Here is a 123891-nt window from a genome sequence, read left to right on the forward strand (position 1 = left end):
GTTCCCCACTGTTATAACTTTCCACACAGCAGACAATCATCAACATAAGGGTGGCCACACAGATTCTAGTGGTGTATGGGTTAAAGTAATATGTATTTATTAGGTACACCAACCAAAAAAAAGTTGTCATTTAGCTTTAAACTTTTAACTCTAACTGATGCAATGAGTAGTTTCCCATCTCTTAAACAACTTGGTTGGAAGATGTATCCCATGGTCGTGAACCAACATATAGACCTATATCAAGCGAAGAAAACAACTAAGAACATTTAAAATAAATCGACTGGAATTAGGTTGAGAACTGTCCAACGCATTCTAAAAACCTGAAAGGATAGCAGTAAACCATCATCTTTGGATGAAATGTGGTTGGAAAAGCATTAAACTGTCCAACGCATTCTAAAAACCTGAAAGGATAGCTGTGAACCATCATCTTTGGATGAAATGTGGTTGGAAGAGCATTTAAACACAAAAACACACTTGAGTTTTTAATCAATGCTATGTAGAGCAGGAGAGTGGTCCAGCCATGCAAAATTACAAAGCCAATGAAACTATACTCCCTGTAACTAGTAGTTCAGTGGCTGGTGTTTCATCCATGGTGATGCCTTATATGGAGCAGAGAAGTGGAGGCTGCGGCTGGTAAGCCAGGGATTACTTCTCACTGTGTTTGGCAAACATCAGCTCACTCAACATGATCCTTGGGTGTTCCTCTCCAGCCTGACAATGTGTTACTAGACCTGAAGATCCCCATAACACCAACCCTGCCTTGAAGGTGTACAACAATGCCTCTACATCATCATCTGCTGGCAGCCTTGGCAGAAGGCATTGTTCTTCCCACTGAGTATTATGAAGAGGAGTGGCTGCAGTGGCTGCAGGCTTACAGAAGGACAGTAGCTGTTGTGCTGCTGCTCAAGGGCCTCCAGCAATCTCTTTGATGACTGCCTCCTGCTAGATGAGGTGCTGGAAAAGCTGCTCCATGTTTTTGCTGGGATTCATGTTCGTGGGTGCATTCTCCACCACTGTAGCAACACAGGGAATTTTTTGGCAGCCAGACCACATACAATTATTAATTAAATTATGAAAATAGTGCTCTATCACTTAAAAATGTAAGTGAAAGATGAAATACTTATAATGCAGTGCATGCTTGATACTGTTCATCCCCACCATGTAGAGATGCTGCTGTTGTTGGTCCAGAACAATGCAGGTGCAAACATGATCCTGTTTTTTTGGTCATCTGCCTACAAACTGGTAAGGATCGATACAGAATTGTTGGAAGTTAGGTAAGGAACAATATAGTTTCACATCCTTAGATATTTTGAAATATTTCTTCAGTTTAAAAGACTAAACAGCCAGGCCTTCACCACTTGAACTTTTGTCCCCCAAGTATGAGATTCAGAGGCTACAGCAAGCAAAGCTGTGACCTTATTCCCACTACATTATGCAGCAGGGCCAGTTCATAACCAAAGTTGAAATCTTTCTTTGTGAGAAAGAGATCGTAGGGTTATAGAAGCTGAAAAAGACCAAGAGGACCATGTTGCTTTTAAAATTGCATATTCATAAAAACCTGATATTTGAAGTTACAAAATGAAAAATTCATCATGAATCATTTAATACGAGATAAAGAAATAAACATATATGGTCTCTATGTTAGAACAAAATTAACAACAGTAGATATGTAAATGAGATATGAAAAATATCAAATATTTAAAATAGAAAAATCTTGTTTTAAGTAATCTAAAAATAATTGTAGGAGAGATCAGATTGGAGAGAGAAAATGTGAGCGAGAGAATGAGAGAGCGAAGAGAGGAAGTCTTGTCAGGAGCCAAACTGAAGAATGAGGAATGTGCCAAGGGCCTGCTGTGTCCTCCGTCCTAACATGCCCCAAACTCTACCTGCAATCTCCTGCATGTCCACCAAAGTAAAAAAAAAAAAAAGTCCCCCTTTATAGCTCTTTCAATTCAAGCCAAATATACTTGAGACCACACAAGATGCCAGTGGGAGAATCAGTTCAACAAACGAGCAGCCAACACAGGAACATCACTGCATACACTGACCAGCTATAACATTAACACCACGGCAAGGTAAATAAAAAAATGATTATCAATTATATACCAGTAAACTAGTGACAGGATCATGGCCACTTAAGGCCCATCTCAAGGACCAAAGGCCAACCAGGCTGGACTGATCCAGCCGTTTATCATAAACCACCAAAAACGTAAAATTCTGGCTATGGTAGAAGGGTATCAGAACCCCCAGCATATCACAGGCTACTAGACAAAGAGCTCTAGATTGTTGACCCAGCCCGCAAATTCTCCAGGTCCCAATCAGATCAAGCATCCTCAGGATCCCCAATGCTACAAGCAAAGAAGTCCAATCCATGGAGGCCCACCCTGCAACCGACAGCACCCAAAGTATCTGCCACTAACATCTCTACACATAATATCCTAGGAGTGAGTAAGTCCCTCTTGTGTCACCAGAACAACTTAGAAACATCAAGGCATGGACTACACAAGACCTTGGAAGCAAGGTGGCGCATTCATGGATCAGACATGTTAGTCCAGGGCGTCCCACAGATGCCCAATCAGATTAAGATCTCAGGAATTTGGAGGTCAAGTCAACACCTTGAACTCTTTGTCATTTTCCTTAAACACTTTTGCAGTGGTGCATTATTCTGCCAAAGCTGAGCACTGCTATTAGGGAATACTTGGCCTCCAGCAATTTTTGGTAGGTGTTACGTGTGCTACAGTAGGTCTTGTGTAAGATTGGACCAAACAGCCTCGCCTTTGCTTCCCATGAGGATTAAGATGAAAACTCTGTCCTTACTAAACATTTTACAGAGCACTAAATATGTGGTGTTTACTGTTTTCCTGTTTTTGAAATTTCAATACAATGCTGTAAATTGCTATTTGTACTGTATGTTATTAGGCTAACTATTTATAAGGCTAGTCAGGTCAGGTCAGGTCAAGACAGGTACAGTCACCTTTCCCTCAGTCAGGTGTTTGGCAACCTACTTCGAGGGAGAAAGCACCTAAATTGGCTGCTATAAACCACACACCTGTGTACACAATCACTTGTTACCTGTTGTTAGTCGTTTTCTACAACTCCCCCTTCATTGCACAGCAGGTGCTTTAGCATGCTTCACTGTCAGGACCAGTTTGAATCCATTTCAGAACAATGAATTTGAAATGAAATACTCGAGATGTGAGCGAAGTAAACTTTCAGCTTTAATTCAAGGAGTTTTGTTAGGTGTTAATAGTTAATGCCACTCCAATTAACTATAGGATAGGCATTCACTATTTAAGAATTACAGCCGATACATAAACACACATTTTTGCTCATAAATAATGGAACCAAAGGCTGACAAGAAGTTGCATGGCCTGGTCTGTCCTGGAGGTGGTTTGCAGTTGATAGCTGTTCACTTGACCACTCAACATGAGGCCAAAGAGGTGTCTATTCAAGTGAAGAAGGGCATCATTAGGCTGTAGAAACAAAATAAAACCCATCAGAGAGATAGCAAAAACATCGGGACTGGAAAGAACACTCTTGAGAAGATTGATTTAAAGCATACCACATCATCTGTCAAACATGGTGGAGGGAGTGTTATGGGGTAAGTGTGGTGGTTATTGATGATCTGACTGCTGATAAAAGGAACAGGATGAGATCTGAAGTGTATAGGAGTCTAAATATCTGCTCAGATTGAGCTAAATACCACAAAACTGATAGCACACTGCATCATATTGCAGATGGATAATGACCCAAAACATACAATGGAAGCTACTTAAAGGCAAATAAATGGGATATTCTTGACTGGCCAAGCCAGTCACCTGCTCTCAACCCAGTAGAGCATGCTTTTCTTTTACTGAAGATAGGACTGAGGGGCAGAAAGACCCAAAACAAACAGACCTGGCAAAAGCACCTTGAGGAGAAAACTCAGGATTTGGTCCATGGGTGCTGATGAAGTTGCTGCTTCCCAAAGATTTTCATCCAAGAATCAAAGGCAATTTCATGTTTATAATTCTGTTAGTTCAACAAAATAAGAGTATATGTACAAAAAAAGCCTGTAATTCCTAAAAAGTTATTGCCACACTTTTGTAAGAGCACTTGAATTAAAGCTGAATGTCTTGCCTTCACTTACATTTCTTTTTTTGACAGTCCTGAACTGGAAAGAATAGGACTAGGAAGAAAACCATCACATAACGTTTGTATATGCAACGGAATTCAATGAAACCAAGACAAAACCTCATCTTTTTATAGGATAGCTTTAGACCTACCATTAAATAACCACAGTAGCAACCCACAAAGACACAACCGTGCCACCACAAATCCACATTTAAATGCAATACTATATGTTATCTGTTTACTCTTTCACAGCTGAGGGCATACCACTTCAACTAAGGAATCCAGTAAATATAAGTATGATTTTGTAGCGCTCAAGCTTTACAAATATGGAAACTACACCAGAAAGACACCAGAAGGTCCCCATTGCCAAAAGGCACAGACAGGAATACAGTTGTAAAATTAAATTTAATGTTAAATTAAATGGCAGGGATGTTTTTGTCACATTTTATACGGTATATACAATTCACTAAAGTTTAGGATCACTTTTGGGGCCACTTTTGTTGTTTAGACCTGACCAAACAAGACCAAAAGAACAAGACATGCTGACATTGTCAGAGTTAGAAATGATGATTTTGATGGAAACGATGAGTGTTCTTCAAACTTTGCCTTTATAAAAAAAAAAAAAAAAACACCCTTTGCAGCAATTACAGCCTGACAAACTATAGCCATTCTAGCCGTCAAGATTATCTGATGAGATTTCACCCCATGGAACATGGAATATCTTCCACAAGATGGATTGGCTTGATGGAGTCTTCCTCCGTACCATACGGCCACGCTGCTCCCACAACGGCTCAATGGGGTTCAGATCCAGAGACTGTGCTGGCCGCTCCACTACAGTCAGAATTCCGGCTAACTGTTTGTGTAATGGATAAAAATGTTTGTGAATTGCATGAAAATGTGCTTTCTTTGCAAGTGATCCCAGACTATCAAGCGGTAATGTGGGCGGAATAGTAAAAGTGCACAAGAGTAGTGTATGCATTGTTATTATTGTCCTTGAATATATCTTAATATTATATGGGGTAAATTTGCTAATATACAGTAGATGATTAGGTATGAAGCAGGCTAAGTTGTCAGAATATATATTGACAAGCACTAAAAAGATAAAACTGTAGCATAACAGACATAACATCTATAGTGTTGTAACAATTTGTTTGATTGATCACACAACTTTGCATGTTCAGAAAAAAAAATATGGGCAAGATCATACATAAAACTATAAATGTTGCATCAACATACAGGAAACATTACATAATCTTGAAATGAAGATTCCATAATACCTAGAAAACCTATCTATTACTGGAGAGGTGATCAAGGTGGAACTGTAAGGTTTATTCTAGTAAATGCATGACATATAATAAATCATGTTCTGTTCACTATTCCAACATGTGTCCAATACAGCGATCACTGTTCAACACAATTATGTCAACAGAGACATTTTTGTTCCCTCATTTCATTCCCCCTTATAAAACTCAAAATGGGCCTTTTATTAGAAGCAACCTGAAACTAAGGTCCATTTGTGCCCCTTTTCAGAACAAAATGAGGGGATTCTAAAATCTCCTTTACACCATGAAAGATGCCCAATAGCAAAGTAATGAAAAAGAAAATAAACATTAAGACCAATAACTACATTGTAAGCTGATCTCAGGTAAAGACCTATTTTAAGCATGGAGAAGGTGGAGAAGGCCAGACTGGCTACATCAACTATTAAATCAAGACCCACAGGTCATAGTGCTAAAAACCAACAAGACGTACTGTATAAGCTTCTAGTGTTGAGTAAAAGAATTAAGACAAAACTGAAATTCAACATTTTAATGACAAAAAAGTTTATATTATTTATTTTATGTAATGAAAATTATTTACAACAATCATTATTTAATATATAAATATGGGGTCACCTTCTCAATCCATACCTGCTTGATTCCTTCCTGATGATCCTGCATTTTTGCCACAGAAGTTCACAATTCACTTGAAAATTCCCGCAAATTTTTGTGCAGAGGTAGACATCCTCGCTTCAGAAAGTGGAAGTCCTGCTACATTTAGGCATTTGACAGACGCCCTCATCCGGAGTGACTTACATTTTTATCTCCTTATACATCTGAGCAGGTGAGGGTTATGGGCCTTGCTTGGGGGCCCAACAGGGACAACTTGGTGGTTTTATGATTTGAATCTGGGCCTTCTGAACTGTAGTCCAATGATTTAATCACTGACCTGCATAGTTGTTCCATTCATTAACTAAACCAGCTGATTCTAATTATACAACAGTACAATTCCAACCGAGCAATCTGATTGGACAAGAAGCCTTTCATGGTATTCTAATAATGGTTACTTGCAATAACTCTTGACTGCAGCATAAGGGAAAGTATGTCAGAACAGTCAGCAACTTCATCTTCTCTACCGTTTATGCTGTGCGAAGGGTCATGGGCCACCCAGTCGTCTACTGAAAATGTAGCTAGTGTAATGAGGGCCAAAATGTAATGGCTAAACAACTGGGTCAGAGCAAGTCCAAAACTGCAGCTCTTGTGGGATGTTCCCAGACTGCAGTGGTTAGGACATACCAAAACTGATCCAAGGATGGAAAACCGGCAACAGTATCATGAGTGGCTAAAGCTCACTGATGCACATGGGAAACGAAGGCTGTGATCCAATAGAAGCGCTAGTGTAGCTCAAATTGATGAGAAGGTTAATGTAGGAGACCACAAGTGTTCAAAATGGATGAAGACGGCAGACGTGGTCGATGGATTTGTAAAACCTCTAGGCTACTCTGGTGACCTTTCCATCTTTATGTATGGCCCCATGAAATACATTTCGGGGAAAATAATAAGTGGGTTCAGAGCTTTTAAACACTCATGGAGACATGATGAATGATGGTGGAGAGGATGCACAGTGCAGTAAAGCTTTGAGGAATGTGTCTGCAGGCTAAGGGTGGAGCTGATTGAAAGAGTCTTAACAGAATGCGAAGGTGCCAAACATCAAACTTGCAAAAATACTTGTAAGCATGTAAAGACAGTATTTTATAGCAAATATGGCAACTATGTTTAACCCTTTAAACCCCTGTTTAAATTCTAGCACTTCTTTAAAAAACTGATTTGTTTAAAGATCATAATGTTTTATGATTGTAAAACACTACAATCCATCTTCCTGTACAGGGCCTATCCCATGGGATGCTAGGGGCACTAGATAGGATACACCCTAGACAAGGTGCTAATCCATCACAGGGCAAAAGCATGCACACTCACACACTATAGACAATTTGGGACCGCTAATTAGCTTAATCTGGGAAGAAACCGGAGTACCCCTGGGAAACCCACCAAGCATGGGGAGAACATGCAAATTCCATACCTGAGAAAGGAATCGAAACCCTGAAGCCACTATGCCACCTAAAATTATACTAATAATAAAACAAACAACTATTAATACTGTAGCAAGACACGATACATGTTACATTCTCATTAGGGGCTGAACTACCCGAAAGGTCTGATCCTTTAGGTCTTTTTATCTTTGCTTTCAGTGGATCTGGTGAATTGCGGTGATGAAATATTGAATAAGGATAGACTACCTCAGACCATCACTCTTAACCATAATATGAAACTTGGACAAAATTGAGAGTTCCAACATTAAAATGAGCCGAATCAACAACGTACTGTACAGTGGAGCAAAAAGGTATTTAGTCAGCCACAAGTTGTGTCAGTTCTCCCACGTATAAAAGATGAGAGAGACCTGTAATTTTCATCATAGATGCAACTCTTTCGTTGCTTGGGCGTTGTGTTTGGGATCATTGTCATGCTGAAAGATCCAGCCACGTTTCATATTTAATGCCCTTGCTGATGGAAGGAGGTTTTCACTCAAAATCTCACGATACATGGCCCCATTCAATCTTTCCTTTACACGGATCAGTCGTCCTGGTCCCTTTGCAGAAAAACAGCCCCAAAGCATGATGTTTCCACCCCCATGCTTCACAGTAGGTATGGTATTCTTTGGATGCAACTCAGCATTCTTTCTCCTCCAAACATGACAAGTTGAGTTCTTACCAAAAAAAATCTATTTTGGTTTCATCTGACCATATGACATTCTCCCAATCCTCTTCTAGATCATCCAAATGCTCTCTAGCAAACTTCAGACGGGCCTGGACACATCTGGCACTGCAGGATTTGAGTCCCTGGATTTTTAGTGTGTTACGGATGGTAGACTTTGTTACTTTGGTCCCAGCTCTCTGCAGGTCATTCCGTGTGGTTTTGGGATTTTTGCTCACAGTTCTTGTAATCATTTTGACCCCACGGGGTGAGATCTTGGATGGAGCCCCAGATCGAGGGAGATTATCAGTGGTCTTGTATGTCTTCCATTTTCCAATAATTGTTCCCACAGTTAAATTCTTCACACCAAGCTGCTTACCTATTGCAGATTGAGTCTTTCCAGCCTGGTGCAGGTCTACAACTTTGTTTCTGGTGTCCTTTGACAGCTTTTTGGTTTCGGCCATCAACTGTTTGAGGTTGTGGACAGGTGTCTTTTATACTGATAATGAGTTCAAAGAGATGCCATTAATACAGGTAACGAGTGGAGGACAGAGGAGCCTCTTAAAAAAGTTACAGGTCTGTGAGAGCCAAAAATTTTGCTTCTTTGTAGGTGACCAAATACTTATTTTCCCAAGGAATTTACCAATTAATTCATTAAAAATCCCTACAATGTAATTTTCTGGTTTTTTTAATTTTATTTTGTCTCTCATAGTTGAGGTATACCTATGATGAAAATTACAGGCCTCTCTTATCTTTTTAAGTAAGAGAACTTGCCCAATTGGTGGCTGACTAAATACTTTTTTGCCCTACTGTACCACAGGAATTCTGTTCACAGGTTTACTTTGCACAAACAAAGTGATTGGCACTTACTTTTGGTCAAGATTTTTTTTTTATTTTCTTTTATTATTTTCATTTTAATAAAACCATTTTAAAGTAGTGACAAGCATGTCAGTATTCAATCAATTAACACCATGTTAACTAACACTGCCTAATATACAGGAGAAAAAGACTTGACAAAGGAGACATCTATAAATACAGTTTAAAAAATGTAAAATTAAGACCTTGAATATCTGCAAATGTACATTAATGCATACTCTTTTTTTTCCAGGGATTATGCAGGATAAAAGAAAAATTTGCAACACATACATTGACATGACCACTGAGATTTTTGTGCATATTTTGCAAAAATCAATATAAAAACTTTAGACAAAATTTACACAGAGGAATGTAAAAGATTATTGCTGTATATTGTGAAAATCGTGGGGTAGAGGAAAGCGGCGATTGTGCTACGAACAGTCTAGCGCTGGCCGTATTTGGCCGACCAGTCGGTGCGACCGTGAACAGGCTGCAGAGGAGCTCGGGCGCCGGGTGTGCTCTTGGTGGGGGACGCCACGTACGATGACGTGCCTGTGTGACTATTTGACCTGCTTGATTTCCATGTTGCATAATCTAAGATATGACAAGATAAAAAAAAAAAATTAAATACAGGTCTATCCCCCAGGGGGAACATTAAACCCTAAATACCTGCGAGTAAAAGCACTAATTACATATAATAGATGTTTGAACATACACACAATGCTAAGACATCTGTGCAGACGAAGTGCAAAAACACCTGACGTTGACTGAAACATTTACATTCAGGGTGTAGGATTTGTGTATGCAACTGAATGTCAAAGCAAGGAGTATTCACAGGTGTGCAAAATTAAGTTTGTGAAAGGCATTTCTCAAGGGCGCAATTATTTGTATAATTGTGTTTTTGGGAATTTAGGGATTTGAGACCTAATGATTAAATGCACATGTGTGATTTCTTCATTACAAAAATAAGGCAATGTGAGATGTTTCTGCATAATATTGCAATTTTGCTTTATGTAAAATCAAGTAAAGTAATAAACCCCTGAATGAAAATCAAGTAAAATATTAAACCCCTGAATGAAATAAGGTTTTTACATTGTTTTTACATTCTCCATACTACAGTAAAACTAAAACTTTCCTTTTTTTGTAAATTCTAGTTTGGACAGCTACAAAAACAGAAATTCTTCTTTACTTGATCCCACACTTGGCATATTCTCCTTGGCTCATCCTAAAATTGCCCCCTAGGTACGTGTGTAACATGTTTAGGATGCCGATAATTCTAAATCATATTACGTACTATAACAAAGCATGGTTAAAATTCTTACAGCTGAAGATTTGGATACATTTTGATAAGAGTACAGCTGGACATTATTTAGATGTCCTCACAATTAATTAAAAAAATGAATAAATAAACTAAAAAAAAAACTCTAAACAATGCTTAAATGTTAAGTTTGCACCAATGCCCCAGGGCCAATATTTGCAGCAATTACAGAGGAGTTGTCTCAGATGTGTCTCTACAAGCCACATTAAATGGGCAGTGCTAGTAGCGTTTGTAGACAGCAATTTTCATGTTTCAAGTCACGACACAGTTTTCAGTTGGATTTAGTTTTAGCTTTGATTCTGCCGGTCTAATATTAACAGATCCTTTTTCCTTTTGTTTCAAGCTATTCCTTTGTAGATTTTGCCATGTGATTTGTAGAAGAAGCATCAAGCACATTATTTGCTTGTATCTGGTCTTATCCATGTTTCTATACTGTAAATGGACCACAAAGCATGATCCTACCCCCCCTATAATAAGGAGAAAGTGACTTAAAATGAGCCATGAGCATGGTCCATGAGCTTGGTCGCAGTGGTTTGGGTCTTCCAGGTCAATCACAAAGCTAACAACTTTGTGGAGCTGGTTAGAATTCTGGTGAAGGACAATGCACCATCATGGATTCTCTCTTTTTTTTGTTTTTTTGTTAATTTAAGAAAAAAAAAAAACGAAGAATGCGTCAAAGACGACGCATTCTTCGCATGGATGAATGGATTGATCCTGAAGAAAATTTTAGAATGAAAACCAATCATGCAGTTATAAATCATGCCTAAATATTTTGTCATTTACATGTTACTTTATTATAAATATGTACATTTTACAATTGTTTACAAATTCATAAAAACAAATTGCCTGTTTTTAATCAATAAAAAAAATACATTTTAAAATCCCAATGTCCAGGTCCCAAAAAACGAGTTTAATGTTTATTTTCTACACTTTTGAGGCATAAACAATTACAATAACACGTACTAACCAAAAAAAAATGCGTGTTCACAATTATATCTATTCAACTGAGAGCTCATGCTAGTAATCATATCTAAAGCAACACCCGCACCATGAATAGCGACCCCCCATAACAGCATGCCCTATTCTGTTTTATTTCTTAGTTAACTTGATGAAGTGTGTGATGACTTTCATTTAAATAAATGTGTTATTCGGTTCTGTAACTCACTTGAGGGTGTTGAATCAACTGGTGTGAGATGCACTCTTTGGCCACCTGAACCAACCTCATTCTTATAAACTGAGGGCAAGTATCCGAGTGCACGCACACCTGCAACATATTTTACATTTGCCACATCATAAATGTTTTAAGATTTTCTATTCCAAAAGCAGAGAAAAACAGTCCTGATGAGGATTTTTTTTATGTTTCCATGCACGTTAACGAATATTATCCATTAGACATCACAGTATTCTAACTGATACCCCATTGAGTGGCACAAAAATACACACAGTGTTTGTCTCTTACCGTGGTTGCCCCTGACAGGAAGCGTCCCTCCGACAGGAACTCTGCTGCCCTCCCACATGTTCCCACTGTAGTCCTTCGCTGCATTAACTGCTATATTCTTCTTCGTGTTTAACCCTGTCAAAAGTAAGCATTTAACATATACAAGCTAATGAAATCAAGCTAAGGACAAACTAAAATGACGGAATTTGATTATGGAACTTAAAGCATATTATGTTAAATCGTGTTACTGCTTTGAATTAGGGTGTTGCATAATACCAGATGGAGAGCTAACACCCTCTTCTGGAAAGAGTGCATGAATTGCAGTTGTTGTACAGTAAGGTCTATAAATAACTAACTACAAGGGAACAGAAAAAGTAAAATTACTAGTCCCATCCATCTATTTAGAAACTTCTGTAGAACAAATAGGGACAGTGGAGACCAATGGTGACCATTGGAGAAAACCGAAGTACCTGGAGAAATCAGACCAGGAGGCGGGAATCGAACCCGGACCCCGGAAGTGCAAGGCCATAGTGCATGCAAAATAAATTCTGTTTAGGTCAAGACCAAAGTCATCAGATTAATAATTATAATTTTTTTTTTATCTTAAACCAGTTCAGACTGTGTGATTACAGCAGCCTTTTAACATTATTATTTGTTAAACTGCATATAACAGACTTTTTAATTAAATGTCCTCTAATAGAGACATCTGCAAGTAACCCTTTTTTTTGGACATTTTTATTCGGTCTGATAATGTTTTGCCAATTACAGGGTTAATCAGTGCAGGCTCGCAGAAAATGGTGAACTGGGAAGAATGAAACGAATTCATGCTGTCAAAATAAATAAACCTCCTCACATCTGAACAGCTGACATTCATAGACACTGTGTTATGTTCCATGCTACACAATTTGTGCCTAAACAGACATTCTAATATTAGACATTCTCTCTGCTGCAACGACCTGGTTTTCTTTTAAATCCTAAATTCAGATTAAAACTTGGCCATTGCCACTAGCTATCCTGTGAGTCGAGTAATCTATTAGTATTGTATCCTTTTAATACAGGTACTAAATGTAATGGGTTTAGAGTTATGGTAATTTGTTCAGGTACTTTGGCAGAACTGTGCTCTAGAATAGCACTGTTCCTCCCCCTACGGTTCACTAAATGTATTAGCCGAGGCAGCAAAAAATAAGGCACCACCTGACTCTGTAATACGCACCTCTGCACAGTTCTCACTCCTATTCCAAGCACAGGGAACCATTACGGTTTCATTTTTTGTTTCCTCTACTATCACACATTAGCAAGTTTACATTTGGATTTCTAATTAACACAACTAGGCAGCCATGTGCTTTATGCAAAGATCATAAGTTTGGAATTTTATCATATTCCTCCATGTTAAGCATGTACATGCTCATATTGTATCTATTCAAAGATAAAAAAAAAATTCTGCTTTAAAATGCATTATGTATTTAGAAACATTAACAGTGAGCTACACAGCTTGAGTGATTTAGCTGAGATGGCAGTTGTAAATACCTGGTAAATATCTTGATTGCTTCAGGTAATGCTGTTTGGCTGACGCCGTCCTGGATGGCTCCTGGAAGGGCAGCGCGTTATTTACATTTGTAGCCCCTTCTCTCCTGGCGCTGGATAGACTGAAGTCCAAAACGTTTCCAAGCCTGCATTCAGTAATACAGTCTCTAACTAGTGCGTCAAGAAACTAACAAACAGTAATTAAGATGAAGCATGTATAATGTCTGTATGCTGACCCATGACTTCTACTTGAGATTTTATAGTGTTAGTAATGTCTTTCCATGCAGACCTGCATAACATGGTACATCTTGGTGGTATTAATATCAGAAGCATAAAATTGATACTGACATTTGGAAGACACCTTTATCCAGATCAACTTTAATTTTTTTAAACAACAAATTTTTTTTTACATCTGAGCAATTGAGGGTTAAGAGCCTTGCTCAAGGACCCAACGGTGGCAACTTGGTGGTGCTGAGGTTTAAAACCATGATCTTTTGATCCATAGTTTAATGCCTTAACCACTGAGCCACCCCTGACCCTGACTTTCCTAAAGGCAAGTCAAATGCACTCTTAATTACACCCCAGCTCATTTTTTTTTTCAGATTTATCCGAGTCTTATAATATTAAATAACATCAATCATTTTCTCCCAAAATATTGCTCAAGGCAACCAAATTACCTGCCGACGCTGCTGTCTCCCTGAAGCTGTTTTTCCTTGCTGATAAAAACAGGTTTATTCAGAGAGGTGATTTTAGCGTCCATGTCCTCATAATCATCCCAGTCCTCTTTCTTTAATACACCGGTCGCATAACCCCACCTCCTGCGGCCTGCTTTAGGTTTTGATAAACTGCTAGACAAATTTGCATTTTCAGGTTCTGGAGTAAGCTGTCAGACAGACAGACAGACAGACAGACACAAAATCAAAATAACCTACACATACATATCATACATATCATATAAAAGCAATCAGAACAACATATTGTATGATATATACAGTATATTGCCATTATTAATTTTGTTTTGTAATCAAACTAAGACATTAACTTCAGGATGGTACACAGATGTAAAAAAAACTGAAATCCTCAAATATCCAAAAATAAAATTCCCCAACATAAGAACAAGTTCTGTTCCAGGAGAACGTTCGTAAGTCGGGTTCGTTCATAAGTAAGACAAAGTGAGTCTTGTGAAGGTTGGCTCCAACCATGGCTGGCAGTAAAAGATGCAAACAGGCTTTTTAATGAATACACATTAAGCTGAATGGGACTTAAATGTGTGTAAGTCTGGGACCTACTGTACCAAGTTTTCTTTAACAGGTAATTTGGTGGATTAAAGCAGACTAGTAGTTTTCTATAATTCTTTTAAGTTGATATGAATAATGCTGGTAATACAGAAAGTGATACTGCTTCATCCATCCCTAAACCCTGACTAAATTGCAGGATGCAGCTGCAGTGTTATTCTGTGAGACTGCTGTTTTTAATCTTCCAGTTAAACCACTACTGTATGTTGCTTTAACTTCTGTGTGTCTCTAGTTTAATGACCAAGTCAGGATAATTCACTAGTATTTAACAGGCTGAAGTGCCAATAAACAAACTTTCAGGATCTCTTTAATTAGTTACTTAAATAGGCTTTTTTTTATAAACACCAACAGCATGAATTTCAAATTTGTTCATTACTTATATATTTTTTTGGTTTCAGATATTATACATTTTGATGATATACCCAAAATAAAATTAACCAATCCATATCGCAAAATATATTTATTTAATATTAATATTCCTGCATTCTAATGTTTGATACAAACAATAACTGAGACTCTTAACCTGTATATGCATGATTTAGGTGCTACACTGCATCCACATCATTGGCAGTGTAATAGCATGACCGGGCAGAGGTACAGATCTTCCTATTAAGCTGGCCAATAAGTTTAGGTTCTATTCAATTTTGAAAACAGATGTTTCACATTTCCAAACAAACTCACTCACCTTGCTTTGCAAGCCTTTGTCATGTATTATAGGGAAGCGGCTTTGCACGGTCCTGTCCGTCTTGACCTCTGCCTTTCCTAGTCTTTTAGGTGGCTCTGGAACGTGTTGTAGTTTATGGGCTGTTTCAGGTAAAGCGATCGGTGGGATCTGATGAGAATGGTCAGGCCTGAGTTGCGGAGGCTGAGTTTGTCCTTGATCCTGAATCTGCTGTGGTGCGCCTAGGACCTGACCCACATGAAAGTAGGGATAGCGCAGGACCTGGGATTCATCAAAAACAGTGATTTTAGTGTTGAACTCTGCTGGGACTGTGCAACAACATTTTTGGTGCAACATGAAATCAGTTTACATCATCACATTTTCAAAAAGGATGATATTACATAACACTGCAGTGGTGGTATGCAGCATCAGAACTCAGACCTGCCAACGCTGAAGAAAAAAAAAATGAGCAGAAGGGAGCTGGGTACAAGTTAAAAAACTGTACATATTAATAAACAGTACATTTTCTATACAGTGCATTGACAAATTGCTTCCCTAATATCTTTTGAATGAGCTTAGCGTTAATACTTTCACTGTAAATATAAAAATGGGCTGGACTCGTCTGAACACTGTGGATTTAAACACTGTGGATTTAAAAAGCGTTTTAAATGTGACCGTTTCCTGTTGACCCATTTTTTTCCCTCCTGAAAAATTTCCCAAATGAATGCAATCGAAAGCATTAAAAATTCTGGGGAATCAACAGTAAACTTTATATATATATATATATATATATATATATATATATATATATATATATATATATATATAGGTAAAGTACCAGTCAAAAGTTTGGACACACCAAAAAAAAAAAATTTTTTGGTTACACAAGACACTGAGGTCAGCCTTAATGGAATAATTTGTGCAAAAATGCAAGCTACAAGCTGCAGAGGCCAGGTAATTTATAGTTACCAGCCTCAGTAATCACCAGTTAACAAACAGCACCTCAGTGAAGGCTTTACAGATCATAGGTATTTCAATATCAACTGTTCAAAGAAGATTATACTGCGTATTTTGGACAGCTTCAGCATTGTTTTACAATTTTGAAAGAAATAAAAATCAGGGAAGACCATGGAATTAAAAGGTGCATCCAAACTTTTGACTGGTAGTGTATAAATACTAGGGGTGTAACGGTACAGTATGTATGTGCAGTCAAATCTCTGCTTTGGTAACATGCCGTGATTCAAGTGAGATCTGTCTACCTTTAACTAATGCTGAGTCATTCTCTTAATTCAATTGACTCAAATTATTGTTTTAATGTGATTTCTAAAATTGTATATAACATGATTGACTCAGGCGAGTGGTGGCTCAGGCATCTAAATTATAAACGTTATCATAATTGACCCATTTTTTTTTTTTTTAATCTCGATGAACATTATTTAAAAGTGAAAACCAATACTAATAAAAAATAAACATTCTCCTAACCATGCACTTAAATTCAAAAAATGTAATAAAATGCCAAGATAAACAGGCAGCACTGGGCTGTGGACTGATATCCAAGCGAAGGTTTTAAATATCTCTTTAGAGATATGGATCTGGCACAGGTTGGAAAAGTCAAATAAACAAAAACATAGTGGAATGTAAAAGTATGTTAACCTTTTGGAATTTCATGGTTTCCTGCACTAATTCGTCATACTTCGGAGGAAACCAAAGTACCCAGAGGAAACCCTCAAAACACGGGGAGAAGATTAAAACTCTTGGCAATGGCTTGGAGTTTGATTTCAGAACTGTATGGAAGTGTGGTAATGTCCAAATAGTGTTGGTAAATAGTTGTGTGTACAGTCCCCAGAGACAGATGCTTCTCTTCTGCAAGTTATCCATCTGTTTTCAGGGATCAGTCGTTCCCCTAGATGTACACGGGAACGACTACAATGGGCTCCGATACACATCGAGGGATCATTACTCATGGACCTTCTTTAAAAATATCCAGACCATTGAAATGGTTTACTGTGTCCAGGAGTCACATCATATTATTGTACTGTGCTGAAAGTCCTCTGTAAATGTTGATTGGTTTTATGACTTCATTTACGAGAAATTTTACCAGAGAGCTTCTATACGAAATGTAAAGTTAACATGCTTGCATTTGTATAGACAAGTTTATTTTTATTCTTTGACTTACCTGACCAACCGCTGGTCTTTTTTTAGGGTCCCACTGCAGCAGGTCTCTCATCACCTGAATGGCTTCAGAGCTGGCATTGGGAATCAGGGTAGTTAGGCTGGTGGGCACACACTGTGGCCAGCGGAAATTCATGGAGGCAGCCAGCTGGGACCCTTCAGGCCAGTCATTCTACATAGTCCAGGTAAACATCAAAAGCACAATTAACACTATATAATTTCAATATATTGTTTCTTAAACATTAGATTTTTTTTTTTACTAATCTAGGTCTGCTGTATAATATAATGCCAAGCATTGTTTTCTTGCTACCTTTTTGGGAGTTCCCAAAACTTGGCAGATCTTGAAAATAGTGTCCACCTCACTGGAGCCGGGAAACAGAGGTCTGAGCGTGTAGAGTTCAGCCATGATGCACCCTACGGCCCACTGGTCTATCGGAGAGCTGTAGCTTTTGGACTTCAGGAGCACTTCTGGAGCTCGATACCTAAATGTATGGGAAATTGGATATTGGATGGACTTTGGATAGCCTGTGATGTTACATATTTATTTACATTTTTTTTGTTTACATTTAGCATCATTTGACAGACGCTCTTATCCAGAGCGACTTACATTTTTATCTCATTATACATCTGAGCAGTTCAGGATTATGGGCCTTGCTCAAGGGCCCAACAGTGGCAACTTAGTGGTTGTGGGGTTTGAACCTGTGAACTCTAGTCCAATGCCTTAACCACTGAGCTATCCCTGGCCCCTATATAATACACCACTTTCATTGAAAGAAAAGAAAAATTGGAAAATTGAGAAGTTACCATCTTGTTGATACATATTCAGTGTAAGGAGGACAAGATCGGATCTCTCGAGCTAGTCCAAAGTCAGCGATTTTCACCAGCTCAGGACCCATGCACAAAAGATTCTCTGGCTTCAAGTCTCTATGAAAAAAGCCTATAGACAGGATAGATACATCAGAAACAACAAATTTATAGGAAAGTTATGTTCAGGAGTATATCTTTAGCATTAAAGGTGTATTTCTTTTTTGTATTATTATTTTATATCAGAAACATATTAAACATTCAACCAATTTATATGAACCAATAAATTGTAAAGTTATAGATATAATGTAAACAAATGAATAAAGAAATAAATATCAGATTATAAATTCGCTTGGCCAGAAGAACAAGATTTTATACAAGGTTCTTTAAATACACATTTGCTAAAAACTGTAAAAGTTTTTTCTGGTTTCATCTAAAGTTCTTTAAAGTTTGTTCTGGTAGGAATCATGGCATTGTCTCATGGCATTAAAACTTGGGCAGATCAAAAGTATATGCTTTATAGTCAGATAAGTGCTACAGTGCTGACATTTTGGAGCAGTAAACTTCCTCGCCCTTCAGTTCAAACAGCTAGACACGTAGTGATCCCAGGATATCACCGCCACGGCATAAAAAAGTACTACTCAGTCGTAGTAGGGATTTGCAGGATGGCCGACTTCCAGTCCTGGACTGGGGTCATAGAGCTTACCACCCTGGCATAAATAACTAGTTATACCAGGAGTTACATATTTAAATGTTAACACCGTTAGAATGGAAAAACTTTGGGTCTTCTTTGGTTCATCTACGTTAACGAGTCCCTTCGCCCTTCTCTTTCATAATAGCTTCTTCCTTATATTTTTTTTTCTCCTTACAGTATGATCATCTCCTATTTGGCTGTTTAGTGGACTGAAGTTCGAAAAGACCGCCACATCCTATGCACAAATAAAGGCTCCCTTCCCTTAGTGCTGACTAACTGCAGCAGTGTTTTGTGGGTCGAGTAGAACAGAATGTTTATTTCCTTCTCACAAAGCCAGAGATGCATTCAGAAACGCATCTTTGTACGCCCGTACGCACACAGGACAGACAGCTAGCGGACCGAAAGGAGATATTTCCTATTCCTTATTATAATGTAATCAATTACTGCATCCTCAAGAATGTTTTTTAACAAAGTGTTAACAAAATAGTGTTTCATATTATCCAGCATGCTCAGTAAAACCTCCCAGCAGTTTTAATTATAAAACTGCATCTACAGGTTGTGCCTTTTATATGGATACATCTAAATAAAAATGATATTAACTTCCTGTTTGTGGCACATTAGTATATGTGAGGGGGAAAACTTTTCAAGATGGGTGGTGACCATGGTGGCCATTTTAAAGTCAGCCATTTTGGATCCAACTTTAGTTTTTTTCAATAGGAAGCGGGTCATGTGACACATCAAACTTTTTGGGAATTTCACAAGAAAAACAATGGTGTGCTTGGTTTTAACGTAATGTTATTCTTTCATGAGTTATTTACAAGTTTCTCTTTGTTTACAACCATTGACATGTCGCAGAGTTTAACGCGTGGGGAGCGAATAGAAATTGTGTGTTGATGTTTAGCGAACACCGTAACCAGGTCATTGCAGCAGATTTTAATGCAAGACACCCTACGAGACCACCCATCTCCCATGCTACAGTTAGCACACTGCTTGCTAAGTTTCGTGAAACTGGTTCAGTGTTGAATTTGCCAAAATGTGGACGTATGAAAACTGTCACTAATGAAGAAACATCGGTGGCTATCCTAGCTTTATTCAGCATAAGCCCACAGCGTAGCATTTGCCGCATGTCACTGGAAAGTGGCATTAGTTGAACATCCCTTCGGTGGATATTAGCTACTCACAAATGGCACCCTCACAAACTCCAGCTACTGCAGGACCTCAACAAGGATGACCCAGATCGGCGCACTGAATTTGCAGAATGGGCAAAACAAAAATTGAATCAGGACCCTCAGTTTATGCAGAAGATTTTGTTCAGTGATGAGGCAAACCTTTATGTGAATAGTAAAGGTAACAAACAAAACCACCGCTATTGGTCTGACACTAACCCACATTAGATAGATCCCTCCAAAATGTGGTATATGGGGTACAAAGATACCCCTATTCTTCATCAATGGAAACCTCTGGATAAGCAAAATTGCTACATGATGATGCGTTTCCCCTCTTTATGCACTGAAGCTGGCACGTTCCCTGAGTTTTTCCAGCAAGATGGTGCACCACCACATTATGGGTGTCAGGCCCGAGCATTCCTAGATGAACAGTTTCCTGGAAAGTGGATTGGTCGTCGTGGGCCAGTTGAATGGCCTCCAAGGTCTCCCGATCTGACCCCCTTAGACTTTTATCTTTGGGGTCATCTGAAGGCAACTGTCTATGCTGTAAAGATTCGAGATGTGCAGCACCTAAAACTACGGATACTGGAAGCCTGTGCTAGCATTTCTCCTGCAGTGTTGCTATCAGTGTGTGAAGAGTGGGAGAAGAGGGTTGCATTGACAATCCAACACAATGGGCAGCACATTGAACACATTTTATAAGTCGTCAGAAACTTGTAAATAACTCATGCAAGAATGAAGTTACGTTAAAACCAAGCACACCATTGTTTTTCTTGTGAAATTCCCAATAAGGTTGATGTGTCACATGACCCTCTTCTTATTGAAAAAAACAAAAGTTGGATCCAAAATGGCCGACTTCAAAATGGCCACCATGGTCACCACCCATCTTGAAAAGTTTTCCCCCTTACATATACTAATGTGCCACAAACAGGAAGTTAATATCACCAACCATTCCCATTTTATTAAGGTGTATCCATATGAATGACACAACCTGTACTATAACACTACAGATTATTTTCAAGCAGTTTTCCCATCAAATATTGACTGTGTTCATTGTTATTACTCTTCAGCGCTATCAATAGAAGGGTTTGTTTGTTTTTTTATTGTTAACATTTTTTTAAAGGCATTTTTAATGTTTGTCCAAGACTTTTGCACAGTACTGTAAGTAAAACAGCTGTTAGGTTTTACTGAGTGTGCTGGAGTATGAGTTCTTGCTCTTTTCTATTTTCATGCAAAACCCAGGAGCATACATTATTATTTTTATTTTCCATCCGTCATGTAATATGTTGCTTTTGTAGCATGTTCGTTATTTATGTATTGATTTATTTTATCAAAGTTATGCTTGGAAAAAAATGTATAGTTTTGTACATAATGCAAACATGATAAACAAATCAAAAACTTTGAACAATCTTCTAACAATAATATGGTGCCTAAGACTGTTGCACAGTACTGTACATAACCACAAATGCTTCTGACAAAGTTTTAATTTTATAAATAAAGAAATAAATAAATACATATCTAATTTTTAAAAACATATTTATTTTATAGAAGTTAAACTTAAAAAACATATTAAGGTTAAATTATGTCACGGAAGATTCTTTTTGGCATGTTGTAAAAAGATGAAGATTGATGTTGTGAAAGATACCATGTTTGTGAATGAATGCGAGCCCCTGTAGAATCTGAAACATGATATTCCTCACTGCAGACTCGGGGAACATCCGTGACCTAAAAGAAAGAAAAGAAGAAAAAAAAAGTATAGGTGTGTACTATAGTCTTATAAGAAAATCTATTTTGAGAAACTGTATTCTGTAGCCTTTGGCACATTTATTGGTTACCTTTCTTTCATTAGCTGGTAGAGGTTCTCCTTCATATACTCGAACACAAAGTAAAGTTGATCGTTTTCCCGGATTACCTCCTTCAGCTTGATCACGTTGGCATGGTTAAGTTTCTTCAGGGACTGGGAGTGAAAGAAATCGCTGCTTTACCAATTAACAGAACTCATTCAACGTTTAGAATATTTCTAATGGGAAAAAATAAGGTTCGTATGCACAATAACGGAGATAAAACAGGGTACAGATGATGCAACAGAAATATACTTTAAGGGTTTTATCGAATATAGGTAGCTATTGCTCCGAGAACCAAGAGAGTAAGAGTTACATTTTATCTAGGCATAAACACGCTGCCCACTTTATTAGAAACACCTGGATAGGACAATAAATATGATTGACCGGGAGAATAATGGCAGAAATGAAGTGGCCAGTGAGTTTATTGCTAAGGTAAAAGCATCATCTGTAAGCAGGGATGTGCTGATACGTGAACATGCAATACAGAATATTGTTACAACAATCAACACAGTGTGGATACAATTTCTTTAAATTAGTTTTTAAACTGATATAATTAAATGATATTGCAAACCGATAAAAAACAAGAGCTATCATGTTATGAGAATTGTACATCAGCACAGGCCTGCTTATAAACTCTCTAGTTTCATGCATCGTAAAGAACTCATCACATCATCATCATCATCATCATGAAATAAACGTTCTTGATAGACTGATTGTTTAATTGCATGCTTGTTAAGATTAAAACAGGGGGAAAAGTGGAGTTAGAAACACTGCAGTTTCAAGACAATCAAGACACACAAGTCACCTACTATCTTCATGGTGCTGCTGCAGAAATTAAGTTGTTTTTGTTTGTTTGTTTGTTTTTTTTAAAACATGGTATGCCAGCAATTATGGACACAAAAAACACACAAGTGACAATACGATCATAAAAAATGCAAGAATGTTTATTCCACACACCTGCAGAGCGGAGCCAGAACAGAGCCAGAAATTATTTGTATGTGGAAATGCATTTGGAGATGAATGCATGAAATGGTAGAACATTTTCTTCATCCTGAAAACAACCGTTCTTACCTTGACTTCCCTGAGATTCATGCACTCCTCCCAAGAATAGAATTTCCTTTTCATTCTGCATGATGAAATAATAATTGTTAATAAAAAAAACTTTTTTAAAGTTTCAACAGAATAAAACAAGTTCATCAAAGGATTAAAAGTATTAAAATCGAATAAAATATGTTTGATGGACAGAAGGGTTCTGCATGCTGAACATTATGGTGGATTTTCTCCAAATAGTAAAAACTTCCTATTCTGCATCTTGACTTGATCCCAATGTTTATTAAAAGGAAATGTACTCTCTCGTGTCCTAAAGAGTTGCGTAAGCCTCCCCTTAATCATTTTGTAGAGCAGTATTTGTTCCATCACATCAATTGTTTTTTTAGTCAAGCCAAATGCTTTAAAATGTAAATACTCCTTTGAGTTCAATCAGTGGTACACTCCAGTGCTCCTGTTCATGTGCCTTATCCCATAATAACATCCTGTTCAAAATAAAAATAGAGCCCACAATAAACTGTGGCTTTCAGATGCCTGACAGATGTCTACATAATTACCTAAATGGGAGGCTTTAAACTCAGGGTTCACAACCACAGCTGAAGGCCAGCAGTCTGCTCAAATGTGTTTGTTATTTCACCGGTCAGAGGATGCAATGGTACAATTTTTGCACTCTGTCCTACTGGAGAGGGAATGGCAATCACCAGTTGCCTGCATGAAAACATGGAATGCTTCACATGCTACAAGTCGCACAGAAGAAAACTCTCATTGTGGTGTACACCCAACAGCAGTGTTACAGAAAGTGGGGGTGTCTTAGAGAGGATCCCACCTGCTGGGAAACGCCCATGCTGGTGATGATTTGGGAACCTGGAGGGAAGTGATCGGGAGGGTCGTCTGCCTGACTGAAACTCAAGTAATGAGCTGTTGTTTGTCCATAACAAAACCCATGTTCAAACACATCATCATTATACGTGTACTTGGTACCAGAATGCCTTGGACTGAAGGTCAGTGATCGACTGTACAGGTAGTACCTGACCAGGTTCTGTTCCGGGAGCACGTTCGTAAGTCGGATTTGTTCTTAAGTCTGACAAAGTGATTCTCATATGCCTTTGACACAAATACCGAACTTAAAAGCATGCCAATCCACTTGACTAAACCTGTGCCCTTTCCCCACACTGCCATCATGTGGCCAAAAACTGTAATTGCTCCTAAGGAAATAAATCTATTAGTGAATTGTTGTCTCTCCGCCTTTAAATAGCGAGGGACGCTAGTCACAGACGCCATTTTGTCTCTGTTTTTCAATCCGTTTCGTCTCGATTTTAAGGTGTTTTCCACTGTATCTGACTGGGAGCTCTATTGAGGATTTTCTAAAATCCTCTATTGAGGATTTTAAACAGTAAGTTTATTTTACTTTTTTGTTTGTTTGTTTTAGATGTGTTTTAGCATACATCATGTTTCAAACAGGAAATTAAGCTGTTAACCTTAATAACCATCTTTTTTGATGTTTGTGACACTTTAGAATAAGCCTACTTCATACAAAATACAGAGATATACATCATGTTTTGCTGTGCTGCTTAAAAAATACAGAAATATAGGTTTTGGTCCAGAAGAATGTTAAAAACCCCTCAACTTACTTCTTGATGGCAACAAGCTCACCAGACTCCAGGCAGCGGCTCAGTGTGACTGAGCCATACGTGCCGTCGCCAAGCTGCCGGAGGGCAGCGTATCGGTTCATAGTGCCGTTTTCTTTCTCAGCATGACGCGCATGTTCGATGGCCGCTCAAGTGCAGCCAGGGTCTGTGGTTACAGCAGAGTTGAGTGACAGCCCTTGAAGTCATAGTGTTTGAGTCCACAGCACCACCTGCAGGATGACAAAGAATTCGAGGACAGTCAAAGGAGTGGACACACATTTTACATTTATTTAACCCTTACATCATCTCTACCTAAATAGAGAGATGCAGAAGAGCTTTATTTATTCACTCTGTCCAGCTTTTGCACCTTCTCACCCATACACCCTGCTTAAACACAGCTGGGTACAAAGCTTCAGCTTTGAAGTTAACACCAGCACCAGTGACATCGCGCTTGCCATCTCTTACATCGCCGTCTCACTCTCATCATAGTAGTTATCTTCTGTCATTGTCGTTATGTTTTTGTTTCTTCTTGGATTTTTTCCTTCTTCTTTTAGAGTGACTGTTATCCCTTGTAGCTGATTTTTTTGTTTCTTTTTTAGAAAACATTGCTATTAAGGACAACTGGCCTGATCTGTACAGGAATAGATTAATATAAGGTCATGGAGTCATTTCCTATTATACAGATGCTCCTCTGAAATTTTAATGATGATTACTGTACTGTATATCACGTCATAGTTCTAATCAATTAATCCAGTCCGGACGGGGCTGATTTCTAATGATGAAGCATGTTGACAAGAAAACTGATCTAGCTAGTGAATACTATAGCCTGTATATACTATATCAACCAGAAATATAAAGACAGACCTTTCTGTGAAGACCTGTATGCTAAGGACCAGGTATCGGAAAAAACTGGAAATGCTGCTAGTTACAAAATGAAAATATTGATTTTGGAGATATGTGAATTGCCACAGAAAAGAATTGCAATTCATGACTGAATTAAACCATTTCACCCTTGCCAGTGCTTACCCACTATAAGCACAGTGTCTGCTAATTAGAACATTAATACAGCCTCCTTTCATTTGATCTGTGTCCTGTATTAAATGCAAATATGTCTTGCTTTTGGTTCAGTAGCCCTCATGTGTTGCCATTGTTGTATTTTTCGCTTTACTCCATACTATACAATGCCTTACAGTGTGTTGAAGTGAAATGTGAAAAAGTATAAAAAAGAATTTATAAAAACTTAAAATCTAAAGAAAAATTGGCACGTGCACCTGCTATGACGCCCCTCACAAGTTCTAGCGCAACCAATTACCTTTAGAAGTCACATAGTTGGTAAAATGAAGTCCAACTGTGTGCAATCTAAGGGTCATATGGTCTGCCAGATATATGTATAAACATAACCTATCTAAAAGGCCCCAGAGCTCACAAAGACTTATCCAAAGCGACTTGCAGCTGCAATTGCCGCAAAAAGTTGGCTGTACAAAGTACTGATCTTAAAGGGGGTGAATAGTTATGAGCAGGAGCCCATTCTAACGCCATCAGTAATGCATACAGCTTCACAGTGCACACACACAGACTATCAGACGTTCTCCTGCTATCTCGCTCAAGCAAGCGGCACAGATACAAGTCAATGACAAATTTTTTTAAAAATAAATAAACTGCTTGTTTAGAAGTGTGGTGTGCATTAATGGGGAGGCCTTAGACATCAAACTACGTATTTGACTTTTGGGATATGTCAGGTAGAACATAAATTATCATTACTTTTATAAAGGGTCATTCCCAGAATATAGGATTGATTTGGCGAAAAAGTAAAATTCTCAAAATGAGCTTATTATTGTTAATTTTTGGTCATAAAAACAACCAGATACAACCATAAAAACACATGATCTAGTTTCCAATTTTTTGTTCAGTCACATCTGGGGAGTTGGTTCATTATATTGCCTATTTTGTGCTGAAAATAAGAATACGTCACTTTTTATTACACAATCCTGAGCAAAGAAAATGTTTGTTTAAAAAAAATAATAATAAATAAATAAATAAATAAATAAATAAATATATATACAGCAAAACGAATAATGAATATAATGCTTTGAGCTTTAAGGGTTTTAAAAAACAAGTAGGAAGAAGAAGAAGAAGAGCTAATGCAACCGTCAATGTCCCCATCCTGTGACGTCATAACGACACACTCTGACTAACCTTCTGCATGATGCATCAAATCAGCACCAAGCAACACTTCATCACCAGCAGCATCACCAGACATGTTAGAAATATTAAGCTGTAGTGTTTATCACAGAGTTCATGTGTATTTAATACTTAGAAAGTAATAGTATTAGCGATATAACACCATATAAACACAATATTGCGGCAGTGTTAATGTGAGTCAGTGTAATATCTAAGTGCTAAAGCTCAGTGTTGTGAGTGTGAGTGATGCTAGCTAACATGCAGCTACGCTTCACCCTCGCTAACACTCCGTTATTCTAGCGTTAGAGTATTTACCTGTCCGTACATCTCTGCGAGTTCTCTCTCGGGTTATAACAATGTCACTCTAATCCCATCTGCGCATCAACAGGAAGCTGTGGCGTCCCTAACAACAATCCCGAGTGAGTCACACAATAACACACACACACCGCTAACAAACCATTCACTTCCGTGTTTACACAAACCCCGCCTCCCTGCATAACTATTGGCCAGATTGTTCTGTAAAGACCGGGCTTGTAGCCAATCCCAGCGCACGCACAGGTACAACGCCTGCGCCTAGGAACGCGTATGACGTCACTTGTTGCGTCACTGAGAGTCACAAAGTAGACTACAAATGATAGTGATATAAAACTTGTGATGTTGTTACAGAACGATGTATCCGATCGTATCTAATGGACGCGACCTTTAACAGAGTTCAATCTGTTTTAGTGAAAATGTAAGCTTGTGATTTATTTATATATATATATACATTATATATTTATAAAAAATATATATATTAAAGGTCAGGTTAACAAGTATATGCTTTATTTAGATATAACCAAAGGTAACAGGTGAGGTAAAAGATATGAAATAAAATGCCTTTGGGGGAAAAAAAATAGTTATTTACAATTGACGCTTTTATGACCTAGCTTTTATACACACTGCAGTGGAATGGGTTTATTTATTTATTAGTGTGCATGTTTTATATCAAATAGTTTTTGTTTGTTTTTTGTTAAAGGTTTAGAAAAATTGAGTCTAAATTTCGCAGATGTACCAGTAGTAGTCGCTCCGATGAGAACATGGATAAACTCAAGCAGGAAAACGCCTGTCTGAGAAAGACGCTTGATGAAGTTTTTCGCCAGCAGGGGGCGCCATCAGACTCCCAGAGCAACCAAGTTTTGCTAGAGGTAAAGGTGAACATTTGGAACTCTAGCAATGAAGTTTAAAAACCAATAATTTGATCTGTGTGCTCATTCTAGGCTTAATTCATGCACTACAGTATACAGCGTGTGGTGGCACTGTGGCCTCGCACCTCTCGGCTCCAGGGTTCAATTTACAAATTCTAACCCTAACTGTTAAAAAAGAACTTATAAAAATGTTTTCAAATTTGAGTTTCTGTCAACACAGACATTTCTAAAAAAGAAATAAAATCAGGCAATCTTGTGGTGGGCCAAAACTCCAAGGACCCGTTCAAGACTCCCTGTGGTTGGCAGGATCACAATATGATGTAGAAGTTGATGATGATGATGCCCACCATTACAGTACAGTGGTACGGCTGTGATACACCGTAAGACACAAAAGCTGATAATTGACTGTGACATGCCCACAATGTGGTTTAAAAGCGGATGATTGCATGCAATAGGTATATAAATGTCAATACCGTCAGATGTGTGTCAACACCATCAGGTAGGACATTTTGGTGGTAACCTTTTTATTTTATATAAGTAAATTTGATTTTATATAAATAAATTTTCCCACAATAATGTATTTCTAATAAAAAATAAATTTCTGCATTGAATTTTCAAATTACTATATGACAGTTACAAAAAAAAAATTTGATTACTGTATTAGACAAAAATTGTGTTTTCAAGAAAATAATTATAGTTTTATCTTTTAATGCTTGACAGTGTTGACAAAAATCCTGTAATACACTAAAAAGTTTGTCACTTTTACAAAAATGTGACAACTGGGAGGTCATATATTAAGTTTTTAGAAATAATAAACTTTTCTCTATTTTTTATTTTTTTATTTATGTTTTGTCCCAGTTTTCAAGAATGGCTCCTGAGACCAACCCAAATCATCATTGTTGCAAAGCTGCATCTTCACTTTTACGAATTTTTTTTTTTTCTTTTATCAGTCACAAAATGTATGCCATTTTTGTTCAAACGGTATGTGTGTCATTCAGCACAACTAAAACGTCTCTCCTTCACCCACACCTCAGCCTAAACGCAATTTCCTCAAAAACTCCTAAACCAGTTTGTACATTTCCAAGGCTCTAAGAAATTTCGCTGGAGTTAAGAGTGATTTCTAATTCTAAGAATGTTAATGAATTGCTGTTACTCCTACTCCTAAGAGTAGGACCACAATTACGTCACTCTGGAATTTATGCCATTTAGGACACTTTTTGGTAACTACAGGCCAAAGACTGTTGCTGTAATTTGACCGTGGTGTTTATGGATGATTGTGTGTACAGTTTCCACAGACAGATTTAAGGTGCTTCTGCAAATCTGTTGATTTGCAAAGATCAGGTGTAGCACCACAGGAACGACTGCAGTGACCTCCGAGCCACCTCGGTCGGGATCAATACTAATGGACGTACTGCCTTTTTTAAAGTGTTTGCACCATTAAGATGTTTTACTGCGACTAAGAGTCTCACCGTATTTAGCTTGAAGTCTTCTGTAAATGTCAATCAGTTTAAATGGCAATAATCATTATTATTACTGTCGCTTGGTGCCCTGAGATAACCTGGTTGTCCAGCCGTGGTGTGATCCCAGCATAGGCTCTGCATTCACTTCCACCCTAACCAAGATAAAATGGTTACTAAAGAAATAATGGTCTGGTACCCACTAAAACGTCATTATTTTATGTTTCAATATCCAGGTCTTTCAGTGTAGACATTAAATTCACCATACTGGTACTTCCTAACCTTTTTTCCCTCTTCATGGACTTTTAACTACAAAGAGAATCCTTGCTCTGGAGACAATAAGAGAGAAAAACTCACAGCAGATCCTGGAAAGAGATCAAGAAATCATCCATCTTTGGCACCTGCTTCGGTCAGACAGGGATGAGGTTGTGCTCGGCCTTTATGGGGAACTCAAGCAGATGAAAGCAGACGCTGCAAAGAGAGAGAAGCTCTTTCAGTCGCTCACACAGGAGACAGAGGAGATGAAGAAGAGACTGGAAGCTTCTGCTAAATGCCAGATTTTAGAAAATACAAGTCCGGTAGGTCTAACACACACGTGCCCTGCATCTGAATACCGTTTTTAACAAACACGTTTGTGTTTCGGGAAACAAATCACAGCTTGCAGTCAAGATGACAGTAACCCATAAAGAAAATGCTATATATTTCATACTGTATAAGATATGTGAATATTTAGCTTGTATTGTTATAAATAAATGTAAAGTGACAGATAGCCATTGCACAGGCTTTGGACATAGCTAATGCAACAAATATGAAATGCCTTACAAAAAATAATCAACCAGACACTGATATGGTAACACCAGTCAATGACATCACAATGAACCTCCAAAAGGTAAATAGGACTTAAACGGCTGAGATATAGGATCATCGTCAGTCAGAATCCGTAGGCCCCTACGGAACACATCCTGTAAGTAATACAGTAAAGAGATGGGTAACAAAGTTCTCTAGTCAAATTTACCCTGAATAAAAGTGATGGAAACAGTTTGGTGAAGGTTCATTGGCTGTAAAAGTCAGGTGTCCAGGTGTCGTTATAAAAGTTTAAAGTGGAATGTCTTCAGCCTTAGGTATAGATAAACGCCTGGAAACACCTATACAGTATCTAATTAGGGCCCAAGCACTATATCAACCGCCCTATGTCGTCATAGTTTGTAAGAGCCCTCTTGTTTTTATCCCCCAAAATCCAGGGCCTTTGGGGGTCTTAACATGCTTAAAAAAACTCATAAAAAATCAGCACCCTCTGCTGCCGTTCAAACGCCTGAGATTTAATAACAATAAATACAATAAATAACTTGACATTATAAAATAATAAAATAAAATGTCGTAATGGTATTGGTATGTCCCCTTTAAAAGCACGTGCCCAGGTGGCGATGCCGCAGGGTGCTTTGGCCCGCTTGCAACTATACTTGCTGTAGCTACTTGTTGTAGCAAAAAGTCCATTATTTTTTAATAGAATCGACTCATTTGATAAGACTTTGTCTTTTCCTTGTGGACAGGCTGGCACTGCAGATGCCCATGTTGCCACCAGAGACTTCACATTGATTGAGGAACAGCTGAAAGACGTGAGTGCGATGTCATGCTCTGAAGGTGGTTTCTCACCAGTTTCATCTCTAGCAGTTTAATCTCACCCACCTGTCACATTACAATGTAATACAATGTAACAAACACTAAGGACATGATCTTGGGACATCTTTGTTCTAAAATGAGATTAATTTTATTGCCTTCTTTCTGTTTGCTTTTGAAAAGGCCTTGAAGAAGAACCAGCAGTGGCTTGTGTATGACCAGCAGAGAGAGGCTTATGTGAAGGCACTGCTGGCGGAAAAGTGCCGTCTGGAGCAGGAGCTACAGCAGGCCAAGAATGCTATACAACAGAGAGAAACTGATTCAGGAATGTGATCATGAAGACTGTAATAGTCATAGAACCCCTATTAATCTGTGATTTATTATACAGTATAATACAAAAGCTCTTTGTTATAAATAGGCAGCTTAATGTTTAATTAGCAGCTATTAAAAAAGTTCCCAATAAAAATTTAAAATTTTACTGACACTTAAGAAACCTTTACACCAAACAAAAAAAGAACAGCCCTCGTATTTGTATATTAAATCTAAGCATATTATGTTTTTTTTAACACATTCCCTCAAAGCTACATCCAGATTAGCTCTAAAATGAGCTTGAAGCTGCAGATGAATTATGATGAATAAATTAAATAATAAATTCTGGATTGATATAGCTTCTTCTTCTTTGTCTTTTGGCTGTTCCCTTTCAGGGGTCGCCACAGCGAATCATCTGCCTCCATCTAACCCTATCCTCTGCATCCTCTTCTCTCACGCCAACTAACTTCATGTCCTCTTTCACTGCATCCACAAATCTCCTCTTTGGTCTTCCTCTAGACCTCCTGCCTGGCAGTTCCAACCTCAGCATCCTTCTACCGATATATTCACCATCTCTCCTCTGAACATGTCCAAACCACCTCAATCTGGCCTCTCTGACTTATAGAGACGATGAGTGAGTAAGTGTTATGTATGTTTTCGGGCTAATTTGTGCACATTTATGTAGTGGTACCAGACAGGCCCTTTAGATATTAAAAACCTGAAGGCAGCATTGTTCATTTTAATGCTCAATACTGTATACGTGAGGTTTGAGCCATACTGTACTATGAGTCAACTTCACTGGACTTGTCTCAGGCAATGCAACAAAGCAGTCAGTTATGACCAACAAGACAAAACAGAGACAATACAGACTTAAACCAGAGCATCACATCTGCCACATCTGTGTGAACGTCTGCAACAGATAACAGACGATCAAAACAAGAACAGATGGGGAACCCCTCAAGCTACTGAGTCTGATGAGTTGAACAACTTCTGTGTTATGTATTTTATGTTAGCTGACATGCCAAATTTACAATGCGGGCTCTGCTAGCAGTAGCCATTGCTGAATCCATGGTGCCCTATCTTCATCTTACTTCTTCCTCAACTATGGGAATAAACATAAAAGATTATATTGTTTGGATTTCTACCACTGTTGGTCTTGCTGCTTGCACCTTTTTTCAAGAAAACAGGTGTGTGTGGGACTGGGGACATTCAATTACCCTATTATTTTATGTATAAAGAAAGAGAACCCATTAAAATCCATTCATCCATTTATTCATTATTTAATTCTGATCAGGATTGACAGAAGTTTGTTCTTTTGTCCACCCTCAGATTTAAGTGTGGCCAGCCTGCTAAATATTCTGTAATGAGACAAAAGTTATTTTTTTTATGTTATGTAAATGAGTTGTAAATCAATTCTTTTTGACAGCAGACAATGACCTGGTACAAAAAAATTAGTTACTATTGATGTATTCACTCAGTTTTGTAGAGTGTTGGAAAAGGGGATTCTTTTTTAAATATTTGTAGTCAATAGAAGGAGCTCCACACCTCCAGGATACATTTCCAAAAGCAATAAATGCAGGTAATACTGATCTTCCACATATCTGTGCTTGGATATTATTACAGTGCAGTGCTTTATTAAACTCCCTCAGATGAATGGTTCTTATAATCCGTTGCCAAGCTGGGCTTGTTATTAAAAATTGTCTCTTGTTCCCCAAATCAGCCCTTCGTTCACCACCAGCACCAGAACACTGTCAGTAAAAAAAAGTGGTTTCAGTAGCTTACCTGTCATGGCAATGACATCTTTTAAATTCCTTAAAGGGATCATTTTATTGACTCACTCACTCGTCTATACCGCTTTATCCTGTATTCAGGATCGCAGGGGGCCTGGAGCCTATCCCAGGAGACTTAGGGCACGAGGCGGGGTACACCCATGAAGTACATGAAGTACAGACACCCACTCACTATGGGCAATTTGGGAACACCAATTAGCCTAATCTGCGGATCTTTGGACTGTGGAAGAAAGCCGGAGTACCCGGAGGAAGCCCTCCAAGCACGGGGAGAACATGCAAACTCCATACACATCGAGACAGGAATCGAACCTGGCCGGGAATCAAACCCTGACCTTGCTATACACAGTGCTATCCACTAAACCACCGTGCCACCTATTTTATTTACCATGAAATTTAAATATGCCTAAATGCAGTTCTTGGCAGCATGGTGGCTTAGTGGTTAGCAATGTCGCCTTGAACCTCCACGGTCTGGGTTCGATTCCCGGTCTCTGTGTGCATGGAGTTTGCATGTTCTACCTGTGCTTTGTGGGTTTCCTCCGCGTACTCTGGTTTCCCCCCCATTGTGCAAATACATGCTGATTAGGCTAATTGGCAAAATTCTTCCTAAAATTCTCTGTAGCATGTGTGTGTGAGTGAGTGTATTGTATGTGTGTGTGCCCTGCGATGGATCGGCACCCTGTCCAGGGTGTACCCCGCCTCAAAGCCTAGGTCTCCTGGGATAGCCTCCAGGATAAAGGATAAAGCGGTATAGATGATAAGTAAGAGTGCGCTTGTACAGCATTAAAGAAATACACAACATCCAGTGGTGAAATTAGTGAAAACATTCCTGATAACATAAAATATACTCATAACTTTATGGACGTATTAAACGAACATGGCTGTACAGTATTTATCCAACAGGGAAAGTGTTACTGTAATCGCTTTTTAAACACCTGTGTTGTCAAGGAGGCTTTTCGTGATGCCACAGAAGATTATTAGTGAAGATTTAGAAATCTCACATATTGCAGATGAGCCAGATTGAGTGAGTTACTGTACAGTATTGACAGAAAATATACAAAAGTTTTGATTCCACCAACTATCCTGAAAGTTTCCAAAATGCAGCCTTTAATAGAGGATAAAGAGACTAGTTTATAGGGTTCAGGGCAGTACAGTTTTATATGAGAGCAAACAGCTCTAAGGATAAGGGATAAGGGATAAGGGAAGTCATAACTGTTGTACAGTAGCAGGCAGGGTAAACTAAATCCACAGAAGATCGCAGTTCTGGTCACAGTGCATGTCTTGCTCAGGGAAGATGATAGAATCTACAGTACATCCCATCCCCATATGCAGAACGTCTCCTACTTCTCCTTCTTCTCCGAGCTCCAACATTCAACCTGGTCCATGCCAGTCTTTGAAACCTACTGATCCTGTTTTTAATCTCTGTGGTTGGCAACCTTGGTGAACTTATACTGGTCAACCAAGAGAGGCGACAAGCTACCGTAATAACAGCATCTTAACCATGAACATATTCCTCGCGGACCTTTTGTTGGTCATCAGCGTGAGGTGAACCAAGGCTTAGAAGCTGCCTGCCACTTGGTCATTTACTTCATCAGCATGAGTACGTTATCATCACAACGCTGGCTGCCATCAGTATCGAAAGACTGCTTGCAATCTCAAAGATGGAGACTACACCCAGCCTGAATCCCAGATAGACACTTGGAGTGCTGCCTCTTATCTGGCTCTTCTCTGCTGTCTCTGTTCGCCACGGTGAAACCAGCCATCTCCCCTCAACAGGTGGGTATGTAGTTTGTATTTTTTATCATAGTCAACTACCAAGATTTGAGGGTCCATTATAGCTCTGTGTCTTCGTTCACAGGGACATACAGTATGTGCTCTCATATGGCCACATTTCTTGGGCAAGATTGTGTAGTACGTGTAGTCTTCCTCACACTAGGATTCCTGGTACCGGGTTGTAGCATCGTGATCAGTTACACCAGAATCTTACAGGTAAAAGATATTTAATGATGGTCTCCAGATATGGCAAAGACTTCTTATACTGTATGTAAATTAAATGTATTAGATACAGACAGAGAGAGGAAGCAGAGGAAAGTGAGGAAAGAGAGGAAATTGCAGTCAACTACAGTATAGACTACAAGTGTTGTTTTATATAATCATTGCAGAGAACAGCAAAAAAAGACTGTAGGCTATTATTTTAGCAGTGAATCATTTATCTTATCTGAAGTGGGAACAGATGGTGTCATCAGAAGGTGTTATAGAGCAGCTTCAAATTAAAACACTGGGTTGCAAATTCTAAAGTGATGAGAATGATGTGTATAGTAATAATCATAATAATAATAATAATCATAATCATAATAATAATATGTGAGACTAAATCTTTTTTTTTTTTTTTTTTTACAATGCAGAACAAAGATCAAGCAGCGTTCCAAGGGGAGACATCACACAACCTCTTCACAAAGACAAGCATAGACGGGTGTGGTGTCCAAACAGGACCACACTCGTTCTCCTCATGATCTCCTTCTTCATTATGTGAAGTCCTATTTTTATCTTCACCTTTCTCGTCCTTATACACAACTTCCAAGTCCATCTTCCCATAATCTCCTCAATGTTTGTCTGGGTGCTGACCTTCACCATGGCTAACTCAGCAATTAACCCTGTCCTCTACAGCTTCTGCCAGCTGAGGCATAGTTTTTGCTGTGCCATAGCATTACAAGGTTTGATCTCATGAGATTTTTCTGCACATCTGTCTCCAGAAAGGCGTGCCTCAGATTATGTTAAAGTGTTTGCAATTTACAACCCGAATTCCAGAAAAGTTTTTTAAACTTAAATACAATGAAAACTAAAAGACTTTGGAATCACATAAGCCCAGGAATACTTCCAGAAACCACAGTCGGGAAACCCTATGTGAACATGGTCCAGAAGTGCTGTCGTGTCCTGTGGGCCAATCCTCATTTAAATGTTTGTTCTATGGTCAGACGAGTCCAAATTTGACATTCTGGCTAGAAATCATGGACACCATGTCCTCCATGCTAAAGAGGAGGGAGACCTTCTAGAATAGTATCAGAGTTGCTGGCTTTGATGGTATGAGGGGTCATAAGTGCATACGCTATGGGCAGCTTGCATGTTTTGGAAGGCATTATGAATGTTGAAAGGTATATAAAGGTTTTAGAGCAAGCTATGCTTCAGGAAAGGCCTTGTGTATTTCAGTAGGACAATGCAAAACCACGTACTGCAGCTATTACAACAGCATGGCTTCGTAGTAGAAGGGTCTCGGTCCTGAATTGGCCTCCCTGCAGTCCAGATCTTTCACCTGTAGAGAACATCATTAAACAAAAAACATGAACGCTTCAGCAGCTGGAAACCTATATCAGGTGAGAATAGGACCAAATTCCAACACCAAAACTCCAGAAACTCGAGGCTAGATGTCTTCAAACTGTTTTGAAAAGAAGAGGAGCTGCTACACCATGCCCCTGTCCCAACTTTTTTTTAGACCCGTAGCAGGCTTCAAATTTGAACTAAACTCATTTTGTGCATAAAATTGTAATATTTCTTAGCTTAAACATTTGGGGTTTAGAATATCTCAGAGATATGTCCGCTCCTGGTAATGTATCCATTAATCAACTTGCTTGTAATTTCCTAATTCAATGAATTATCTCATTAGCTTTGCCTGTAATAGGTAATAGTTTATAGCACACAGTTTCAGTTTACTTTAGAGGTTGATTGATGTGCTCGGAAAGGTCAGTGGGAGTCTAGGAAAAGCATCATGTACACTACATGGCTATAGGTTTGTGTACCCTAGATCATCACACCTCTAAAAAGCCCATACTGTATATCAGTGCCTGGCCTCGCCGATGCTTTGTTGTAATGTTATAGATACAGTGTATAAGACTTTATGTATTAAAATCACAGTGCATTATATTTATTGGGGCTTTAAAATGATTAATGTTATTTTCCTTTGATCATAATTACAGTGCAGTCATATGGTCTCTATTGACTATTGTGAATTAACTTTATACTAAAATTGCCAACTTCTTCCTCCTCCTTCTCCTCAGTCCTGAACAGCCATTTGTGTGAACACACACCTACTAACGCTATCAACAGACCCACTGCCCACGGCTCACAGCTCAGAAGTTAGAAATCTGCCTCCTGAGACTACACACCCCATAACTAGCATAGATGTGGCTCTTTGATCATAGTGCGGAATAACATACAGGCAACCAAAGCTGAGATTTATTAAAGAGCAGTGAGAAGAATTATATTGTATTAAAAAAAACTGTATGAAATCCAAATGGAAACTGTTCGGCCTGTGAAGAAACCCTAACCCTAAGCATGAAAATGTGCTGGAGATGTGTAGCGCTGTATTGTGGAAATGTTTTTTTCTTTAGAAGAGCCTGGGAAACTGGATGGGCTGAAGAAGGGAGGCAAATAAAATACATGGCAACCCTCGGAGAAAAAACAAGTTATGCTTGTGTGCATTGGAATTAAAGCTAACATCTCAATCTAATTTATGGCAAGACTTAAAAATTTCAGTCTGTAGACAATCTGACAGAGCGTGAGCAATTTGGCCCAGAAGAATGGACGACTTCATGAACCAGATAAATATATATATAAAGATATCCAAGAAAAGCGGTAGCTCTAATTTGTTCTACAGATTATTGACCCAGTGAGCTAAATATTAATGCAGACATCATTTATTAATTAATTAACCCTCATCACAAATAAAAGCACAAATACTGCAATTCATGCATGGAAAAAAATTGCCGCGCCTCTTCTTGGTTAATCACAATACATAAAAATCAAACAGACGCAGGTTTTCATTTCCTTGATGCAAGGCTCAGATGAAACAAGGAGCAAGTTGACACCCATGGTTTTATGAGAAAATAAACACACCAACATGTGTTACTGTTATTTTTTTCCCCCTTCCTTTCAAAGGCTTTTCTGATTTGCAAAGTTGGTCCATCTGTGAAAAGACTGCGCCAGAAACCAATAGCCAGGCTTTGTGTATTTTGGTTGTAAATGGTCTGTAAAACTTTTGTGACTAGATATTTAATTAAAACTGCCTTTAAAAAGTATTTGACCCCCCCCTCCCAGACATATTTTCTTTCTTTTTTTTTTTTTAGAGTGCTACTGTAAATGCCAACTTCAGTAAACAATTTATGGTTCTAAATTGAAAGCAGGGATGGTGGTAGGCTCTTAATTGGCTCCATATGAAAGCAAAGCTTTTATGACTTTTGGGGAAACATTATAATGGTTGGCTGTTTAAAATGTCAGTGGGTTACATTTATTTGGGCTTTCAAATGATGACAGTTATTTCACTAATAACTTCGTAGTGAATTACCAGTCTATTGGCCCTGAACAGACCTAATACTGCTAGGAACAGACCCAGAAATCTTGAGATAAGGATCTTGAAGAAACCTTCAGAAGTGCCCGAAAGATCACAAAGTTGCTGAGAACATCAATGAATGTTCTTCTCCAAATTTTTTACATCTGTGTAGAGTCTCTGACTGTAAAGACAAATATTATAATGAGATGAATTTTTCAGTTACTGTCAGCAATGCCTGAAAACAGCATGCTTCCACATCTGCAATACTGTGAAGTATTATCTCTCATTGTTCCTGCACAGTTGAGCACTGGTTACCAATCCTTACTGATTCATGTTCCTGCAGAATTTCCTTTCACACACCATCTCATCTGGCGAAACATCTTTTTTCCCCACAATCTGTTTCTTTGAAGTATGTGATGGTGGGTAGTAAAGATTTCCACTTAAGCAATACCAGTCGTCTGGCTGGTAAATTAGCAAACAATGTGTGTCATATAATTTGCCATTATTGAGATGCATATAGAATAAATTTTAAGACCAAAACAATATCTGGACTGATTCCAAATCCTGAGATAATGGTCTATAAAAAGCAGCCTTCATTTTAAGCAAGGTAGGGGGGAATGATATGAGTCAGTCCATAGCCAAACCGTGTTGTTCTTGGCAGCCCAATAGTCCGACCTTGGATTAGGGAGAGGTATTCCCGCAAGTGCCTTTGGTCTCTGCAGAAATTGTTTGCATATTCTTGGAGTTTTTTTTTTTTTTTTCAAAATAAAGTTTTCTTAAAAAAATATTCGGGGGAAGGAAGGTGGGGACACAACAAAGTAAGTCTAATAACTTGTTAGGAGGGTGTTCATCTTGATAGAACTAATTCAGGGTGGTTAAAGAAAAGTTCAACATTGACCAATTCCAAAGTCCTCTTGTACAGTATGCGGGTCAAGGGGGTATATTAGTCTTGTTAAGGTCCCTAAATTTCATGGTTACTTGGGCATCTAGGCAATTAAAGCCATGTTTTGCAGTTTGAATGGAAGGTTAAGTAGTGGCTATTTCAGATGCTTTTTTCAGAAGTGGTTTGCTTTTATTTTAATTCAGTTTATAACCAGAAATAGCACTAAATTATTGAAGGATAGAGAGTGTTGCAGGGATAGACACTTAAAAAAAGTAGAAATGTACAGATAGAGGTTATCCGCATATAGAGATACTCTCTGTCCGTAGCTGAGAATGCCTGCAATACTGCAGTCCTGACGAAGAGTGATGGAGAGGGGCTCAGTTGCTAATGCAAACAGAAGTGGGGACAGAAGGGACAGCCTGGTCAAGTTGAGCTGTTATGGGGTAAATAGGCTGACTGAGTATTACTGGTCCTTAAGTTAAGCCAAGGGGAATAAATACAGTAATTTCTCCATTGAAATAAAGTTTTTGACCAAAGTCAAATTGTACAAGAGATAGGCCAACGCCACATGATCAAAGGTCTTTTTTGCATATTATAGAGAGATATTACATGTTGTGGGACAGAGGCTCTAGGCAGAAAGTAGATCATGTTTAAAAAATTATTTCAAGTTTAAAAAAAGGGTGGATGATCTTAATAAATCCAGTTTCTCTCCAAATTTTACTAACTAATCTGATGATAAGAGGGGCTGGCAAGGGAGTGCTTGTTCTTTTTTAGGATAAAGGAGACATAAGCCTGATTAAGTGATGGCAGGGGTGACAAAAATAATTAAATGGATTTCAATTGAACAAAATGTCTATCAAACAGGGACTAATTTGTGTTGGGATTTACTGTAAAATTGTATCTGAAAAAAACATCAAGTCCTAGACATTTATTGATTTGCATAGACGTGATAGCAGGGGAAAGGTCAGTTATTGGCTTGTCAAATACCTCAACCATCTCAAGATGAACTATAGTGTGGAGAAGAAATGACCAAATTCCTGTGTGTCTGAGTTCATTTAAGATGTCTATAAGGAATATAATTGTTTCCGGCTCTATCGTAATACCAGGGGGTGTTGATGGATTTCATGGGAAGCAGTGGTCTACCGCAATGGTTGTGCCAATAATCTGCCAGCCTTCTTGCAGTGTTTATAGTAATTACTTTGTGCTTTCATGAGTAAATCAACAGCCTGGTCTGCAGTCAGAGTATTCAATTCTGACTGGAGTGAAAGGTGTTCTTTAAATAATCCTGCGATCGGTGCTGTACTACAGTTATGAAGGTCCCAGGTTCAAACCCCACAACCACCAACAAATTGCCACTGTTTGGCCCTTGAGCAGGCCTTAACCCTCAATTGCTCAGATGTATAATAAGATAAATATATACGTCACTCTGGATAAGGGTGTCTGCCAAATGCCTAGTCTTAGAACCGTAGTCTTGAAGAGCAGGGAAGAATTCTGCTATCGATCAGAAAATAATCGATTAGAGTAGATGTGTTGTGCACGTAAGAGAAAAAGGAGTACGCTTCACCAATCGGGTTAAGGATCTGATAATGCAAACTCTTTCATGAACGCTTTAATTGTTTTAGCAGATCTTGAGGGAACAGAATACATTTTAAAGGCTCGGTCTAGATCTGGGCCAACAATTAAAGTCACCTTCTAGCATAAGCGAGTGTGAGAACATATCAGAAATGCTAGAAACAAAGGTGTTGCATCATCCCAGTCAAGAGCATATACATTTACTAAAAGGGCTGGGGTTTCATATATTCTACCACTAACAGTGAAATTACTGCAAACACTATATTCACTCTGATAAAGGAAAAACTCTTCCCTCTAGGTGAACTCGGGCTGTCTGACTCAACTTAGATTGAGGATAAGAACCCGAGAAGCAACAATCAAATATCTTCCTCACACAATGCACACGAAAATGTCTATTTTGTATCAAAGAAATAATATAATTAAATAACATTGTATATAATCAATATAATCTGTGCAACATGTTAAAAAAATGAACACGTCTCTGGTTCTCTTATTGCAGACACCAAGGAATGCAACGTGATTTACTTTCCACCAGATTAGTATCGTTTCAGGCACAATTTTAGATTACGGCCCACAATTCTAGTAAACAGCCTCAAACCCTTTCTATTTTTGCGCACTTTACTGAGTGTTGCCTGCAGTGAGAAACACGTCTTGCATGAACTGTGTACTGGGACAGAACATTTAAGGCAAACTACAGATCTAAAGCCGGAAAGAGAAGTGAAAAAAACAGACAGAACATCCAACAGTTTTCAAATTCTTTTAAAAAACAGAAACAGGCAGCTCTTTGTTTCTAAAACCTATAGAGTTTAAATGATGCGCAGTATTTTGTGTGTCAATCAAAATATAATTTTTAGAGAAAAACAAATGTGTATAGATGTGTAATTTTGTTTTTCTTTTTTAGGGTTTGGGTGCTATTTCCCTTGGTTATCTTTGTGTAATATATTTTTTTTCTGATATTTATGCAAAAATAATAATAATAATAATAATAATAATATTTTTTTCACTTTCAGGACCTCAGTCCGTTTGCATAGCACTGCATGTCTGGTTTTTGACTTCTTGCACATCTGAGAGTGGCAAAGAAAACCTCCCTGAGAGGACATGAGGTAGGGACTGCATGTCCTGTGTGACACTGAATAGTCAGTGGTGTTATACATCCTTACTCTGCTTCTTCTCTATACCAGTGTAGAATGATGCTCAATGATGCTCCTGAAATGATTTAGCATCATGGTCTGCATATAATATCTAGATCAGATCTACAGGTGAGACTGCACAGATAGACACGTTTATGTGATTTCCATAACAACGCCCACCCCCGTCACCATAGAGACCCGTGAAAGAAACACCCACCCGTGTGGAACAGAGTGTGGAGGTGGTGCGACTCATTGCATTGTGCAGTGGTGTGCGTCCCTCTGGTCACGCTTCATGAAATGTGTTGCGAACCACACACACACACACACACACACACACTATATGATCTGCAGATTGCACTTGTGAGCAGGGTGGCCCTTAAGCGCATTGTCCTCCATTCCTGTAAAGGACCTGTCTCTGAGCATCATCAAACCCCCCACGCGCCGGAGGGAACTGATATATGCAAGGCGTGGCTGAGAAACACACACACACACACACACACACACAGCTCTTGTCTCATCTCTGCGGTGTAGATCTCCGGCTGCGTGCACCTGTCCATACACACGGAATATTTCTCCATCACAGAGACAGAGGGACAGAGAGACAGAGAGAGCAGGAACCAAAAGGACTTCCCACTCACTCTCTCCGTTTCATGCACGGGGGATCTCGGGCGCGCGCGCGGGTCGGGAGCTGGCTGACTCGTCGACATGGGTCCGGTTAGCGCGCGAGGCTTGTGCCTGCTCTGCGTCGCCGCCGTCGCGCTCGCGCTGCTCCGCGCGCCGCGCGCCGAAGGCAGGCGGCGGACGACCCGCTGCCCCGCGAGCTGCACGTGCACCAAGGACACCGCGCTGTGCTCGGGCAGCAACTCCATTCCGCGCGGCTTCCCTCCTGACGTCATCTCGCTGTAAGTCCGCGCCTCTGCTTTTGCTACAACGTTCTATTAGAACCAGGTAACAATAAAGGCGATGATCGCGCGCGCCCCGGCTTTCACTTATATAGGCGGGGTGATTTAACCTGAGGAAAAAAAAGCTTTGATCTCTTTAACGCGCTCTCTGATCTCTTTAACGCTCTCTTTGATCTGTTGAAATCGTTTTTGCTTCTTTAAATATCTATCTAATTATCCAATTTTGTATCTATGATTATTTTTAAGATCCTTCGTGAAGTCCAGCTTCAGTGAAATCCCCAAGGAGAGCTTCATTCACACCCCAGCCCTCCACCTCCTGTAAGCTCCATCATCATCATCATCATCATGATAATAATAATAATACCACCAACAATATGTACTGTAATTGCAGGAAATATTCGTGTTCATATCAGTGTCTAATAATGCATTCAGTCTTGTGTAAACAATCCCCAGTCGTGCAGATGAGCCTGACAGTCGCCATGTTGCAGTAGGGACCTCTACATGTGAAACCCCCACCAGCTTCCCCTCTTTTCTTTTCCCTCCCTGTAATTCTGCAATTCCAATAGCAGCTCTAAAATCATTCAGCCTTTTAAATTTTTTTTTACATATACCATTACTGTGCAAAAAAGCAGATCTGTCTATCGACTGTTTTTACCTATAGTGTATATTTAATGTACAGTACATTGAATGTAAATGCACATTTAAATTTATACATTTAGATTTCTAAATTTTACATATTACATATTTTCCAAGTAACATATACACACTGAAGGTACAGTATGTAAGTTGTACCACTATAGTGATGTCCCGTTTAGTAAGCTTATTTTTTTCTAGAACTGTACAGAATTATATGTTATACTCATAATAAAAAGGCCATATGTTGCATTGCCTGGGGTGGGATATCTGGTGTTTGGAGGGGTTTCTGGGATTTAGATTATTTTTTAATTTACACTTCTGGATATCACAGCCCACCATGACCAAAGTTATATTCATTTAATATAAGATCTTATAACTATTAATCTTTTTCGACTGGTCACAAATGAAAAACAAAAGCAAATGAAGCAATTTAAATGAAAAACAAAAGTAGCTATTATTATTATTATTTTTATTATTATGATTATTATTATTTTTATGTCAACTTGGACCTAAAGTTCAGACATAGAACCCTTTGTGGTCCTAATAACCAAAAAAACAATCACAATATAGGATATATAGGGCAGGGATAGCTCAGTGAGTAAGGTGTCAAATTAGTGCTCAGAAGTTTCCAGGTTCAAACCCTAGCTCCATTGTTGGGCCATGATCAGATGTGTAATGATTGAGAAATATGATAAGGATAAGGAATTTTGAACCCATAAGTTTGAATAGATTAGTATACTGGTTGGTGGCAGCATGGTGGAATGATGGTTAGCACACTGGCCTTGTACCCCACAGGTTCCAGGTTCAAGTCCCAAATTTGGGTCTGTGTGCATGCAGTGGTTGGTGGATTTCCTGCTGGTACTCCGGTTTTCTTGCCACATTCCAAAGACATGCAGAGTAGTCAAACTGCTAATTGGTGATTTAAAAATTGCCCGTATTGTTAGCTCTTTTGCCCTGTCGATGGATTGGCAGCCCATCCAGGGTGTACTGCGCCTTGTGCCCAGAGTAGCCAGGGAGAGGCTACAGGCTTCCCATGACCCTTTACAGGGTAAACGGTATAGAGAGTGAGTGAGTGAGAGTATACTAGTTAAGGATTACAGCTTCTTTAACAGCTCTAATTTCATTATTGGAATGATTTCTGATGACATATCTCATATCTTGAAAGATTTTTCCATGAAAGACAGGCCAAGATGCCCCTCTCCACCCCCCCTATGTGTGTACAGTGTATTTGTATGAAACAGAGTTAAACTGGCTATAATATTGTCTTTTTTAACCAATCATAATCTGTTAAATTATTTAATTATTTAATTGATTGTTTGTTCTTTACATGGTATCTTTTAGCAAATGTACACATACTGTATAACTGGTGCTGCCAATGTTGGTATGCTGCCATGTGTAACAAGATAGAAAAACAATTACTAATGTACAGGTTAATATAAAGGAGTGAAACTCTAATAATAATAATAATTGACAAAATCTTGTAAATTTTTCTGCAGTATCTGAAGCAACAAGCATCAAACTCAGCAGTCGTGGGTTAAAGTTCTTGTGGCAACGACAAGTTCTGGGATTTAAATTCACAACCTTCCAGTTAAATGCCAACTCTTCAAAAGCTGAATTATCAATGGAGACTTTCAGATGTGAGGATTAAAGCTCCTAAAGAAGTCTGTGTCAATTCACTAACAGTGTCTTTGTTTCCCTTTTTTGTAAGACTTTTCACAGCTAACGTGTTCGAGTCCATTAATGAGGATGCCTTCCTTGGTCTTCCACATTTGGAATACCTGTAAGTAGTGCTTGGTTTAGATTTTTTTTGTATTTTAAGTATTTACTGGGGTGGACGTTGTGCATGCTGATATCCAAAAATCCAGTGAGGTCATGTTTTGTCTCTTTTTTTTTTTTTTACAGGTTTATTGAAAATAATCAAATCAAGTCTATATCACCTTTTGCCTTTCGAGGTCTTAAGTCCTTAATACACTTGTGAGTATTTAAATATTTATGAACTGTAAGATTTTTGTGCTTTTATTTCCAGAAATACCTAACAGGAATTGTTTCCTGAGAGGGTTTTAGACTAATTATGTGGTTTTTATTTTGCAACTGCAAGCGTAAAGCACAATATTAAGGCTTTTAATGCTTCCCAATGCGTTGCTTGAGTGTTGCAATCCCCCTCTCCCCCCAAAGGCTGTTTTATTCTCTCACCCGGGCAACAACTGAAAGCCTTAGCAGATTAGGTTGTTTTTTGGTCTTCACAAAGAACTGCAGACAGGACAGTCATGTGATTCGGGGTCTCAAGCAAATTAAACCGTCCCAGAATGTTCCTTGTGTCCCTTGGAGTTAGGGTGAGGAGCACTGGTTAGGACACTTGGCTCATTCTGGCCCGACTTTCCCAAAGGCTGTAGGAAGCAATTATTATCTGAGTCATTTCAATATTCTATCAGTTCTGACAGTGACATCATACTCCTGTTCTGGGAAACCACATCACTCTATCATTTTTACATTTGACAAGAATGGACTTGATTTAAATGCGAAATTGTCACAGAATGTGCTCTGATTACGCCACACCATCACAATAAGATTTATAGGGGACTTTACAGTATGGATACAGATAGAGACTTTGCTAATATGTTTGGAAATATAATTCTTTGCTATTTTGTAATAACAATAGCAACAAAAAAAAGGAAGCAGAGTTAGTGTAGTTTTTGAAAATATTGCAACATACATTTTTGCCAACTACATTTTGAGAATACAGCTTAAACCACAACAAAGACATCATTGAACTGAGGTGTAACTTGTCTTTCAATCAAATGTACAGTAATGATTTTCCAATAAAAACAAACACTAAAAAGATAATTTACATTTAAAACAGTGTCTACTGTATATTTAGATAGAAACAGATAATTGTCAGTGCCTAGCCATGGCACAGAGCTCAGTTCGGCAAGGCCTTCAGTTTCATTCATTCTAATAAGATCTACTGTAATATGAATCTACCTGCTATACCAATCCCTTTTTAAACTGTTACTGTATTCAAACGTACAAATAATAGTAATAAATACCCATTACTCGCCTTGAATCCAAAACATTTCCAAGCTGTGCTGTTAAAAATATATATCAACATCTTCTGACCAATCAGAATTGAGAATTCACTCATACTGTGCTATAGGATAGAACTAGTGGGCCTCTCTGTTTCTAGGCAGCGACTGAAGAAAAAAAAATTGACGGCTTATGGCCAGCTTTTCTTACAGTTCAGCCTAAGACAAACAGCTGCTCAAGAAACAGCATATGTGGTTTTGTAAAAAGATGGCCCTTCTGTTTAATTTATTTTTTTTCATTTATTCATTTCTCACAACCTAAAGAGTCCCAACTGACAGTTTTACTCAGAGGTCTGGAAACGTTTATTAACTTCACAGTGATCCAAAATGTGGTTGTAATTACCCAATAATAATTCAGTGGAAGTTTAGGACCTGATCCAGTTCGACACCAAGGACATCATTGTTGAATGTTCTTAGCATTAACCATGGGGAAGTCAAATCATGTCCTGTTGTTCGATCAAAAACTGCCCCAGAAATATCCTGTTACATAAAAACCCTTGGCTACAAAGTGGCTAACACGATCGCATGAAAACAAGTGCCTAAATGTAATGCTTGACTATTAATCATTACTTCATGTATATAAATAAAACTATAGTAATAAAAACTACAAATAAACTATAGTCTAGCAGATTAGACTAAGTGGCATTTCCAAATTGGCCATAGTGTGAGAGTAAGTGTGGCGGTCTATGTGTGATTGCCTTGCGATGGATTGGCACCCAGTCCCAGGTGTAACCTGCCTCCCAGCCGGGAGTCCCATGGGATGCTCCACCCGGTACAGGATAAAGCGAAATAAAGAGAGAGTGAGTGAGTGAGTCTATAAATAAGACAGCTATCTGAAGTGGTTGTGTTTTGTTTTGTAACAAATTTGTCTTGAACCATGGATGCTAAAACGGAATTGTACAACCCAGCCTTCCTGAATGAAATGCATTTTTAACCTCCCCACAGGAGCCTTGCCTTCAACAATCTGGAGTCTCTACCCAAAGATCTTTTTAAAGGGGTGGAGACATTGACAAAAGTGTATGTACAGTATTTATTTCACCTCCCGTTACACTGTAAAGTGGGTTATTGGACGAGATGATGATATAACTGTTCGCTATTGTGTGTCATCCAGTGACTTGCGAGGAAATCTGTTCACCTGTGACTGTAAACTGAAGTGGCTGGTGGACTGGATTTACCACACGAACGCAACCGTAGACCAGATATACTGCAACAGCCCTCCAGCCCTTCAGGGAAAGAAAATCAACGATCTTACTCCACAGTCGTTTGATTGCATAACCACTGGTTAGTTGATTGATTAACATGTTGTTCTTAGTAGGTAGTAAATATGTATGCCATGATATGGGATGTATATTGCAACACTAACCCAACCCAGCTTTTGTTGCAGATTTTTCATTGCTCAAGTCTCTTGAGTTCCAGTCCATTTCAGTGGAGACGTTTACTTTTGGTGGTGACCAGTATGTGGTGTTTGCCCAGCCTTTCATCGGAAGATGCAGCTTTATGGAATGGGACCATGTTCAAATGGAATTTCGAAATTTTGACAATATAACAAGTAAGTGTTTTACAGTGTACTTAGTCAAGCACATCTTATTTAATAAATGTAACTTGTTATATATAAAGAATGTTTTTTTTTATATATATTTTTTTTTAACCATAGCAAGTTTTGCGCTCCAAACCTTTTGTGCTAGATTATGGCTTACACGTGATTACTTTTTTTTTCCTAACAGGCACCTCCACTGTTATCTGCAAACCTCTGGTGATTGACGAACAGCTGTTTGTGATAGTCGCTCAGCTCTTTGGTGGCTCACACATTTACAAGCGAGACATCTCCGCCAACAAGTTCATCAAAATCCAAGACATCGACATCCTGAAAATCCGCAAGCCCAACGATGTCGAGGTGTTCCGCTTGGATGGAGAGTCCTTCTTTGTCATTGCCGACAGCTCCAAAGCTGGTTCTACCACCGTGTACAAGTGGAACGGCAACGGCTTTTACTCTCACCAGTCGCTGCACCCGTGGTACCGCGACACGGACGTGGAGTATCTGGAAATTTCCGGCAAACCACACCTGATCTTATCTAGCAGCTCGCAGCGGCCTGTCGTCTACCAGTGGAACAGGGGCTCCAAGCTGTTCGAGAGGCGCACTGACATCCCCGAGATGGAGGACGTCTATGCCGTGAAGCACTTTCAAGTGAAGGGTGAGCTCTATCTGTGCCTGACACGCTTTATCGGTGACTCCAAAGTGATGAAATGGGATGGCGCTATGTTCGACGAGGTCCAGAGCGTGCCATCACGGGGCTCCATGGTCTTCCAGCCATTCACGGTGGCGGACTGGCAGTACGCCATCCTGGGCAGTGACTACTCCTTCACTCAGGTGTACCGCTGGGACCCCAAGAAAGGCCAATTTATTCACTTCCAAGAGCTCAACATTCAGGCCCCTCGAGCATTCTCACTGGTGTCCATTGATAATCGTGAATTCCTCCTGGCGTCCAGTTTTAAGGGTCAAACGCGCATATACGAACACTTGATCCTTGACTTGAGTGATTGATTGAATGGGGAAACGGGGGATGGCAGGGTTACTGATAAACCAGTGATACTTTCCACTTTGTGGGTAAATGGAGAGAAGGTACTGATAAATCAGTGATGCTTCCCAGCTTGAGAATCGACAACATGGGTAGCACACATGCATGCCGATGCCGATACATAGATGTCCTCCATCGCTTGAAATCCATATTGTTAAATGCCAAGCCATGCTCTAACACACTTCTTCACTGAGTGTAATTGTTATCTTAACTATAAGATTACAGATTTTTGGTGATTATTCTAAACACAGCTACTGAAAAATAGATCTTTTATTCTATTCTATTTATTATCCTGTTTGAAACAAGTAAAATCCGCTAAATTCAATGTTTACATTTTATCCCTGCTTTCCATTTGTAAACTGAATATGTATTATGCTTTTGTAAAAAAAAAAAAAAAACAAATGAAAAAAGTGCGGCCAAACCAGCAAACGAATTTGATAGGATTTTAAAATAATTTTTATTGATGTCGGTTTGTATGATCTGTAAACGCAACTGAAGACACTGTTTTAATAGTTCAATCCGGTGAAGAGTAAATTTTAATAAACCGTACGATCATGACATTGCTCTATTGGACCAACAATCGTTCCCCACACATGTATTCAATTTATTATGCCTGCGTTGTTTGGTAAGCCAAAGGTTAACACTGAAGCCATGGTTTTAAAATGAAATAATAAAAAAAATATATATAAATCAACTTACATGTACTGTATTTGAATTTCTGACTGCAGTGTTTTGCTTTTTTTTTTTTTCTTAATAAAATCAAAAGTTAGCCAGAGGTACAATATTATTGGGGGTTGATTAGTATTCCTGTGTATTGTTTTGCAGTGCCATCCCATATGCATTAATGCTTTATGATTCGTAAGTCGTCCATGCATTTCGTGACATTATTATTGTCGCCGCCTCCCAGTTCCATTCTGTTCCCATGTCGTCTGTGGTCACACAAGATCTGCTAGAAACTTCCATTTTCTTGGAATGTTTTGGACGATTTTCCCGTGCCACTCCTCGGATAGTCATGTGTTAATAGGCACATACAATACTGGCCTTTGTTGCCATGATTCACTAGCAGGGCAGGACAAGTTCATGTAGAATCCATGCTCTGGCCTGAATGTTGTCAAGTGAATCTGGCTCATTCCATGTTGCCCAGAGCAACGCATTTGCCAAACCGCCTCGACAGGGAGCTGCATCTGCTGTTGTGCAGCAGGAATCTCTTCTCCGACTTTTCACGGATGCATCACGAAACAGTAGGGGGTTGTGTTTAACGTCCTTTATGCGCACTTGCTTTAGATTTAATGTAGAGATTTACAGTATAGAGTTTGACCACATTACCAGACACATATGTCGCATATCTTTTAGCTGTTTATAACAGCAGCCGTGTTTGTGTCAGTCCGTATACAGGCAACGTTTATCTGACTAATCATGAGCACACGTTCACGTCGTGTTGAATTCAAGTAAGTTTAATATTGTGCACTGGTGAAATGGAATTAGACGGTCCTACACAAGAGCCGTGCACACACAAATGCCAGGATCTTTTCTTTTTTTTTTGGCAAGACTTTTTAGTGTAGATTTGTAGTGGGAAAACCAGCACGTGCTTTACTGCAAGGACACAGAAATCTTTTTTCGTGTGTGTGTGTTTGTGTGTTTTTGACTATTTGAAACCTACATTCTGTACTCTTCTGGTTACAGTTCCATATACTGTATGATGAATTAAATGCATGGTTTAATACATCGATCAAGCATATTTATAATCATCCCTATAGATTTATTCAAATTTAAACTTGATTTTTGTTTTCTATTTATTGTCACACACACACATATATATATATAGATAGATTTTTTTCTTTTTCAATCCGTAACAAAACCTGAATATCCAACATAACCTGTTATATTGCATGTGGCGATGCATAGCCATAAAACAAAATAAAAACAAATAGAGTTCCTTTCTTATTATTCGTTTATCAAACACTAAATGCCTCTCTAATACAAAGCAGCACATAGCAGGCATAGTGTATCGTAATAAATACAAGAAAGGCTGAAGTACAGTATATGTAGCACAACTCAGCGAAATTAAACAGACTGTACTGTCACAATGTGTTTCAAATATTTTTTTTTTCTCCAGTTTCTTGATATTTCTCCAGCGTCAGCAGGTTGTGCAAGTAGAGGGTTACTGTACTGTACTGTACGTACCACTCAATGTAATACTTAGTGCAACAAATCTTTGTTATGAAGTCCCACATTTCTTTCTTTCTTTCTTTCTTTCGTGTGTGAGTGGCATCATCAGCTTTCAACTCTTCCATGGCTTCTTGGAAAGATTAAAATATTTTTCTTGACTTAATGTAATAATAAAAAAAAAAAAATCAAGGAATAACCAAAAAACAGTAAAAATGTACCCAAACGTTATCCTGTACAGCGATCAAAACATTCATACCACACACCTGCAGGACGACGTATATGCATATTTTATATTATACAATCTTTGATAAATAGCCGTGTCTCTCTCTATGTACTAAACTGTACATTTCGAAATTCCGTGGTAGCTCGTTCAACAAAACAAAACAAAAATCCGTTCGGATGGCTATTAAACATTTAGCAGATTATTCATTTAGTACGAGTGGATGTAAGTTGGGAAATGTAGCTGCGAAGTGAAGATGAAATCTAGTAGCTACAAGGAGGACCTTGCATAATACTAACTGGTGACTATTACTGTAGCTTTCATTAATCTTGAGCAATGTTCGCATTTTTTGGTTATGCTATTAAGAAGAAGGATACAAAATGTTACCTTGTATATGTTTATATATATATATATATATGTTGGCTGTATTGTTTGTTTTTTTCCCACATCTTTAAAGGTGGCTGTTGCACAGGATGTACATCAAACCCCTGAATATTATTGACAAAAGTGTAACACTCACACAATACAGTGCCTTGCATAGAGTGTGCACCACCTTCTGTCAAAGCAATATCGCGATAAATTGGAACATTTTACCTCGATCATGATTAATGAATCACAGCTTTAAAAACTTTTAAAGCTGTGATTTTTTTCCCCTAATGAAACAGGGCAAAGTCATGGAACTACACACACGATAGGTAGTATGTGTTTACAAGGACAGTTAATGAAGACACACAGTGGAGAAATTATTAACAGAATTAAAAATAAAATATTTTTTATTTTATTTTTTAACATCGGCCAGATCATATTGATTAGAGGTTCTTAAACATGATTAATATTTGATTAACTGCTCAGCCCTACTGTAGTTTGCAATATTAGTTACAAATAACGATGTAAAAGTTGTGACGGCATATATAATTCTCTTTCTCCGCAGCAAGAAAACGTTTGTATCTGCGTTAGTTTTTAATTCTCGAATGTTCGTAAGTCGGGGAGTACAAGGCTTTTTTTTTTCTAACACGAAGAAAACAAAAAAGTGAAAAGTGTTTAGGGGGTGAATACTTATGCAAGGCACGGTATATTTGTGGCGGCCTGGAAAAACTTTTGACTTGAACATTTTTACTAGATATATTTCTCAAATTAGTTTTCCTGAACTTAAATATGTTGTTTTTTTTTTTTTTTTGCTTGTTTTTTTTTTTTGTTGTTGCATTCATCACAATCACAAGCAAGAGCTTTGTAAAAATGTTGTTTCTCTAAAAGTGGTTAAAAGATTTTGTAGTGTGGGAGCATCACAGACATTTTGACATCCTGTATCTAACTAAAACCATGTTGGTTTGCTACGACGCACAGCTTCCCAGCAACTCGGTCAAGGCCTGACATTCAGCGTGTGAGGAAATCATACTTAGCTAGCTAGGTTTCGTAAACGTTTAGGCATACGGTTCGATGAACTATGCTGTATTTACAGTTTCTTTAGTTGCAGACTAAAAATATGCAAGCACAAGAATCCCATTTTCTTTTCTTTTTTTTGGCTGTTTAACAGAATCTAGCCACAAGTTTTCCCAGACCAGCACACATACAATTCCATCGGCATCAAAATTAAGTCAATAACCGGGGACTTGATCAGACATAAGCATGATCTAGTTAATGGAAAAGTAAAACTTACAGGATGAGCACCGCACATTCTGTTAAGGCAGCACCTCGGCTCGAGCCAAACGTGAACCGAACTTACCGCGGCAAGTCCACATTGAGCCACATTGCTTTCTGTCCGTGTCCCTGTCAGAGCTTCAGCTCGTCCGCAATTTTGCAGGCGATGTTCTTGAAGGCGATGGACGTGCCTGAAATGCGCTTAAAGCGCACACCGTTAAGCGAGAGACGTGGGAGCTTGCAAACCTCCATCTCCCACTGGACCAGGCTGTCATGGCGGGCATCGCCGTGCACGCAGAAAAGCAGGAAACGCTCGCGCTGCTCGTAGTCACATCCGTTGTCGTCCAGCACTTTGCGGATCTCGCGCATCATGTCGCCCGGCTCCATGGAAGATGTCGTCTTCATGCTCCACGTGAAGCGCAGTGAGCGCGGCTTCGAGTCGCGCGTCTCGTCTTTCGACTCTCCCAAAGTGCTCCTGCCAGAAAAGCGAGAATGTTTTATTGGAAATACTGACTCACTTCTATAATCAGTATGGATGTTTTTTTGTTTTTTTTTCTTTTCCTAAAAAGCTCACCTTGGTGATTCTGACTTGCCACTTGCCTCCCCTTCACTTGGAACCCTAAAAAACAACAAAGGTGTATGGGGGTCCAACCCGGTACTAGCAAGGTGCACCTAATGAAGTGGTCCTCAAGTGTAAGTGATAGAGTAACCAGCTTGTCAACATTTAGCGTATGTGAAGAATCACGGCTCCTGTTGGAAATTCATTACTCAGTAATTCAGGCTGGAGATTTCAACAGATGCGGGGCCCTTTCTGCATTTTTATCATATAAATTCATAGCTTAATTCCCTTTTTGTGTGATTGGTTGGTTTTCACCTGTGCATGGAATTTTTTCTTCTTCTCTTTTCCTAATTACATTTTTTTTCTCTTTCTTTGCACATAAAACTCAAACTTACAGCTACATGATTTGATTATTTCTTTTTCTTAATTCCAGATTATACAATTGTGCCTTAAAATGCACACTACACATTTACTTTGCTACAGTATGTCTCAATATTGCCGAAACTAGAAAAGCATGGCATCATTCATTAACAGATTAAACACTGTAAGAGTTGAAAAATTGCTGAGATATACAGTAAGAGGAATAAAACACTCTGAGAGATGCTGTTTCTGGAATTTAATATAACAACAAGCTCCAAGTGTATTATTCCTTACTATTTAATATGGAGAAAGACCAAGTACTGCTCATTATCATGTCACACACCTGGCACCACTTACCTGCGAGCAAACTTGGAGGTAATTTTGCCGATGATGCCAGTGGACGTGCCGCGGCGTGCTGGTGCCAGGGCGTCTGTGTCGTGGCAGAGGTTGGGCGAGACAGGTGGGCCGTTGTAGGTGGCGCTGCGGCGCTCGTGCAGCTGAGCTCCATGAAAGGTGCTCCGACTGGACGTCCCTCTAGGAAAATGAGTGCGCTCGGGAGTGCTGATGCTGTGATCCGAGGGCGAGGTGGATGGAGGCCTGGCGCTTGGACTGAAAACAAAATACATACGGAAAATGCTTTATGAAGTCCAGATGTGGACTAGGCATGTGCCAGTGTGATCTTTATATCATACTATCACAAGACTGTAGCACAAAACAGCACTTCACAATAATGTTCATGAACTCGAAATAAATCTCAACTCGCATAAAAAAAAAGAAAGGAAGAGCACCACCTGCAGGCAAAAAGTGGTTATAAGTGTGCTGTGTGTTTGCAGGCTTCTTGCTCACCTTCCCTTATATTCGCTGTTGTCTTCTATAGGAGGCAGGGTGGTTTTGGAGGAGGCGCCTGTGGAAGACACAGATTTCAAATATCTCTGTCTTGTAGGCATAAGAGCTGAGGTGGCACCAGAGGCGGATGTAGTGCTGCCTGAGACCTCTGTTAAACTGGAGAGAGAGAGAGAGAGAGAAAGAGAGAGAGAGAAAACACAACAGCAGTGAGTTGTTTTGTAACAGCAGAGAGGAAGATATTATCACTGGCTAAAACCATTACCACTGTTTTCTTTTTTTGTTGTACTTTTGTTGGTTATTGGACCCTTTAGTAATTTGCTCCAGTTTAGCCAGGCTACAGGTAATCCCCGACTTACGAACATTTACATTACGGATTTCCACAGATACGAAGAAACAGACACTGCAGTGCACCAGATACCAATATTTACAATTATATATAATATTTTCAGTGCGTAAGTGAATGTATAATATGTCCAAAGTCGGGTATATTGTAAGTGTGTGCATGAAATGAGTTGACCTCACCGGTTTCAATAAATCAGTCCAGAAGCACAATGATAGAAAATGTCTGTCCTGTAAAGCTGTCCTGATGGATTTTTAAAATCCTTAACAAAACAGAACTCACAGTCCAATATAGCGGAAAACAGCTCTGAGACAAAATGTCAAACATCTTGTAAATTCGTGTCAAAGGCGTACTGTATAACACCCACTATGTCAGACTTAAGAACACATCGGATTTATGAACATGCTCCTGGAACGGAACTTGTTCGTGAGTCAGGGACTACACGTAGTTAATTTATTTGTTTCATCAGCAAATTCTTATTCATTGTGAGAAAAAAAAGAAATTGTCTCTAGTAGCCACATAAGAAACAAAAAAAAGTTGCTCCCTTGGATGATCCATATTCTGATCATGGACCATTTTATAATTCCAGTACAGCACTGTAAAACAAATCTATAACCAACTTCTTTGAATGCAACAGAAGCTGCAACATAATAAACCAGCACCTCTGTATAAATGTAGATTTTACTGCACTTGCATTACTGTGTGGAGTGCTAACCTGCTGTCTTTGCCATTGGGGATGGAGGAACGGTCAGCTGAGCGCTCACACACGTATGTGTTTCTGCGTGCCATGCCTCCATTAGTCTGCAAATAATGTGAATAAAAAGAGAGAAAGGGAGTGAGTGAAAGAGAGCACAGGAATTAGAGCGCTTACCTTCTCTCGCTCATAGGTTCGGTTTGAGTTAAAATGTCCTAATTCAAATGTTCACTAAAGATCAAACTGAACATGCAATGTTATGTGCTTAACATGAACATGAAGCATCATTTTTATATTAAAGATATTTATAATAATTCCAATAATGAAAAGGTATTTATGGCAAAATTAAGCAAACTGGACGCTTTATTAACCAAGCATGTGAAAGCCAGACAATCTTTTCATATTCAGTTAAAATTTTATGCAGGTCGATATGTCAGTTCATTGCTACAAATAAAAAATTCACAGATTTTATTATCTCGTTTATTACTGTTATTACTAAGGACCTTTTTGTGACCAAAAAAAAAAAAGGTCGAGGTCTAATATTTTGTCTGCCTTTATATATTCGACTGCCTTTACCTTTGGTTATGGCACTTAATGTGTTGGCCAATTCAAATATAAAAATTATTCCTTATCTTACCAAAAGCACACTTTAACATTCATTAAAGGCATTGGTTCTAATCCTAAGTTTATATTGCATTATGTTCTTGTATTCTTACTTTCACTATTAAACACACCACTGATTTCTACTCTTGTTTTTTTATGATGCAACTTCACCAAACATTTAAGTGATCCCCAATCACAGTAGTTCATTCTTTTTGTTCTTGTCACAAAGTAAGTTTAGCACTATCCCTTCATGTTTTAAAAATGTGTTCTCACAGTCCTTCAGTAATTTACTGGCTGTGTCTTCGTTTCGGCCAATGATTTGACCCTTAAGAAGTGGTAACGTTTTTGGCCATGCAGTGTATTTAATAGTCAGTAAAATTAGTAATTAACAACAAAGTGAGGATTTTTTTTTGTACAGTACTTTGTACTGTATACTGGACATTTACTGACACCACCGATCAGCTAAGGAGGTATGAAAGAGAAGAGTGAGTGCAGGTCCTCACTCCGGTTGAAGTAACAGATTTTTTCCTCTCCACGGGGGCCAGAGGAGACGCTGGTACGTCAGACTTTGAGTTGGCGCTCAGCAACTTGCGTGAGTTCTCACACTCCTCCTTCTGTTCGCTCTCGACACTGGTGCGTTTGGTGTACGACACTACAGGCGGGACCGAGGGACCCACTGAGAGTACACATTCAAAATAAAATATTAGGTTGTATATAATAATAATAATAATAATAATAATAATAATAATAACATTTGTAACATTTTATTGTTTGCTTACATTTTAAACATTCATGTAAAATTTACTATTACAACTATATATGCATGGCACATGTCATTTTTTCAGCAACTGTTTAAAGATTATTTGCCTTAGAAATCTAGGGTTACATCACTATATTCCAATTTAATTAGGGCAGAAATTTACATCCAATCAGTTGACTGTGCCTTTAAACAGCTTAAAAACTTTTGATGAAAATGATGTCATGTCCTTAGAAGCTCCTGACAGGCTTCTCACAAAGTTCTCGACTAAAGGTTTACCAGTAGATGTATTTAAGGTCTTTAAACTCTGGCTTCCTAATTTGGCATCATGGGAAAATCAAAATAAATCAGCCAGTCCTGACCGCACCACCTTTATCTGCACAAGCATTACTACATTTATTACTACATAATTGCCCTTTACAAAAGAAATGTCCTTTAGTCTTATAAACGTTTGCAAGCTGCAAGCTGAAGAACCGTGAAGCATGGTGGTGGCAGCATCATATTGTGAGGGGGTTTTGCTGCAGGAGGGACTGGTGCACTTCCAAAAATAGATGGCATTGTGAGGAAGGAAGGTTATGTGGATACACAATATTGAAGCAAGATATCAGTCAGGAGGGTAAAGCTTGGGGTCACAAATGGGCCCAAGCATACTTTGTGTCAAAATGGCTTAAGGACGATAAAGTTGAGGTATTTCAGCGACCCTGACCTCGAACCAGTTCGTTCAGGAATAATGGGCTAAAATTCCAGTTACCTATTGTAGGAAGCTTTTGAAAGACTACCTAAAACGTTTGACTCAAGTTAAACAATTTAAAGGCAGTATTACCAAATACTAATAAAATGTCTGTAAACTTCTGAGACACTGGGAAAGAGATGAAAGAAAAAAAATGAAATAAGTCTCTCTCTTTACTACTATTCTGACATTTCATGTGAAGAATTGAGTCTAAATGTATTTGTCTAACAGAGAGAGAGAGAGAGAGAGAGAGAGGAAAGTGAGAGCTCTGTAACTTTACTTGGTTTAATATCATCCCCACCGTGATCACTGAACCGCCGCTGCTGCTTCTGATTAGCCGATATACTGCGCTGGACCTTGGTGTGTGAGGGGGATTGGCTAGTGCTGGTATTGATGTCACTGGTAGGGCGGGGTCTAGGACACAGGTTGCTGATGGACACAGGCTCGATGCCTTCAACCTAAAAAAAAAAAAAAATTGGATGTTTTGATCCTGCTTTGGTATTCAGGTGAAATATATATTATTACTCTTACTATATATATAAAACACTAGTAATATATAATAAAACTATTAATGACCCCTTCAGCAGTGACTCACTGCTAAAGTCCAGCATCATGTAAACATACTGTATAGTACTGTGCAAAAGGCACCATATTATATGCTGTACCAATTTTGTTATATATGTTTATCATGTCTGCATAATTATGTACAAAATCATTCAGCATTTCCATATATAACTTGAAGTAAAAGTAAATAACATTACAGGAGAAAATATGAATGGCTTTAAAGAAAAAAATATATAGTACAAAACAGACCAGTTTTCAGATGCAAACAAAAAACCTAATGTACGGTCCTGGGATTTGCATAAAAATATTAAGAAGCGACTGAAAAACTTATATTCTTAAGCAAACAGCTGTTTTATTTACAGTATAGTACTGTGCAAATGTCTTCGGCACATACAAAAATATGGCATAAGAAAAAGATGCTTTTGAAAACATTTCTGCATAAAAGAAACTTCTATATAATCCAATAAAGAGTAATCAAATAAACAGTCAATATTTGGAGTGAAAACTCATTGGTTAAAGTCAGGAGTTTTAGACACAGATTTGTGCAGTTTTATAGGAAAACAGTTGTTAGGTTTAACTGAGCTTGCGGGAGAATATGAGTACTTCTGGTAACTTTGTCACACTCGCTTCTTTCTATTTTTATGCAAATCCCAGGAGTGTACATTAGGTTTTTTATTTCTATCTGAAAACTGGTCTGTCTTGACCTATATATATATATATATATATATATATATATATATATTTTTTTTTTTACAGCCATACATATATTCTCCTGTAATGTTATTTATTTATTAATTAAAGTTATATATGGAAATACTAAATAATTTTTTACAAAATTATGCAAACATGATGAACGTATATAACAAAATTGGTACAGTATATACAGTAATATGGTGCCTAAGACGTTTGCACAGGACTTGCTCTGTGTATCCAGTGCATGTATTGTACTTCCCTGGTTTCGTTTGGTGCTTAATAGTTTATTAACTTAAATATTTGGAATGATATAGCAGGGCTCAATAAATTGGTTCTAATGATGCCATGAAATTAACTTTTTAACCCTTCTAAATTAATTAATTTTTTTTTTTTTTCTGGAAGATGGGTCTGAATGCGGACTGAGTACTATTCTAAGTACCGAACTGCAGTTCAGTGACTACAGTTCAATTTCTAATCACATTTCTAATGCATTTACGTTTAATTATTAACAATCGATCGGACTATAACTATAGTGTTTAAAAAATCTTTCTTTGTCTTTTGGCTGTTCCCTTTCAGGGGTCGCCACAGCGAATCATCTGCCTCCATCTAACCCTATCCTCTGCATCTTTTTTTCTTACACCAACTAACTTCATGTCCTCTCTCACTGCATCCATAAATCTCCTCTTTGGTCTTCCTCTAGACCTCCTGCCTGGCAGTTCCAACCTCAGCATCCTTCTACCAATATATTTACAATCTCTCCTCTGAACATGTCCAAACCACCTCAATCTGGCCTCTCTGACTTTATCTCCAAAACATCTAACATGGGTTGTCCCTCTGATGAACTCATTCTCGATCTTATCCATCCTTGTCACTCCCAAAGAAACCCTTAACATCTTCAGCTCTGCTACCTCCAACTCTGCCTCCTGTCTTTTCTTTAGTGCCACTGTCTCTAAGCCTAGAGCATTGCTGGTCTCACCGCTGTCCTGTACACCTTTCCTTTCATTCTCGCTGATACTCTTTTATCGCACAACACACCTGACACTTTTCTCCACCCATTCCAGCCTGCCACTCTCCATTGCTCTGGACAGTTGACCCTAAGTACTTAAAAGCCTGCACCTTCTTTACCTCTGCTCCCTGTAGCCTCACCGTCCCTCTTGAGTACCTCTCATTCACACACATGTATTCCGTCTTGCTGCGGCTAACCTTCATTCCTCTGCTTTCCAGAGTGTACCTCCACCTCTCCAAATTTTCCTTTACCTGTTCCCTGCTCTCGCTACAAAGCACAATGTCATCTGCAAACATCATAGTCCATGGAGACTCCTGTCTTACCTCGTCTGTCATCCTGTCCATTACCAGAGCTAACAAAAAAGGGCTTAGAGCCGATCCTTGATGCAGACCCACCTCCACCTGTCAAGTGTTTGAAAAAATACTCCATACAAAAAGGCTTATATTTTACAGTTTAGCTTTTTGTTTCAGGTTCAGTTTAAATGAAATGTGGACAGAAAAGCAGTTTATGTTTTTAATTAGCTTTAACTCAAATATGTATGCACACTGTTAACATGACTTTAAAAAAATGTCCAGTCATCACTGAGTCCATTGTGCATAGATTCAGTCAGGTGTGTTAAAGATACAGAATCGGCTTATGTTCTGCCCAAGTCTAACGTAAACAGTAGTTCTTTGCTGAATGTTTAGTGTCCCTATGAACCAGGCAGTACTTATGAAAAACCCATAATAAAACCTTTTATTAATCAAACTAAGCTGTCTATTGTTTTTAAAGGAACAGCCTTTATATATGAAACTGCAGTCCATCCATCTACGCATTCTTTCGAGCAATCATTCCCCAGTCTGCATGTCTGCACTGAGTATCTTTTGCTCTCCAAGGACTGGCTTTAAGTGGAAAAAATCAATAGCAAATTTCAGCACACTTCTGCTATGACTGCTGTACTGTATCAGCTTAGTGAGCATGATGGACAGCGAAAAAAACAACCCGTCTGTTATCACAGCTAATTCTAATGGATATTCAGCGTACAGTATATGGGTCCTATTTAAACTAGCCGAATTTCTTAGCAAGCTTTGTTTACTGCATCATAGAAATGTGCTTTTGTGCCCTCTGTGTGTTAAAAAACCCAATAATTAACCCACTGTGCTTATCATGACACTCTCATCAGTGCTGTAACCTACACTGAGCCCCTTGCGCTAACCTCTGAAGGTTTTCTTCCCAATAACAGATAAGTAGCCATGATGTCATCGTATTTCTGTCCCTTGAGAGCCTCTGTGATTTCGTCCTTTGGAAATCCCATCGTCACCATTAGCTCTGAGGAACACAGAGAACAAAGATAAGCTCTCAATCGCGTATCTCAATACAAAGCCATCATAAAAGGATCTATTTTTAAATACAGTTAACGATAAATGGGACATGTTTAAATATTAAAGCTATATTTACTATATTTTTGTACTATATTTATGATCACACTGTGTAAGAAGTTTTCCCAGAGCAACAATGCAGTTCATCTCATGCTGTGTGAACTGATGATTATCACGGATCGCCAGGAGATGGCGCAAACAGATCACACACAATGCAACAGAAATGTTTCTGAATCTTATTCAATAAGCATCGTATTCAGGTTTGTTTTAAAACCATAAGAAAAACACTTTAATTCAATAAAAATACAAACACTGAAATCTTAATGCACTCTGCAAAAACTGAAGCAGTTCCTATTAACAGAGATTCCTAAATGTGTAAACTGGATTTTCTTAGTGCTGAGTTAAAGCCTTAAACCTAATCTATGGACTGATGACAAATGATTTATTTACTTGCGGATTATAATTGCGGCACGTCTCTCTTTGTGTCGAGCTGAACGTGTACTCTGTACTGTAAGGCAGATGATGAACGATGTTCATGCCCGACCGTGACACACTTCTCCTGCCTGATTTATCTTAATGAGCTACTTCTGCTCAGAGCTTTCCACACTCTCACCTTCTGCTGTTGTGGACGGCGTCTCCATGTGAGACTTGCACATCCCTAAAACAGTGTATTCCCAAGACTCACCCTTGCTTCAGCGGATCATCAGTCTTGGATACTGTAAACTCATTCGGGATTAAATCCACCTCTGGATTTCTTTTATTCTTTAGATAAAATTCACTCTATAAGTCCTTTAGCAACTTCTTCTTCTTTGTCTTTCTGCTGTTCCCTTTCAGGGGTCGCCACAGCGAATCATCTGCCTCCATCTAACCCTATCCTCTGCATCCTCTTCACTCACCCCAACTAACTTCATGTTTTCTCTCACTGTTTCCATAAATCAATCCTCAATCTGGCCTCTCTGACTTTATCTCCGAAACATCTAACATGGGTTGTCCCTCTGATGGACTCATTCTTGATCCTATCCATCTTTTATCACTCAAACAGAGAACCTCAACATCTTCAACAGTCCTTGAAGCTATGATAAAGCATGACTTTTTAAGAATGGCTATTGTGCAACAAAAACGACTGTAGTACACAGGTTGTAAACTCATCTCTGAGTACCTCGTGTTAGAACAGTTTTTAATTCTCAAGACGATTAACAAGGTTAAGTGGGCGTCGACAAGTGGAAAAATTTATATAGTGCATTGCAGATTTTGGGGCAGAGTAATCAGTGAAAGAAAAAAAAAAAAAAAAAAAACGTAATCACTGTCCTGAAACAGAGAACACCATTTTGATTAACCTGGAATTAATGTGTGTTTATAGAAGGAATTTACCGATCCGTTTACTGTCATTGAAGTCAGGCTCGGGTTCGGTATAAGGCTGTAGCTCCTCGTCGTCGTGGCCCACGTTCATCCACTTATCCTTCATGATTTGCTTAAAAAAAAAGGGAAAGAAATCACAATTGGTAAACAACAAATAAATAATTGAGGAAAAAAATATAAATAAATAAAACAAAGAAAAAACATAAATGTTACCTCTAAACTGCCTCGTTTGAGAGGGTTCAGCACTAATAACCTTTTAAGCAAGTTCTCACAGTCTGTGGACATGTAGAAGGGGATGCGATACTTTCCTCTCAGCACTCGCTCTCTCAGCTCCTATAATAATAATAATAATAATAATAACAATAACAACAACAACAATAATAACAATAAGAAATTGAATCTAAATCACACATTAAATCCACAGCATGTCATAACTGTTGTAATACAGAATAGCCCATTCCGATCGAGTAATCTGATTGGACGAGAAGCATTCCACGCGTGACGGTAACAGCACTGGGACGTTTAACTATATGCATCACGCGTCCCAGGTTCCTAATTCCTGTTAATTACACTAATTGTTGGACGCCAGTATGGGTGAAAGTTGGTCGGTACGGACTGCGTACTGAAGAGAGAGCAGCCGCCTGCCAAATAACCCACATTGAAAACCAGTCATGGAAGCACTTTCAGCAATTTGATAGCGTTGTCTCCTTTTAAGTCCGTTCCAAATTGACTCTGAATAATACTTTTTCTTTTATTTACAACTAAGACAAGCTAACTAAGACTGAATTCCAAAATCATTCTCTAACCCCTGATAAAGGGCACTACTTAGTGTGTGGAACGAGTGATTATACATTAGACCACCCTCACCTTCATACAACAACAACAACAACAACACACTTTGTCATGTATTATTCCTTATGTAACATAAATAATGCAGGGCAAAATAAAAAATAAATAATATTGCTGTGTTTTTTTTTTTAATTTATTTTTGATTATATTTTAAATTTTTAATATAATGCTGGTGTAGGAAAAAACACACCACATAAACTTTGCATCTATTTTTACACTGATATATTTACACCTTCATTCAGATGTGTAAATTCATCTTAAAATATGAATTTAAATATTATGCATGATATTTCTCGAAGTACTGTAGATGCAAAAACGCCTATATGTGTCTACGTTGAGATATATCATGCATAATATTTTATACATTATATAGTTTATACAGTATCTGTATGATCATTTCACACTTTCTGATTCAACTGAAGCGTGTTTTAAATGAAACCTTTAGATTTTGTCCGTCGAAAGGTAGCGATCCACTGACGAGTGTATACAGGATGACGCCGAGACTCCAGACGTCGACTTCGGGCCCGTCGTATTTTTTGCCCTGGAAGAGCTCGGGGGCGGCGTAGGGAGGACTGCCGCAGAATGTGTCCAACTTATTTCCCACCGTGAACTCGTTGCTGAAGCCGAAATCGGCGATCTTAATATTCATGTCAGCGTCCAGCAATAAGTTTTCAGCCTCAGGTTCGAGACAAAGAGGTGATAGTTATGAATTCAAATCTAGCAGTTCTTGCATTATTGCTACTACTAGTAGGAGAAATTACAGCAGGCCTGTCTATGATAGAGTGCACTGAAATCTCCGATAAATACTTACCTTAAGATCTCTATGTACTATTCTCTTTTGATGGCAGTACTGCACTGCAGATACAATCTGAAACACAGCAGTAACGTGCATGCAGCATCAAAAAGGAACATCTAATGTAACATCTAACAAAATAATAAAAAGTTCCCATTAGACAGATCTATCAAGAACGACAGCATCAACTTTTTCTCCTGTCAAGAACAGCAAAACTAGCTAATCATGGGTGCAAAACAAATATAAAATAACGATAACGAAAAACAAAATTACAAATTTAATATAAAAGTATATTTTGAGTGACAGGTGTCTCGTCCAATCAGCGGTAAGAATCGACAAACCAAAAAAAGGTAGGTGTGGTTTGCGAATGAAATTCTTATGAAATTTTTAACAGTTGATCTTGAGTGGCTGATGTCTCGTCCATTCAGCGGTAAGAATTTAATTCCACACCTACCTTTTTTTGGTTTGTTGATTCTTACGGCTGATTGGACGAGACACCTGTCACTCAAAATATACAGGAATTACTGCAGCCTCATGGACATTTAAATGCTGTGAGACGGTGGTACTTCTTGTACTGTATATCTTAAGTGACAGATGTCTCTTCCAATAAGCGATAAGAATTTCACTCTACGTTTTTTTCCGGTTTTACTGAATTGTTCTCCTGTTTTTCTCATTTAGTATTTTGTTTCTGGATAGGTTGTTGTGTTTTCTGATTTGTTATTTTTTGTGCCGGTTTGGTTATTTTGATTTTTAATTTTTTATTTTGTTTTGCACTTCTCGGCCACCGTACATGGGTGTTTGTGAGCTGATATATTTGAAAGAGGGAAGATGTGAGATGTTCCCCCGGTTGGTAGCCGTGATGACAAGAAAGAGCGTGGCAAATGAAAAATGTCTGGGAATAAATTAGTGTGTGTGTGTGTGTTTGTGTGTGTGTGTGTGTTTTTCGATCATTCTAGTGGTTAAATGTTGTATAGTTATGCAGTAGACATTCTTAAAGTCTATTTAGTGTGCAGTAGCTGTTGCTGAATGAGGGTCATGTGTTAGCAGTGTAGTATTGTCTCTCTGCATTACAGCAATTTCATTACTGATTGCAAAAAACAGCTTCTTATAGAATTTAGTAAAACGTCATTAAATATTATTTGTATGTTACTTAAAATTTCAGCATTGAAAGCTCAGAATGTCTTTCTTTGCCCCTGCTTCATGCCGATGCCAGTGTAGTGTAACAGGCTGGATGGAGGTAAGGCAGTGGTTCATTAGTATGCAAAAACTAAAGCAGGGTGATTTGCTTTAAAAAGGTCAGATCAGCTACTGGTCTGCAGCAGCGCTGCAGCATGAGAATGAGGCTGCAAGTACAAACACATACACACACACACACACACTTAACCCCCAGTTCTCTGATTCACTATCCTTATTGAAGCGAATCAGTCCAAAATACCCAAATCATCACCGGCGACTCATGTTTCCTCTGATTCATGATATACCCAGCTGTACTGGCTAAATTATAGGCAATTATATCACTAGTTGCCATTTTAGTGCCCATGCAAACTAGGCCCATTACATGCTGCTGTTTGTAAATCTGGACAGTGAATTAATGAGGATTTAGGTGACTGATAGGGTTAAGTGAAGTATGCATTGCTTGGTTAGAGCTTACCTGCCGAAACTTCGCCCTGGCTTCCTTCTCTTTCATCCTGCCATGAGCGACCAAGTAGTCGAACACCTCACCTGTAATTAAACACAGAGGGTGGTGTAATGAAGTTTCTTGAAAATAAAGTTTTACAAACTTTTGCCAGTCTTCTGCGCCACATTCCAGTCCAGTACTGTAGGTGGTGGTAATGCACCTTTAAACGACCATAAACTCAAAAGAAGTGGCAAAAACACTAAGCTTGCAAAATAGGAGTATTTTAAAATTACATTCTTGGAAAATGCAATTGATTTGTATTTTCTACAAAGATAGTGGTGTATTTTTAAAGAATTTGACAATTTTAGACCTCCTAATGTTTGTTAATAGTGACAAGAAAGATAAATTAAATTGCATGATCGACTTACAGTTACAGTTAAGGTTCGGGGCAGCTTGGCAGTGCTGGGTTTTGAACTCACAGTGACCCAAGTAACCACCGAGTCATCACTCCCCTTTACTCTCTGCCCAGTGAGTAACCCCCAGTCACACATGGCATAAAGTAGATTATTCTTTAGAACCAAATTTACAAGCAGTACTGACACAATTCTGTTCATACCATTGGCTCACATCTGATATTTTGATACAATCAAACTACATTAAAATCTGGTTTCTAATAACATTAAACTCAAAGTATGGGACATGTAACACATCAAATTAGTCTCTAGATTAGTCTCCACAATTACGTGAGCAGGGTTCTTTAAATCAGATAAATGTGACAAATAATACAAATAAAAGCCAACAAAACGTTACACTTTTACTGGGTCAGACGTACCCGTCCCGATTTCTGATATATTCACTTTCAATGTCACCTCAAGACAATAAAACCTTAAGAAAAAACTATGAAATACAATCTATTACAGTCCACAGGTGATACTGCTGGAAAAGCACACAACATCTTGCCATCCAAAATGGGGTCAAACGATGACCTCGAGGCTGTTCTACAGTTTTAAAAATGGGCCACAGTACCTTCTCAATGACAGCATGCTGGCATAGCCAGATCTAAAATGGGTAGGCCATACCCTTGAAACACAACGACATAACTTTTTCCTGATGACACTAGGTAAGCATGGCCTCGTTTTTGCTCTCACGCAGTGGGTCTATGACACATGCCAGAGGGAGCTACTGGCAAGGGAATTTCCTGAGGAAACCCTCAACCTGGTGGTGCTGGAGCAGTTCATTGCCCTCCTTCCGCCAGGGACTGCAGAGTGGTTCCAATGCGTATGACTGGGGTCACTTGCAGGAGCAGTCCAGATGGCGGAGGAATACCAAATGGCATATTTGGAGCAGCCAGAAATGATTTAGAGAAATTTCCATTTCTCATAATTCCCTGCCCTTCCTTGCCCTTTACTTGTACCCACTCCTCAGAAACAGGGGCCCCTTTCTTAAAAAAACAGCACCCAAACTCATGCTTTGCCTTCCTCTCCTTTTTCCAGTTCACCATCTCCTAGCCCTGTGATGTCTCCTTTAATGACCTTTCTCCCCCCACTGGTGGAACTTTGCATAATTAATCTTCAGTAAGGATTTTAGGGAAGGCACGGTTGGTAAAGGTGAGGTGTGTTCACGGTGATGTGATGATCAACTAATTCCCCATCACCTTTCAATTCAGGGGAAAACATAAAGTGAAAGCAGTGGTTTGTCTATGCATCAACGATCCACTAATCCTAGGAGTGGACTGCCAGGGATATGCAGTTTTTAATGATCAAAATGCCCATGATTGGGTCCTGTGTTAAAAATAAGCAAGGTGTAGAATGCACATTACTTTCTAGGGATACACCAAGGGGGAGGCTCCTTCCCAAATAGGGAATTCCCTTTTGGAGATTTCTTTTAGGAGCAGTCGCATGACGAAACCCTGAAGCAAGACTCTGGACAAGTAAGACACCTTGACGCCAATGGTGGATTTTTTTTTGTCCAAAGTCTAAAAAGGGGATGAGCCTGTTCCTGGGGCTGGCAGTTTGTTTCAAATTTTTCAGATGTCACCAGCCCACTGACTGACCTCACTAAAAAAGGGAGCTCCAGATCTGGTCCAGTGGATGGAGCCAAGCTACCGGGCTTTTTACTAGATAAAAGAGGTTGATTCTTGCATTCACCTGACTTTTCGCTCCCTTTTTTTATGCAGACTATTGCATCAGACTGGGGAACATTCATTCTACGGACTGTTCTATCTCAGGTGGTGGATGATTGTTAGTAGAAAACTTCCAGTGAGAGAAACAAAGCACAGCACCATTGAGAAGGAGTGTCAGACCAGAAAGTAAGGGGTCTTCACTTTCTGATAGTACCTACAGGGGTTAACTTTTATCCCCTCCTTTTGGACCATGCCCTGATTGAATTCCTCCCCCGCATGAAAGATGCTAACGCACAGTGATGCATCACTTGATGGTATCTGGCACTTCATGGTGAGGGGTGAACAGATGCTACGGCAATTTTCCTTTCCCCGTGGGAAAATGGGGGGAGTCGGCTACAGGCCGGACAGCTCCCAAGCAGGCGAGGTAACACATAATGCTTTTAACCTGTGACTCATTATGCAGTTCATATACATGTGCGTCTTTCTTTGTGTTGGCAGACAAAGAGAAATGGGGGAAGTGACATTTCTGAGTGACAGTGTGCTTCAGAAACAGAACTCAACAAAGAATACTAATGTTATTAGACTCACTAAGACTGCTTCCAGCCCTTTATTCCCCGAACATCCCAAAAATTGTTACATTTGTCTTTGCAAATGTGTATGCAAGAGTACCGTACATGTGCATTGCTGCTTTTTTAACCAAGGGAGATATACAGTAGCAACCTGTGGAGCTAAATAAAATAAAAATTTCCTGTTATGGAAAACATATCTTGTTGCCTTCAAACCAACTTAAAATCTTTGCTTAACAGTCTGTTGAAACGACTAGATTAGTACCATGAATGTAAGGTGATAGTTTTTCGTTTGCGGATCAGGAGAACAATCACGATGACGTTGCAAAGACAGACAGCGCTCGAGTAGTTTAATATTGACTTGCAAAGGCTTGTATGCTCTAAAATGTTTTTTCTGTTTACCACATGTGTAAAGAGTGTTTATTTGCACATTCACATAGAGTATAAATGGAAAACTTACCTCCACTCGCATATTCCATTATTAAATAGAGTGTCTTCTCAGTCTCGATTACTTCAAATAACTTCACTGAAATTTAAAAAATTATACATGAAATATAAAAGCATGACAAATGTTTAAAAAAAATCAATCTACTATTGGGAAAAGAAAAAAAATATTCTATGCATTAATACATATACATACCTATATTTGGATGATTCAAGATCTTCATTATTCGGACTTCTCTAAATAGCTGTGGGAAAAAATATGAAATATTAATACTGCCATTACTTATTTCCTAGTGTTGTGTATTCCCTGTCTTTTGTATCCATCACCATGTCTGATTCGTTTTCATTCACATCTTTTATCTACTTCATGCTTTTTTATCCATGTAAAATCCCGTTATTATTTATTAAAGTAAGAGTCAGTGAATTTGATCAAATACGCACTCTGTCAAAGTTGGTAAATATCAGCTTATGTTCTGTTGGCTGTCTGTCTGCCCTGGCTCTGTTAATGGGAAACAAAAAAGTGGAGCAGACCGCACCACACAACACTATTCCAGCTAATCAGCAACAGGAGCATTCTTGCTCTAGCATTTATAATAAAATAAACCAGCATGTTTTGGTTTGCTAACTTCAGTATCTGATTTGTTGTTTAACATGGGAAAAAAATTATAAGTTTCTAAACAACAGCCAGTGGTTGTTTTACAAATCAGACAATAAATAGGAAACAATTAATAAGTAGACGAAAGCCGATGAAGCACAAATAAGGTTATAGCAAAAAAGGTTCTTCACTTGAAAAAGTTAGAAATTTGATAGCTCAATAAAGAGAGCTGAAAGTGCTTAACAATCATCAAATCTGGTTAGACTACTTATCTCACGATCACATAATCTTAATTGTAGGGAGTCTGATGATTTTTTTTTGCAATCACTGTTTTGTAAAGTAAACAAACAAAAAAAGTCTTCTCATTTTTCTAAATTAGTTGCTGCATTATGTTAAAGGGTGCCAATAATTTAGGTCATCGTATTAATAATCGAGATGATAATCAGTGTTTTTTTTGTCTTTTCTTGTCTTGCATTACTGTTCTAGTGAGTTAAATTTACTTCAATTGAAATTAATCAAACGTGTAAGGGGACAAGGTTAACTAGGATCACTAACTTTGAAGCTGGAACCAGGTAAATATTTCTAAACTAGCCGTTTACTCACAGGCTTAATTAAATTCATCTGTATATTTTTATTATTATATCCAAACAGTTTTAGAACTGCAAAGCGCACAAAGCATGATTGCGCTTCTTTGTTAAACATTTCAGGTTGAAATCGGAAAGGGGGGCTGGTTGCAGGGAGCGACAGAAACAATTCACAGTGGAGAAAGAGAGAGATGTTTTCTATAAAAAGTCCACTGTGGGTTATTACAAGCTTAGTCATTTTGATACTTAAAAAAATCCTTTTGAAACTGTTTTTATTTTAATTTTCAATCAAATTTAAATTCTTTTTAAAGTTTTAGTGCTATTATTTTATGATTATTTTCCTCTCTTTTATGTAAAGCACTTTAAATTACCATTGTGTATGACATGTGCTATACAAATAAACTTGCCTTGTCTTTTATATGATATACTGATATACTGTATGTGATACACGTTTAATCAAGTAGATGGTCAATTACTTTGCACAAGAAGAAATCACTGATGCTTTTTCAGAAAAAGTGTTGATCAGCTACAAACCTCACATTAATTCAGTTAACATTTGGGTGAGGATCTTAAATGTTTTTATCGGGTATCGTCAACACTGAATTAACTTGTACTTCACAACAAAATACTGTTTTAATTAGCATTAAAAAAACACAAGACTTGTACTGCTTATCTTTATTACTTTATCTGCTTTTGATTAATCTCAGTTTAAACAATAGATCTGGTAACACTCAAACTTTAAAACAAAACAGTGCTGACAGGATTTGGTCCAAAATGCAATAAAAGGGAGGAGAGAAGCCAAGGTTTCATAAGTAGTAATGTGAAGCTCCAACACGTGAAATCATACCAGGAGGCCAAAAACGTATCATTCTAAAGGGATTAAAAAAAAAAATTAAAAAAAAACAACAACTCACAGAACACTGAACTCACACTAAAGCAGTCTAGTTGGCATTGCTAGAGAGGAATCCATCACTGCACATCCAACACACACTCACCATCTCACACATACATTATTATATAACTCTTTTAAATCTAGCATACACATACGTACAGTATTAACTCTTTCCAAATTATTTGATTTGGGGAAAAGCTTAAACAACAAAAAAGCTGACACAGCAGCATGTGAAAAAGACCAAGACTTAATATAACTTATGATTTCAGTTTAAATGTTTGGGAAGCTCATAATAGACACAGAGTGCTTAAAAAATCCCTCACTCCCTCCGCCACACACAAGCACAGCACATATGTGCACACACACTTGTCCAAGTTGCATCACTGACCTACATACAGCTGTCCAGGATCACCGAGTCATCCGAATGAATGAAATGTCACTTAAGAATTTAAGAAACCTTCACAGAGAATAATTCTCAAGCAAGTTGGTTCATTAACTCTGATGCTTTCATGGTGATAAAACACCTCGGAAAAGTAATTCAGGTAAGTAAAAGCTCCCCTGCTCCGCCCATTCCCATATGTTGTTTGCCCGGACATCGTAGCTGACAATGCTAAAAATGGGGGCTATTGTTTTGCAATAATTCACAATATGATTATATATTATACAGTGGAACCTCGGACTGCAAGTAACCCAGTTTGCAAGATTTTAAATGAATTTAAAATTAAATTAAATACATTTTGAAAAACAACCGAGTCTTGATGTATAAACACCAAGTATCATCGAGTATCATGTATTACGCGCTTTTTGTTTTAATGCTGAGAGTTCTTCTCTCTCTCGCAATGTGGAATTGTGGGTAATCGTCTCCCCTGCTCGGTCTCTCACTCGTATAATCAAAATCTGTGCGCGCGTGTACAGTTCACTATAACACTGTGACCACGTGTGTGCGCGTAAAACGTCTTTTTTTTTGTCTTTGGGTGTGTGTGTGTGTAAAAGTCGTCCTTCATGCGTGCGTGTACTGTTTATTGTAGCACACGTGTGTGTCCATGTGTAAAGCAAAAGCAAGTGTCATTAGAGAGGTTAAGGCCACCCCTTCTATAATCCTCAGAAAAATTTACACTACTACATCTGTGAAACTGCCAAATGAGCATGAACAAACAGATTCATTGCTTAACGAAATAATTGGCCATCTCACAATATTTACTTCGCCAACATTCAGTACGATTGGCTACTGTATGATGGCCAAGTTAGATTTTAAAGTTATACAATGCATACAGTATGTGGTTTCAGAGGCAGCATTATGTGAGAGGCGAGAAATGGAAAGGCTTGTGGCGATGCAAAGCTCTGTGGGAGACAGGAGGGTATTTTTAGAATGATATTCTTACAAACATCAGGGTGTCACAGACAGGGCTCCAAACACACCAGACTGAAAGAGTTTTCCTCTGGAGTGAAATCAAGTAGATGATTTTTTTTAAAGCTGTGGGTCATCAGTCTCAGTCCAAAGTCTAAAACAGATTAATCATACTGTCATGGGACTGATTAAAAAGCGTTGGACTACACCTCCCATCACCCCCCTGTGAGTCACATGACTGGAATCACATACACCTGTTTTGTGTTTGTTTCTGAAAGGGTTTGTCTATTTAAGTTTCAGGTTCTTATTAGTTTTTTTTTGTTTGTTTGTTTGTTTTTACGCCTATTAAACTGTTATAGTTACCTGCTGTCGTATTGCTCTATGTTAATACTCTCCCTATTTTCTATTCTGGTAATGTCTGACCCCTGGTATACCTGAGTGTATTATGACAGGATTTCATCATTATTTTCTGCTGGATGAAGGATTAAAGCCAAAGTGAGGAATTTGAAGACAGCAAATTGGCAGGCTGGCTCTGAATGTCCTAAACTACTGGGGATTGACGACGTGGACATGTCGGCTTTTTATAGATGATTCATGCAACAGGGAATGAGCTATCAAAACAAGTTTTTCTTTTTTTCCTTGGTTGTTAAAATACTAGTTTTATTCTACTAACATTAATTTATCAAATATACTGTAGTTGCATGCAACAATGAGCGGGCCCAAGCACCTTGTGCCATGGCCCCCCAAGCGCACCAAAAAGACAGTGGGCACGTGCATTTAAAGGGGACAAACCCCTGAATGCTGGGAAAAATGTTACTCAATGTGATGTTACTCCAATATGATTTCACTCAGTGTTATGTCACTCAAAGTCACTGGATTTAATGTCACACAGGATAAGTTAAGCTGTTTCTTGGCATAAGTTTAAGGCATCATCATGGCTGACCCATTTAAAATATCAGAAATCCCTCCACAATTTTGCATCCTCAATGTCTTTAGGTCACATAGGCCTGCTTTGCTGGAGATCGTATAAATCCCCTAGGAGGAGTATATCAAAATACATTGAGTGCATTTGCAAAAGACCCAAAATAAATGACTTTCTGTTGAGTAGAGCCCATGACATGTGTACAGGGTTTTGTATGTATAAGTACAAGTGCATTTGAGCTATGCAGCAAAATCTTGTGTGCGCCGCTAGGGTGTCCGTATGACAGCAGATTCCAAACTGTCTGCTGATTGTCATGACTTTTTGAGCATGTTATGACCTCAAAAAAGCCCTGGATTCTAAAATTAAAAAACCTGATCCTTAGAGGAACGAGAGGGACCTTCACACACTATGAAAACATAGGGCTGATGTCATAGTGCTTGGGCCCTAACTGAGAAATTTAGCTGTAAATAAAAGAAGAATGGGAGAAATTAATAAAAGCTAATACATTGCTACAAACAAAGGCAAATGTAGTCCGTACATCAAAACTGCTTGTGTGGAATAATGTCCATACATCATAACTGCTTGTGCACAACAGTTAACTTGCTTTTCATGTAATGATTAAGAAAAAGCAAAAGAAGAAAGAAAAGAAGCTTTAATGCGGTTTCTGAAATATAGTTGGAAATGAAATTTTGTCTACCCTCGTTATTACAGTAGCTCTTTTGTGTACACCTCGAAGTACGAAGCACACCTGACGTATTAAACACAGCTGAATAAAGTAAAAATTCACTACGCACAGTAGAACACACAGCATCGAAATCAACTCTGATAAGCTCACAACTTAAATCCTTTTTTAAATTCATTTAAGGGACTTTTTAGTTAGTTAAAGCTTTCCCCAGCTGGTGGCCCGAACACAGCTCTCTAGTGTGCAGTGGTAAATGATCTTATGCCAGGTGCTACGCATGGTGCCCAGAGGGGCCAGATGGTAGGCCCAGGGTTTCAAATGTCTGCATGCACAAACACACACACACATACACACACACCTACCTACCTACCTATTCTTATAAGGAACTTCCATCGACATAATTATTAATTAATTAATTAATTAATGCTGACCTAAATGTAACTCTAACCTTGACTCCAGTAACGAAAAAGGAAACCTTTTGCTTTGTGTTTTGGTTTTGCGCTAAACAAATGCGCCATATGGATTTCTGACCATTACATTAATATATGAGCCTTCCCTAAACTGTTGCAACAAAGTTGGATGCTCACAATTATTGTCTGGAATGTGGTGTATGCCGTAATGTTATGAATTCACTTTGCTGTAACTAAGAGACCCAATCATATTTCACTCTGCCCACCTCTACAAGGGCATGATTGCCAGTTTTGGTGTGGAGGAAGTAAAATGTCTTGCAACCTCAACCCCACTGCCTGAAATGAAAGACCAACTGAACCCCAGTCCTCCTTACCATCATCATCGTCTGACCTTACAATCCTCTTGTGGTTGAACGGGTAAACCCCCCATAGTTAAGCTCCAAAATCTATAGGACAGCTTGCAACCTGCAATACCCATGACTTCCTACTATACATCATGCAGTTCCACAGTTTAACCATAATAGCTGTCCTGTAAAAACATAACGTATCTTTTAAAATTATCCCCAAAAGGTAGTTCTACCTTAGCCTCATCAGACCATGACACATTTTGCCACATTGGCTTGGTGTGAGGCACCATGGGGGCTTAGTTGTTGGCACTGGTGCCCACACTTCCAGAGTTATTGTCCATAGTGTATGAAGGGGTGAATATGGGTGTGGGTGTGAATGTGGGTGTGCTATCCAGGGTCTTGTGCCCTAAGGTCCCTGGAATACTCTTCAGGCGACCTACTAAGGGTAAGCGATTAGGAAAACAAATAGACAAATAACTTGGAGGGAAGCTTGACTACAATTTTCTTTTTAAATACAATTATGTTTTTTTTGAGGGGAAACTTGGAAACTTTTTCCTTTGTCGAATCAGAGACCAGGAGACATTGGAATATCTTTTGAGCAGAAGTTACTCTCATTCCTTGACAATGAGATCCTGTATATACATTTCAGTTAGGGGTTTTTCCAGGCAGTTGAAAACACTACACGATTGGCTCCTCTCCCATTTTATTAGAAAAAAAAACACCTTTCCAACACATGTGTATTACCACTAGCACATTCAATCCTTTATACAATGTGCTTGTCAATACAAATCTCAAAACTCAAAGTGAAAATCTGCTTTTTTACACCCTCAGGCAAAGTTCACATCTTCTCTAGCTCAAAGTAAACCTACAGTATGAGCCATACTTCGGTAATCTTTTAAATAGCCAAGCACTGACTACATACACTCTATAGTACAGAATGTCTGCTATAGAGACTATCATTGAAGCTTTAAAGTGGCTCAAGCCACTCAAGCATGGTCTGAAGAACTTTATAGCTGTTTGTGGTATCTGGTGATATGCTAGCACATTTTGCTTACTGAATGCGGAGAGATCTTAACGTAGCACACGAGAGTGTGCTGGGATTTAAGTTATAGAAAATCAATAAGCGAGTCAAGGACAGATGGAAGAGAGAGCGATGCATTACCATCTTGCATGTCTCCATTTTAGCTATAATGGCACAAGTGGCTGAAGAAGAGAAGCTTGAAAAGTAGACAGAACTGCATATGGCGTACAAACCATTCGATCAACAGGGTTACAGTAACTAGTCGGAGATTAATAAGACGTGTGCATTGGATATTCAATATACAGCACTAAACTCCAGTTAAAGGGACAACAAATTTAATATAAATATTTACAAAATCTGAATATGGATATTAACTAGTTAACATGAAAAAATGTTAAGAATGATTACAGTTCTGTAAATGTATAGTATTTATATTCTGTCCTAATCAGCTAGGATATGTGAAGAAGACAAGAAGACAAAATCCAAATGACTGGCTTGAATGACACGTTTCTACAGTTCCCTGTTCACAGCTTTGGTTCCTACCTGTAATAAGTTCCCTTTTACTGTGTATTAATAGAGGAAGTGTAGTTTCTTCTTAATTCTTTTCAACCTCTTTTCAAAATGTGCATGGAGCTTTTAGAATAAAAAAATGTAAAAGTTTGGAAGGAAGCTTAGGCTGGTTACTTAAGTTAAATTTAGTTAACATGCTTAACTTATTTTTCAAGTTTCAAGTTTTATTGTCATATGCACAGTGAAGAAACATGTCCCCCCCTGTACAATGAAATTCGTCCCTTGCTGTCCCCCTAATGAATGCCGCTAAAAATAGACATAAAAATAGAACAAAAAATAAAAATAAATATGGGTATACGAAACAATAGGTACTGTATATATAAAAAAGTGCCAAACTGAGCTATCGGGCGAGAAGAGTTTTGGTGAGTAAGTGAAGATGAACCCAATGATTACTGAGGCTGAGCTCCAGAGATGCTGTCGGGAGATGGTTGACGTTCTACAACTGTCTCCCATCACTGCAGCCCTCCACCAGTCAGGGCTTTATGGCAGAGTGGCCCAACGGAAGCCTCTTCTCAGTGCAAGACACACTGTTTTTCAGCTGAAGACAGGACGACTGGTTGCAATCGAGGGGAAAGATAAATGCGGCCAAGTACAAAGGGTGCTTCTACTAAATGCTGAGCAAAGGTTCTGAATACTTAGGCCCATGTGATATTTCATTATTATTATTTTTTTTATAAATCTGCAAAAATGTCAACAATTCTGTTTTTTTTCTGTCAATATGGGTGCTGTGTGTATATTAATGAGAAAAAAAATGAACTTTGATGATGAAATGATTTAAGCAAATGGCTGCAATATAACATATATGTAAAGCCCGCAGTGTGTGTGTGTGTGTGTGTGTGTGTGCAAATTGTGCAAATGATTGTTCATGATAACAATGATAAACTGGCATTTCTTCTGCGAACTCTACGATGGTTAATGCTCGTAATCTTTTCAGCGTGCCTTCTAGTGTGAAAGCAAGACCTTCCTGCTCTACGATCGTCCTTAGATCCAAATTTGTCTCTCTCTTTCTTTCACATTCTCTCTTTTCATGTCCTGGAGGGAAAAAATTCCAGCACCGGTATTTTATTTCCCTTCGACAAGTCTGGAAAATCCTATGAATTGAAGTTACAGAGACTCAATCGTGAGCTCGTCTTGCCTGTCGTGACTCAGAGAACAGTAGGATAAAGAGGACCACGTGTGGGCCTACAAGACCAGAGAACAATGTTCGATGCCCGGTTATGACTCACTCGCGGACGACATTGCATTCTGGAGCGAGAATGATGAGCCTTGACTTGCCGCGTCTACCGAGTCTTATGCAGCATTCTGAAATGTTTGCAACATCCTTGACTTTTCAGCTCGTCTCATTCCTTTCATAAGACTCACGACTTTATTTGTGTGCGCAATGGCGGAGATAAGATCATTCTAGAAGTTCCTCGGCTTGCTTTCGACATCGTTGTTGAGATCAGCAGGCATGACGTGATATCAGGAATCGATTAGACTGCATGGACTGTACAGTTTGTCACCCAAGCTGTTTAGAAACCACCATGCGATGTTCCTACAGTAAGCGCTGTTCTTTTTAGGGAAAAACCTGATGCATGACAAGTGAAAAGATAACGGTTATCATGTTGACGGAGTCATGAGAGGAATAAGGAAATATATTTCCAAACGTATTCCGTTAACACATAAACGTAACGCATCAGCCGTTTTTCACGACGGCTTCTAGCTCAATCCCTGGAGACTTTCTTGGCTCGAGTGGTTTCAAGTTTCTCTGCTGCAACACAGCATGATTCATTTGTGCACCATAAAGTAAATAAACAGGAAATGAAAAGGCACAGTTTGGTTAAAAAATAATTGTAAGAGGAATAAACTGTGCAGACATTGTATTAGTGATTCAGTGCAGGTTTTTTTTGTCGCTTTGCAAGCTGTCACTCTCACTGGCGATGAGTGATAGTAACTGACAGCCGTCCTGAGATCCCTAACTGCTCTAATTGTTTATTTCTAGGAGAAAGCAGGATGCAGGGATCAGGGATGCTTCTTTGTTGGAGATCTCGAGTGTGTGTGTGTGTGTGTGTGTGTGTGTGTGTGTGTGTGTGCACGGCTACAGTATGTCCACAAAACAACAGATTGCAAACGGTTTAAGATATGTTGAGCAAGTTAGTCCAGAGATTTTGAGATTTTGAACACTGTGTTGCCATGAATAACCAATTAAGTGGCGGTAATGGAGACCAGAATGAGCCTTCTGAGCCACAGTTCTGTTAAATACTTTCTCAGACTTTTTCGAAGGCATGAAACGGAGAACGTGATCATGCATCAGAGAGCACTGGTTTTAATGGTCCCGGTTATTAAAAGTTAGGATTGACCTGTCTTGCTATTTCCCATTTGATTCTAATGATGGTCAGGTGTTGTACAGTAAGTGCAAAAAGCGTTATTCCATTTTTTGGTTTTAAAGTTTGAAGAAATCTTACCTTTTGTAGACTTGTGGGGTTCAGCTGGGTTTTGTCTATTATTTTGACGGCCACCTGCGTGAAAAAAGAAGTTACATAGCTTTTAGCTTTCTCGTCTTCTGATATAATAATAAATAAAGAAATCTGAAAAAGAAACATTCCCTTTATTCTAATTGTATTTCAATAACGTGTCTTATTATGACACGGTGAGAAAGGATCAATCCAAAAATGATGATTATTTCTGTTTGTCTGGGAGAGCTCAGACCTACTAATATCCACTGTAGTTTGTCAGTGTTTGTTTGCAATATCAGCGCTCAACTGTGGTGAGGAATACATTATATCACCAGATCTCTTTCATGGCATAATAACAATGATTAGTCAGATTTCGTGGTTTGTTTTTGTTTGTTTGTTTCTTTAATCTGGTTTCATGATGTGTTTCCTCTGAAAAACAAACAGAATATAATTTTCATTTAAACAAAAAATGATTCTGTTTCTGTGTGATTTGTACTGTTCCTGAACAATGTGTGTTTGTTTTTACTGTTTATTTTATTACTCTTTATTGCTCTTTATAGAATTTTCTTTCATGCAGAAATGTTTTCAAAAGCATCTTTTGCTTAAATCATATTTTTGTACGTGCCCAAGATTTTTACACAGAACTATATGTAACACAGCTGTTAGGTTTTACTGAGCTTGCTGGAGAATATGAGTTTAAGGTTTTAGGGCCAAAGGAAGAAAGAAAGAAAAAAAAGACCGATAGTCAGACAGACAGACAAAGCGTGCTGTTGAGAGACAGACGCAAGGCCCAAGCCTTTGCCTCTCTAAGACGCCAGCGAGACAGAGTCCAGCGTGCACGCTCAGTTTAAGTCAATAGTGCAAAGCACAAATAAAAACTCTCTCTAGCAAATCCTCAGTAAGGGCGGATGCCCCGAAAGGATATACGTTTTTGTATTAGCTTCCAAACCCCTGTCCGTTCTCGCGTAGACGGCGGAGCTCTGTTTATTTTGTCTTTTCAGTTTTCTTTTGTTTCCTTCAAGTTCCTTAATTAATAATCCCCCGCCATCTCCAAATGGAAAGGTCTTCCCAAGGCATATCACAAGCACTCTCACCACCTCCTATTTAATTCACCCCCTTTAAAGCTCTACTTCAGGGCTCTTATAAACATCAAAACACTTGGTGGTCTGGATCTCCACACCGCACCACGTAACAGTGACATGCTGAAAGTACTTCCCACTCACACATCGTCTATAACGCTTTATCCTGTAGTCAGGGTCACGGGGGACTTGGAGCCTGTCCCGGGAGACTTAGGGCACGAGGCGGGGTACAACCTGGACAAGGTGCCAATCCATCGCAGGGCACACACACTCATTTACGCACTAAGGGCAATTTGGGAATGACCAATTAGCCTAATCTGCATGTCTATGGACTGTGGGAGGAAACCGGGAGAAATCCACCAAGAACAGAGACAGGAATCGAACCCGGACCCATACATACAGTTAAACATCCCAGTGCTGTTATTCTCTTGCAAGCACTGGAATGTTTGACTGTACATGCAAGTATATGAAGTTTATCTATTTATATCTACACTTCCTGGACGTATATCTCATGGACCTTCATTTATTATTCCATGATAAAAAAAAAAAAAAAAACTCAATTAATGCCTTTAAATGCTTTTAAATAATTCAATGGCTGGGAGGGAAAAAATAGTTTGTTCAATGACAACCTCAGTCCATGTGGGTGTGGGAGAGAAGCGAGAGAGAGAAAGGGCTCTGTGTGAAAGGAAGACAAAATAAAGGAGAGAGAGAGAAGCACGATGTGCGCAGGTGGCTTCTATTTTCGGCTCCTCTCGGGTGAGCAGACGGCGCACGGATCCTCTCTGCAGTTCATAACGAGCTGAGCTCATTACAGTAACGTCCACACTCCTGCTTCTGATCACAACCCCTCTCGCTGCTCACAAATCACCGCCCTGGACCTAAAAAAGAGCATGAGCATCTCCATCTCCGTTCCTGTTATACAGTATGTTCGGCTCTGAAATTATTGGCACCTGGTTTAAAGTATATGAAAGAAGAAGAAAAAAAAATTTGTAATTGATGCAACCTCACACTGAAAATATGAGAGAACTTTTTTTCCACCGTTCCAACATAAGCGACAGTTTTCTCCTACAGTATAATGCTTGATTGATGTGGAAGAAATCTCATCCCGGCTGAGAGCGCCGTCTCTCAGGGTCTTGTGGATTTTCCGCTTTAGTACGGGTTTTTAAATGGGGTTTAGGTTACAGGGCTGGTGATTGATCCTGTGGTTATGGGTACTCACACAAACACTTGCGCGTTACATTCAACATAGTTCTGTTCATTTCAGTTTTATTCCCAGCAGGAAGACAAACAAACATGACATCCACAATCGCTACAACACCACTTTTAAAAGTTCTAATAAATTTGATAAAATGATGTGAAGATAAGTTGAACGAATGACCATCAATAGCATTGATGCTACAGTAACTAGCATCCATCCACACTACGTCTGACCTCAAACCACGGTCCCTTAAGATTGTTAACAGGGTTCGGGATTTTAATCAGAAATTGTGACGGACACAACAGCTTCTGAAAACACACACAGCGTTTGTATCTCATGTCACGCATCTTTATGTCCTATTCGCATGGAATTATGAATAGTCTTATCTAATAAGGATGGGTCAAACGATTCATTCTTTTTTCAATGAGTCTTTAACGTGTCTGAGAAGAACGAGATGTCTCACAGAGTGATTAGTTCGTTTTTTTCTCTGGGTGAAACTCGTTCTTTTGAGTCATGTTAAATACCCGTTCAAAAAGAACGAATTGCTCATGGGAAGTTTAAATAATTTAAGTGACTCGGTTTTTCGAATCTCGTTCATCAAAATTAAGAAATCTTTTTTTGAATCATTACTTCATTTCGTTCTTTTGATCAGAAATAAAATAAAATGTTACATTTTCAATAAACAGACCCCCAGCACGTCTACATACACAAATCTTTTTATTACAATGCAGCTAAGGAAATATTATAATAAACAGAATGAGTAGCTCGCCTCTCATATCTTCTAGTCTGAGTCGTTTGTTCTCTTGTCATGTGACTCCTATAGACGCTAATAGCGTAAAAGAACGAATGATTCAGACCAGAAGAAAGCTACTCATTCTGTTTATCATAATGTCCTTAGCTGCATTGTAATATTTTCATATTTCAAACGAAGAGAACTGTAGGTATAATACATGCGCACAAATCCTCTCAGCAGAGACACAATAAAAGCACAAGGGTTCAGTTTAATATGGGAATATACTTGTGGGGAACGTTAAATGACAGTGTGATCCGACAAGAACTGCTTCTGCATTACGCGTCTCCTTGCAGAAGTCTCAATCAACCTTTGTAGAGAATTAGCGTGGACTGGTAAATCGACACGCTAATAGTGTGTATTAAGTTTTCTTCAGGAGAAATAAACTCACAGATGACAAGAAGGTGATATTGTTTTTTTTTTTGTTTTTGTTTTTTTTCAGTATTGTACTCTATATAATGGCGTATTTTTCTACATCCACAGTGGTTGAATTCTCCAGCCTTTCCATTCCTGCAGTTACAGCAACGCACTTGATCTTCACTGAGACATTGCGGTTTTGGCTCAGTACGCTAATTTCATTTAAGCATTTTAATTTGTGTTGAGCTTTCTGTCCTACTGTATGTCCAGTGTGCGATTTCATCTGATGTCCCTGTCCACTAGAGTTCATATGTTTTTTGCGGTAAATAATTTACCCGTCACTGGACAGAAGGGCAACATGCTCGTTGTTGTGAATTATTCATGGAGGCAGGCACAAACACACACACGCAGGGGCGTGTGCTAATACCTCTAAAGAAAAAGCACACTATAGCTTAGAAAAACTACAAAGTAAGAGGAATATTATAACAAACAAACTGCTAATTTTCAGCATGAATTAGCATTTCCTCTGTGTATACATTAATTTTAAAAAATATGATTTCCTTTCGATATCCTTTGGCAGTAATAAACAAGAAAGAAAGAAATATAGCTCCAGGCTCTGCTTATCCCCTAAGATGTGACTAAGCTACTAAGAACCGAGGAAAGAGCACAAGGAGAGGCTGAGGTCCTGGCGTTACGATTTGTTTATGCGTTCCCATTCGCTCGTGGATCTTGGGGCGTGTGAGAGGTCAAAATGAGATAAAGATCAGGAACAAGTTCAGTAAACTCGTGTCAGTGCATGCTGATGTAGGGAAAAGGGTCTCGCCCATATCAGAGGGATGCACTTCTCCCAGTGCTAAGTTTGCTCAGTACGCCAGAGCCATGATCAGACTGCCTGCTTCACGTCTGAAACGCCGGCCTCCCAGGAACCACTGTGGCAATAACCTCCAGCCGAGTTCCTTGATGTGGGTGAATGGTTGTGTGTGCAGATCCCACAGACATCAAGCAACTCAAAAAAAAGTCTTGCACAGGAAGTGAATTAAAGTTAGAGAACAAATATAATCGTTGAGATGTGACATCGCTTTGACCCCGTGAACATAACTATTTAAAAGCATCGCGCTCCCTCCTGACCCTCACCTCTCGTCCAGTGAGCACATGTCGTGCCAGTTTGACCTTGGCGAAGTTCCCCTTGCCGATGGTCTTGAGTAGGCGGTAGTTGCCGACATGCGGTAGCTGATCATCAACGCTGGAGCTGAGCGAGTTCCTGCAGCGGGGCAGGTTCTGGCGGCTCACCAGCTTGGAAGAGAAACCATCCAGGGATGTGTGCTGTAGAGAAAAAGATTGACATACATTTTTAATCATGTGCAAGATGTTCAGGGTTCTCAGCCCGGAAAATTGTTATAATAATAATAATAATAATAATAATAATAATAATAATAATCCATAGAGTTTAATATGTATGATGTTGGCCCCGCCCCCTTTGCAGCTATAACAGCTTCAACTCTTCAAGGCTTTCACAAATTTGAGGAGTGTGTTTATGGGAATGTTTGATCGTTCTTCCAGAAGCACATTTGTGAGTTCAGACACTGATTGTTATGGTTGAACAATTGGATTTTACCGAGGTTCAGAACGCCGGCAAGCGAATACTTTTGACGCCATAGTGTACTGTACTGTACAGTATATCTGCATATTTTCATAGCATGTGAGCGTCGAACCTAAACCATGGCTGGCCGGCATTTCCCCAATGGGGAACTAAAGCTGTGTAAGAAATGTACATTAGGAATGCATTAAAGCTAAAAAGATGCTCTCGTGGCAATTCATGTTGGATGTCCTGGCTGAAATATTGACTGCTATTCGATACAACGGCACAAGTGAGTTAGACTGCATCACAAAGAGACGGTGTGTAAGCTGAATCTGAGAGCCTGTACGCTGCAGTGGAAGCTACTAAGTGCTTCTGTGGCTCCAATGATCTCTAATAATGGCCGCCTGAGAGCTCGAGTGCTGGCTCGCCCAAATTCAGAACGCTACGGAGAGAAAGAGGGGAAGAGAGAGAGAGAGAGAGAGAAACCTGGCATCTCAGGGCAGTAATTGAAGTGAACAGGAGAAGTAAATGACTGTCGGGTCCAAATTTTAAAAGACTGATCTGGGAACCAAGTATTTTTAATACCAAGTTGAAAATGAAACTCAACTCTACCACCTGCACCAATATCATGACACATTCTCTGTGATGAAAAAAACAAAGCACAAGCACATGCCGGGACATGCTTTCTTCAAGAAGTCTTATAATGCCGCATCACAGAGCAGAATAACTACCTTATAGCCAGTACTACCTCAAAACTACCCCATTCTACCCCTATTTTATAGCAGCTTTGACATTCTTTCTGACTGTTTAATATTATGGACTCATTCTAACACACTTGTGTTTCAATAATAAAAAAACTTACATAATATAACCTACATAACCGATACATATACTGTATACCATAACCAGTATAACTGGTACTTATATACAGTAACCATTATTATTAACCTTATAATATTTTAACCAGTTCATATACAATGGTACCTACATAACCTATAAAATGTACTAGAACCGAATCAGAGCGCAGATTTCGGTGCCTCAATCCGGTGCCATCAGACATAAAAAAATATTTCCAGACTAAGAAAATGCACGAGTGTGACTCAGAAAGCTGTAATAATACAAATCCAACTGAGGTTTGTAGTAACGAAAATGTCCCATGTTGTTAAAAGCACAACCCGGGAAATGAGAGCATCGGCGTGAATGCACACGTTGAATTGTCTTTCAACAATTGCGTGTAAAGAGGGGAACATTTAAGGAGACATAGGGTGAAGTTAAAAGCAGAGGGATCTACCGTAATTCACAGCTTGTGGACATCAGCTGGCAGTGTGTGGGCGTCCCCGGCCTCGGTCAGACCAACCAGACAAAATACTGGTCATATTTCTGCAAAATTTGGTTTGTAGCGTACCAACAATACCAACTAGTTTAAGGCTACTGGTGTTAAATTATTAAAGTATGGTTAGGTAGTATGTAAATTTGTTGTGTTTTGTATTTACTTATATTTACACTATGTATACTATTAATATATCGTTCATTAAAAAAAATAAAAAATACTATCCACCTTTTTTGGAGGACAGTATTATGGATCTTCTTGAACCAGGAATCTAAAAACACAAACACATTCTCACAAAATATGATTTAATACCTGATTTGAGGTGACAGGAAGAGGTCAACAGATTACGCAGTAATTTTTTAGCTATTTTCAATAATTGACATTGGCAGATGCCTGAGCGTATTAAGCTGATTAACAGTCAGACACATCTGTGTAGAGTCCAGTACTGCTCTAGAGCCACTGTTTTCCTCCTTTGCTTTTCCTTAATCCCTAAGGATAACTAATTTTTAGTTGATACTATATTATTTATGTGGTTTATGACCATAATTATGTTGATGAAAGGGGAATAATTAGTAACATATTTTTGTTTCAGCTTTACGGTGCTTTTTTTACGGAGCTGCATCCTGGGTGATTAGTGAAGGGAGCTGTTAGCTAATGTATCTGTCGGACTAGGATCAGACTACCTCACTCACTAGCCAGGACAGGAAAAGTATTAGATTTTAATCTACAATTACTGCACTTCTAGTTTTTATATTGTCCCTTGTACTGTATATACTTAAGTGATTTGACTTCATTTTAATTTAAAATATTATTTAAACTTTTTTTGACTGTATATTTTTATTTCTTTTAGATTTTCTATTTATTTATTTGCATTTTATTGCTTATTCTTATTTTCTGTATATTTTATTCTTATTTTCTATTTGCAATCTTAATTTTTTTTTTGTGTGTGTAAATCTTACCTTAATGAACTTTAAATGTTTTTTTTCAAGTTTAAATTGAAATGCGATACAAAATCTGTTATTTATACGCTATCACACGTTGGACCTGACGAAGTTCTACATGGTTGTTTACTTTAGGCCGATGCACTTTAGTTATTTTAGTCAAAAATAACGGGGAACTTTAAGTCGCTAATGGGAAACTACACCATACTGAACTGACAAGCTATGGAGAGTGAGTGGAACAAGAATGGAAATGGAATAAGATGCTCTAATGCTACCAGGAATGCCAGGGCAGCTGTTGCTGTCTGTCTTTTTGCCTTGAGAACAAAATCCGTCTCAGGTTACTGCACGTCCCCGACATCGTGCTCCTTTGCGCTGTGAAGCTACACTGTTTGTTTGTTAAAGAAATGCTGAGTTCTGTGTTTTATAACTCGGTGTCGCTATAGTGTAAAGTCAAACATATTTCTTAGTTATATCTTAGTTTTCATGTTACCACAGTGCACTTGTTAATAGATAATTGATAACAAAAAAAAGATTATTGACAATATTGCCCAGGATCTCAATATAAATAAATAAAAAATGTAAAAAGGATGAACTTCTATGTAAATGCGGAATATTAACAGTGTTTTAATTAATAACGTCCTTGTTCACGCTTCAATGTTCAGGTTTGTGTGTTGTAGAGTTGTGGACGTACAGTATGTTAGACATGCATGCCACTGCTGTGTGTGTGTGTGTGTGTGTGAGAGAGGGAGAGAGAGAGAGAGAGAGCTGAGGAGAGACAGAGATGCAAGAAAGGCAAAGGCTGTCTGTGATGACAGTGAAATTTGAGATTCAACAGCTTTGGGAGCCCCTGACAATAGCATGTGTGTGTGTGTGTGTGTGTGTGTGTGTGTGTGAGAGAGAGAGAGAGAGAGAGAGAGAGAGAGAGAGAGAGAGAGAGAGAGAGAGTGAGAAATAAAAAGAGATTGGATTTAATGTAGGGAAATCCCTGTAAATCACATCTAATGCTAAAATCCGATACTGATGTTTTGTATTATATTACATACTGTACATTATGATGCATATTGTAATCTATCTACCAATACAGCCAAATAACTGTTGTTCTATAAAGAAATATATATTTTAAAGTGTTTATATAATTGCAGGTTTGTCTGCATGAAGTGTGTTTAACACTCATTGTTGGTGCCTTATTTAGCCGTCTGGATGAGAGAGGAAACATTACAACCTCATTGCCCTAAGAAGCCAAACACCGTCAATACAACGATTTTCCCTGAATCAATTTCTGCTGCTGCTTATATTCCAAGTAATAAATAAACCACTCAGCTGTTATAGGAAATGAATCGACACCTTCTGTCCAATCAGATTGCAGAATTCTTTTTTAAATATTTTAAACTCATTCAGAGAACGATGAGATTCCAGGGATCATTGCGTCCTCTCTTCCACTCGGGTGACATCGCCCCGGGTGTCCTGGTGCTCTCCGTCTCACCATTTTCTCCTGCTTCTCGTATTCGCCCCCTCTGGCTGTTACAGCGTCACCTGGGACTCCAATTTCTATCAAGAGTGACTGTTTCTTGCTGGGATACGCTGGTCTAGCCGTGTCTTATAGCTTGATGAGGTTTCATCTGATGACTGTGTTGTGTATTTAATACTGTACGCGTCGAGTTTATCCTACACACTCGGCTAGTTTTATTATTGACTATGATTGTGTAGCGCAGAACGGACACTGCATCTCATTTTTATTGTACTGTTTATGTGTAAGATGGGTTATTGTTTTGGATTTCGATTGTCCCAAACTGACCCACTCGGGATTTGATGAAGCGATGATAGCTAAGCTGTTCAGGGCTGGTTTAAACCGGTGACGTGATTAGGGTTATGTAATGAAAATACCTCTATAACTGGAATGGACTAGAACCAGAGGTGTCAAATTACAAAGTACAAATACTTTGTTACCTTACTTAAGTAGAAATTTTGGGTATCTATACTTTACTGAAGTAATTATTTTTCAGCCGACTTTTTACCTCTACTCCTTACATTTTCACGCAATTATCTGTACTTTCTACTCCTTAAATTTAAAAAAATAGCCTTGTTACTTTTATTTTATTTTAGCTTGTTATTCAAAAAACAAACAAAAAAAACATCCGGATAAATCACGCCAACCGGATGGTGCGAATTTTATTGTGGTTACTCACGTTACTTTTACTTTTATACTTTAAGCAGTTTTAAAACCAGTACTTTTACACTTTTACTTGAGTAAAAAGCTTGAGTTGATACTTCAACTTTTAAAGAAGTCTTTTCAAGCCCTAGTATCTATACTTCTACTCAAGTAATGAATGTCAATACTCTCTCCGATGCCACTGCACATGCTAAAAATAGTAAAAGATGCATTAGAAGCTCTAATAATATAAATCAAATTTGATTAATTTTTGCAGAAACGCGAGTGTTAATGTTGTTTTAAAATTCCAACTTCACATGTTTTGACTTCCCTGTTAATGCAGAGCGTGTGAAGTAATTACATCCACTATGACGGCACCTGGTAGCGTTAGCTCGCTAGCCTTGTTCAGACTAACCAGAGCAAAGTCAGGAGAGGTATGGTGTTTTGACAAAAAAGCTGGTATGTAGCGTACTGAGAATATAATTTACTTTGCAGTTATTGTAGTTGTGTTAGGTAGTGTGTACATTAGTTGTGTTTTGTATCTACTTAGATTTAAATTTTCTTTAATGTTATCCAGCATTTTCTGTGTTTTTTAAAAAAAACATTAAGTATTGGTTTAGGCACCGGTACTGTACCGTCGAGTTGGCACTGGTATTTAAAAAAATCCAATTTACACCCAACTCTAGATGTGATTCTAAAATAAAGTACAGATTTTTCACCCATTTTTACCCATCTAAAGTTGCTTATTGTTCTATACCATCTGACATGAAGTGTGTTATTTCTTCATTCTTCTTTCTTTTTTGCCTTTCTTTTTCTCTTATATTGTCTCTTGAATTTAATTTTGAACAAATCTTTAAAAAAAAAATTTATAATCAGAAAAGCTTAGGGCCTCCAAGTAGGGCAGAGGTAAAGTGCTCGCCCTATTATCACGAGTTCGATTCCCAGGTGATGTTGTAACCTCTCACAGCCGGAGATCTAAAAAGAGCTGGTTGGTCGAGCTTTCTCAGAGGGGAGGGATGAGAGTAGGGCTGGGCGATATGGCTGAAAACTGTATCACGATATCAGTGTTTCATGTCGGTCGATATTGATAATTATTGATATTTTTACAACTCATTTAAAATAAGGACCAGGAGAAAAACATATTACATTTAAACTTTTTTTTTTTTTTAACTTAACCTTTCTCTGATCATAGTCCCCTCAGTTATTAAGACAGAAATGTCAATAACCATGATAATTAAACTGAAAATAAAAGAATGGACATGCATCGACTCGTTTGTCTTTCCCATCACTGCATGGGCATGAATTAACAGGCTGTTGCGCTGCCGCGAGAAACGACAAAATAAAGCGGAGAAGCTAACACCACGTTCTAGCAACACACACTTAATCAGGAATTGGACCAAAAATCACATAAGGTCCGGCGAAGCGTCGGAAACGGCATGGGCAATAACTGAGCAATGTAAAGTGCCATCTTGTCTTTTTTTATACTTCCTGAATCGCGACCGTACTACTTCAGAGTCCCAGTGCCGGTCGCAGAGCGACATGACAGCAACCAAACTAGCTTCGCGACCTCTGTTTTCTTCCAACAAGGAATAAAAATTATCGAACGTTTTATCGAACACATTTTTTATTGATATCGATCACGTGTCTATCGCGATTCATATCGTTATCGTTGTATCGCCCAGCCCTAGATGAGAGTTACTTATGCCTCATTTCCACTACGCTGGTGCCAGGTGCCGACCCGCATTTACACTAGACAGACCCGCTGAAAGAGATCAACATAGACAACTAGCTTATTCACTATTTCGTCGGTTGTTCGCGTGAAGCCTAAGACTATTAGTTCTACTCTTATTTCCTCATACACTTTTTTTTTCTTAAAGCACTTCCAATTTCTGCTGAATCTCGGCGGATGTCCAAATTGCTAAAAGCACTTTTGTTTCGTCCGCACTCCACATTAACAGACTTTGGGTCTCCACCATTTTTTTTATGCTCACTATAACTCAGCCCACCGCTCGTAGCGTCACCAGCAGAGTTTAGGGGCCGGTTCAGTGCTTATTTTAGGGCACCGGCACCAATTTTTTTCTGTGGAAAAACACGGCACTGGTTCCAAAATTGGGAACCGACATGAAATCTGCACGGGAACCAGAGCAGTGGGAAAAGGGTATTAGTGCTTCCACATTAATCAGGGGCGTCTGTGAGCTCACACAAACGGAAGGAGCGAATAGCACTGTCCTGCGTGAGTGAGCAGTTCGGAATTGGACACGACTAAATTAGGGAGAAAATTGAGGGAAAAAAATAAAAATAAAACTTTATAAATGTAAAACACAGAGTTCTACAGACATTTGGCTACTGGATTAGGGCTGCATGATGTTATTAAAATATATCACAGAAATTAGATTTATATAAGAAACATTTTATTTATATTTTATATGTAAAATTTCCCCTTTAAATGCCTACTGTATGTATCAACGTTAGCAGCAAATATCATCAGCACAAATGATCACATTGGGAGGATGTTTGCCGATATTTGTTTAGCACGGAAACAAAAGTTACCGTATTAAAAAAAAAACTAAAGCAAAAACCTAAACAAAATAAATTGTGATTAGCCAGCAAATCGCCTCCTTTCGCGTTCACGGGAAACCGGGTTGAGAATCTGAATATGAACACTTTGAACACTTACATTACACATACTGTGGTAAATCAACACGCTAATAGTGTGCATGTTAGTTTCTTTTCAGGAAAAATTAACTCACAGACTCACAGATGATTTAAGATCCGTGATATTGTTCGTCTTACCATTTAAATATGGTATATTTTGGCGCCTACTGTATTATAACAAAGCTAGCCGGGTAGTCATGTGATTTGTTATTTTTATAATACTGTTTTTTTCCCTCACTGATGATGAATGGATGCATGATGGATTGTTCAGTTCTTTTAACGGCGTCTCTGTACTGTTCTATACCCTTAATGCTGATCAGTAAACCTCATGGACGTCAGCTACAGTTAGTTCAACAATGAATTTCAGCTTTAGTTTAAGTTTTATCCCCAAGAAATGGTTCTACCAAACACACACTGGTTAAAAAAAAAAGTCACCACTTTCAAATTTAAATTCAAATTATTTGGGCGGCATCGAGCCGTGAAAAACATTCCTGAATCTTTAACTTTGTGGAGAAATATCTTAAATGGAGTTCTCTTTAGTAAACAAAAAAATGTTCAATAATGAAAGTAAGAGCATTTACCCCCACACACACACATGACAAAAGCCTTACAGGATTGGGACTAAACAGCCGTGTAGCCATAAGACAACCACCTGTTATAAAACTAATCAGAAAAAAAAAAAACTAACACTTAAAAAAACAACAAAGATTGTACTTGAAGAGTTCAGTTTGACACTATGATAATAATAATAAAGTCCTCACCCGTTTTGCTCTGTAAACTTTGAGTGAAATCTGAGCACAGCGTTGTTCTGCCTCTCGTGTCCTACTGATTGGAATGTTACACACTCACATGGTGGAAAGCTCGGCATGACCCGGTTCTTTGCTCATCACTGAGCCACAAATTTTCTCCTTACCGTCTGTTGGTTTTTTTTTTTAGCTTTGTATGAATTAATCTACAAAATCTAGTCTCCTCGACTACTGCATCTGTCCAAGACCCTGAAAGTGCAAGGAATTAATAAAAGCCACGACTGTCACTATCAGTAAATGAAAGCTAACAGTGACCAGATGGCATGATCTCATTCACACCATGCTAAGTGGCCCCTACTAGGTTGAATTCATTTTTGGCAGGAGTAGCAGCATTTATCAGCCACCCGACGCCTCAAAACGAAAACCCAACAACAATCACCTGTGCGCCCGGAGCCGCTGAGCCAGCAGGACACCTGGTAGTGGTGGGATGACTCATAATCTAATATTTCTATGACTTCCTGATGGACGAGCTTCCTTGAGGGTAAATCTGCAGAGCTGACTGGCCACAACAATCTGCTAAAACTACAGGAGCACTGGTTAAATAAACACAACCACCTGAAATTCTCTGACATTTACTGTACGTACCAGATTGGTGTTAAATAAAAATAATATTGCTGGAGAGATGTTCTGTTTCTGGTATACTGGTGTGAATATACTGTACATACTGTACATGATCAGATTAGGTGTAACTCTAGGTGACGTGATGGCTTTCCAGGAAGGAAATTTTGCTTCCATTCCTGATTGGAAGAATAACTCTCTCATTCACAAGTCTATTCGTCCCCTGGTAAATTCCCATGGTAAGTAAAAAAGGTCTGCATCTAATAGTCACAAACTCACCAAGCAATTAGCAGCAACTAAAAACTAGTACATTAAGAGCCAGAGGTTATCCGGGGAGCACGTTCATAGACCGGATTTGTTTATAAGTCAGACAAAGTGGGTCTTATACCCCTAACTCACCTGATACACAAAGTCAGCGCTGGTTCACACTGGGACAACGTTGCATGGTATTTACTGCAAGCTTAAACGGATGCCATTTTGTCTCAGAGCTGTTAACTGTCTTGTTGAGGATTTTCCTAAAATTTTGGATTATTCACCATCAGGACAGCTTTACAGGACAGACATTTTCTATCATCATGATTCCGGACTAATTCATTGAAACCAGTGAGTCCGACTGATTTCTCCCTGACACGCACAGACACATACAATATACCGGACTTTTAAATTTTATACATTTTAAACATTTTATACATTTACTTACACACTAAAAACATTGTATATAATTGTACATTTTGTATCTAAGGCACTGCAGTCTCTTTTTTTTGTATCACTTCGACGATTTGTCGCATCTTCGAATGATTGTAGATCCGCGGTCCGTTTGTAATTTCGTAATTTCGGGAACAGCCGAAAGACAAAGAAGAATTCGTAATTGTAATTGTAATTTGAATGTTTGTAATTTAAATGTTTGTAAGTAATTGTCGGGGACTTACTCTACAGAGTTCTTGCCACATTCGAAGGTGATATAAACACACAAGCAACTACGGGAAGTCTAACTGCACAGAGCTGCGTTTCTGCTGGCGAAAAACAGAAATGCAGCAGTCACTAAACTCAGGCTGATTAGTCCAATAGAGTCCAGTTTATTTTCCAGAGAGCAGACATTGGAGTGAAGAACAGATGGAAGAGCTAAGCTTTTAGGTTAGCATGGATCCTCTGCCCGCTTACCGCACGTCCGCTGACCCACAAACATCCCCTCACCCAGTTCCTGCCATCAGGAGACGATGAGGTCTGAAGTTCTGCTACCAAGAATGGCGTTTCCAATTATGCACCAATCCAAAAAAATTGTGGAGCGAATCTTGTGGTTCTAGCAAACATGTATTTGGGATCTTCATAGATGTAAAAAAGAAAAAAAAAAAACTTTATACTGTACAACATAGCTAACATGCCACTACTGCAAAAACTAACAAATTGGGATTAGCCAAGTTAGTGCAAACTTTATGGAAAAAAGAAAAAGTTCTGGATACAGAACCAAATTTACTGGTTATGTAATAAATAATAATAAATAATGTTATTAATACAGTACCAGTCACGCTAGTAATAATAACAGAATAGTCTCTACACACCTCTTTATGGACTTGAAAAAACAACCTTGTCTCTGGAGCTCTCCAGCCGACTGACTTCCAGGCCAAGGACGAACCTGGGAAAAGAGGCCGACCTACAGTAGCACTGAGATGAATCCTGACTTTGTCCTGTCTGGGGATTTTCAGCCAGCAAACTTCGAGTCAGTTGGGGGAGAATTGGGGAAAGGAGGCAGAATGAACCTGCTTTCTGTATAGAAGGCTTTGTCGTTTTTTTGTTCTTCCGATCTCCCCTTACTATGCACTATTCTGTGCCCAAGCGCAAGCTCCCAGCAATGTTTATTTCAGTTTTACAAAGCGTATTCTGCCAGCACACGAATGGAGTGGACAGTTGGCGAACTGAGAGATTATTATAATATATTCAATTAACACACTTTTAATTAACTTTGGTTAAGTCATTTATTTCTTAATGTAATTACGTTAATACCAACATAGTAATTATTGCTGAACAGATGTTAATTAGTTAAAGTGATTTGTCACTACACAATCACTTACAGTATATGATGTGTACAACTTTATGCCCTGCAATTATTGAAAAACGCCTGGGCCAAGGCCAGTTAAAAGCTTTAAGGGAACCTTGTTTTGAGACTGTTTGAATCGGCCTAGGACTAACATTTACTCGTTTAATAAGTGAAAACTTCATTGAACCACAACTAATCATCTGCGGACTTGAGATCTCACAATGTGCTCTCAGACTAATGATAAGAAAGCTAAAAGAAAAGACTGCGGGACAACGTGAAGGCAGCGGGAACAACTCTTCCAGAGAAAGATAAGCAGTAAACAGTACAACAATCATCATAATTTCTACAGAAAAAAGACAAAAAGTTTTTTCTCTCTTATATGTACACTCTTAATTTTTTTATTTTCTCATTATAAGTAAAGTGAAATAGTTCAAGATCTTTTTTAAAGTTTCAATTACTCCAGCATACAGCTCATGAAAAAAAAAAATTGAGTGTCTCATTAGTAGAATTATTAGAATAGTTCCTAAGATCAATCATTAAAGGATTTACGACACAGAAATGTCCAACTTCTGAAAAGTATGTTCGTTCATGCATCCAATACAAGGTCAGGGCACCTTCAGAACAAATTACTGTATCGATGTGTCAGGGCATGGAGGTTATCAGCCTGTTTCACTGCTGAGGCATTACTGAAGACCAGGTTGCTTCGATAGCAGCCTTCAGCTCGTCCATGTTGTTGTGTCGGGTGTTTCTCATCTCTCCTCAAGGAATGCAACAGTTGCAGCCCCTTTCTTGTGGACATCTGTGCTTGGTGGCTCTTGATGCACTGACTCCAGACTCCACTTCTTGTACAGTTCTCCCAGGTTCTTGAATTAGCTTTGCTTTACAATCTTCTTAAGGCTGCGGTCATTCTTTCTAAGTTACCCTTCTTGTGGAGGGTGTCAATCGTCTTCCGGACAATCGTCAAATGTCTTGCACATGGTTGTGGTTGCGTGTACTAAACTAGTCTGAGAGATACATGGTACTGTATCTATGCTGTAAATAAACACTGTAATATTTTGACACACTGCAATTTCAATTTTCGTAATCAGCAAAATTAAAACAAGAAAAGGCTTGAAATATTTGACTTACTATGTAATGAGTCTGGAATATTACTATTTTTTTAATTACAAAAAAAAAATTCTAACTTCTTGAGGTGCACCTAAGTTAAGACTTTATTTGTCACAATTGCAGATAGGGTTAGGGGCCTTGCTCAAGGGCCCAACAATGGCAACTTGGTGGAGCTGGGGATCGAACTGCCAATCTTTCAATCAAAAAGTCGTGCGCCTTAGCCTTAGAGCTACCACTTGCGCACAAATTAGAGCCCCTTTGTAACAATATACTTTGGTTAAACGAAATAAAAATATAACTGTTGGATTTATTTGGCAATATTTCAGCTCGTTCTGTTTGTATAAGACGAATTATGTATGCAAGAACGTTATACTACAATATGAGCATCATGATATGGGCCTGGGCCTCTGCAAGCAGTACTGCACGTCATCAAAGGTAACATGAATGGATTGATGCTCCAGGATATATAATGCTGCAGTTGAATTTAATCTTATCAGCCAAGAAACGAAATACGAGGGAAAAAAGATGGATGTTTCAACAAGACAACAAATCCAAATACTATACAACAAGGCCTTGTATGATCACGCCAATCACCTTTTATTCATTTATTTTTTTTATTATGAGTCCACTATATACCCCTATATATATATATATATATATATATATATATATATATATATATATATATATATATATATAAAAAAGCAAGGGCTCTTCACTTTTATGTTTGATATTTGAGGGAGACCTGAAAACTTAAAAGATTCACAGGCACAGCAGGATATTTTTTCCCCACATGAGCCATTGATGCTGCACAGATAAAACATCAGTTCCAAAAAAAACTGTCGCATCCAAGAATACCTAGATGAGTGTGTGTGTGTGTGTGTGTGTGTGTGTGTGGGTGGGTGCACAAACTTTGGATGCCATCTCCATGATCCTTATTCACACTTTAAAAAAAGAAAAAAAAGAAAACTTGTTCTGGTTCCTCTTGGTCCTGATCACTAGGACGAGTGGAGCTGCATGGATGCTGCAATCATCTGCAGTTTAACCTTCGTAATACGCTGCATTTTCACAGCTTCGTCCTCACACGCCTGGAAAATACAGCTGGCTGTTTATTATCTCACTCGGATGCTGTGTGAAAGCGAGAATCAAGATACAGGTTCAGCATTTGATAGGATCAAAAGCCACGGCGAATTAACAAGGACAGAAATAGACAGGAGATCCAGCTGAGCACCCCCGTGGAAGCAGAAGAGCGGGTAAAGGACATAGCAGCAAGTGTGGGCCAAGACTGTGAGCTGCTTGTTGGTGGCAAATGCAGGTGTGGTTGAGAAGCAGCAAATGTGCTCTGATACCACCAGCGAGACAGAATCTGACCGAACCAAACAACACACTGTACTACTGCAGTAAAGCGTGATTATACACACTCAGAAGCAGAGTGGGGCTGCAGCCTGATCTAGCTAGTTAGTTGCAGTGGCAGATGTTTGAGTAACTCCTCTGGTACATATTCTCTCATCAGGCCACTCAAGATAAACATTTCCTAGACATTTTAACGCAGCAGGTTACCTTCATGCGCCCACATATCACTAATGTAAAAATTAGTTTGTGAGCATTTCTGTGTTGTGAGTTCATGTATTCGAATGAGAGCAGTAACAGCTTTCATCCAAGTGCGTTTCGCCGCCCCATTTGAGTCTAAGCGCTACGACTAAAGTTGCCACTGAAAAACATCCGTGCTCACAGACAACGATCGACTCAATTATGAGGCTGCCATGAAATTCCAGTTGAACACACGCAGTCTGTGACATTGTTACTTGTAACTCTAACAGTACAGCAAAATTTGGTGAATGATGTTGGTTGTATGTCACATTCCTATGATCCTGTATTTTAACTGCATGTGTCAGTCATAGTGTGCACACATCTTAAGGCACTGGTCTAGTTGTAAAAAAACATCATGACTACAGGTAGTCCCAGACTTACTGTACGAACATTCAAATGAAGTATTTCCGCAAATACCAGCAGATGTAGCTCACGTGTATTGTAAAAAAAAATAGAAACTGCAGTGCACTACATACCAATATTTTCAGTGTGTAGGTAAAGGTATAAAATGTCTATCTTGTAAAGCTGTCCTGATGGTGAATAATCCTCAACAAAACAGAGTTCACAGTCCAATACAGTGGAGAACAGCTCTGGGATAAACTGCCGTCCCCTCGCGGTTTAATGGCACAGAGACAACACTGTTACACTTGACATGAGATTCATTTCCTTAGGCATGATTATGGGATTTGGCCACAAGAAGGTTAGGAGACGAGATGTTGAAAGGACTGAATTTATAATTATTTGCAGCGAGTTGAAGGTAAATGTATACTAGACAAGTTGTCTTTCTGTTCGTGGAACTAAAATTCGAAACTCCAATCTGATTTAAATACACAACCTTAACAATAACAGATAGAAACTAGCACACAGTCACTTTATTACATATGTTTTCACATAGTTTATATATACTGTATATATTCTATATAAATTATATCCTTGTCTTGTTGTACATATTTATTTTTTTATTTTTATTAGTATCAGAGTTATTTTTTCATCTTTCATCAAATTGTTCTTTTCTTTTCAACCTGCACAGTCTGGAGTTTGTCGCGATCGCATTTCACTACTGCTGTACTTGTACAACCACGTATGTGACAAATTAAATTCTTGAATCTTGATTTCATAACAGATCTGTAACTTAGCAACTGAGTTATCACTTGTTCCGCCTGTAAGCATGCCAAAAACAGAGCCTGAGCATGTGGACCCTCCATTTTTCTTCAAATCCCGGGTTTGGAAACTATTTGGGTTTCCAGTGAACCACAGCAGAAATGTGCTTAGACGAGTGGATTAAATGAAGGCAACGTGCCCTCACTGTTCGGGAAATCATGGCCAGCTTGCCAGTTCACCATATTGTCCATGTTACAAGTTGTATTGGATAACTACTGTTTCAGCTGGCAACAATTCTGTTAACATTAACTTATGCAGTGAGTAGTTTCTTTTTTTTTTTTTTTTTTTAAACAACCAGGACAGAAGCTGTATGAAAAAAATGATGTTAATGTGTTTTAGAAGAGTTAAATTATTGGCCCAGATAAAGCAAAGAAAACAATTCAGGAGATTGCTGAAATTACTGAACCAAAACTCAGAGCTGGTGCATTATTAAAACCTGAAAGGATAATGCTGAAACATCAACTTTAAATACAGAAAAACATGGATGACAGAGAATCACTTAAACTTTTGAAGAAGTTGCATTGTAGAAGAAATCACTGAATCATCATCAATTGACAGGAATTGAACCAAACAGCTGTGTGTCCATAAGAAAACCACTTGTTAATGAGACTCATCAGAAAAAAAGGCCGCAAATTTCTAAGGAGCATAAAGATTAGACTTTGAAGAAAAAAAAATTGTGTGGTCCAAAGTGATGTGTGCATCAGAGTAGGAAATAAAGGAAGGCACCAATAATGCACAGTGCTCACTGTACAAGCCTCTTGAGACAGCGTCCTCCTGATCTGTGATTTTTTTCAACTAGTCAGAAAGCAGGGATTTTACATCTGTCTGTCCTATTAAGCAGCAAATTAATGCATGCGGTGTTACAAGGATGAAAAAAAAGAGATATTGTTCAGTGACCTAATGGTGCAACCTACTGCAGAAAGCTTAAAAGTCACCTTTGAATGTCAAGTGAAATGCTAGACAAGTCTGATGCAACGGATTTGCCCCCAAAGATAAATACAGGTAGTCCCCGACTAAATATTCAAGTTACAAATTTCCCCAGATACAAAAGATCCGTGGCTCTACTTCCTGTTCAATCATGGAAGGAGCTCACATGTACCAGATACCAATATGACCAGGTACATACAATATTTTTAGCCTGTAAGTGAATGTATAAAATGTCCAAAATCTATGTCCAAAGGTATATTGTATGTGTGTATGTCGTGTGGGGGGGGGGGGGGGGCTTGAGGGAGAAATGAGTCGGCCTGTAATCAATCAGTCCAGGAGCACGATGATAAAAAAGAAGGCTGTTCTGTAAAGCTGTCCTAATGGTGAATACTCCGAACAATTCTCAACAATTTCACAGTCCAATACAGTGGAAAACAGCTCAGAGACAAAATGGTGTCTGGGATTCCCCTCACGATTTTAAAGCACAGAGACATATCTAACCCTAGATTCTTACACTTCACTGTGAGATTATTAAATCAGACTTGTCGAAATTTAACTTGACATTCAAAGGTGACTTTCAAGCCTTGGGCACAGGTATTATTTTTAGCCATGTGATTGCAGCGTGGGGCAAGGGGACAGATTTAGTCAAGTGGATTGGTATGCTTTACATTGTATATTCGTGTCAAAGGCATATAAGCCTCATTTTGTCAGACTTAAGAACAAATCGGACTTACGAACATGATCCCAAAACCAAACTCGTTTACCTAAACTCAGGTCTACCTGTACTGAGTGTGATTAGTATATTGACAGCGTATACAGTATTAAGACCATGATGGCAAATAACTAACCAAAAGGCGCGACATGTAAATAAGGAAGAGAAGGGTGCCAAGGACAGCGGCAGTGAAGGATTTACATTTCTCAAAGGTTACAACCTAACACCTTTAAACGAAACTATTGTTTATAGCGAAACTATTGTGCCAGCGTTGTGCCTCGATGTTCTAAATTAAAAGAAACAATAGGCTATTTAATAGGATATTTCCAACGCATGTGTTGCACGTCACACTAAATGCCGGCGCTGTTATGGTAAATGCCAAACCTGCTCTAATAGACAAAAGCAAACGCTGAGACGGCTCATCGCCAAACTTGTGGGTTCTGTGTGAATTACAATATGAGAGGCAAAGCGCAATATATTGCATGATTTTCATGTGAAAGGGGCTTCCGAACCAGTAATCCCAATATCAGATGGATGGGAAATGAGTGTCTCATGGATTTTGGTATCAAATCCGGCATTTTAATCTAGAACAAGAAGAATACTAAGCATATCATTATATGTATGATAATAAAGAGACAGAAGGAGCATAAAAGGTAGAGAGAGAATAGAATAAAATGCAAAAGTTAAAAGATGGATAAAGACATATTTCCAAATATAAGATTTTAACAAGAGGTGGATGGTATTGGAAACTGCGGGTAACGCCAAACGACTGCAATAGCATATACAGTAGGTTATGGAAGGAATGAAAACCAAAGTCATTCTGATGTGTACCAGAACATCATAGTTCATCAACAACAGGCTGGTAAACTGACCACAACCATTCTGAAGCTAAAATTTAAGAGATAAACAATGGCCATCCAGTATGCACCAGCAAAACCATAATACACAAGTTGGTAAACAAAACCATGATGTTTGAAATGCCTCGGGAAAAAAAAAAACACATGCTAAAACTCCAACTAAGTGACTTGGAAAGAACCTTTGCCCAGCGCATCGCACTGTCTCTGCCGCTTGCCTTTTTCCCATTGTGCTGCTGCGATCTCTTCCACACGGTAAGTCATGTGTACCTGGCCGTCCACACGATGTAAGAAAATAAATAAATAAATACAGTAATTTATCACCAAGGCCACCTTCTTACATTCTTCCATGGTCCAATTCAGATGCTCACAGTTCTGCCCATGCCAGCGGACCGGGCTCACTTGTCCTTCCTTAGAACCAGTGTTTTGAACCAGTGTGCTATCAGTTAGTATCACAAACACTTATGATGATGTACAGTAAGTGCTCAGCTAGCTAATTCAGGAAAAAACATCCACAAAGGTGGTCCACAGTGAAGAAAGTAAATAACTATAGACACTCACTGGGCTGGACCATGGACAACAATTACAGTAACACTGAAATGCATTAGAGAACTACAGCATGGATACACTAAAATGTTAATTTTATGCCCAGATTTCAATAAAAATGATGTGTGGCATGTGTCGATTGTTGAAGTTGTTGCTACAGAAATAAAATTGATTTGAATCAGCATCGGGATTGTTTTTACAAAAAATTTTAATTAGCTACATCATATGAAAATAAAGTCTGGAAAAGAGCATGCAAATGGTGTAAAATTCCCGTTTCTTCAGACAGAAGTTGGCCACGAAGTGCAAAACAAAACAAACTTAACAAGTCCAAAAAACAATAACAAAATCGAAAACTTAATAAGAAAACTGAAAAAACAACCGAATAAAAAAATCTGAAATAAAAATAGCAAATTCCAATTTAAAATAACAAAACCAAAAAAAAAAAAAAATAAGAAAAAAACAACGAAAATTTAGTCAAACCATACAGTTTGTGAATTTATTTATTTACAAGACATACAAGAAATACTGCACACTCATGGCACTGAAATAAGGTTGCAGTACTTCCATAAGGTCCATTGGGTTGCAGTACTTCCTGTATATTTTGAGTGACAGATGTATCACCCAATCAGGGGTAGGAATCAACAAACCGAAAAAAGGTAAGTGTGGTCTGTGAATACAATTCTGATCTTGAGTGACAGATGTCTCGTCCAATTAGCGACAGAAATTTCTTTTGCAAACTATTTTTGTGTTTTGGTGATTTGTAATTTCATTTTCAGTTGTCTTTTTGTTTTTGTTCATTCATTTTTGTTCATTTGTTATCTTGTTTTCGGTTTTATTTTTTATTTTTGGTTTTGTTATCGGCTACTGTAGAAACGTGCGTACAGCTCCCCACAATACTGACGGTTATTAAGGTAAAAATAAATAAAAAATGAGTTACAGGCCCTGATTTTATATTTTGGCCACATTTGACACCACTTAGGATTAATAGGTAACCTTTGTGTGTCTCAACCTGTCCATATTTGTCCCTGACTTGTCTGCAACCTGGTTGCCTTTTTTTGTAGTTAAATATTTCTGCTTTATTTTTTAGGAAGCATGATGTTCCCATTGTAGTTAAATGAGTTTCATTTCACTTCCCAAAAACATGCTGGTACATGATGGTCTGGCTGAAAATTGTCATTAGATGCTTGCGTGCATGTGTGTGTGTGTGTGTGTAGTGCCCTGGATTAGACTTCCCAAAAGCCCTGTTGTAATTATGACTGACAATTTTTTTTACTATCAACATACTAAACTCTCTCTTTCTGTCTCTATCATTTAAAATAAACTTTTAAAGTTAAACTTGATAATATTGTGCTGTAGTCATTTAGGACAGTCAAACATCGTCAAGCATGTGCTTCTAGAATTTTAATGTACTGCACATGGTAGCTTCCACTTGTAAAAAGATCAGAGAAAGTATTTCTGTATGCTTTTGACCAGCTACTCACAACGATGCTTTGTAGGAAGTCTATTTAAATTAGTAGTTAACCAATCCAATAAAGTTGCAGGCAGATAGTAATTGCATTTCCAAAAAAAAAAAATAATAAATGTCTATGCCCGTCTTACCTTTCCTTTAGCGGATAATCTCACCCTGATTCTGTAGACCTGCTGCTGTAATCATTAACACTCTTTTAAAAAAATTATCTTTTAAGGCCAATACTTGGTAGGCGAACCACAAGTTACGTTACCATAAATTGGAGCTGTATTGCCATTCTGTTCGTATCACAATTTCATAAATATCACAGTGCCATTTTTTTTAATTACAACTCTAAAAACACTAAACAAATTGTTTTTACCACACAGGATATTGTTGCCTAGCAATGTGTGAATAGTTTAGAGCGCGCCACCTGTAAGATTATAGAGAATTGGCAATATTTCACTACCACAAATGCAAGCTAACATGAATTAATAAATGAATGAATATACAACTGTTATTACTGTTTGACCATACTCTGGAGCAGGGGTCCTAAATCAAAATTTAAACAATGTCTGGTCAATAATATTTTCCTTGAACCTAAGTCAGAATTTCCTGGGATTCAGGTCTGTATATACTGTAGGCAGTTATTGTAAATCTTTAAAAATATTTTTAAAAAAGAGCAGTTTACAATTTTCCATAAGATTTCAGTAATATTTATGGCCACATTTCAGTAACTTTGTTAAACATGTGGACAGTTTGAACTTTGATGGCCTTGTATCTCTCCTTGTATTTATATGTGTTACAAACTTATCAGTCTTCATATGAACGCCTCTCAGCTGCACATGAATCTGAAAGGACTCTGGCTGCTCTGTCACACCAGGTGAGGTATTTTATACGCCCTCACCTCAAACTGCTGCAGATGCTGTATGTTTGCTCTAACAACCCATTTTTTGTGTGCTTGTTTGTTTGTTTTTTTCCATAGTGGCGCTTCACATTATTGCCTTTTATTAACGCCACAGTTTCGGAACACATAAGACAAACTGGTTTTAAACTTCCCACAGGAAGAATAAACATATATGGATCTATTGCCACTGATCTATCACTGTGATTGGATCTGATGAATGACTTGTAGGAAAAAAAAGTGCTTGATTACTAGTGTATTAATTATTCTCTTATCTTTATCCGGTCAACGGTCCACAATTTAGTAATGCCTGCATTAGAGTAATAATTTATAATCCCACGGTCTGATTCTACTCAAGGTTGTTGTTTTTTTCCCCTGGGAACGTACCTTCAGTATGTGCCCAGGATCCTATGCAAACTAGTTAAGTTTTTTCAGTTCACACACTTTAATGCTCTTATTCCGTTCGAGACAAATGTGCTCCACTTCAAGAAAAAAAAAAAAAATAAATATTATCCAATTTATTTATTGGAATAAGATTTAAAAACTTTTTGAACAAAAAAAAACAAAACTAACGGTCATCATTTAGAGATTTAGGGATAAATAGAAATTCAGCTATAAATAGTGATTTTCTTGTGTGTTGATTAATAAATAAATAAATAAATAAATAAATAAAAAACGTATTTTTTTCAACAATTTTTACATTTATAATTGAGATGAACCACTCAATTCGCCAGAGAGCAGAATTGGCTGTCTTTCAATTTGGTTGGCTGTGACAAGTGTATTTTTTCAGATTATTTTTTCAGCCGCAGATATAAATAACTGCAGAAGCTTCCGATTGGCGAATTAGTCTTAAACCACCCTTATTCCACACCCTTACACTATTTTCAAAACAGTTATTAGTTAAAAATTAGAAGCGTCATGTGAAGCTTGTATAATTGCAGTTGGGTTTTGCGACTTTAGAGGCGTTAGTGGAGGTAAAACATCCCAGTTTCTTCATAATCCTACAGAGGATTACAGAGGATACACTCTGTACTATTTACACAATTTTACTTGTGAAATTATTTGCTAAGTTTGTTAAGAAATAATAATTATGGCGAATGACGGACATACATGCTGCTCAGTTAAATGATAAAACTCTTGTACCTGAAGTTAGTTCGTCATGTTTAAATGCTGCGCTCGGTTTTTAAGTGACAAAACCTAAAATGTTATAAGGAACGGGCTACTTTTAATTACTCATTAAACTTGTAACAAAATGGAGGGGAAATGAAATATCAAATAAGGATGTTTTTTAATCTATTAATTATTAATTGTCGTCATATCCTCATATCTGGAGCCGGTCTGCTGTTTAGTTATGCCTGCACTTGAGTAAAGATTTATAATCCCACAATCCAGAGTCACAGAGAGCAGGATGAGTTTCCTTTTCAGTGGCAATGTTAATTGAATCTGCACTGAGGTACAGTGATAATACAGTGTCTGGAGGTGACTGGTGATTCCCATCCCAAAAAATATTGTCTTATGTGGTTTTTAGATCAGGGACCATGGGAACAAAGGGACACATTAGACCTCTTATGTCTTCTCGGGGAGTTTTTCCTTGTCTGCAATGTCTGTTATTACAAATAAAAAGCAAACAAACTGAAAATTAGCACACTGGCTAGTTAATAAAAAAAAATCTGCAGCCTTTTAATGACAGTCATGTATTCATTACTCTGTGGTCTCGGACAAAGAGGTCAATGTGGGACGTCCGAGATGAGAGTAAAAGAGTGAAGCGCTTGTTCAGCGGTTATGACGCGTTATAACGCGCGTCAGCTGTAGAACAATGAAGGGCGCGCGCGAGCACGTCATTAACATTAACGGCACCTGAACAGCCGTAAACTCTCGGTATTAAATCTTCGACTGGGATAACGATTTTATAATGAGGCCCAGGGCCGGTGTGTTAATAAGCAGCGGTGTGTTCGCTCATATTTGTGTTTGGAGACAAGCGGTGACACAGCAAACACTAACATGAACGCGCGCACGCACGCGCGCTCTCTCCCCCCCAAAAAAACCACACACACAAATACGTTAAATACTCTTTATATCGTTTATATTCTTATGTATTCCTCCATACTTACATTCTCAGTCTCCCGCTCGTTCACGGTCGGTAACGGCATCCGGGTCGACATGTTGCAGCTTTAATGCCGGCTCGAGACAACGCGCGCGTGAGTCTCGACCCTACATCTCTCTCTAACGGCCTGCCGGACAGCGCGCGCGCCACACACTAACACACATTAAAAACCCATAGCAGGATCCACAACCGGAAGTGCAATATCCAGGAATGAATTTGGTGATCCCAGGATAAGAAGCGATAAAAGATGCTCTGCTGTTACTCCATCAGTCTCTCGCGCGCTCTCTCTCTCTCCCTCTATCTCGGCTCGTGCGTGTGAGTGCGCGTGTGTGCGCGCGCGCAGCAGCCAACCGGATGGATGCGAGAGCGCGTGAGCTGTGTACCAAATGCCCCCCGTGCTCCCTACATAGACTCCCTACGGAACAGTACTTAAAAGCACCAGAGAGCCAGCTATTGATTTCTGCCACCTACCGGATTCATGAGGCACTCGTTGTTTCTGCTCAGCCTCCCAAGCGCATGCGCACAAGAGAGGTTAAAACAGGTGCACCATGTACAGCAAAATCTACATTCTAAATTTCTCTTAGTTGACTGATAGGTGAAATGTGGTTAAATTAAAAGAGAAAGTCAGTGATTCTAATCTTAGTCAAATTCAGCATCTCCTTAGAGTCTGCGAGCTGTTCATTCTGTGTGTAGGCTGAATAAAAATCTGGTGTTTGTACACGGCCCTGGCGCTCACTTACTCACCCACTCATCGTCTATACCGCTTTATCCCGCATACAGGGTCATGGAGCGTGTCCCAGGTGACTTGGGGTGTGAGGCAGAGGTGCAAATCCATTGCAGGACACACACACATACACACACTCACTTACACACTATGGGCAATTTGGGAATTAGGCCTCGCTGCATGTCTTTGGACTGTGAAAGGAAACTCACCAAGCACATCCAAACTACACAACCAAGCCATCTCCATGTAAATCCAGTCAAACTTTCATTTTAAAATTATTTTATTTCTCTAATAGGTGAAATGTGGTTTGATTGAAAGAGAAGTAAGTGAATCCAGTTTTGGTCAAATTCAACATTTCATCAAGGTCTGCGAGCTGTTTGTTCTGTGTGTGGGTTGAATAAAAATTTGGTGTTGGTACACAGCCCTGGCTCTGTAAACAAACAAACACAATTAATTTTGGTCAGCTAGTCCAGGTCAGCACAGTGGCTTAGTGGTCGCCTTCGCACCACCAGGGTCCGGGGCCTGTGTGCATGTTAGGTTTCCAGTGTTTTGTCACACAGTCCTAAGACATGCATGCATTAGGGTAGTTGGTGTATCCAAATTACCTGTAGGGTAAGAATGTGTATGCATTCGTGCCTATGATGGATGCAGCATGTGCCCAGGGTGTACCCTGCCTCATGCCCTAAGACTCCAGGCCCCCCGCAAGCCTGTATAGAGAATGAAGGGACACAGATGGTGAGTAAGATCTAAATGCACATCCATGAATTTGGGGGGGACTGTAAGTAGTGTGGCACTGAAGAAAGGAGTGTATTTACACATTTTAGTTGTAATGTAATGCTAAGTTAATTAATGTGATGCAATTTAATGTGACTTAAATGCTAAAGATAGGTCTGTGCTTATAAAAGTTGCAATACCCCACCTCCTTTTATTAATTGAAATAGTGCTTAACAGTATCAAAATATAGGAAAGCTAGTTGTTTACATTTTTATTTTGTTCCTTTGAGAATGTAGGAACAATTTGACAGCAGAACGTGATAAGGACCATTTTTTATACTTTTACTCATCTTGGCAAATTATTATTTTCCAACACACAGACACCAAATTTTTAACAGCGCCATACCGAGCCAATCGCTTGGCAAGCAAATTGCAAGAAGCTGACACTTTCTGAGCATTCCGTATGGAGAAGACCCTGGATTGCAGTGTTAGCCGTTATGCTCCCATCCAACACCCCGCTGCCAGAGACACTCGGAATGAGTAAAACACAAAGCAAAAGCTGTTGGTGTATGAGCTGGCATTTAACACTCTCAAATAGTCACAGCATTACTAGGTTGTTCATTTATTTGAAATGCTGCACAGGTGCAAAAGATGTAGGATTGTTTAACAAGAATATTAAGGATGATACAAGACCTGCTGGTGTATTCATAACACTTCTTATGTTCTCTATAATTCCATCTTATTCATTGATTTTAGAGTTTAATTAGTTTTATAGTTAGTTTTGATTTGATAGTTAAAAGTTTGGGTCTGTTTGTCAAAATTATCAGTAAATTTTCTGTTGTTTATCTCTCAGGAAATGTAGCATCTGTTTAAAAAGGCTAAAATATTTATTTTGAAAATAGATTCTTGAGGCATGAATGTATTGACTATATAGATTACATATTAATTTAAATGAACAGAAATATTAGAATATTATTACAGATGGATGTATCACAGACTGGATGTTGGTAGCAGATACTTCACACGTTGGCAGCGGATCCTTTGAACGTAGGCAATTGATCTTTTGGGTGCTGTGATACATGATAAATACATGCATTGTCATCAGGGGGTAATCTGACTACTCCCTCCTCTGTTATTGTAACAATCAGCAAAGCATCACATGTCCTACATGCAAATAACTGCTGTGGAGCAAAGATGTCTTTAAAAAGTTTCCACATTTATATATATATATATATATATATATATATATATATATATATATATATATATATATACAGGTACAATAAAAATCAGTAAACAGTAATTAATAAAACAAAGTCAATAATTAGATTGATAATCATTTGCTTTAATTGTAACCTCAAATACAAATTGTGCAGTTCAATGCAGAAATTAGGTGATTAGTTTTACTGAACTTCCTGCAGAACCAGCTACAGTCCTTCTGAAGACTTTGTCGCACATGAAGTGTTTTCTGGTTTGTCTGGTTGTTTGTTTGAACATTTCGCGTTTCTGAAAAACATACACTAATAGGCAGCTTTCTTTTCTCGCCTAAAGATATTTTCCAGTAAGATTAATGATTTATTTATATATTAACTGCTGGAACACTAATGCTCGGAAATCAGATTTTTAGCCGCTGTTTATAATAATTACGTCTATTAAATTCCTCAAACAATCTGATCAGCTGCATTTGATTTATGTAGCTCTCAAGATTGAACTGATAGATGATCCGTACATTTATTTATCCACCCATGATTTTATCATTAAGATTTAATGCAGTTAGTGTGCATTAATTTCTTCAATCAATTATTATTATTTTTTTCTAATTCAATTTTTACTAATCATCATTTGCTAGTCCATTTTTTTTATCCCTGGTTTGTTTTAAGGTACAAGGAGGATTATAAAGTATGTGTCATATACTGTACTGTATGTGTCTGTTTTACTTTACCTTTGTGCTTTATAATCACATTGAGAAAATGTATAAATACTGTACCTGGATAAAGTGTCTGTAACACTGTATTTGTAAAGGACTATTAAAGACTTCATCTGTGTGACACGTGAAAGTGTAACAGATGGGAGTTGATTTATGGTCTATATGGTTCCCTCAACGCGGTTTGCGTTTAACCATCATAAAATAAAATAAACTTATATTTATATACAGTAATATAATAACTATCACTGTATGGTGTTATATTTGGGCGCTTTCCAGTTCTTTTGAACATGCACAAATATACTTTTAAACGCTTAAATCAATTGTACAGTGTTCCCCCACACCCACCGGCAAGGGTTGCCAGATCACACCAACATACCACAATGAGACCCCGACCCACTCCAATAATTTACAAAAAAAACTGGTCAAATAATATCAGTACAAAGACTCATATTGTAGCTTAGTTGCACATATTTTGTTTTACTAAAATTGGTCTATTTTTATTACCAAGATAATATAACGTATCACAATTTTTTTGATGACTGTGATACATGCCAAGTTGTGTGTTTTTCTTAAAGCGCAGAGTAATGTCGAGATACTGCGCCCCTGGAGCAGATAGGGTTAAGGGCCTTACTCATGGGCTCAGTAGTGGTAACTTGGTCAGTTATACTAGTTTGCTGGTTATAATCACGGGTATAATAATAATGGGTCCAATAGCTAGTACTGTAGCTTAAACATCATTATATTAGTGTGACACTGATGAGTCTTTACTACCATGTTTTTTTTTAATTACCATCGCATTACACCTTATAAAAAACTTTTAAAGGAGAATAGCAAGGGCAACTCAATTTTTGGATTTACTTAAAAGTAACCTAAAATCCATGCTTGTTTGTTTCCCATTTACTAACATGGGAAATGGTTAGGGTTACAATAAAAAAAAAAAAAACAGCCACCCACTTACGAACCTCAAAGAAATCCATTTATTATCTTTACAGCTTACCATGTACAGGTTCGTGGGGGGCCTGGAGCCATCATACCAACCTCAAAGACATTTTAAAACCCCTGTTATGACATCCACCCTTATATACAATCATCAAGCTTAGTACGTGGACAATGGCTAACCTCCCTTTCATTGCCTGAGAAAGTGCACCAGCATGCAGTCAATTGTAAATCTGATGAGCTCTGACTCTTTGGTTTACCTTTATTGTTTGAAAAGCACATCTGGCAAATGCATCCTCGTCATCTTCTTGGGGCTACTCACACACCCATGCATGTGTGATAGTATTAAAATATACTACATGCACCCGCAGTGTAAACTCCTTTACATTCAATGTTCAAACTTAGTAAAGATCTGGACCCTTATATATTTAACTGAAGCATATTTTTTATATAACAATTCTATACTGTAAGGTTACTTTATCCACTAGAGGACACTGTTGATTATCTTTCTATTGGCATGGACATGGCAGCCCGCTTACAGAGGAGTAAGAGGAATTAATTTTTTTATACACAAAAAAGATTTGACTGTATGTTTGTGGCCTGAGAATTATAATTATTGACTAATAAAAGTATATAGAACTTATAGAAAAGATTACTGGAAATAAAGTAATAAAATATCATTTAATAGAAATAGAACAATTGCTGATAGGATTTCCTGCAGTAATAGTAGTGGTAGAAATAATAATAATAATAATAATAATAATAATAATAATAACAACAACAATAATAATAATAATAATAATAATAATAATAATAATAATAATAATAATAATAATAATAATAAATACAGCAATAATAATAATAATAATAATAATAATAATAATAATAATAATAATAACATATCTAGAAACCTCAGTAGTCCAACTGGGACTCCAACTGTGGAGGCCAATAGTGATTACCCGTGTATTTGTTTCCATTTTACAACTGTGATCAGACCCCCGGTCAACATTCACACACTACATGCAATTTGGGAACGCCCATTTGCCTAATCTGTATGTCTTTGGACTGTGGGAGAAAACCGGAGTACCTGGAGGTAACCTAACAAGGATAACATGCAAACTCAGACAGACCCGGTGGAAATTGAACCTTTACCCTGGAGGTGCAAGACATTGCTAACCACTAAGCCAATGTGCTGCCTGATATTTCAAGGATTTAAGGATTCTTTATTGTCATACCAGCACACTTCCATGTTCTGGTACGAAATTAGAACCCAGGTCCCGTTTAAGCCACAAAGATAGCATAGCAATAGAAATATGAGGATGTATATATGTATATACATGAATATGAGTAAGAGCAGTCAGAGATATATTATGCAGGAATTTAGACATAAACTATACATAGTGTATTGCACATTTTCAGAGACTGTATTGCACACATTGTACATTCGACTTATAGGGTTATATATGTATTGCACCATAGAGTTATATATTACACTAAAAATATAGAGATATGTTGTAATAAAATACTATCCAAAGTAATAATAATAATAATAATAATAATAATAATAATAATAATAATAGTAATAATTAGCAGTAGAAGTATTTGCTAATTTTACAGATTATTTCTGGTTCTTAGTAACTGTATTTCGTGCAGTACAGTATATGTATATGTAAACACTGTTAGCTAGGCAAAGAGGAATACTGGCAAAGCTGAAAAGAAGAAAAAAAATACCCAACAATCCACTGAAGCTTGGCACCGAGATGAGCATTGCTGGAATTCTGCATCTGATCTGCTTGGATCACTCTTTGACAGGATAGATAGCACCCAGTCTGCAGGGCTAAACAACTCTCTGCATGTTCAGAACTCATTTTCTGCTTTTATTCTCATTCCTTATGACTCATTCTCCCCAAATCAGAGCAAAACCTCTTAATGAACCCCGGTTTCTGTGTGTCACAACCATCTACCAGTGTTAGCAAAGTTTTAATGTGCACAAAGATTGTAGAGACACTAAATGGAAATATAAGCCACTAATTATTTGAGAAGGTGTGTATAGAAATCGTTCGGGGGTGACCCTGATTGCAATAAAGGTAGAATTATCATTGTGGTTTGATTACCCAGTACTGTATGTTGTGCCATCGATTGTAAATGTTGCTTTTATTGCTTGCTGTGGATCTAACACCTCCAGGGTCCAGGTTCGATTCCCTCCTCGGGGTCTGAGCGCATGGAGTTTGCATGTTCTCCCCGTGCTTGGTTAGTTTCCTCCAGGTGCTCCGGTTTCCTCCCACAGTCTAAAGACATTGCAGATTAAGCAAATTGGCGTTAATTGTATATTGTATGTGTGTGTGTGCCCTGCGATGGATTGTACCCCGCCTTGTGCTCCAAGCCTCCCATGACCCTATATACAGGATAAAGAGGTATTATATTGCATGAGTGAGTGAGTGAGTGAGTGAGTGGTCAGCCTTTTGCGCCTTCAAAACTCTTATTATAATCTTATTGATTGTAATGAGAAGATTTACCATTTTGGATGTTATATTCAACATAGATTGCTCCATAACCTCACCATCTACTTGAATAGGAACACCTTGGAAACCTACTCCTTTTTTTTTTTTTTTGCAGGTATCCATTCAGCCAGTCACATGGCATCAAAAGAATGCTTAAAAATCAGGTAGAAACAGGGCAACTGCTTGAGCTGATGTTCACATCAAACATCAAAATGGGAAAACATGACCTCTACATTTAACCATTGCATGGTGGTTGGTAACAGATGGGCAGGTTTGAGGAATGAGCCCATCTGATTCTTTCATTCAGTTTGAAGAGAACATTAATTAAAGCTGTAGATCTGCATTATGCTGTTTTGAAATGATTGAATGATTAGATAACCGCATACAAGTAAAGCGTACACGTGTTCCTAGAAAAAAAATGATTAGGGTATATTTAGTGCACATAATGGCACTGAACTCATCTTCATCTTATAAATAACTGATCGCGATGATGATGATGATGATTTAATTAGGTTCATGTATTGCATGTGATGTACTGTAACTCAGAAATTTTATAAACATAAAATTCATTTTACACCAAAACACTGCAATAGTAGTATAAGTAGTAGTAGAGGTTGTATTGTCATTGTTAAAATTACAGAACTCTCTCATATAAACCAATCAAAAATAGTCAAACAGAATAATCGCAGGAAAACAAAACAGTACGAGATGGATCAAGATAAAAAACCTCTTAAACCTTTTAAATGATAAAAACATTTAAAAATACTAGTTGTGTATATCAGTTATCATACGCTGGGGTGAAGTATAAGAGTAGTGCCACAGCTCTGGGAAAAAAGCTGTTTTTTATTTCCTTGGACGTCCAGTCTGTGATGTTCCTGTTCCGGTATCTCCTTCCAGATGTCTCAAGGTTAAACAGGTGATGACTCAAACAAGATGGAACGTCGAGTACAGGTTGATTCCCAATTTCGTAGCTGGGTCCAGATGATGCCCTGAGATATTCTCACAATCCTCTATAGTGCTTTCCTGTCAGCCTGGTTGTAGGTGGCATACCGTGATGTATGTTATTACGCCCTCAATGGCACTGTGATAAAGGCTCACCAGCAGGTGCTGCTGGGCTTTTCCCACTGTTGTGTGACTGTTAATGATCCCCTGTGGGTTACACAACTTATAACTTGAAGCGTGTCACCTAATGTATTGCATCTGCATTTATGATGCGTGAGACGTGTTTAGTCTTTTTTCTTAGTCAATAATTTTTTTTTTACACTGACTGCCAGGTGTATCATCTCTGTACCCCATCTCTATATGCTGTTTCATTGCTGTTTTTTATTAATCCAGTGATTGTAGTATCGTAATGTAGTTGATTGGATGAATGGCGAAACAGTCATGTGTAGTGAAATGGACCAAGAATACACCTCTGTGGTGCTCCTATGCTCAGACTGCGGGTGGATGGGATGTGTATATCCAGTCTGTGTGCTTGCGTTTAGTCAGTTTAAAAGTCAAGTTACGTGTGTGCGTGTTGAGCCCCAGGTGGTGTAGTTAGAGTAGGTTGCCAGTGTATTGGGAAGTATGGTATTAAAGTCTGAACTGTAACTGAGAAGAAGCCTCCGAGCATAGATGTTTGTTTGCTCCAAAACAGTGTATAGAGATTGCATCATCTGTCCATCTGTTTGCCTTGTAGGCAAACCGCAGCTGGTCTATGATTGTAGGAATAGAGCTCCTGATGTCAAAGAAGGTCAGGCTCTCGAAAAATTTATCTGCTCTAAGGGTGAGTGCAACTGGTCATTGTGGCAGGCAATTACAGACTGATTAGTAATTTGTATAATGGTTGATGGTTTAAAGTGTGCAGGCACTAAAGCAGAGGTCAAAATAAGTGCCAGTTAAATGTTCAGCACAGCCTGTCAGGATACTTCTCAGTACATTTATCTAGTCCTTGTATGGGTTAATGAGGAGCAAGTTGTGTCGCACCTCATGCATGGTCAGTACCAGTTCCGTGCTCTCCTCCAGCGACAGGGTTGGTATTCCTGTTATATTATCCCTATCGAATCTAGCCTAGTTCAACTCCTCAACGACTGTTGACATGGTCGGGAGTCCCCTTGTGGCGGGTGAGAGACTTGATTCTCTCTTGATGGAGCTCAGAGTTATCTTCTGTGGGCCACATTGTCAATGTTTTAATTATTGCTTTCCTTGTCTGTATTAGTGGTCTATAAGCTGGGAAGAGAAACAAAGCCAGGTTGTCTGAGAACCCTATATGGGGGGAAGGGTATACCTTGTAATCCAATTGGATAATGGTAAAAAAAAAATAGTCTAAGGTATTGCTGTTCTTAGTAGGCATTTCACATTGTGGCAAAATGTCTTAAGATTGGCTTAAGCAACAACAAATACTACATCTTGCTTGTTGATAATAACATACCAGATTGGTGTTGTGCCAGCTTGTGGTGGTATTGACACAGCTGAAGTATGATGGAAACAACAGTTCCCATCCCTTGGTAGATGTGTATAAGTGCTGTTAATATACAGTAGATGCTTAAGCCTCCTCCTGATTTCTTAACGGAAGTGGTGTGTTACTGTATAGGTATGTCAGCTCTGTTAACCGTGTGGTCTGCTAGATCGATGGTTTCATTGTTTTTTTTTTTTTATCCTACTGTACATGTTATTTACATAATGTTACCTTGTGTCTCAGCCTCATACAGTAGTCTTATCCATTTTACAGTCATGTTCAAAAATTAGCACCCCTTTTTTGTGTGGTTTGCAAAAACATAACATATAACCTTCTTCACCGTGCCATTATTTATTTAACAAAATGAAGCCAAAAAAAGCACGTGGGCAATACTAAGTACCTTCATACGGCTTCCACAAGATTTAAGAGGGTAAGTTGCAGCTAAGTGCTACTAATCGTCAGCTATGATTATTCATAAGTCGATCTTCTTAGGAGTGGCCTTCCCAGTACATTCACCCCAACGTCAGTCTGTGCAGTGCTCAGAGAAAGACAACAAATCCCCAAGAACCTACATTTTAGACCCTACAGTCCTTACTGAGAATGTTACATGTTAAAGTTCATGACGGCACAATTAGAAGAAGACTGAACAAGTACAGTTTGTTTGGAAGGGCGGCAGGAGAAAGTCTCCTCAGTCAGAAGACAAGTACAGGATAAGCCGAGACAGTGAGCACCAACACTATTAGTAGATTTAGGAGCTTTTATTTTTTGTGCTTTCTTGCAAATATCTGTCAATATCACAAACATGCATTACTGCTGTATAAGATTAACCAATGAAACTGGTGCTAGATAACAGAGTGAAATATCCGCTACTGTATGTGTTATTTAAATTATGTTATCGAGATTGTTATAAAATATGTTTTTGTTAAAATAGAGTATTCTGAACTATGATCTAACAGTTAAAGGAGCTGACTGACCAGGTTTCTACCAATTAACCAGAAACAATTGCAAGACAATGCCAGCACTCAAACAGTATCCACAGGCCCTGCCAGCTTTGTATTTAGGACTTCTCCCAATTAGCCCATTACATTATAACCTTAATGAGGAACTTACAGCTCTTCAACTCTGCCTACAGGATATTTGCTCTTTGTTTTAACTGGCGGTTCACCATCAGACCCACTGCCTTGCTCCTGGCACCCGCCACAAGATGGATATTTAGTACAGCTCTCTTACGAGAGGAGCCACCCTGATGAGATAGAAATGTAACATTTCTTGTAAAATGCAATGTAGGGCAAGTTTATTTTGTTTTAATAACTCATTATTTCATAATGTTCTCCTGTCATGACAGAGTTATTACACTGAAAAGGGCTTAGCAGTTAACCCTTTTGCCTTGCCGCGGCTCTCTGATGTCAGATTTGGTGCCACAGTGCTGTAAATGAGTCAGATTGTAGTTACAGTTCTCCTTGGTAAAGTTCTGCCAAACAAGTTGTGGTGCGTTTGATATCTTGATGGCTGATTTTAAAATTGAACAGCCTTCCTTAAATTCTGAAAATCTAATCTTTTGGGTTCTTCATGCCAATCTTATCAGTTATCCTCCTCACTGTGCTTATCTGTATTTCGTGTTAGGAGAGATCAAAAGGGATTTATATACAGTATGTGCAGTGTAATAATAATATTTACATTATGCAGTATTAATAATGCAGTATTACTAACTTACATATATAATAACAAGGATAAGGATTGGTGGCGTAGTGGTTAGGACTGTGGCTTCACATCTCCAGAGATGAGGGCTTGATCCCCACCTTCAGCTCTACTGTATGTGTGTGGAGTTTGCATGTTCTCCCAGTGCTTGGAGGGTTTCCTCACACAGTCCAAGGACAAGCAGATTAGTCTAATTGCCCTTTGCAAATTGCTCATAGTGTGTAATTGTGCCCTGCAATGAATTGGCATGCTGGCATGCTGTAACCCTCCCTTGACCCTGTACACCAAAAATGGTACAGTATAGAGAATAAATGACAAAGTGAGTGCGTATAGGAAATTTATTTATTGAACCTTCAGAAAAAAAAATTTGCTGAGAGAGATCAGAGGAGAATGACCAGATTTTAGTCTTTAAGAACTAAAAAAATAATACTTTAAGCAGAAAAGCATCTTAATCTGGAGAAGACCACATCAGGTTCCACTCCTGTCCAGCAAGAACAAGAACCTGAGACAGTCATACTGTCGGTACAGACTCGTCAAAACAGGACAAAAAAAAAGACCAGGAGATTTTTAAAAATGTTTTTTTAATCTTTTATTAATTGTGTGTACATGTGCAGACGATCATCAGTTCTTAGCTGGCAGGAGTAACCCACTGTGGTCTTCTTCTGTTGTAACATATGCATCTTAAGGTTTGATGTTTTATGAATGCTGAGATGCTCTTAGTACACCACTGTTGTAGTGAAGAGTGATAATATGCGCTAATATATTCTCCCTGTCAGCTTAAACCAATCAGAAGAAGCTGATCTGATTTATTTCATTAACAAATGGTTCCACTGAGAGAACTGCACTACCATCACATGACCAAATCAGACAATTGGGTATATATGTAGTTAATGCAATGCCATTTAATACCTCACTTACTTTTCAGTTCTGAGAGTAAATTATAAATGATGCACTAATATTTAAAATAGTTCTTTTAAAAGGTTCCAATAATTCAGAGTTGAATTTACCAGACAATAATATTGCTACCATTTACGGGACATACTGAATACCGCTTCCACTCGACAGACGATAATTCAAGCTGGGCAGATCCATTATACCCCTTACTCCACCCAGACTGCTTAATAATAGCAGTTCTTGAATTTGAGCAAAGCATGCTTTACAAGGTAGAGCTTGCTCATTCCGCTTTTGCTCCGACAAGTCAATAAAACCCGCTGGTATGCCGAACATCTTTGGAAGGCAAGATACGCGAGGGTGAGGACGTGAGTGGTATTTAATCAAGGATAAAGTGATCCCAGTATTAGAATGCCAGGCAGCCGTGCCTAAAACAACAAATGTTATGTCTAAAGTAAATACTAAGCGATGGAAGAAGTTCACCAGAGGCGGCATTGACAAGTCTCTTGAGAAAATCAAGAGGAAGTGCTACTTTAAACTGTGGTCCATGTGGTGACATTTTCCTTATGTGAATACAATTTTTAAATTATTTTTAATAGGCAAACATGAGTGATCGGGATCTCAGGAAGTCTACATTAACTTACACTCTTTGGTGAGCAGGAACGCATATCAGAACACAAAATACATATGACAATGAGGAGGATATGCTACGATAGCACAGACTTACTCAATAATGACTCAGAAATTCTTCCAGGATATGACAAGGTTTCAAATTTGTAGCCATGACTCCATGGACCAAAACCCCTCTGAACTGTGGTGTTGGTGTAATGTGTGGGATGCCTAATACCCATAAAGCATTGCTAAACCATAAAGTTTCTGAATGTGGAATCTGAAACCTTTTGCTGACTTCATGCATGCCACAATTTATCCATCTTCTAATGGCTATTTCCAGCAGGGTAATGTCAAAAGGGCCGACTCGAACCGGTTCCGTGAACAGAGTGATAAATTCTGCGCACTTCAAAGGCCTCCCCAGTCACCTGATCTGAATAAAATAGTGCACTTTTGGGATGAGGTAAAATGAAGGATTCACAGCATGAATGTTCAACAGATAAATGTGCAGCGCTGATGTGACACAATCAGGCCAACATGGCCCAGAATTTGAAAGAAATGTTTCCAACACTTTGGAAAAAAGGCTTGTGGCTGTTCTGGGAGACAAGGTGGTCTACCAAGTGTTTTATACATATCTAAATATAACTTCTTCTTTTTTTGAGAGAGAGAGCAGCATGGTGGCTTTGTGGTTAGCACTCCAGGGCCCGGGATAGATTCCCACAAATGTTGCATGCTCTCCCCGTGCTTGGTGGGTTTCCTCCAATAGGCCAGGAGACATGCAGATTAGGTTAATTGGCGTTCCCAAATTGCCTGTAGTGTGTGAGTGAGTGTGTGTATGTGTGTGCCTTGTGATGGATTAGAACCCCATTCAGGTTGTCTCCGGCCTCATACCTTAAGTCTACTGGGATTGGCTCCGGGCCCCTTCGTGATCCTGTATACAGGATAAAGATGACGGTATATACAATGAGTGAGTAAGAGACCTATGAAAGGGGAAACTGTGTGATGATTAATTGATTGATTGATTGATTGATTGATTGATTGATTGATTGAAAGATCCTAAAGTCTTAAGCTGCCTGATTTCATTTCAACAGTTGGCAATGTCACTGGTGTTTTGTCTATTGCTGTTAAAGTCTCTTAACAAGACATCCTTCATTTGAGGTGTAAAAAAAATGTAGGGGTTCCCTGACGTTCCCTGCTGCAAAAAAATAAACAGATCATGATGCATCATGAGTAACGAGTGATAAAAAAACCCCGATCTGTTATGATTTGTGATTTTCTGAGTTCATTCGTTCTTCCCTCCTTCAGCTTGGCTTGATTCAAATGCCACTGGTGTAAGTGCCTGGCACTTAGTGTTCATTATCTGGCTCGTTTTCATCTGCTGTTTTATGTACAGAGTAACCAGTATGTCAAACTAGCAACGTAATATGGTGTCACTCCGCAAGGGAGTACAAACTGCCAACTGACACAACATGGGTTGATAAATAGGCCCTTTACCTAATTTAGTGTGAGTGTGTGTATGTGTATGTGTGTGTAAGAATATAGGTTGGTTGAGTGGCTTTCTCTGTTCGCCACTTATAAACACAGTCTCTGCCAAAAGCAAAAGAGTGACCTCATCTAATTTCCTTTTTCCGGTTGGCGATGCCCTCCAATAAGCACCAAGATTTTTTAACCTTTCTCCCGGGATTTGCTCAGTTACCAAGACATTTAGAGTTCATTCATACTGTAAGTTTACAAGTGGGCTGTTTTATTTCAAATGGACTTAATTATTACTAAGTGGTAAGGATGTAATACGTTGCATTATAAATAAATTATTTAAAAAGAACTAATGAAGTTTTCTATACAGAAATAAATAAAGCTACGAGGAGGAGGTACTCTGATGCATTGTTCTTTTTTTTCTTCTATGCAACAAATTTGCAAGCATGTCACGTAAGTAAACAAGAGAACAATGTAAGTAATTGGGGCCAAATTCCACAACCCTTGTTCTGTGCAACAATGCATTCAGAAGTTTAGCTGAGAGCTTCTGCAGTCCCAATGAGCTACATCGAGTTCATACAGTAGCTTGTAAAGTTGCTGTGTAATTAGTTAATGGGTGGCACGGTGGTTTAATGGTTATCATTCTCACCTTGCACTTCAAGGTTCGATATCTCTGGATGTTCTTCCCGTGCTTGGTGGGTTTCCTCCTGATACTCCGGTTTCCTCCCACACTCTAAAGACATAAAGATTAGGCTAATGTTTTGTGTGTGAATGAGTGTGTGATGAATCGGCACCCTGTCCAGGGTGTACCCCGCCTCGTGCCCTAAGTCTCCTGTGCTCTTGTTCCAACTCTGCCACAGTCGATGTGCAGAGCAGAAAATTTTAAAACAACCAAGACCTATGGCAATGTATTTAAAATAGTTGTATTGCTACAGTAGCTTCAGTTAGCCATATGGCTAGTTTCACTTAGCTATTCAGCTATTTCTGGGGGAAAAAGAATTCTTACATTGTGCTCTTGTTCCAACGTCACAGTTGACGTGCAAAGATTTATAATGATATCCACTTAAATTTTATATTTAAATAATTATTACATGTAAGCATTTGGCAGATGCCCTTATTCAGAGCGACTTGCAATTTTATCTCAATATACATCTGAGTATCAGCATCATCTATAGCACTTTTTATCCTGTATGTAGTGTAGTGTCGCAAGAGACTTATAGCACGAGGCATACACCCTGGTTCACCCTGGACAGGGTGCCAGGGCATACACACACACATTTACAATTTCGGTCAATTAGCCTTATCTGCATGTCCTTGGACTGTGGGTAGAAACCTGGAGCATCCAAAGGGAAACCCACCAAGCACAGGTAGAACATGCAAACTCCATGCACACAAACCCCTGGAAATCAAACCCGGACCTGGAGGTGCAAGGCCACTGGTCTACCGTGTCACCTTTAGTAATTCCAGTATATAAATAATTCGACATGGTTTCAAGGAGTATTATTCTATACTACTGTTCATTCCTTCTTAAATCATCTGTTCAATATTTTTAAAAATGATTCCAGGACAGGAATGAGTTATTTCATTAGTTATTTCAATTGTAGCATCTACCGTATATGAAGGAATATAGGCACCTGGCCTTCTGGCTTATCTCATCCCGCTGATATTATTTTTTGACAAATTATTATTACACACCAGATAAAGCTAATGCTATGTTTTTCCTTCAGCTCTCACATCATATCTTATGAAAGAACAAATTCGATCTAGAAATGCCTTCACTTCTTCGTAATCCTGCGCATCAACAGAATGTACTTGGAAAGAGAAAAGTCAAATTTTTGGATATAAATCACTTTCCACATTATCCCTGTGGTCTTCTCACCACAGACTGAATAAAACTTATTTCTTCCTGGAGATGCCTTTAAAAGACTTGCTTTAAAAAAAAAATGCTTGTTTGATGGTTGGTGACTAATCTGACCGCAATCTTTGCTAACTGGATTTGATTTGTCCCTGTAGGTCAGAGTTTCTATATTCCTTACATAGGAATTAAGAACAGAGCGATTCATCCGTTTAGAAAAGCTAAGAATGGCTACCCATGTAAGAAACCCTTTGACGTTTTATACCATGTGCTGTAAATTCATGAAAATCTGAAGATAATAGCATAATAATATACATCTTTCCATAACCAAGTTGCCACGATTCAGCATGTAGTCCTCGGAAATAGATGTGGAAATGGAGCGTAAAATTTATCAAATACAGTCCAGTTGCTGGAGTTACTTTTTTTTTGCTTTCAGCATATCTCTAATTCCTTTGCTTAAACCACCCATTCAATCACACCCATAATTTATTGTCACGAGAATCTGACCTATCTTTGTATAAATAAAGACAGGCAGGAAGCGATTTAGAAGAAAGGCCTTAACCACTCTACTGCGAACCCAGTGGAGCAGGAGGTAATTCTCAGGGGGACCAGAAAATGCTTGGCGAGCAGAACCAGAGACATGACAGTGACTGATCACATCTTGAAAAAATGCAGGAGAGATGGTAAATACCAAGTGCGAACTGGCTCGGATTAACTGTGAAACAGTGTCCTTTGGCGCTGCACCCAGCTGAGATTGGCCCTTATGATATTACTGTCTTTGCCATGACTATGAGTAAGATTGCCTGGACACATTAAATATCCATGAGTTAGGGATAGATCAGTGTGATATTCATCATCATGACATTAAACAGTGAGATAGTTACCAAAATCTGTTTCACATCAACAAACCAAGTACGTGTTGACTTGCGAATGGTGGATAATGGATACACTGGTGGTGCCCTGTTTAAAGAATGTTTTATTATTGTTAAAAAAAAGAGAACACTTTTCACACCATGCATTAAGGATATAAAAAGAAAGATATTTCTTTCCAACTTTAACAACCTCGAAATGGTTTTGTTCATTTTTTTTCATGGATCACAATAACCTAGTAAGGTCCCTGAAACTGTGAGGTATTTTGACCCCTACAGCTATCCACATGGCTTTGGTTCTATATCTAATAAACATTTGCCAGGACTCATTTTGGCAGCATAGTGGCTTATTGATCAGAATTGTCACCTCGCACCCCCAGGGTTGGGGTTCAATTCCTGCGTCAGGTCTGTGCACATAAAGTTTGCATGTTCGTCCTGTGCTTGGTGGGTTTCCTCAGCATACTCTGGTTTCCACCCCATCCAGAGTGTACCCCATCTGATGCCCTAAGTCTCCAGGGATAAGCTCAGAAGGTAACGGTACAGAAGATGAAGATTTATGATGAAGGATTTATTTGGCTGTCCTTTATGGTTTGTTCTTGATAGATTGGCAATAATTTGTCCTGCAATGGATTGGCACCCCATCCAGGGTGTACCCCGCCTTGTGCTCTAAGTCTCTTAGGAAAGAACTAAATAAATTAACTCTCCTACTGACATGCGAAGGTATAAAAGACTCTGGAAGAACTATAAATAACATAAAATATGCCGATGACACAACCCAGGTTGCAGATGGTGCACAAGGCATGAAATGGATATTAAAAACAGTTGAATGGGTAAGCCAAGAGATGGGACTAAAGCTGTATGTGAAAAAGACCAAGATATTGACGACCAACAAAACAATAGATTTGAGACAGGCAGGGTTGAAATTGAAACGGTCGACAATTTTAACCTCCTGTCAACTCAACTCACTTGCGACATCAATGCAAGAGATAATCAAAAGAATTGCACCGGGAAATTGCAGGGGAAATACCTTGACTTTGACCTTGAAATACCATTCTAGTCAAAGGATATATCATTAGTGACTACAACCAGACTTAAACACAGCCCGATTTTCGCAGTAGTCACGCAC

The 123891-nt window shown here is 38.5% G+C and overlaps 4 protein-coding genes across 6 annotated transcripts; 2 read left to right on the top strand and 2 right to left on the bottom strand.

Annotated features, from left to right (window-relative positions):
* Window positions 1-9026: 9026 nt before the first annotated feature.
* LOC128508645 (serine/threonine-protein kinase ICK-like) lies at window positions 9027-27210 on the bottom strand. The gene is made up of 14 exons (XM_053480053.1): window positions 27066-27210; window positions 24573-24799; window positions 22966-23020; window positions 21886-22007; window positions 21696-21775; window positions 18191-18323; window positions 17697-17868; window positions 17391-17558; window positions 15239-15496; window positions 13936-14141; window positions 13262-13404; window positions 11756-11869; window positions 11462-11560; window positions 9027-9572 (listed from the first exon to the last, which is right to left on the bottom strand). The coding sequence occupies exons 2-14, from the start codon at window positions 24671-24673 to the stop codon at window positions 9421-9423; spliced, it is 1803 nt and encodes a 600-aa protein (XP_053336028.1). The 5' UTR covers window positions 24674-24799; window positions 27066-27210; the 3' UTR covers window positions 9027-9420.
* Window positions 27211-27362: 152 nt separating this feature from the next.
* Window positions 27363-31603, top strand: LOC128508844 (centrosomal protein of 55 kDa-like). Of its 2 annotated transcripts, none has more exons than XM_053480327.1 (5): window positions 27363-27483; window positions 27796-27934; window positions 29709-29969; window positions 30942-31007; window positions 31192-31603. In XM_053480327.1, exons 1-5 carry the CDS (start codon window positions 27440-27442, stop codon window positions 31339-31341), a joined length of 660 nt encoding a protein of 219 aa, XP_053336302.1. In that variant the 5' UTR covers window positions 27363-27439; the 3' UTR covers window positions 31342-31603. The 2 variants fall into 2 exon arrangements, with proteins under 2 accessions (XP_053336302.1, XP_053336301.1); XM_053480326.1 differs by having other exon boundaries at window positions 27438-27483; window positions 27766-27934.
* A 10767-nt stretch (window positions 31604-42370) lies between these two features.
* On the top strand, window positions 42371-49993 carry lgi1a (leucine-rich, glioma inactivated 1a). 2 transcript variants are annotated; one of them, XM_053480341.1, is made up of 8 exons: window positions 42371-42914; window positions 43161-43232; window positions 45259-45330; window positions 45453-45524; window positions 47579-47650; window positions 47745-47914; window positions 48006-48182; window positions 48358-49993. In XM_053480341.1, exons 1-8 carry the CDS (start codon window positions 42718-42720, stop codon window positions 49173-49175), a joined length of 1650 nt encoding a protein of 549 aa, XP_053336316.1. In that variant the 5' UTR covers window positions 42371-42717; the 3' UTR covers window positions 49176-49993. The 2 variants fall into 2 exon arrangements, with proteins under 2 accessions (XP_053336316.1, XP_053336318.1); XM_053480343.1 differs by having other exon boundaries at window positions 42372-42914; window positions 48018-48182.
* A 791-nt stretch (window positions 49994-50784) lies between these two features.
* On the bottom strand, window positions 50785-106417 carry LOC128508720 (serine/threonine-protein kinase MARK1-like). The gene is made up of 18 exons (XM_053480176.1): window positions 106140-106417; window positions 83862-84050; window positions 79313-79366; window positions 69694-69742; window positions 69514-69579; window positions 66399-66469; window positions 64766-64822; window positions 64394-64630; window positions 63319-63438; window positions 63118-63217; window positions 61584-61696; window positions 58427-58583; window positions 57142-57314; window positions 56057-56142; window positions 55002-55157; window positions 54513-54764; window positions 53811-53855; window positions 50785-53711 (listed from the first exon to the last, which is right to left on the bottom strand). Exons 1-18 carry the CDS (start codon window positions 106188-106190, stop codon window positions 53369-53371), a joined length of 2319 nt encoding a protein of 772 aa, XP_053336151.1. The 5' UTR covers window positions 106191-106417; the 3' UTR covers window positions 50785-53368.
* Between the last annotated feature and the right edge of the window lie 17474 nt (window positions 106418-123891).

Source organism: Clarias gariepinus, chromosome 20 (genome assembly GCF_024256425.1).
Source record: "Clarias gariepinus isolate MV-2021 ecotype Netherlands chromosome 20, CGAR_prim_01v2, whole genome shotgun sequence".
In the NCBI taxonomy this organism is placed as follows: Eukaryota; Metazoa; Chordata; class Actinopteri; order Siluriformes; family Clariidae; genus Clarias; species Clarias gariepinus.

Excerpts from the sequence above, each read along its gene's own strand:
- LOC128508645 (XM_053480053.1), bottom strand. The coding sequence starts at position 24,673 with ATGAACCGATACGCTGCCCTCCGGCAGCTTGGCGACGGCACGTATGGC. Across the intron at positions 23,021-24,572 it reads GAGCTTGTTGCCATCAAGAA|AATGAAAAGGAAATTCTATT; the intron begins GTAAGTTGAGGG and ends TTCATCATGCAG. Across the intron at positions 17,869-18,190 it reads GAATATGTATCAACAAGATG|GTATCGAGCTCCAGAAGTGC; the intron begins GTAACTTCTCAA and ends CCATACATTTAG.
- LOC128508844 (XM_053480326.1), top strand. The coding sequence starts at position 27,440 with ATGGACGCGACCTTTAACAGAGTTCAATCTGTTTTAGTGAAAAT. Across the intron at positions 27,484-27,765 it reads CAATCTGTTTTAGTGAAAAT|GTTTAGAAAAATTGAGTCTA; the intron begins GTAAGCTTGTGA and ends TTTTTGTTAAAG. Across the intron at positions 29,970-30,941 it reads TTTTAGAAAATACAAGTCCG|GCTGGCACTGCAGATGCCCA; the intron begins GTAGGTCTAACA and ends CCTTGTGGACAG.
- lgi1a (XM_053480341.1), top strand. The coding sequence starts at position 42,718 with ATGGGTCCGGTTAGCGCGCGAGGCTTGTGCCTGCTCTGCGTCGCCGCC. Across the intron at positions 42,915-43,160 it reads CCTCCTGACGTCATCTCGCT|ATCCTTCGTGAAGTCCAGCT; the intron begins GTAAGTCCGCGC and ends ATTATTTTTAAG. Across the intron at positions 45,331-45,452 it reads CTTCCACATTTGGAATACCT|GTTTATTGAAAATAATCAAA; the intron begins GTAAGTAGTGCT and ends TTTTTTTTACAG.
- LOC128508720 (XM_053480176.1), bottom strand. The coding sequence starts at position 106,190 with ATGTCGACCCGGATGCCGTTACCGACCGTGAACGAGCGGGAGACTGAG. Across the intron at positions 58,584-61,583 it reads TGGGAAGAAAACCTTCAGAG|GTTGAAGGCATCGAGCCTGT; the intron begins GTTAGCGCAAGG and ends TTTTTTTTTTAG. Across the intron at positions 55,158-56,056 it reads CCCAATGGCAAAGACAGCAG|TTTAACAGAGGTCTCAGGCA; the intron begins GTTAGCACTCCA and ends CTCTCTCTCCAG.